Here is a 117,278-nt window from a genome sequence, read left to right on the forward strand (position 1 = left end):
AAACAAGACAACTCTCTTGATTTTTCTTAGTGGACTTTTGACTGTGCTGAAACTGTCACTCCGTGGACTAATAACTGTTTTGATGATTTTCATGATATGTATGGATTTATTTGTTTTTTAGCATAAATTGAAAAATGCTGAAAAGAGGAATAAAATAGAGATGATGACGATGATGATTTTCTTCTATTGGGTTTGGAGAAGAATTGCCAGCACCTTAACTTTCAGTTTCATCCTTGGTTCCTAACTGTGACACCTTTTTTTTTTTTTTTTTTTGTCAGCTCAGCATTTTGTATTTAATTTTCTTCTGTTGTTGTTGTAGCCTAATTTCATGTATTGTTTCTACGATGTTATTATCTTTGATTTGTTACCATTCCGTTAGTTATCGCTAAACTTATCAGTTCTTGTTTATTTTCAAATCGGTCAACTTTCACTCTGATGTTTTTGTGTTGGTACTTGACTCGTCTTCTGCTCCTCTGACTCCGAACCTTGAAATTAAAAAGAAAAATGTTGTTCCCAAACTTTTTCAATTGTGCCTGTGATAGTGTCATTGGAGTGGGGAGATGGAGGTGTGCTGATATCGTCTCCGCCAGCAACTATTCAACAAAACACATTTTCTCAACCACTTTCCAACACTTCAATGGATTCCTTTTAGACCAAACGGCACTTGCATTTCCATATAAATGAAATGTGTAACTGAGTAGTATCATTTACCTATAGATGATTATGTAAATGTATACACTGTTCATCCATGCAGAGAGAGGAAAAAGAGACCAGGCGAGAAAACATTTACTGGAGGGTCAACACCGGTAGCCGATGACTTTTCGTGTGCACATCACCAGCTTATGAGCTCCTGCTTTGCCTGCTGTCTTTTCACATGGTTCATATTATTTTGTCCAAATGCCATTTCATATCATTAACCTGCAATAAGCTCATTGTTGGATTATTGGCTCATTCATCCTGCCCCAGGCCATGACAACAAGAAGTGCAAGGAAACTTTCATTCATTTGTTCCACCTTTAAACTGTTACAAAAAACAAGTACCGTATTTTTCGGACGATAAGTCGCTCCAGAATATACGTCGCATTATCTATAAAATGTACAATAAAGTGGAAAAAAAAACATAAGTCGCATTTTGGGGGAAATTTATTCGACAAAATCCAACACCAAGAACAGACATGAACGAGCAACAACAGGCTAAACGACACGGTATGCTAACGTGACATAAACGCAAACGAAGAGCTGAGAACGGGCCTGACGTTACATTGACAGTTATCCAAATAACTATAACATAATTAACACCTTTATCAAAACATCTGTCACTCCAAATCATTGAATCCATCGATCGTCCTTTATGTCAACAATGCCTGTGTTACATTAGTGTTGGCTCGTGAGTGAACGATTTGTTCAAAAGAACAAATCCTTTCAGTGAACGAAATTTTATTATTATTTTATTTATTATTATTATTATTTTAATAAACATTTATGTTATAACTTGTCTGGTGTTTTATTACTTGTTTTTATATTCGCCAAACAAAACATAAAATCAGACATTTGATAAACTGCTTTATATGACAATATATACGTGTTTTACATTATATGAGTTGGTGCCACCAAAATTAACAAATGTCGGCATAACGTCTTTTTTTCAACCTTTTATTCAAACACAAACACATTCGATATAATAACACCGTCAACTACAAGCCAACAAATACAAAATTACAAACAGCCAATCAGAAAGTGGGGGTGAGTGCCGGTGTGGCACTTTTCACTTTCATTTAAGCTATGACCATGATTTTTCACTAATGAAGTGGCCTGTAATTAGGAACACCTGAAAATGGCGGTGTACCTAATAGAGTATCCAAGTGACGTCACGGATCAAACAACCAATCAGAAAGTGGGGGTGAGGGCGGGTGTGGCACTTTTCACTTTCATTTAAGCTTTGACCATGATTTTTCCCTAATGAAGTGGCCTGTAATTAGGAACACCTGAAAATGACGGTGTACCTAATAGAGTGTCCGAGTGACGTCACAGATCAAACAGCCAATCAGAAAGTGGGGGTGAGGGCGGGTGTGGCACTTTTCACTTTCATTTAAGCTTTGACCATGACTTTTCCCTAATGAAGTGGCCTGTTATCAGGAACACCTAAAAATGGCGGTGTACTTAATGGAGTGTCCGAGTGACGTCACAGATCAACCAGCCAATCAGAAAGTGGGGGTGAGGGCGGGTGTGGCACTTGACCATGATTTTTCCCTAATAAAGTGGCCTGTGATTAGGTACACCTGAAAATGGCGGTGTACCTAATGAAGTGTCCGAATGACGTCACAGATCAAACAGCCAATCAGAAAGTGGGGGTGAGGGCGGGTGTGGCACTTTTCACTTTCATTTAAGCTTTGACCATGATTTTTCCCTAATAAAGTGGCCTGTTATTAGGTACACCTGGAAATGGCGGTGTACCTTATAGAGTGTCCGAGTGACGTCACGGATCAAACAGCCAATCGGAAAGTGGGGGTGAGGGCGGGTGTGGCACTTGACCATGATTTTTCCCTAATAAAGTGGCCTGTTATTAGGTACACCTGAAAATGGCGGTGTACCTAATAGAGTGTCCGAGTGACGTCACGGATCAAACAGCCAATCAGAAAGTGGGGGTGAGGGCAGGTGTGACACTTTTTACTTTCATTTAAGCTTTGACCATAATTTTTGATTATTTGATTTATAGAAAAAAGAAAAAGAAAAAAAGGATCAGTTTAGGATGGGGGGGAGGCGAACTCAGATTGTTGAGATGAGAGTCTGGAGCACTAACCATTACACTATGTCACATTAGAGCAAACATGAAGCGAGAGGAGAACTTCCAAACTCCATGGCAAGCTTCAGTGTTGCATGTATAATAGTTATTGATCAAAAAAATCATTTAATCATTGGTAGTCCACAGGTAAACCTTTTTTATTAAAACAAAAAAAACATCTATCATGACTTTTTTAAATAATAGACAATGACCATTGTACAGTGAGGCTTTTTTAATAATAAAAGTAAGGATTTTTTTAATATTAAAAGAAAAGACCACTCTCTCACTTTCTCTCTCTCTCTCTCTCTCTCTCTCTCTCTCTCTCTCTCTCTCTCTCTCTCTCTCTCTATCTCTCTATCTCTCTATCTCTCTATCTATCTATCTAATCTTTATATAGCTCTATCTAATCTCTATATCTGTCTGTCTGGCTATAGGTATCTCGCTATTTTTATATTGCAGTTTGACATTTGTATAATAGGCTAATTGGAAGTGATCACTGGAGAATCACAAAGTGCACCCAGCTCAACAGGGACTTTCTAATATTCCCTTTGAAAGACATTAAACCACATTACTCAGTCCATTCGCTGTTAACGGTCTAGTTGCCATGGAGCTTCGTTGTCATACCATCATGTGGTGTGAGGGCCGTAAAGAGATCCGATGAAGCTCCCACTCACAGTGCCAAGAGGTCATCATGACTGCTTTTCAACATCAGTTATCAAGCATGGAAGTGACACTTCTCATCCGTGTCTGTTGCATATTCAATGAACAGCGAAGATGCCTACGTCATCTTATTTTACAACACATCATCGATAAAAATATTTGTACGGCAATTGTACTCAAATATATTATGTTTGTAAGCGGGGGGGGGAATGATGCTGAGATTCTGCACTTATTGAATGGCTTTGGCTGGATGCACTCGTAGCCTTCCGGGCTTAAAGAAAAAAAATCAGAGCATGGTTGCCTGATTGAATGGCTTGTAGCACAAGCCAAATAGGTTTGCTCTAATGGGAATATGCTTGGCGACGGCTGCAAAGGCTTACGCTTGCACCTCGGTGGAGGTAAGTAGCTGTGGACAACACTTTTTGTGATTGGCTACGGGTTGTGGATGTTCGAGGGGATTTGCATTTAATGGGTGTTTTACTGAGGAGATATTCAATGAGCCCTGACAATGTATTCATGAGACTGGCTTTATGGGAGTGTTTGCATAGTATGCACCCGATTTATTTTGAACCCTCTCGTGTCTTCACGGGGGCACAGTGGGTTTGAAAATGCTAAATGTAACAACCTGTTGTAATGGACATGGAGCATATGGAAGCAAAGCTGTGACTGGAATAATTATCCAAAGTTTAAGGGGCCGAGGATAAATCATTTTTTTAAATGGCTTTCAAAAATTTAGAACACTCCAAAAAAAAATGTCTGCCCGTGTTTCATGAAATAATTCAATTTTGTTAGTTTCTCTCCAATTTCAATTCAGTTTTCGAACTGAATAAGCCTTTTTTTATTTTTTGTTTTTTTTTGTTTTATTAATAAGCATTATTTCCTCTACGGTAAAGAGGATTGAAATTCTGCAAATTTTCATCCATCACCTGACGAGCTGAAATAAAGCTGGACTAATGACAGGGCAAAGCGTAGGTGGGAAAACGAGTGTGCTGGGACCAGCAGGATAAATATGTGTGTTTAAATGTGTTTTGCTAGCTAACACAGTGAAAATAAGCAGGCGCCTTACAGTATGAAAAAAAACACGTTAGGGAGCCAGTGCCGTCTCTGAGGGGGAAAATGAATGCTAAATCCACCAAATGTGATTTATTCAGAAAAGTGCAAATATCAACGTAAACGTAATCTGTTGGGAAATAGATTAGCCGCCCTCACAGGCTTTTATCAGATTGCAAAAAAAAAAGAATATTTTTGCGAGGTTGTTGGAGCTCAAGCTTCATTTTAAAGAAGGAAGTTGTCATTCGGCATACAATTGGCTCATAAAATAAGAACATTAAAATACAGATCAGGATCTAGAATGTACATTAAAATATCAAAACAGAACATCAAGATGAAGAAAAAAACTACGACAGTAAAATAAGGAACGTTATTTGTAACACTGTCAACATAAAGATTGTAAACTAAAAGTGCATGCGGCTCTAAAGAGATGATATTGTACAGAAAAATATTTACACAGCAGGCTCCACAAGAAGGTCCTTCTCTTTGTTTGATTTAGTCAATGAAAAAGTATGAATAAATATCTCTCGACGAGAGAAGCTGCAGTCTCTTGCCGCAAAGCAAATCCTTTGCAAAGAAAATTAAATGAATCGGTACCAGGGGTTCCTTGAAAAACAAACATGAGGCCCCATCAGGATTTCTTTCAAGAGCGTATACTTCACAGTTCATAAAAATTAAAAAAAAAAAAAGACTTCAGTGTTTCTTTTAAAAATATATGACACAAACAAAATACTCTCATGATGACACATTGTTTTAAAAAATGCAAAAGGCACTGGGGTGAGCTCTTCAGTCATGTTTGTTGTGTTACACCGTGGCAAGCTTTGAACACATTGTCTGATATACTCGATGTACTGGAATAAATAAATTAAATTCAACAATCCCTTTTTTTGTTACAGTCGTAAATGTGCACCTTTTGAGGCGTGGCGACATCAGTGGTTGTGTGTTTGAGGTAGTCAGGGGAGATTACTGCTGATACTTTTTAGTGGAGTTGAGTTGTTTTTTGTTGTGGTTGAGCACCAGTTTGGTGTTAGAAAAAATAAATAATAATAATCATTTGTAGTAGTAGAGCTGTCAAAGATCTGTGAGGAATTTGGCCATGTTGACTGCGGAGTCGTCCAAGTCGGAAGTGGTCAGGCGTTTGTGTGGAGCTGGGGGGGAAATAAAATTCAAATTATTTTACAACAGTGGGTCTTAGGTTAAACGGTCTTGAATGGTTAGGATGTTTTTGTTTTATTTTCCATTTGAATGAATTTAAAAAATGAAGGAAAAAAAAAAACATCAGGCATGTGTCAGAAACAATTTTACAGGAATTGTGGGGATACATGTATTTTTACTTTTTGTACACTTGTCGAAAAAGCAGCTGCTGAAACATTGAACGGCTTGAAAGCTTTAGAAAAGGTCAATCTCAGTTCACCTCTAAAGGTAAGAGGACATTTTATGTTCCTCCTGAAATTCAAGCAAAAAAATGTACACCTTTTGAGATTCGATAGCTATCTGTGTATTTTCTGGTATGCTGATGTATTTGATGGCTATTTTAAATCGAGCATTCAATGATAAATGTTCTCGGACAAATAACACGTAAAAGATTTGATATCAAATGACAAGTATACGATAATTCCTGAAAGTCCAGTAGACTTTTGAAAACAATACGTATTGATTTGATCTTTAGCCTTGGATATGCGAGCAACCGTGTGTCACATATGATCATTAAATAATAAACAAAAAAGAAAATTAAAAAAATGATAATTCTAAATAAAATTTATACAAAATAATACAATACAACAATACGTATTGATTTGATCTTTAGCCTTGGATATGCGAGCAACCACATGATCATTAAATAATAAACAAAAAAATTAAATAAAAAATAATTCTAGATAAAATATATATAAAATAATAACACAAAAACAATATTGTTATGCCTTTGATATGGGAGTGTAAAGTAATAAGAGTGATTTTTTTTTTTTCTCTTTCTTTGTTAATATCAAAAATACAAACTCACACAGTGTATCGGATCCCACAGAGCTGCTAAAAAATGCACTGGGGCTCTTAATGGAGGAAGCCAGAAAAGCCAGTTTCATACTTCTGGTAGTGGCGTCTAACTTCTCCTCCTGAAAGACAGGATGACCTCATAAGAAAAGGCTACACCACTAGCACTAGACTTTCTGCAATGCAAATTTTTTTTTACAAATCGTGTGTATCGTACCCTGCACTCATGGATTTTCCGTTTCGACTCATCAAGCTGGTGCTGCAGGTCCCAGACGATTTCTTTGTGTGTAGTGTAGCACTGCTCAACCACCTCTTTCTGCCGTTGTGATTCCTGATAGCACCAAATGGAAACCATATAACATCTGAATATTAACTTTTGTCTTTTACTAAATAAGCACAAACAAAAATCTAGCAGCCTTACCTCTAAGTCTTTGAAATTGTCTGTCAGATATTGCTTCTCTGGGATAAACTTTAAGTAGTCCATTGCTGCTCTTGAGTTCTAATGAATGGTAGAAAAACTAAAATAAAATCATGTAACAGTAGCGATGGGAAAAAGAAGCTTCAAATTTGTTTCATGAACCACTTGTATTTTATCACTCCTCTATATGGCACTTTGTTTAAAACTGCACTGAAAGCACACTGACTTGTCATTTCTTAAAACCCTTTTAAACCCCAGTCAAAAAATAAAACTGGTTCATGAAGCAAATTTAAATCTTCCCATCACTATGTAACAATAAACAACAGCCAAGTGACAATCAAAACCACAAAATAATGAGCTTCCCTCCCTTAATTGTTCCTCCTTAAATACTGTTTACAGACTTGCTCCAAATAAAAACAAATGATTCCATAGAGAAGGAAAGTGAAATGAGGCATCACTTCCAGTCCAATTCTCATCTGAAGCCACGATTACATGCGACGGCTGCAGGCCTGCATCACTTCTCTACGGATAATAACAGCTCTGGATCATGTGACAGCGTATTTGTATTTGCACAGATGATGGAAGAATCTGTCCAGTAACAATGGTGCACAGTTGCCACCATTATTGTTCCTTTCATGGCAAATGTGAATAGGACCTTTTTCCTATTTATTATCTCCTGACACCCACATTGGCTTTGGGTCACTGTTGAATCGATTATAATGATGCTGGCAGGATTCGAATTGGGCCTATTGAGTCTTTGGCAATCAGTTGTTGTAAATGGTCAAGAAAATAGTATGCTTGAGCGGAATTATGTTCCCCCCGTTAGCTAATCCAAAAACTTAAATGTGGATCTCTTGTCAGCTTGCTGTCATTGCATTTTTTAATGAAGAGACCTCTTAAATAGTAGCGTGTTCTATTTCTCTTGGCGTTGCGTCTTTTAATAGTCTTCTGATCCAAGTCAGATGGAGATGTTTGGCTAAAAAGATGCAGTTGTTACATTGCTAGACTCTTGGATGACACACTCGCATAGTGGGATGACACCCGGCCAGGCGGGGGAGAAAGTGGGTCGATGGATACTATTGTTGCAGAAATGATTTAACTTGATGGTAGTCCGCAGTCGCTGGCTAACTAACGAGAGACTGGATGGAGCAAGTGAAGCTGCATAACTCAAAGTGATAGACAGCTTTTCAAAAAAAATGTAATTGAAAAATACTGGAACCTTGAATTAATTCTCAGTTATTTCAGGGCTAAAATTTACAAAAGATTTAAATTTGAGGTATTCCTTTTTTTTTTTTTTCCACTTCCTGAATAGTATATTTACACTGGACGACAATGACATCATTTATGACCTCATTTCTAAACAAGAGCCATGATTGCCACAGAATTTTTTTAGAATTGATTATTCCATCAATTAATCCAATAATCATTTGGATTTGCGTTTAAAAAAAAAAAGAATATATATATATATATATATATATATATATATATACATACATACATACATACTCATATACATATACCTATAAATACATACATATATATAATTCCACCTAAACTTGTGATTTTAATTTCTAGCTTATCTGTATCCACCAATAGTGACACCTTACCATCTCAAGATCCAAAACACGATCCTGCAAAAGCAAAAGATAGCAGATGATCACAAAACTGCCATTGGCAAATTAGCATGAGGGGACAGAATACACAGCTTGTGCAGAGAAACATTTAAACCCGGTAATTTGCTCTAACACTAAAAGTGTGTGTGTGTGTGTGTGTGTGTGTGTGTGTGTGTGTGTGTGTGTGTGTGTGTGTGTGTGTGTGTGTGTGTGTGTGTGTGTGTGTGTGTGTGTGTGTGATGACAGAAGAGTACTCATAATGGGGAAACAAGGAAAATAAATGTTAGGGATTTGAAGATTTTGACAGACAAATGGCTTCTTATTTCAAACACACCGAAGCAAATTTTCCCGACTGCTCATCAAGGTCCTGACTTGATATGCCCCCGGTAACGATGCATGTAAGCGATGCTATGATTCTTAAATGCCCCTCGAACGCACACCTGCTTCTCCCCCATCTGTTTTGCATGCATTGTCAGTTTCTAACAAGGATTTCTTTAACTCTGAAACTTTCCCCCTACTTGTCTTTCTAATTTACTTTCCACAGCGCTCATCCTTCATAATTAATGGCTCGACTGGGTACGGGACAGCTGAATAATTGCGCACACGTTTTTGCCAGGTGTCGTCGAGTCGAAGCAGATGGATCTCGGGTATTTGACTCTTGGCAAGTGAGTGTCTAAGCCTGGTGGAGGTGCTGGGTTGGGGGGCAGTCCGACACCAGTAAAGGTGATGGCGGATGTTGTCGCACAGCGGGATGGAGACAAGACCACCGGTGGCCATTTCAACATTACTTTATGACAGCAATTGATCAATGCATGCTAACCTGTAGACTTCTCATTTCTTCATCCTTCTTGCGATTCCCCTCCAGCAATTCTAAGGGGAAAATTTGGATATGTGATTAAATTCTGGAATGCAGGATTTTTTTTTCTTCCGTTTTTCAGCTTGCAGATAATTATAGCTGCAAATTGTTTTCAGTTGCAATTACTGATTGTTTGTCTAATGACATTGTTGTTTGGTAACTGATTATATTTCACACTGCCACACAATATTTACACATTTTACTTTGCATGATAATGTGCTAAATTAACCTTGCAAGCTGTGTCAATTAACTCCCAGCAAGACAACATGAATCAAAATGCAAGAGGCAATGTTCAAACACATTTTCAATGGCTATTGTGAAATTGTTCCAGTGATTACTCTGCCACGTTGCTCAATATCAGTCGTAGGGTTGAGTAAATGTTCGCAGAATGGGAAATGCTTTGAAATTGAAACGCATCTTCACTGAGCCTTAAGTGCATCCTGATGTGAGAACTGCTCCCCTGACAAATCAACAGAAAAACACTTGATGTCTCCAGCTACTTTTCGCAAACCATTTGCGCTTGGAAATGCTCCATAAAAATTACTTGTTAAGCGTACAAAATCTTTATGTGCTCATCTGAAAGTCAAAAATCGGCCTGGGGATGACTGCACACCTCCATCTCTTCGACTACAGAAAACAAATACCATATTGACCCGAATATAAGACAACCCCCTCTTTTTCAAGACTCAAGTTTGAAAAAAAAACTTTGTCTAGACCCCTCCTTTTTTCAGTTTTATTTCAATGAAAAAAAAACGTCTTATATTCGGGTCAATACGGTGTACTTCAAATTCCCAAAATATTCATTCCGAGCTGAATTAATGGATCTTAATTTTTAGCTCTCACGTTGAGCATAACTTCTTTGCATCAGGACAAACAGCATTACATGCATTAGAAAACCAAAGATGAATAATAAATAAGTGCGGGAAAGTTCTGCTGACTGCTGCCATTAACATGCAGTTGCCTGAGGTGAGCAATTAAGTGGCTTTAATAAAAACATCGCTCACATTAGAATTTGATAGACGAGTCCACGACCATAATCTCGCAAAAGGTTATACGGGTTCAACTATAGCAATTGGAATGCCACCTTGTTGAGAAGATGTTAAGTCACTGTATACACGACAAACTACAGTAATTCCATTTCCTGTCTAAGAGATGGAAGTTTTTTTTTTTGTATAAATAGCTGATTGGTTCCAGCCATACTGATATTGTCTGCCCTGAACATCTATCGAAATGAGTTGACCTGCTGATGAAATGACTTGATGATCCAGACATCACATTACTGGATGAGAGGTGAGGGAAAAGTGGATGAAGAGATGAAGCGTGCGGTATGCTGAGGAGGAGCTTCTGCGAAATCAACTGATAAGATCGCAGGCGAAGGGGAACACAATCTGAGACGCTGACACTATTTAAAAGGATCACAGAAGCTATTAAAAAAGGGTCAAATTACTTGTGACATTTTTTTTTTATTACTGCTGCTAGATTAGATTAAGTATTTGTATATATCTGCTGATGTTTATCAAGAATGGATGAAATTCCTTAAGTTTGCACTTTGTTAATTCTGAATTTAATAAGGTCAAATTAAAATGTCACGATGCTATGTGGTCATATGCTAACATACAAAAATAGCAGAATGAATGCATTGATATTATTTTGTACCTTTTTTTTCAGCACTGATTGAGAGTAACAGCTTTTCTTGTTCGTCCAGCCGGCGCAAGAGAGCTTCTCGGTCTGTGGCCCGAGTCTGCGTGAGAGCCTTCAGCTCATCCCTGGTGTGCTTGTGTTGCATCCTGAGTCGCTCTCCTCTTGTGTCATGCTCCCGCACCTCCTCACGTAGCCAACGTATCTTGGACTGGTTCGTCAGAATAGGAAAAAATGCACACCGAATGGATTGGAGAGTGTTTTTTCTTCTATCAACAGGGCTCTATTAATCGTATTTTGTAGAAATAAATTTGACAGAGTAACACAATAATCATACCTTTGTCTCCGCTAGCCAAATGGAAGGGTCTTTTACTGGTCCAGTTTTCTTAGTTACCTGCTAAAACAAATGTAGCCAATTCTGAGCTTTCCATGCAACATAATAAAATCGTGCAATTCAAATGTAAATCCATTAAACTACATGTTTTGGTGTCATGTGATGGACGCATGGGCAGAAAGTAGCGTACTTGGAAGTTATCGTCATCATTCCTTGGCAGAACTTGAAGAGCGACATCGAGTTCATCACTGATGGAAGAAAGAATGGCCTCGTGTTCTATTTCCATCTGTGCTACTTTCTCTTCCAATCTGACAAGTTCTGATCCTGTCATATCTGACGTAACCTATAGAGAATATAAAAGTTGATCAGGATAACAAAAATGCCAAAACAGCGAAATGCAGTGGGAAAAACACAAACAACTTTAGGCATTAAAGTGTCATTTGCTTTCCTCCTACACAAACAGAACCTGGTTAACCGTTTTCTACTGGTCTGCTCTGTCAATAGTTTCAGGGTCTCTTCCAGGGCACAGTCAATCAATATGTCAGGAACACAGGAAGTAACTGAACAGTGTAGCCAAGGGGACTGTGGGTCATCATTCTGTCTCTTCATGAAAAACTACCCACGATACATGAATAACAAGTCTTTTTTTTTTCGTCAGCCGATTAAGAGTCAATACATGGATACCCTGAAGAGATCCTCCTACCTGTCAAGAGAGGAGAGTGAAGACTCCATCTGTTGTTGTAAAACATCTACGATTTAAAGTACTTGAAATAGTGCTGACAAAGCAACAAAAAAAAACTCAGCATGTTTTAATTGTGTGTAGTAAATAAATGGATCTGATCACCTTCTAATTTGTTTCTGTGATGCACGGGGTGTCAAAGTCAAGGCCCGGGGGCCTAGATACGGCCCGCCACATCATTTAAGGTGGTCCGCGGAGACAAATTGTGCATCGAATTCATGTCAATTCCAAAATTAAAAAAAAATTTCACTTTAAAAACAAAAATAGAGATATTGTTAGCAATTTTAATTACTAATAATTTTTTTTTTAAATAATTTTTATTTTTAAATATTTGATCCCAACATTTCATTTTGAAATATTTCCAAAAAATGTTATTAGTCTGTTTTGAAAACTAGTTATTCATCAGTGTGTTGTGCAGTCTATACTATAAATACAATATCACAATTTTTTAATTTTTTTTACCTCACGTCATTTAAATCGAGATTCCACTCACTTCATCCAGTTCCAGTTGAAGCAGCTGGTATTTTTTATAGAGGATTGCGTGTGCATCCTCTTTTGAGTTGAGCTGCACAGCCATCTTGTCACACTCATCCTTCATCCTGTCCAACTTGACGCGTAGCACCTCGCATAACTTCTTCTCTGACACTGCGCCTTCCTAATGGAGAGCAGGTGCGTTGACAATGGAGAAATGCATTATAAACTGCATCAAGTACTTATTAGAGTGTAATTAACATTGACTGAGAACTTGGAATGAACTGTGTGCCACTGAGGGAAAAATACAAGGGATAAAAAGATGCAAGGAAACAGAAGTAAAATGAAAAATTAAAGCTGGAGGGAGGCGACAAGGGAAGGGATTACGAGGAAAAAGGATAATACAGTGGAGGGGAAACCAAGAAAGGACAAGGACAAGGAAAAAGAGCTATTTTAAGCGTTTCTTATAATTCCTCAATGATGGCTGAGGCTGAACGGAAATATACGCTTCTGGCTCTGCTATTTGAATATTGGGTGGGCTTGAAGAGGACCCATGGGGCAGAACTTTCTAGAACACGTCCTTGTCCTCACTGATAATGCCAATGAGGACAGCTAATGTCCTACATTCATCCATATCAGTGAAGAACGTGCACCTTCATAATATCACTGCATAGCCTTAAATAGGGGTGAGGGGTTCATGCTTAAAAAAAAAAAATCTGATTCTAACCTGAACAGCATTTAGATGTGAATGGATTTCATCTCGCTGCTGACGACACAGTCGGAGCATGTCGTGCACTTCTTTGTTCTTCGTCTTGCCTTCTTCAATAGTAGCCTTCAGGTTGTCCAACTCTTTCTGATGAATCTCTCTCTCGAGCCGCAGCTGTTTCCTCAGCGTGTCCGGCTCTTCCTGAACCACGGCCAGTTTGGCCTGCAATTCAGTTGTGACCTTCTGAAGCTCCTTCTTGGAAGCTTCTGCCTCAGTCAAGCGGTGTGCTAGCTGAGCATGGGTTGAGGTCATTTGACTCAGAGTAACCTGGAGCTCCGCCTGCTTATTCTGATGTTTCTGACTGAGACATATTTGCGTGTCGGCTTGTTCTACAAGCCTCCGATTCTCTTCCTCGAGTCTTGCCAGGTTGTCCGACTGATGCCTAACTTCTCTCTGAAGAGCAGCAGAGGTCTCCTTCACCTATGATTACATTTTCAGTTAACAGAGTGTCAAAATGGCCACCTCCTGAGATGTACACAGTATTGAGGGATGTTCACCTCCCGGGTTTCCTGCTCCAGAGCCAGTTGGCGCTGGCAGCTCTCCGAGAGCGCCACATCCTTGCGGTGCAGCTCCTCTTCACACGAGGCCAAACGTTGTAGGCTTTCAGCCAGCTCTCTGCGGGCAGCTCCAACCTGCTGGCTCAGCGCCTTTAGCTGGGTGTGGGAACCCTCCCTTTCTTTGGCTACCTGGAGAGAAGAACAGAAAGAGTGACGGAAAGACGAGGGAAAAGGAAAAAAAAAAATCACAGGAGACGACAGGGAGGGGAAACGGAAAACAAAGAAGAGCTCTGCCAACATTTGACGATGGTAGGAGGAAGTGTCGGCAGTTCTTGTATTGACAGAAAACTGGTTCCACCTGGCAAGGAGGCAGATCGCTTCTAATACTCTGGGGCTTTGACTCGATATTTTAAAGGACTTTGCTGTCGCTAAGGAACTAATAATTCAATTGCGCTCTTTGTTATATATCCTTATTCAATAAAGGGGTGGAAATTAATTCATAATTCATTCACATCACAGCAAATATTCCAGGTGGGAGTCTCCTGCAGTTTTCACACTAACTAGTAAATTGGCTCATCATCTCAAGTGCATCTGGAGAGAACCGCAAAGTATCCCAGCATCTTCTTGAAGTTTTTTTTTTTTTTCCTCCCACAAATTGTGAACATTAGCAAGAAATTCAAATGCCCTTAACACTCTTTTGTTTGAGTTGACTAGCAATTTTAATCTAAAGCTACACTGTTTTTATCATCTATCATTGATGACAGTTTATTTTAATAGTTTATAAGGATTCCCCTTCTTGTGCTTATTTTACAAGGCATTTCTAACTGTGAAAAACCATCATGGAGAAATTGCACCAAATAAAAAAAGCATAAATAATTCAGCCACTGTAGTTTTATGCAAATCGGAGATTGCTGGTGTCAAACCACTAGGCTAGGTATGAGATGTTCTGCTTCTTTTCTCACCTCTTGGAAGTTTGTTCATGAATGCTAATGATACTAGTAATGGCAAAAACTTTTGAGATGTTCTCCATTTTTTAAATCTTATCTTTTTTTAACAGTGAACACGGGTTCCTCTTTGCTGTGTAATTGTATATCGACGTCTCAGTTGAAAATTAGGTTTCTCAAGTTACCACGTTAAGTCACTTGCCCTTAAACGTGATGACGCTATCAATTCAATGACACAATAAGAAGTCACTGTACTTGGGGAAGATTTAGTTCACTGTGTTTTTGGATACACACAGCTTCCTTTGAAGCAAGTATAGCAACTAGTGATGAGAAAATGAAGCTTCAAATTTGCTTCATGAACCAGTTGTATTTTTTGACTTCCTCTAGATGGCACTGTTGGTTTAAATGAAGGGGTTTATGAAATGGCAAGTCAGACTCCATTCAGTCCAATTCTGAACAGAATGCCATCCAGAGAAATGAAAAAAAAATACAACTGGTTCACGAGGCAAAACTGAAGCTTCATTTTAGCTAATTATTAGTGGCACTAAATCAAAGCATCGAAACAGAATGTTCACATACTGATTCACACTCTATGTTTCAATGCTATGTTTGACAGCAAAATAATGAACATGAATCACTCTAGCTTGGGGGAGAGCTACCTCAAATTTCACACCGAGTCACACACAGACTCAGAAAAACTAGTCAGTTAGTACTTTTAATGTCATTTAACAAATGCCTGCCCTGACTGACCTGTGCTGCTTTGTCAATGTGCATCTGAATGTGAACCCGGGCTTCCTCTAACTCCTTCTGGAGTCGATTGCACTTTGCCCTCCATTGACGCACGGCCTTTTGGGCCTTGGTCCTTAGTTCTTCTCTGCTCCTTGTGCTCTCCTGGAGTAACTCCTCTGTCTCAGTCCTCTCGGTCTGCTGTCGACTCTGAAAAGAAAGTTCAATTGTATATTTTGAAAAATATACTTTTATAATGCACTTTATGATGCTAATCAAAGAATCAATACTAATCAATCATTGTTTACAGCATGAGCTGATGAAAGTGAGAAACACCTGTAAATCCCTCAGTTGTTCAAGCATTCGCACTTGTTGTTGCTCCCGTCGTGCCAAGTCTGCAGACAAGCCCTAGTGTAAAAAAATAAAGGTCAGAGAAAGGTCAGAATGAACAACTTAAAATTGGAATACCCTTTAGACAAAATAAAAACACTGCAGAAAAAAATCTAAAATAAAATAAGACACACCTCTAATTGGATACTCAGCTGGATCCGCTCTCTCTCTTTGCGGTCCAATGCATTCTTGAGCTCCTCAACCTCACTATTGACTGATACTTTCCGCAGTTGAGCTCGTAGTTCCGCCAACTCTTTCTCCATGTCTGAATTGTCTACATATATTTAATATAGAAAAGACACACACACAGGAAAACATTGTGATCATAACAAAAGTAGTTGTCAATAGTACTGTTTATTTTATTTGATGTAACAAGAGGGTTCAATTTAATAAGTTCTGGTCTGTTTATAAACCAAAAAAGGGCAGCAGGTCCTGATCTACTGAAGCGTTCTAAAATCAGACCCATGTTGTTTTCTAAAGTTCTAATTTATTCTTGCAACGAATAAAAAAAAATGTTTTCCCACTGATTTAGTTTGGTTTTATTTAAGATGTCAACTGTTAAATAGTTCTTCATGCACCAAAGCTACCACAAATAAATGTTTTGTCAAATTACCTTTTTTTTTTTCTTTTGCCTTGGAGATTTTTTTCCACTCTCAACGAAATAAATTTAAAAAAAAACACCGCAGATTTTTGGTTGATTTCTCTGTGTACTTTGTTTTTTCCACCCCAGAAAATAATCGTAAAAGTCTAGTTTTACAACTAATGTTCCCACTTTGGTGTACTAAAAATGACATTTTCTCACTATTGCTCAAACTGTTCTCCATAATTTTTAACTTCCCTCGCAGGATGTATTAAGTACCTACCTACCTACCTTTTCTTTTTTTCATTATTCATTCATTAAAAAAAAACATTAATTAAATAGTTTAGCAATAAAATAAAAACAAACTGCCTAATCACACTCTTGACACCTTCATCATCACCGACATTGCGCACCTCGTAATCTTCCCTCCTCCCTGCCTGTCGAGTTGCCAGACTGACTAGACTGCAGCCAGACCTGCTGAAGCTCCATCTTCTCCATCCTGGTCCGCTGCAGCTCGCCTCTCATAGTCTCCACCTGTGAATCATCACCCGCACGTGGCGAAAACGTCGGAATATTAAACAACTGAGATTTCTTTCAGGGGAGTTTGCAGGGAAGACTCCAGGTTTCCTGTGTGCATTCACATTTACGCCCAGCATAGTTCATCCAGATAAAATAAATACAAACCTGTTGAACCAGCGACTCTCTGCTGTCCTCTGACTGAGTCAGTTGTCTTTGAACTCTCTCAAGCTCATACTCCATCTGAAAAGAGAGCATGGCGATGTTATTAGATGTCAGAAAATTGGAACACCTATAAATCTACAATATACTCAAATCTGTACTCACCTTGGATTTTTCCTTTTCTGCGTTCAGTAGTCTGGACGTCACGGCGTCCTCTCTCTCACTGAAACTGTGTCGCTCCAAAGTCTATAGAACACGACATCATCCAGACCCACAGGCATGATAGTGCATTTGTAGGGGGGGCTTCACATCCCCACTCAAACCCGAACATTATAAGGAGGCTATAGTGATGAATTGTCGGGTGCTAGCAATAACAGCTACCCAAGTGACTCATCATCTATTTGATTCACATCACAGCGGGCCCATCGGTGGGGAATAAATGTGCCCTGCGCTTCCCCTCATCTACTTAACTTTTGAGATAAAATAGATTAGTTCCTCTTCATCATTTTCTTATGCGTTTATTTACTTTGGGGGGGGTTTTCTAAGGGGGTGGATATTTTTATTTCCCTCACCCTTGGGTGTGTCATTCTCCCATTAGGACATTATGGTGGCGAGAGATATAAATTGAATTGGGAGCTGCTTTGTATTCAGAAATGTGAGCTCATCCCGAGGTAAGCAGTATTATGAAATAATATAGTAAAGCAACACAGTGCTCCCTTGTGGTCCAATGTAGAATTACAGTATGAAAAATGCAGACAACTTGGCTCATAGAAGTTGGTTGTCTTTTTTTTTTTTTTTTTTTAAGACAATATTTAGGATGTGCATACAACCTGATGTATGGGCATCGGAACTTTTTTTTTTTTTTACAATTAGCAGATACATGGAGGCAAGTCAAATAAGTGTACACAGAAACACAATCACTTACAGAGTCATGCCGCTGTATAGGGGCCACGTGATCAGAGAGGCCCTCGATCACAATCCTGGTGTCAACATCAGACCTGTCCAGAAAAGAAAAAGTGAAAATATTACACAACACACTCTAAAACAATTCTACAGCCTTTAAGTGGCAAAATATATTCTCAATTTGATCCAGTCAACAGCGTCAGGAGGGGAAGTGTGTTTAATAGGTTTGTCAAACCTTTTAATTATACTGAGAGACAAATTGCCTTCTTGACTTTTCAATGTGGCCTTCAACAGCTCTCCAGAACATCATTATCTTTTCCCTCTAGGTCACTTATCTCGTAAAATCTTAAAAATTGGTGACGATCCACATGCCACATACCCTTTTTTTCAAATATATTATATTCAATTATTAAGGCGTAATACTGTACAGCATGATAATTCAAGCCAATAATGTTTTTTATCTTGAGTAGCTAAATAACCAAGATCATTTTGTGATGTTTTAAAGCATGGCCCCTTGTTCCTGTGTTGATCAACTGATTTAAATATACTGAATGAAGTGAGTGGATTTTTTTTTTCTCAATATGTGGACATTGAGATAGTTCCCACTGACACCCAGAGGATTCATGACAGCAGTAAAGCTTGTCAACAGGATGAATAACGCAAGATTTTCTTGTGGGTTTAGATACACACTAGAGACACCTACTGGTCAGAAAGAAATAACTCGTGACAGTAAAAGTGTCTCTGTGTTGTGATTCTGACCAACATAAACACACCCAGTGAGGCGCTTTAAAGAATACTTACTGGACACGTACCATCATCACTTACCACGATAAAAATATTACCTATTTCTCCTGACGATTTCTCGTTCCAGGTCCACTGAGAGTCTCTGTTGGTCGCAGCGCAGATCCATCAAGGACTGTTGCAGTGTGTGGATCTGTAATGGTTGGTATTATAAGACACAAGCAATACAAAAGTGGGATCTCGTCTTTAAAACACAAACACAATATGCTGTCTTAATTACATTCCAATCAGATGCAACCTAAATAAATGGAAATCCCAAAATTGTGTAAAAAATCTGAGATTCTTACATCTTCTCCTGACAAGCTGCTATTCTTGAAGCGAACACATGCCGAGTGAGACCTCCTCCTGCTCCCTGGCGTTCCTGCGTAGTCTTTTCGTGGGGAAGTTGACTTGATATGTTTGCCATCTGTAATTCCACATTGTGGTCACATTGGAATTAATGAAAAAAAAAAAGAGTGAACAGACCGGTGGAAAACTCGGCCAAACACATTCAGCTTTATCACTCTGCATATTTAATCTCTTTTAGTTATATTATTAACCCAGACAAGATTTTGGAAGCTCGGGTTCCCTACCTGATCTAGGGCAACCGTCCAGGTCACTGGATTGTAAGCTGGAGGCGGAAGCACTGCTATGAACACCATTGGTTCTTAGCCTCTGTGCCTGCAACTGACTGATGGACTCCTCCAGGTTATCATGAAGCTAGACAACAGAAAAAAAAAAGATGGCTGAAGCAACAAACAAGCTGGTTTGAGACAGGACTTCAGTCTAATTTACCATTTGAGTACTCATTTAATTTCAGGAAGCAAAATATTAGATTTCAAGGGAAGGTTACAATTGAAAGTGTACTCAAATAAAATGAGGTGACCCTGACCTTGTGTATATTAAAAGCCATCTGTGTAATGTGTAATAGAATTTCATTACACTGGGAATGGATTGAACAGGTGTCTCACCAAAGCCATGGCCTCAGCCTGGTCGTCAGTATGCTCCCTGTACTGGCCCAGCATCTGGTCCACCTTGGTCAAGTTCCGATTAGTATCCTGCCAAAGAGACAGAACAAATCGTGTGACCGCTGAAAGTCAAGCATTCACACAGATGCTACCGTGGATCATAAAATGCATTCGTATTTAAGATATTGTGCAGTCAGTCATGAGTTGTGGTAATGAAAATATGCAGTGATATAAGATATATATTTTTTTACATATATCTTAATGGAACCATTATAGTTCTTTTCTTTATTTATTCACGTGGATGACAAACCAGACAATTAGTGTAGTTGAATTGCAAACATTTCATCTTCTATTTAAAATATAAAAGGAATGACTATTTGTACCTGCAAAGTGCTGCATAGTGTGCTGATTTTCTCTGACATCTCAGCTGTTCGGCCGTCACCTGCTCGTCCACTGGCTCGGCCTCTTTCCCGTGCAAATCTGCGGTGGGCTTCATGACCCTGCGATCTGTGTCTACGCAATTTGTCGCACGAATCTGATCCACTGGATGTGTCCATATTTTGGAATTATAGCTCGGCAACGAGCGATTACGCAATTTTTTAGATTAATAACCTGAGTAAAGAAAACTCCCAATGACAAAAGAATTGCATAGCACATTCGCGACAAAATTGGGAAGCTATTGCTTTGCTAAGAAAACCCTCTAATAAATAATTAGACTGATAAAATACATATATTTTCGATTGCCCATTCAACGCTCTCATTGCGTTGTTTGGGATGCTCCGCTTGATGATAGCAACAAGTGGCAAACACTAAAAGCTAGCAAGCTAACCTTTCCAAACACTCATGTAATTGTATAAAGAGTGCACAACCTTACATATGGCCAGCGGCAAAAGATAAAATATATTGCGCTAAGGTGTCCTCCACGTCACACGCATGATTTTTACTCAAAAGAAAAAAAAGGAAATTATGCATCCTCGTACTATGGCAACTTGAACTAGCCGCGTCTGCAGAAGAAAACAACGCACTCCGGTCGCAAGGAAAAAGCCCGTTGGGAATTGTAGTCCTTTTAGTATTGTGAACTCAGGGAAAGTGCTACTTGTGAACTACAATATCCAAAAGGAGGTTTTTGCGCCTGTAGTGCCGCGACCTAAAAAAAAATACAGTTTTAATAAGTTATAAGTTTTAATTAAAAAGTAATTTTCCCTCATTTATCATATCTGTTTTTTGAGAACAACAAAAACAACAAAAGAGCGGTTCAGAAAATAGATGGATCGATAATAATAATAATAATAATAATAATAATAATAATAATAATAAATAAATAAATAAATAAATAAATAATAGTAAACAAAGATCAGGTTTGCATTCCGCATTCACAAATTATTTAATAACAGCTGTCAGACCTACCTCAATGATATTTGTTTTCCGGTATTATATTGTAACCCACCAATTTTACGTAATCATCTCCTGCATTACACAACGCTTTGTCTTTTTCCAAAGTAGAAAGTAACATAACACCCAAAATAATGAGTGAGGGGTTGGGAGTTATTCTCCAATCTAACACAAGAGTGCCTCCTAAGTCCACCCTCAAGATGAAGACCACCTCCAAAAACTACTAAAGAGCTCCAGTTGCCCATCCTCCAGCATCCCTATACCTTCACAGCGTCACATAGAACCTCCTGGGACCCTGAAGAGAAAAGTGAGTGCTTTCTGCAAGGATTTGGGCAATGCTATCCTGCAAATATTTTTTCTAAGATCACCAAGAGGACAACAAAGACAAGAAGAATTGGAATATGCAATTGATAGTATGCATCCTGTTTATCATCCACATGAGCCCCGCGTCCAATGCTGACTCCTGTCCTGATGCCTGTAAGTGCTCAGAATGGAAGAGTCGAACCATCTCTTGTATTGGCATTGATATGATCCCCAATTTCCCAGCTAGCACAGAAACACTGTAAGTACATTTTCATCTGTAGCTACAAGTATATTTTTTGAAATGGATGTTGAATGCCTAAACTGTCTCCTCTGCCATGAATTTCCCAACACACTTTGCTGGGGAAATCATTATAATGCAATGGTTATTCGAATAAAAGTGCTCCCACATGGCACTCTGATTCTGTCAAGTAGTCACATTATCACTCTATTTGCAGTAATGGAATATGTATTCTCCATTCAATAGAAAGTGATTTTTTTTTTAAACTTTATTCAGGATTTAAATCCAATAGAAATAGACTACAATGGTAGCCACGACATATGACACGCAATGGATGAATGATATGCAACTGCAATGTAAATAAAAGACATAATGTGATGTACTGTACCAAATTAGGATTGGGGGTAAAAGAAAATACTAAATATTAGGAACAGATCCAGACCTGCAAAAGCTGCAAATTTGGCATACCTATTGTTTTGGTTTTCAGGAAATGGTGCACATAAGGGGGGGGGGGGGTTGTCCAACTTAGATTGACATATTTTCATTCTGAGTTAATTTGGCCGCTCCAGGAAAACTTAAGTGAATTATATTTTTTGTTAAATATTATTCTAAAGGAGAAATAATAAAACAATTGAATTTTTTTTTAAATTTTGCATTGTTGTCTCATAACAGTAGTTATAATATTGAAAATAAAAATAATGTTCATGGGAATTAATAGTCCCCAAATGACATAATCGACACAAAAGTCTCTTTTATACAAAGTTCTAACTTTGATGCCATGAATGTAGGAATAATTTGTGGTTACTTTAATCTATGTTTATTCAACCTTAGTTTCCCTGTATGCTTCAAGTTACCTATCAAAGGAAAAATACTGTGCAAATAAATGTAGTGAGAGGTAGAAAGTGTAATCACAGGTGTACACTTAGCTCGGGGGTTTTTGAAAGTAAAAAAGGTGAAGGGGAGTCAGAGAAGTGGAAAGGAACACAAAAGACACACTTCAAAAGCCTGCGGAGCGTAACGCTTGACTCATCTAAGGCCTCGTGTTCAAATACAACATTTACCATTGACAGCACATTTTGCAACTTCAGATAGCTGAGAATTATTTCAATGGGAGAAAAAAACTCAACAAAAAAAAAAAACCATCTATCATGACGGAAATTTCACTAAGGCAACAGTAAAAACAACAATCTACCTTAGTACAAGTTAACGTATCATTCAAATTATTTTGGAGTTGCTCATTTAGGGTAAAAGTAACTGCAAGTAACTGCACGGGCAGGAGGCCACGGGGCTGTTAAGACATTTTTAATGAACCTCAGTGGAACATGTGCAGGTTGATATACCACAGAGTCACTCGTTTCCAGTCAGCGCAGCACATTAAACATCAAAATGAGATGTAGTCCATGGTAAACACAACGATGATGTTTTCTCTAGATTTTGGTCCAAGAAGACTCATTGAGAGTGTAATTTTCTCCTGAAGTGTGTAAGATGGACGAATTGGTCTTCATCCTGCTTATTTGGGATTGTACCAAGTTTTGACGGGTGGGAAGAAAGATGTCAGGTGCCAAGGTCTGCTCTGTGTCGTAGTGTTTGTTTGAGTTTGTCGAAGCATTGTGCAATATGTGTTTGCTCAATGATCTCGCGATTCAGCCACATCATAAGTTTTTGAATAAGTATTTTCCGGACTATATGGCGCACCGGACTATAAGGCGCACCTTCAATGAATGGCCCATTTTAAAACTCTGTCCTTATATAAGGCGCACCGGACTATAAGGCGCACCATTGATGCATCATGTCAGATTTTTTATCCAAATCAAATCATTCTCCATTTTATCTTTTTTTATTTCAACTTTAGATGCAACAAATTACTTTATAATCACAAAATAATGATCCATAGTCTTTTTGATTCATGATTCATAGTCTTCAGCAGATTAATTTCATGACAAAATGCTTCGGGCTAGTTTAAATTTAGGAATTTGGGCCATATATAAAGCGCACCGGACTATAAGGCGCACTGTCGGCTTTTGAGAACATTTGGGGTTTTTAGGTGCGCCTTATAGTCCGGAAAATACGGTAGTCCATTGTTTCTTCTCGCCGGATACAAGCAATGATATCAGCGGAGTTTTTAGAGTTGACTGCTTTTGATTTCAAAGTAAATTTGAGATGAATAAACACAGTCAACGAAGACAGGTGTACAGAAGTCTGCAGAAAATCATGTGATTAAAAAAATGGCTCTGTCTTTTCAAGCAGATGGCTTTTTGAGACTCGTCTGTCATCTGTGCCATCAGATGCTTTTGCCAGCGTGGTTAACATCTCAAGGATGTGAGTAACAAGTTTGTTTTTTTGTGATTACATCTCGAAAACAAATAAACATGGGCTACTCTCCTCCACCTGTTCCCTTTTTTACTACTTCTCTTCTTTCCAGCTGTGTCACACTTAAGGGAATGACTTGTTCTCTCCTTAATATCATCACCAGACTGAACAGCTGGAAGTATGAATACATTTCTTGAATACCAATGGCACTCCTTTTGAATGCTGCTATTTTGTTCAAAATTAAAGAGGTACTCCCTGCAGAAGAGTCTGAGGAGTCAAATAAAAAGTTTTCTCTTATTCTATTATTCAAATCATGAAGTGCATTAGCTAACCGTGTTATCAGTATTAGCTTCTGACAACCGGCACGTTTTATTGTCCAATTAAAGAAATAGCCCTACTAGTTGTTTTTATAGAAAGGTGGCGACCAGGCCATATTGCATCTATTCGTGAGCATTGTCAATAGCCTCAAAATGTGTTTGAGCTATAATTTTTAATGTTTTAATATACAGATATTTTCTTTCAATTTTGCTGTGCTGGCTTTCGTAACTAAAAAGAAAGGGATGGACATATATCAACTAAAGAATAAAGACAATTTGAGTGAATATTTTATTCATGTTTCAAATCTCTATTATCATATACAGGCTGTTTAAATTGTATTTCTTTCTTTCTTTCTTTCTTTCTTTCTTTCTTTCTTTCTTTCTTTCTTTATTTCTTTCTTTCTTTCTTTCTTTCTTTCTTTCTTTATTTATTTATTTATTTATTTATTTATTTATTTATTTATTTATTGTCATCTGCAGGATACCAACCAACTACACTTATGCCCGCTGATAGGTCGACAAAGAATTTTTTTGAAGTGAATGTGTCGTAACATATTGATCAATTGCTTGGTTGGAAGTTTATTTACAGAGTACTGTACTTGTTTCCAATGACAAATTGAACCTGCATGAGTGTTGACCTGCTAGTGTATACATCCAGCAGATGGCTGCAAAATTACCACAGAATTTAGAGGCTTTGAGACAAGCAATCTAAATAAATCAGGAAATAGCTGCAGATTTGAAAAACTATTATAACTCAATCATGTTTATTTCTTTTAGATATATATCAGTGGATGTGACTCTGCGGAGACTAGAGAGAAACGCATTTCACAACCTGAGGCAAATCACCCACATGTGAGTATTTGAAACAAAGGGCACATTCTTTATTGATCCTAGTTGAGTAAACTGTTCTACTGTATTCGCTCCTTGGCGAGATAACTTTCAGTTATGGCCTTGAAAGTGCCTCAAAGTAAACTTTAGCTTTACTTCAATGTGCGTACAATCTGAAAGTACCGTATTTTCCGGACAATGAGGTGCACTGGACTATAAGGCACACTGTCGGCTTTTGAGAAAATGTTAGGTTTTTAGGTGCGCCTTATAGTCTAGAAAATACGGTACTAGATATTGGTAATAGTGTCCTAATGCTGATATTTGTTCTTGTAACTATAATTAACAGCAACACTTGTACGCAAAAATGAATTGAGCACTAAAAGTACTCCTCAATTGCCGCCGGAATTTATGTCGTGACTAACTGGTGGACTTATTCCGGATAACAAAAATACAGACAGAAGCAATCATTCTAACCAGCCGAGGTTGGTATCTGGTATCTTTCCGGGGGTGTTATTTTATACATCTAGGGCCTATTTGCCTCTGATTGGTGTGGTATAAGAGATAATAGCATTTCACTCAGGTTTCCTTCAGGGTCAGACACAAATGAATGCGCTGCTTCCTTTTGGCTGCCAACAGCAGCTCTAGATGGGAGGCTAACAAATGATTTGGGAGGTCTTGCCTAATTTGAAACCACATAGTTACATACACAGTTCTTACTGGGAATTAGGAGGACACTAAGGATGAAAGTAAGACAAATTCCTCAATACAGAGTCTTGTTACATACAGAAAGAGAAATTGGTCACGGCCATTAATACGAGGTGGTATTTGGTCTTTGGGAAAGACAGTTGTGTATTTTTACTTCAAGAAGCCTGTCAAGCAGAACAAAATGGCAACTGGATTTAAAATACAAAATGGAGACAGATTCTATACAGCTGCGTGGAAATGTTTGTCAAAATAGTCACTTTTTGTCCAAGTTTATGGATGTTTATTGTACTAAAAATAATAACGAAGGCAACTCATAAGGCAAGCACTGAAATCAATGATTTTTTTAATAATCATTGGGGAAAAAAATGAAAACCACTGGTTCATTACAGAGAAAATTTTCAATCAAAAGAATTTAACCAAATACTGGCAAAAGTTCTTAATTTATCAGCTCGTAAAACAGTCTGCCCGAATAGGATCAGGAAGTAAGTGAGTTAACCTGCCAGGCTGTTAGCCGTGAATATAGCCAAAACACATTTGGCCTTAGACATAACACAACTGTTCTGTCCAGCCAGGGTGAACCAAAATAAACATATTAATGAAACACTTCCCCCCCCCCCGTCTCATTCCTACTTCTGGTTTTGGCTGTCAGCATCAAATTTCCCTTCACTGACCTACACCTTGTTCAGATGTTCCAGCAGGTTTTAATGGCATGCTCAATTCAGTGTCGCTGTATTCCACTGATTCCATATATGGTTCGCTTTCACGTGGAAACCAAAAGTTTTCTTTTGATAAGATTGTAAATGTCAATACAATATTGTCTCTTTGTTCAATCAGAGAAATACGGAATGCAAAGAATTTAACCTACATTGACCCGGAAGCCTTTAAGAATCTTCCGAACTTGAAATACCTGTGAGTACTTGTCATCCCATTTTTTTTTTTTTTTTAAAACACAAGTCCTACATTATTAAATTGTTATTTATTGTTTTTTTTAGCATTTATTTCATAAGTCACATCTCTTGAAAAAATGTCATTGGCTCACTTTATAGCTATGAGGAACCATTAAAGAGTTGATCAAATGCTTAAAAAATGTGAGTCAGAATGTAATGTGCACAAGTAATGTACACATTACATTGATGTGTATCTTATTTTGAAAGGATGACTTAAATTCAATTGCTGATATTGGAGGATGTGTGGAATTTTATTTACTGTATCTCATCTAACAGTTTTTGTTTATCCATCAGGGGGATTTTCAATACAGGCCTTCACAGCTTTCCTGATTTGAGCAGCGTCCACTCAAATGAAAACAATTTCATTCTGTAAGTTATTTTTAAACACTGTAAAAAGTGCATTGGTTTGGTTTAACATAACAAAACTAATAATCAATAATTAAAAAAAAAAAACATAACCACAAAAGTACATTGCTAAGATTTATTTCTGCAATGTTTTGGAATTTTGAAGATGTTTCATACAAAGAACAATTTCAGGTTTTACTGGTTTTTTTTTTAATCCATTTTGAAGGCATGGCTCGGCTTATGCGGCTCACTTCTTTTCCATCTGACATATTCTCAATGTGACAAGACAATTTGGAACAGACTGGCAGACAAATTAGTGACTTCCTGCTTGGAGTGACTGCTTTGGTCCACTTCCAACCAAAATGCGGCCGTGGTCAGAGCTCTCAAATGGCATTAATTGAAGTATACCGAGCAAAACACTACACAAGCACTTATTATGTGGCCGTTTGCACTTGTTATGAGTAGATGTTCTCAAGATGTTGTGAGTCATCAAGCGTGTGGTTTTTCTGCCATTGAGTCATTCCTTCAATCAACTTCTCTACCCACTTTCATTTTCCAGCTATAATGTAAAAAAAAAAAAAAAGTGAGAAGGCATCAATCTTCCATTGCATCTCTGCCACTTTCCAGAGAAGAGTATACAATGTACTTAAAGCTTTCTTTGTTGGGCTTCTTCTCTCTTTGCAGGGAAATTGTAGATCATCCTCACATTACTGTCATTCCACCCAACTCCTTCCGTGGCATCACCAGTGATTTGCTGACAGTGTGAGCTTTTGTCATAAAACGTACACAAATGTACACTGTTCCGTACGTTTTAATGTAATTCGTCAATGTTGGTATGATACTGAAAAAATATATATCATTCTTTAATTAATTCTATCATTTGAATTCTGATGAGGGGATATTAGGAACTATGCTTTCAATTTAGCCCCGCCCACAAATGTTCATCCATTTACTGTATTTTGTTTATCAGGCTATTTCCATGTGCGTTTCCACGACTGGAAACTTGGTCGGCCATTGATCAAGTGTTCCAGGTTCTCCAGGATGCATGGAAACGTTCCCGTACATTCAGTCATAACATTTATTAAAAAAGGTGCAGCTGATTAGAAGATCATAAGCCACTACAGTAAAAAAAAAAAAGGCTTGCTCCATAAATAGTAGCAATGTAATTAAGTCCATATTAAAACTTTGAGCATATTGCCTTTTAATGAGAAACAAATACTAAGCCTCAAATAGTTTGAAGAACTGCAGACAGGTCAGAATGAGCTCATTCGAAGAACATGTTATGCGTATGAACGGTGTATTAGCACACAAACACACAACAGGCACTCATGGACATGTGGTCAAGGGGGATTGTAAATTTAATACATGGCGCTGGATTTCTAGGAAATGTAAACCACAAAATTGCACAGACAAGACGTCACTGTGAAATGTGTACATGGAGATGCCATGAGCGATTCAAAACAATGCAATGTTATGAGATAAATATATATTTTTTTAGGATGCTCTATGGGAATGGCTTCAGAGAAATCCAACATCATGCGTTCAACTGGACCAAGCTGGATCAAGTGTACGTCAAAACTTGTTGAATCAAACTGACGACAGTTAGAAAGGAAATGTTTAAACGATGGAAAATGAGACTCGTGTTCAACTTCTCACCTCCGGGCGACTAAGTACATTTCTTCCACTTTTTTTTTTTTTTTGACAACTTTGCTCAGCACTTTTAGACCTCACAACTCGTAGGATTAAACTATTGCTGACATGTGTCGTGTGTATTTTTCTGCTGCAAATGGATCCTCTCATATGCGCTCCAAAACGGGATTCAGCCAAGCTTTTGATTAACCCACTCAAGTTCTCATGGGAAAATATTGTGCCTCTATATTGAGGAGCAGGAAGTCTGAGTTGCTTTCTTACATTTACTCAGGGGACACTGGATTCTTTGTGACCATCTCCAAGCTCAACATTGCATTTTGTTTTCAATTTCTTTGCATTCTTCAGACATTTTACAAGAGCCTACATTGGTGAGCGACCAGAGTCGGAGCATGTGCAACGTTAGTTTTTTCGTGTTACATGATGCCAGTGTAGCTCGACCAAAACAAACACAGCTTTTTACACCATCCTGATTTGTAGAAAGATGTGTGGTAAGGGTACGGTGTGTTTAAGAAGTGCTTCGATGTGTCATTTGTCTAATTTTACAAGAAGCGGGATTATAATATTTCTCTACACTGTCACTCAAATGTGAACGATGATTTGACAATTTGTACGTTGTGTTTGCCTGTGCAGTGATCTTCACAGGAATAAGTATTTGACCAAACTGGACGAAAGAGCTTTTGACGGCGCCATCAGCGGGCCCATGCTTCTGTAAGACCCTCATACGACATATTTACTTCCAAAGTACCAGTACTAAGTACCAATAATCTGACCAAAATTGATGTGTTCCTTATCAATTTACAAGAATTCCAAAAATGTATTTTTCTGTCCCTCAGAGACATATCCCAGACGGGGGTCACCTCCTTGCCCACCAGCGGTATGGAGTCCCTCAGAGAGCTGAAGGCCCGCAATGTTTGGACCCTTAAGAAATTGCCACCTATCAAAACCTTCAAGCACCTCACCACGGCCAATCTTACCTACCCCAGCCACTGCTGCGGCTTCAAAAATCTCAAAAAGAAACGAGGGTGGGTTTTATCTGTGATTTGGATTATGATGAATTCAATGTATGGAAGAGAATCAGCGGACTTGGTTTTGTAAATCCCCTCGTGTTTTTCAGATTTAGGGAGTACATCCTCTGCAACTTGACGGCATTGCTCCAGAATGATGCTGACCAGCATCAGAAGCGTTCTGTGGCGCCGCTCCACTCGGTTTCCCTTCAAGGCGCGGTAGACATCCCAGAGGAACCAAACGACGACGGTCACCGAGATGGCTTTCACGGCAGTTTGCACTATCACGCTTACTTTGGTGGCCATCCGGATGAGGATGTAGGTTTTGGAGATATGCTCATGAACCCTCAGGAGGATCCAAGCGAGGATTTTGATAATCGTTACGATTACGTGGTGTTGTGCGATGAAGGGGAGGAGGTGATGTGTGCCCCAGTGCCTGATGAGTTCAACCCTTGTGAGGACATCATGGGTTTTGCTTTCCTACGGGTGTCAGTGTGGTTTGTGAGTCTGCTAGCAGTTCTGGGGAATGTGGTGGTGCTCCTGGTACTGCTCACCAGCCACTACAAGCTTTCCGTGTCACGTTTCCTCATGTGTCACCTGGCCTTCGCCGATCTCTGCATGGGGATTTACTTGCTGCTCATCGCCTCGGTGGACCTCCACACACGAGCGGAGTACTTCAACCACGCCATCGACTGGCAGACGGGCCCTGGTTGCGGTCTCGCTGGGTTCTTCACCGTGTTTGCTAGCGAGCTATCTGTCTACACGTTGACTGTGATAACCCTCGAGAGGTGGTACGCCATCACGTTTGCGATGCGGCTGGATCGCAAGTTACATCTTCACCACGCTGCTGCAGTTATGATGGGAGGTTGGATCTTCTGCTTCCTGCTGGCGCTACTCCCGCTCGTAGGAGTTAGCAGCTACCAGAAAGTCAGCATCTGTCTCCCGATGGACATCCAAACCACAGAGGCTCTGGTTTATGTCATATCTGTGCTCGTCCTCAACGTCATGGCTTTTCTTATTATCTGCGCTTGCTACGTCAAGATTTATTGCGCCGTTCACAATCCGCAATATCGCTCCGGATCCAAAGATACCAACATAGCCAAACGCATGGCGGTCCTTATCTTTACAGACTTTCTCTGCATGGCGCCGATTTCGTTCTACGCCATGTCGGCAGTGTTGGACCAGCCGCTCATCACCGTTTCCAACTCAAAGATATTGTTGGTGCTCTTCTACCCACTCAACTCATGTGCAAACCCGTTTCTATACGCCATCTTCACCAAAGCCTTTAGGGGGGATGTGTTCATTCTCCTCAGTAAAATCGGTCTGTGCCAACGTCAGGCTCAATTGTTCAGAGGTCAGACAGTTTCTTCCAAAGGTAGCAGTGGGACATCCCAAATCCGAAAAGACAAAGATAAGTTGCGAAACGGAAGAAGTCCAGGCCAGAAAAATGCAACTATTCTCCAGAAGAACTCCTCCTCGTGTTCATACCATCCGGTGGTCGGCCAGCAGGGAAACCTTGAAGACAACCAGAACCTGGAGACGTGAGCTAAACACCAGCCGGAGCTCTCAGAGGAAGAGACGTCGAGGCCTTGAAGCGTTTGCCGGCGGATCTGTTTGAATATTTAACAGGACGATCCGGCGGGCTTCCATTCCAACTTCAGCTGTTTTCACAATTTTAGCTTCGAGGATTTTACGGTTCCAGTTGGTGGAGAATATCAAGTGTCACTGAAGTATGACTTTGACCTCATCTCTTTGACTGTGAGACCTTGTTATTGAGGCATATTCAGCAGAAGGAGAATTCAAATGATCGGGACTCATTGCATTTTCCAACCATAATGTTGGCTCATGTAATTTCTGTCACAATTGCACTTTTAATGGTTTATTGTGTTAAATATTGATCACTGTATTAATGATTTTATGAAATTTTATACGCCTATTCTCATAGAATCTATTTTTTAAGATTGTTTCGTATTATTCTTCTGAAATAACTATTTGCTTCTTATGATATTACAAATTTAAATCTTTATTTGGTTTTATATCATTGTATTTTTGTTCAGATATGTATTGCAAATACTATATAGTATTTTCTGACATAGTAAAAAAAATTACATTCTTTAAATTTGTTCTCATGTTCATGAATTATTATTGATTATTTAATTCCATGGTAATACAACTTCCAGATTTAAGATACATAATATGCAGCACAGATACAGTTTATATCTGCTTGGTTAACAAATGCAATTGTTAATCCAGTCATCCATTTTTTATAAGGTTTATCCTGATTATTTGCTATTTTCTGGTCATTGCACAAGGGTAAAAAAAAAAAAAAAACATCAACATATTCTGTCAGTGCCTCTACTTTAGAATGTAATGGTTGTTTTTCCAGTATGGTTATATTTTTCCATCCTCTTATGGAAACAAGTAACCAAAACAAATCTAGTTCTACTGACTAGAGTCGCACGTACTGAGAGCACTCAAAGTTATTACTACAATGCCAGACGGGAGCAGTCTAACATCTGGTTATCATTTCATTTGCAAGGTGACATTTTTTCAGCTTTCCTGGAAAGGAGGAAGACCAATTCAGAAATTTATGGAATGTCAATGATTCACAAAAATATTTGACCACTGATTGTCATAGAATAAGCAAAAGATTTGCTGGTTTATGTAAAAATTCAGTTTTCTTTGGTTCATGCTGGAAATCAATTGCATGTTGCATGCAAACAAACCATACTCAAACATCTGCCTAATAATAACTGGATTTATTTTCACTTTGACTTCCTCTCGTCCGCCTCTCTGATTTTCCAAGTCTATCCGAGCCTTTCCTTCAAATGATTGGGTCAGAAACTGGACTATGTTGATCCCCCTGACACCAGATTACTTTCCTGCAGAGAAGTTGGAGTGCTTTCAAACCAATCAGTACTGGGAGATTTACTCTCGCCGTGATGGCTCCAAAAAGCGGTTGTGATTTTTGACTAACCATGCAGCTCTTGTTCCTTGGGAACATAAAATCCCTCTATTTATGACGTCATTCCCTCACACTACTCCACGGGCCAACAGGCATGGACAGCACTCTTGCAGGGTCAAGTTCTTGCCTCTTTAGAAAGTGGAGGAGCAAACCACAAAGTGGATATCAGTAAGGGCCTTTGGAAGGACGGAGGAGAAATAAAAACGTTTGGATTTTACATTTATTATTTTACCTGGCAGCTTCATAGTTTATATATGGAGTTCTGTACATCTGGTTCTTAAAGAGAGGCCCACCCAGACTGGCCAGGTGAGACCGTAGTAGGCCAGGTACCCATGAGGCCTCATTCTAAAACCAGCAATTCAGACTTAGCCACAAATAACATAAGGACCCACACTTCATCACAAGGACTCTCCAGACATTCTTCCTTCAGCAAACCTGAATAAAAAGCCTTTGTGATACCATATTTGATATAGCGGAGAAGTGACAGCCAACCTCAAGGGCTATTATATAAGCGAGGACCATAGTTCCTGATTCAGCTGTAATCCCAGACGGCACCACACCTTCAGGCAATGATTACCCACAAAGAAATACGTAAGGGATTTTATCAGGGGGTTTGGATTGGGAATTAGGAGGGAGGGGAGGCTCACATGGCATGCAGACAGACAAGCCTGCAGACGGTGGATTAGTTGGTAAGAAATGTGGATTTGATGGGAGGTTGGAGGCAATCTCGTCTATGGTAGGGGATGGAGTTTTAGTATTTTTAGTCCCGGAGTGACGAGAAATACCTATATGGATAATGGATACAATCCAATGTTACAAAATGTTTACACTGTTGTTTTTTTAATAATTATTGCTAAAATAGGCCAATTTTACTATGACAGGAAATATAATTTATAAATGACTATTTTTGATCCTGAGGATTTTAATGAAAGCATGCCACAGAAATGGAAGATTGAGAAGCATTAAAAATTGTGAATTTTTTTTTTAACATAGATTTGTTATCCTGCTGAATTCTCAATTCAGTTCAAAGTGTATTGAGAGGCTATTTAATATTATATTACAAAATACTGGCAAAAATATGGCCTATTAAATGCAATTGTATGCACACTCCAAAATAAGATTTTGGAAAGATTTCCTACACTCAAAATACATGTATTTGGTTCCAAAGGTAATTTATTATAAAATGTTTTATTGAACAATACATTTGAACAGCTATTAGAAGTCAAAACAGAGCAAAGGTGACATAACATTTTTGGGTAGTACAAGAAAAGCAGGAGTACAAATCAAAAAGGCACACTCAACACTCAAGTTACAGTATGTGGGAACAACCATGTATCTCCTCTAGGAGCCGTAATCCACACAGAGCTACTGAATAAAATCAATGACTTGATTTTTGTTGCGACAAACCTTTTTTTTTTTGGACTTGCTTAAATAGTGAAAGACATCAAGGTTGCTCACATGAACACAAAAATAAGAACATTGTCTTGCTTCCTTCTTAAGGTTGTATTCACAATATAAATTTGTGGAGCCCACTAAGAAGCCAATTAAGATCAAGCCCCCCCCACCCAAAAAACATTAATTTCGTAATTCCGCAAAAGGTCACTAAAAACATTTTACAAGAACGCATTCCCCCTCCTTCCAAATTTGAAATCCTCTCAATCAAAAACATGCTTGCTTAAAAGTCAAGACTAAAAACACAAAAGAGACATCATATTGATTGGGAACGTCGTCACGCAAACTTTGTTCAGCAAACAGGAAAAAAAAAAAAAAAAGGAACACTTGATTGTAAGAGCACAGTTTGGCGCGGATCAGAAAAAAAAAAAAAAAAAAAAAAGATTAACTTCTACTTTCAAGAATAAATAGAAAATAGCGTCACTGATGAAATAAAAAGGTGGCAACTGACTTTTGGGGGAGCTCAGTGATGCAATTGACAAACGCACATGTAGAGTGGATGAACTTGAACTGCTTTAAGCATACACACACGCTTATCAATAAACTGAAGGCTGCTCAATTTACAAAACAGGACAGATGCAATTACTTCAGCCATGGCTCTGTTTCTATTTTTGTGGAATGACGCTACTGAAAAAAAAGAAGGAAAAAAAAATCTGAAAAAAGGGGATGGAAGAAAAGATTTGGAATCATTGTTAGATTTAAAATAATGCCTTTATACAGCTATAAATTACTTGAAACTTAAAGTTATTTGAACTTCTTCGTTATAACCCTTCAATTTTAAAAAAAAATGTTTAAAACAATGACAGGTGAAGCACCTTTTTCCAAAAACCTGTGACAGAAATTCCAAGGACTAAAAAAAAAGTGAGGCCAAAAATTGATTCTGGCAGATGTAAAGGCAACAATCTTAAGTTTGGACTTCAGTGCAGACAAGCTGAAGCTGTCTATCAACTAGCAGTGCATCGACACACTTTCCATGTCAGCACACTTCTGACACGTGCATCTTGTGAAATGATGTGTGGGGAATTCACACTATGGGGGGGGGGATCGAAAAGGCTGAGAAACAAAAAGGAGGGCAAACGTTCCCTTTCGCTGTCGGTTTCTCATCCCGCTTGCCGAGTGCGACCAGTGACATCCGGTTTGTAGCAAAGAACCTTGCGGTCCTATGGTGGAGTTCTTAAAGACTCGATAAGCTTCCTGCAATCAAATCCAGTCACAGGTTATGGAAGGATATTGATATTGTCCATTAACTGGATAGGAGGAGTAACAGAGTTCCTGCTCCCGTTGCTCGGCTTTGTCTTCACCACTCGGCGTCCCCGATGGCTTTGGAGAAGACGCAGTCTCTCCCGTTCAGATTCATGATCCCGTCCTTCAGGTGAAATTTCCATTTGTTCTTACTTCTGTGAATCTGCGGAATAAGTCGAGAGCGGTTAATGAGTGTTGCGAGGGGGACGTCACGTGAAACGTGACCAGACGCGCTGCCGTGCTCCCGATCTTCCGACCGCATTTGCCAGTCGGTTTTTCAGTTTGTCATCTTTTATTTAAATTCTTTCCTATTTACTCTCCTTACTGTCCAAAAGCAAAAAACAATTTTTTTAATTAGAAAAAAATCAAATCTTTAAGGGACAGTGTGTAGAATGTTTTGTTTATGGCTTTTCAAAACACATCATTTCAATTATTAAAAAACATTCTATCTATCTATCTATCTATCTATCTATCTATCTATCTATCTATCTATCTATCTATCTATCTATCTATCTATCTATCTATCTATCTATCTATCTATCTATCTATCTATCTATCTATCTATCTATGATCGATGTTTACATCGACATACATTCATAAATATGATCGTAGGCGTAGTAAGCGCTAATTATATTACCCAATCACAAATTTGCTGGATCAATGACTATAACATGTGTAACAAACTCTATGCACTTTCCTTTGACATTTGAATCCTAGCAGTTGTGTGTGATGAAATTTTGCTTGCATATCTGCTGAAGAAACTGATGGGAGGCTTGTCAAGTGTGGTCAATGAGGCACGCGCTTCAAACTGAGATTGTTGCATTCGTTTAGATCACCGATCGTTGGCAAAAAAAAAAAAATCTAAAATTTAGGGTCCGAAAATTACGATGCTGTTAATGGAAAAATCCATCAAACATGAAAGGTCCAAATGAACAAAACAAACAATCTGTTACGCTATGTCAGTGGTCAATATTGAGTGGTGTGTTTGCAATTCCCACTATGAGTGCAATTCACTTCAAACAATACTCCACGCCAATTAACATTATAATATTTGACAGACTATTGTGGCCAGCAGTCCAAATTATTGTTTGATATTTATACACGTGTTGGCTACTGTAAGCCTCGATGATGACTTACCTTGTCATACTGGCACACAACTACATTCTCTGTGTCAAACAGCTCGTGGTCCTCCGCGTCGCTGACATCATCGTCGCTGTTCAGTGATTTCTAAAAAGGCAAAAAAAAAAAAAAAAAAAAAAAAAATCATGCGCAACCAGCAATGGACTGCCACGAGTGACTCAAAAGGTGACGGGTACTCCGCTCACCTCCTCCACTTGCCCATCTTCTCCCGCGTCCTTGTCTTTCTCCTCTTCAAGGTCATCATCATACTCCTCTTCATCATCCTCGTCTTCATCTGACGAAGTGTCTCCGGCACCGTCCACCTGTAGCATCATGGGAGGCTGAGGTTGCCCCGGGGCTGCCTGCTGAGGCTGGCTCTGCACCTGGGCCTGTGACACTGCTGCACCCTGGGCCTGCTGAACCTGTTGAATCTGTGCTGCTTGACCTGGTTGAGGCGCCATCGTGGTAGCCTGCGTCACCTAACGGGACGGGTAGACAACAAGGACAGCAGTTGAGCTGAGATCAAAGTATCCTAATGCCGATAAAGAAATCAGGAACCTGAATTACAAAGGGGAAAAAAAATATATACTTTCAGCATGCTGACCTGCGTGTTGCCTTGAACTTTATTTCCAGGAGCTAAGACAATCTGTGGCTGCTGGATGATGACTCCTGTTTGCTGAGGAATGCCTCCTTGTAGAGGAGCCAAGACCTGGGATATAGTGAATGCAACAAGTCAGGTCAATAAAATCAATAGAATGATTTGATGGCATACAGCGAGAACTAGCACAAGTAGCGAGTGCGAGTAATTTGACGTACCTGCTGTATGACTGGAGCCTGCACTGAGCCCGGTTGCATCTGCTGCTGCAGGAGGATGGGCTGCGGTGGCTGCTGGATGATATACTGAGCCCCGTTGGGTGCACGCAAAACTTGCACGAACTGACCTGAAGAACCAACGAGACATTTTGAGACAATCCATATTGATCAGTATGTTTCAAAACATGTGACCTGTGGCTCTTACCTGAACTGGTGATGAGCTGAGGGTACGGTGTGACCCCAGTTGGCAAAGCAAGGGCAGCTTGAGTAGCTGCCGCACTCTAAAAAAAAACACAGCGTGCATTTAAGAGTTTGATGCAATCACACGACCAACTATAGGATTTTCTTTTTTTTTTTTTTTAGAATTCAGAAAAACAAGTGACAAATGTGTTGCTCTTAATTGTGTGCCAAAACAAAAAGCCACAAATGAAACACTGCCTTGGTAAAATAATTCGCACAGAATATGGATGCAGTGTTTTGTGAAGAATCTCAAACAGCACCGCAGTAGGGCAATGTGTATGTTCACTACTTGCCATGCCCGTTGTTGTCATATGCTGCAGAATTTTGGAATCCGGTACAATGACTTGCTGCTGGGGAGCTGCAGAAGACAATTACGGTCAAAACAAATCATCGGATATTTCGACAAGACTACTTTAAAACGTTGAGAAGAAATACAAAGAACTTTCCACCGGAAGTTGTAATTCTATTGAACCAACCTTGCTGCTGCTGGGGAGGCAGGATGACTTGTTGGGCTTGTGTCTGCTGTGTCACCTGATGACCCTGTTGAACTTGATGCTGGGATGATTGTTGCTGCTGTTGCTGTTGCACGGCCTGCAGGGCTGCCTGTTCCTCGGTATGGAAACCCTCCACTGCCTTGGATTGCAACAGTTTGCTTTCCCATAGCTGAAATGTGTGAAACAAGAATTATTCAAAGAAATACACACATTTTGAGTTGCCAACGGCTCACGAAACTTTTGAATGCACTTTTTGGTTGTTATTGCAGCGTGTTGCAAAATACTGTTACCGTTTTTAGCTCCAGGAGAACTTGTTCATCCACGCCCTCATCCAGGAACAACTCTCGCACCTCATTGATCACATCCTCAATCACAGTCTTGTACAGTTTAGGCTATAAGGAAGCAAAAACAATAAAAATTACACACCGCGGCCATAGATACTCGATTATAGACATTAGAAGAGCTTTATTTGGAATTCTGGTTTTACAAAGACCACAACCTGAGCCCATGTGGTGTAATTTTCAGTCCACAAATGGCAACTTTTAAATTTAAAAATAATTATCTAATCATGGATGAATTAACTTTTAATGTTAAAAATTGCTACAGAACTATCCCTTTAAATTATTGCAGTAAATATATTCCATTCACGTTAGTTATAGTGTATTTTAGGTTCATTTTCTAATATCATCCCAAATCTTAAAAAAAAAAAAAAAAAATCGATAAAGGTGATTGCACATTGCATTAACTTTCCAAATATTCACTTTGTGTCGGGTTGCACCCACACCTCAATGAACTCAGTTAGCTGCAGTAACGGCGTTTTCGTAAACGTTCGTTTTAATATTTGGGCACCGCGCTGATAGCTAAAGCATACAAAATGGCCGCATTCCTTTGGTATAAACAGAACAGCGAATCTACGAAGGCTATAACACGGGCCGTCTCCTTCCCTCCTTGGCCCGGGCTGCTCCTCCACTATTTAAAGCAGTCTGGCGTTTATAAGCTTAGTCGGTGACGTAACATCGAGTAGCACCTTCCCATCCCGGCCAGTCTATATAGAGAGCCAATATGGCGGTATAAAACCAGCGGCAACGAGGGAGGAGGGACAGAAGAGGAGACGCAGAGGGGAAACGTGGAAGCCATTTTACGGAGCAGCTCGACAGCCTTGAAAATTTCACGTTGAAATGTATTGTCGTTCGATTATCGCTTAGTTGGTTATTTCGTACAAGGTATGGGAGATTTGTCGATGGGAGTAAGAATATCTACTTTTAAAAAATGGAGTGAAAGTGTTTTGGGGGCAGATTTTTAACATTCAAGTCGTGGAATGGTGGAAAACAATGATGGGACAGGGAACGTTGACGTCGCGACTTTCGCCTACTTTATTTCATCATAAAAGAATAAAATTTGGTTCGCGGTGTTAATGCAAGGTGCTTTGCGTACATTTAAGGTCTTAACTAAATCGTTACCTCGGCTCTTTGTCTCTGCTTACATGTGTTGAATATTACTCGACTACACTTAACGCCATAAACGAAGATTTTTTTTTCGCCCCAGTTAAAACGTTCAAGTGCATAAAAAGAATTTGCCAAACACGTCACAACTATTGAAATACTTGTCCAGTTTTGAGTCGCAACACAATTTCCAACCTACATTCACAATTAAAAATATTGGAAATAAGACTCTAATTCAATCGTCCAATTGATTGAAGCGAATTTAATTTCTTTTGGTGTGATGCTGGGATGTGTGTAAATCTTAAATTAATGTGATTCGATTAAAAAGTGTTCAACAGTTTACCCCCATTTCCCCCGTTGACAATCCTTGAGATTGATCCTTACCACTGGGTTCGAGTTAGCCGAGCTCGCCATTATACGCGCAGTCTAAAAACCACACGGAAATGGGCGAGAAATAAAGAGCCAAAAATGATCAAAAAAAAACCTGTTAAAACAACTGGGAACGGTATTCTAAAACAGCCGGCATCACTTTTGTAAATAAAACAGTTTGGGCGGTCTTATTTACAATCCCGGGCTGCGAATCCCCAGCCGTCCTCCGTCCCTCGTTGTTCTGCTTTATATACTGAGCGAAGGAGCTGCGAGTGCGCGAGACATAGGGCAGAGTCAAATCGCTAACATCGCGAGATCTTAAGCGGAAACGACACACGAGTTTATGGCCATCCTGGGAAATGTAGTTAATTTACGTTGTGAAACTAAATCGTAAATGGACTACACTTATACATAGCGCTTTCATTCACACGAAAGCGCTTTACAAGTTTTACTACTGCACGAAAGGCACCTTGAAATCGATCTTAGTCAGAAACAACTGACTTAAAGCACAAACATACATACAGGATACATATACACAATATATGCACGCATACATGTATTCACTCTGTACCTACGTTCAAAGTTATGTTGACAATGCAGACTCCGTCGTAAACCGAGATGTATTTTATGTAATGACACAAAACTACCACAAGAGATTGCTCACACTCCGTTTCACTTATTTCAAGCGTGTTCTTTATGAGCGCTTAAAACACACAATCCCCCAATCCAATCACTTTAGGATGCAACTATTTTCCCACACACTACCAGGGAGGTGTGAGCTTTGTCCTCTGCATTTAATCAAATATGCACTTGTCCTGATCACCGATGGGATCTCCCCCTTTAACAAGAAAGCTTTGCAATAGATGAGAACTGACAAGAATGCAGCTCTGTTTCCGTCTCCATGGAAACTTGCCTCATTGGTCATTGTGTGGTTATGGATGATATATACCAAAGACAGTCTGCTGCACTCTCACAATCTGATATATAAGTTGTTGAGATGACAAATTAGATCAAGTTATGCATATTTGGACTTATAAGTACTGTACTGACAAAATAAACTAGAGGTACTGTTTGGAAAACACGTGCACTTGATGTAGTTCGATATTAAACTAGAATGTATGTAACTTTACAGAAAACACATTTGAGTTGTCCACTTTCACATTTGAAAACACGTGTAATGATTCCCTTGCTGACACATTAGTCACTCCAAAACGAAAAGATGTTATCGGAATTTTATGTCTCGTCCTCAAAATGAGATGTGATTAAATAGAACGCTGTTTAATGCAAACCAATTGAGTCCCCCACTCTTAGTAACTGATGATGCCCTCTAAAGATCTCTTGAATGCCCCCCCCCCCCTCCATCTTTAGTTGCATAGCAACAGAGAAACTGCAAGCTCCAGTTGTGTTGATGGTGGAAGCGTGCCGCACGCGCAGAGGCACTGGATGGAGATTAAGCCCATTTCAGCTTCAATTATGAATGGACTTCCACTAGCCATATGGCTTTGAAATGGCACCTTCACTGCCCCTTTAGATTGATAAGGCCTTGACCAATGCCAGCCTTTTACTTTGTTGCCTAAAGGGAGAGCTAAGTTTGATCTTTAATCATAAGTATTGAACTAAGATGATTAGAGGACATAAATGAATAATTAACTGTCAGAGGAGGCACGGTTATGATAAGACCCTTGTTGATGGGAATATGTGAGGTTAATGGTTTGGGGTCAGCCTTGAATAGGGTATATATATATATATATATATTTTTTTTTTTTTTGTGTGACTTTCCTAAAAGAACAGTAGAACTAATCCTCTGCAACTTGGATTTTTTTTTATTATTGCAACCAACTGGAAGACAATACATCACATAAACAACGTTGCAGTTTCTCAGAAAATGGAAAACAAAATAAAACAACATTTATATATATATTTTTTGCCACGGTATTGGACAACGTTAATATTTACATGTAGTGATGAAACAGGTCTGGAACTCATTCTTTGGCAATATGATTGCACAATAAGGAAGAGGAAGAGGAAGAGGAAGGAGTTGAACATTTACTGGAAAAAAAAAAACAACGCACCTGGGTGTACTCTCTGTCACGTCTCGCCGATCGATAACCGTTTTGCATTTTTTGACATCACTAACCTATGGCTTTCCAATACTCAGCTTCGACAGTCAGCAAATACAATGGCAGTACTGTAGACTATTTTGCTCGGGAGAGCAGAACAAGAGAAAATAAATTGGCAACTTTTTTTTTTTTTTTAAGCTTTTGTTAGTTTGCTTGGCAGCTTTAAATGAAATACTTTTTAGGCAGTGAAGAATACCACTTGCTTGGTCAGGAATTCCTGAATGCAAATGAGCTAAACAGGGGAAATTACATATGTTTTAATGTTTTTTTTATGATTATTTAAAGCCACATATCTTGCCTCTTACCAAACCAACATGACATTTGGCAGTACGTGAGTGGGTTGTTTCTGTAAATACAGCAGAGGGCCTGACCTCACACAGATATCGCACAAGAGAGACGGGTGGCACTTAACAAGACACTTGACTGACTGCCTCCCTTGAGTCTTAGTTTTTTTGTCAGCATGGATACCATACAAAATGCAAAAAACAAAAAAAAAACAGCCAGTGATGCATGCTACAGTTGGCAAAAAGGATTTCACCAGTGTGGATGGGACATGCATACGTTCAGATACTTGGCTCACTGCTCCAGTGCGCGCTTGTACTGTAGCTTCCAAGCAAATAAAAGCCACGTTCGAAGCCAAAGCACAAACGCCGGCACAATATCAAAAATCGCTTCCGAATGAAAGAACGTCTGCTTCATGAATTCCCAATTAAGTCGTTCTTTCGTTCGAAGCTGGAAGAGATAAACTTAACGACCATGAAAGTGAGCGGAATTAGCTTACCTTTAGCAACTTATACAGTAGATTAAAAAAAAAAAAAAATCGAGCTGCTTAATATTGTTTGAACTTTTTGAATTTAAAACTGCAAATCAGTATTTCAATTAAGGATGGGCATAATAATTGATTTGCAGATTGTTTAAAACTCTTGTGGAATATATAAGTAAAACATTTTATTTCACATTTTAGTGCAGTGTTAATGTTGAAATTGTTAATGTTACAGCGGCTTACGACGCCTTAAAATAACTTTGGCCACATTTTAAATGAACACTTAGTACAAATTTGCTTCTGTATATATTTTTTTAATTATAGCGGACAGCTAACTATTGTTTTTGGACACACTGGGTGTATAAAGTTTGAGAACAAATGGTCAGTTCAGAACAATGTGAGAAATTTGCCCATCCCATCAACAATAATATTTTAAAAACAATTACTTATTATTCATTTGATTTTTTTTTTGTAAAATGCCCATCCCTAATTTTAACAAGCATGTATATTTAAACCTAAAAGTATTATTGTTTTTTTGTGTACAATGCCATTGAGTGCATTCCTTGTTCTCTTTAATACCTTTCTAAAAAAAAAAAAAACGAAAAAAAAAAAAAACCTTTGTATGTGGACATATGAGGTTCTTTTAGGACACTGACAACATGTCCATCTGTTTGGTACATTTACATAAAACAATGCTGATGGAAACTACACACACACACTCACACACACATCTGCACGCACACACGCTGGAGGGCAAATAAAAAAAAAAAATACTGTCATGTTATACAAATCAAATGTCTGTCAACACATGTCCGAGACATGACAACAGAAGTACTGAGGGCAGGCAGGCACAATGTTAAACAATGTGCGCACAAACACACGCACACTACAGATGTATTGTGGAATAACACAAGGGTTAACACTGATCACCTAAAGTCCTAAACCACTGCATGAGCCGAAGACGAGAAGCCAACTTTTAGGGGTGGCACCCTCGAGCGTTGAGTTGGAGAGTTACGTCCCCACGTTGCTCCCTGAAGGTGTGTCTTTGAAAGCCCGCTCAAGAATCCCAAAAGGATTCGAATAAACGCAGGAAAAGGGAGGAAAAAAAAGAAAAAAAAGAAAAACAAAATCCAATAAATTCACGGGGTATAAGAATTGGCGCAAAACTTTTTTTTTTTTCCTTTCCTCTAGGATCAAGGTTTATATGAAAATAAGTCATGCTTCATGCTAAATACATCATTTATCTTACATGTTCTTTGAATAAAAAAGATTTGCTTTTTATCTTATTTACAAGCACCCATGCAATATAACTGAGAAAGTCCTGCAGGTCAAATTGCTTCAATTAAGAAAAGAAAAAAATAAAATAAAATATTTTCTAACTTTTTACAGAGTCGCCTGCGTGGGACAAATTGCTTATATCTTTATGAGGGTAGAGTGAGGAGGAAATAGACACAAACATGACCCCTAACACAGTTCTTGGACATTGTCAAATGAATATGGTAGCCAAGGGAAGCTACAATGTCTTTTCCAGGTGTCTCAAGACAGGAAGTACTGGGTAAAGTTTCGGGGACGTTTACATGATGCAACAACAACAACAAAATGAAGGAGATATTGCCTCACACCCGGCACACTATCCATCTCTATGGTGAGAAACATGAGATTTTTTTTTTTTCAATATTTTAATATATCTATTCTTAAATACTATGAGTGCTCTTGAAATAAACCATGTTGCTTTTTTTTTTTATAAGTGGCATAAAATAATATCAAGAATGAGTATATAATCACGTTGGGTTTTACAATTATTTTGACATTTAAGGTCGTCCTCGTCAAGCTTAACTACCGTTGCCTTCGAGTGTTTTTTTTTTTTTTAAAGTCGTTTTTTTTTTTGTCAGCTGTCATATTGGCTACATGAAGCAACCTGGTCACTTCTCTTTGGCACAGACTCACATTTGTGCTCGTGGATGTAAGGAGAGTGATGCCAGTTAGGCCCCGCCCCCCCACCCCAACCCCGACTCCTTCCCCCTCGCCCGAGTTTCGTAGGCTTCTGCCGCCTTTGCTGGCATCACTGTAAGATTGCTACAGGTTACGCACGCAAACAAACAAATATGCAAAACAAACAGCCATCTCGTGTCCTTGTACTGATTCACTTTTGCCCTACTTGTCCGAATGAATGCTTTACTATGGCTTTCATCCCCTTTGGAAAAAAAAAAAAAAAAAATCAAACAACAACAAAAGACACATGAGAAGTACCCATTAGTGTTGCTGAACATGTAGGAAAACATAGATTTTTGATATTGCCACAAATAAGTAGGATTCACCTAATGCCCTGCAGATAGATAGAGGGAAATGAGACGTGTCCGTAGAGACTAAAACATGTCACCTGTTGATCTAGTTGTGTGTTGTACAGTGTGTATGTGTCGGCGTGCTAACGTGTTCACGTGATTATGTACTATGTGTCTTTTAGTTTCTCAGGGCTTCTTTCTGCTCCTTCTGGCCCTTAGCGGTGCGGTTTGTGATGTTGTTGAGGCAGGCTCGGACCCCGGCTAGGTGGAGCAGCGACCCCGCCGCCTCCTTCATCTCCTCGTCATCGCTCTCCGGCGGCTTTTCCACCGCGCGCCGCTTCTTCAGAGGCAGCGTGTCGCTAAAGCCCCTCGCTCGGTTTTTGGTCCACGTGAAGCTGCTTCCCGCCAGGGTCCCGGGTCCTGCCCCCAAGGTACGTCTCTGTCCACGCAGGGGTTGCTGGGAAAGGTAGGTCGCTGCGGCGGTCGTGACGTGGGAATCCAGCGGGATCTCCCGAGGCTCGGGTTTGATGTCGGATTGGATTTCCACGGCGATGATGTCGTCGTCGTTCGTCGGAGACGAAGGGGCCGAGGCCTGCGATGACCCCAGCCTGTTTGGGGATTTGGCGGTGCTGTAATTGTGGTCTTCCTGAAGTTCCTCGGCGCAAGGCGGAGGAGAGTAGCAGGACGGGCTGTCTTGGCCTCGTTTCAGATATTCTCCTATGGACGATCTGTGGAAGACAAGGTCGTAATGTTATCATTTGCCGATCGGATCTGCAAAATAAAACATTACAGCAAATAAAATCTCATTCACTCCTGAGATATTATATCCAACCATCTTTAATTTCCAAGGTTTTTATACATATAGAATCAGATTAAAATGATAAAAATCCAAAATCAAATTTCATGTAGCAGCATTACTTTGGCATCATTCTGTACCAAGCAACTATGTTAAAGTACGGTGAGGCGCTTCATGTAATTCTTTACTATTGGGCTCAGTCTATTTGCTGGAGAACACTTTGCATTTCCTCATTGGCTTTGCATTTATCCGGTGACCGTCAATCAAAAAGTCATGTGGGCTCTAATTATTATATTGCCTTGTTCACATCGCTGTCTCCTTACTCTTGGCAATGTAATTATTTTATGTATTACATCACAACTCTGTCAGTCTTAGTCTGTAAAGCATTGATGATAGCAAATCATACAGCAATATGGACATTTCCTCCCTCCAGAGTAAAAGAGTTTGAATATTTATATATTATACAACAAACATGCACTCTTTGAATGATGAAATATTTACGGAATACCTTTAGTGAATGTTTAATTCAGTATACAGTAAAGGCCATCTTTTGCTTTTATGATGTATATGTATGTCCAGGCATGCTCTGAATGTTTTTGGATTCACAAGGTTTAATAAAAGTGCATGCGGGACATTTATGTAATCGCTCGGGTAGAATGTTGCCAAGTGTTTCAACCATGAGTAAACTATTTGTGACTCATGTTGTGTTAGGAACTCTCCGTTCGGCAACCACAACATAAGGGGACTGTAAAAAAAAAGGATTGATGGATGGATTCATTTTTTTTTCCTCGACTCAAACTGTCTAAGGTAAACGAAAGCAAAGGTGTTTTTCGGAGCCGTATTGTCACCTGGTGGTGGTTTATTGGGTCTGCTGTAACTAATAATTGTCTGCCTGTTGGGACTCTGGAGGCAGTATAAGAACATATTATGAGTTTTGTGGCTGCCTCGTGGGTATATATATGAGGAACGAGTTCTGGTTATTACATGTTTCTTTTTTGCCAACCTTCTTGAGTTGGTATTACACATAAAAAAAGCACCCCCAAAAAGTCAAACACTCATGGAGATAATTTTGGTTGAACTCCATTTGACTTTGAATTTATCATGCAACTTTTTCCCTGGACATAAATGTGAGCCTGTCAAAATGGAACCGCATTATGTATAAGACCCTGACTAGCACGAAATATAAATGGCAGTCATAAAATTGACTTACCTTATGGCCGAGGTTCTGCTCCCTACTGGGCTTACAGGAACGGGTCTTATCACAGGGAAGAGCGCCTGGCTCCTTACACGGGCGCCATTTTGAATCACACCACGAGGAACTAGAAGACAATAGCAAACATACACACTTAGCCGAAAGAATCCTACGCTACTACATAATTCCAGATTAAATGAAGAAAATGAGAAGAAGAAGATCAATGAGACTCTGCCGACCATCTGAGGAGACCAACGGAGCTCTATTGATGAGCAAGGTAATGTTAAATTGAGCGGGAAAGCGTCATAAACGAGTTAAGGGCGTTGTGAATCATTCAATTACCAACGACTGCTTGGCTTCTGCTAAATCTAGCCTGTACCATGCGGACAAGTTTTTTCTAATTTAAGCTGAGCCAATTTTATTTTGAGTTACTTCATTCTGTATTTCATTGTAGTAAATAATGGAAAAAGTCAAATAAATGCAATAAATGGAATTTTTGTTTTGATGTGTAGAACAAAGAGAAGCTCGTGAGTGTGTTCCCACTTCAATAAAAACAATTCCACTCTGCAAACAGTAATTTAGCTAAGTAATGTTTAATCAAATAAAAGCCAAAGGCATATGATAAAGCCCACCTGGAATGTTTAATCTGATCAAAGAGTGGGGAAATAGATCACTTGTCAACAAACTATTATATTGGGACCATCATTGGGAGCCAAAGATAGAAAGTGGAAACTTCCTGCAAACGGGACAAACGTTGAGCTTGCAGCAGCCCGACACCCCCAACCACCGCACAGTCGGGATGATGGAATGGCTTTGGAACAAATCCCCCGTCTGTCCTCAAGTGACCCACAAAAGCTTGGACTCCCAAACCTTTTTGAAAATCTATGTTGAAAGCTCAAGATCCCGCTTTACTCACACTGCTGATCCAACGTGATGTGTTCTACGGCAGATTTATAGCTCTCACCCACTTAACATGGCATAGCAGTGAATAAAGGAAAGCACATGGCTGCAATGTGAACTCATGCTTTACCGTTTCAAGGTCACCACTTGAGGTAGTGTAAAACCAAGTGAGAGGAAAAATTCAACACAAAAAACAGGCAACTTGTATTTTGATGCACAGTGTGAATAAAAAACAATAAATAGGCGAGACACACACAAAGAGTTCACCCAAGACAATATTAAGGATAATTGGTAATAAAAATTGACAATTTAATTCAGAGGTTTTCAACTGGTTTTGTCCAAGGGACCACCATTATAACCAAGAAGGAACTTAGGGACCACTGAATATTGTTTTATTTTGCACCAAAGGAGGATATTGATTTGCATCTGTCTATTTTGGGAAACTCAGCTATGTCTGACATAATTTGGATGAGTAAATGATTCACAAAATTAGCTGGAAAATAAATCAAGTCCAAAAAATGAATCAATTTTATTACAATTATTTTCCAATTTTGCGGACCACCTGCAATATCGCCACGGACCACTAGAGGGCCGCGGCCCACCGGTTGACAATCAGTGATTTATTTGACGCTTTGTGTAGTGGTGACACGAGTGGCAAGCAGAAAATAAAAAAATGTGCTGACACAAGAATTGATTTTCAATACATAGTTACAATCCACTTGCATTGGGAGCAAGAGAGGGGATTGACCGGCCACATCCAGTAGATGGAGCTATACCAGCAGGGATGAAGTATTACAGTTATAATCAATGATAACAAATAAATTGCCCCAAAACGTTTCTAATTTAAAAAACAAACAGAGACAATGACTGAGAATGGATTTTTCACTTTCCTGAAACTACCGCTTATAAATCAATTATACCACAGTTGAGACAACACTACCAATTTTCTGCCCTGGCCAATTTTACAAACACATTGAGGACTTCAAGCATACATGGATTGTAAATCTAAATCTTCCTCACCTCAAAGCTGGTGGCTGGTTCACCACAACACTTTCCCCGACGCAGCTGTCATCTTCTCACTCAGTTCACATTTCAAAAACTACCTGCTGTTTGCGCTGTATGCTGCCCAAGCTTGCTGAAAGATGCTACAAACACTAAGCCCCCCCACATCAATACAGCTTTGTTACCTCCACCGAGGAGGTTACTGTGTGTTTTTGTGGGTTTATTTGTTGGTTGGTTGGTTGGTTGTGTGCAATTTCTAGTTTTTGATAGATTAACTGTTTTTTTTCCTTTAATGAGTTATTCCAGCAAAAGTAAAACAAAGTTTAATTATAATGACCTAACCCTAATGTCATTATATTTCATGAACAGTTAACAGCTTTTAAAAACACATTTTGCCGCTTGCAATCGAGTGATGACATCACATACTCCCCTCAGGTAGCAACCAATCACAGCACAGATTGCGAAGGTCACATGAGCAATGACTGGTTGTTACCTGGGCATGTGATGTCATTTTCAGTTGACAGCAAGTGGCAAAATGCATTTTAAAAGGGAATCGTTGTATTTGACAAACAATAAAGTTATTAAATCAATTATTGACAAAATATTACATTTTTTACCATTTAACACTTAGCAGTATGAAATCTCATTAAATCGTGTAATTTCTCCAAATTGTCTGGGACATACAGAATCTCTGTTATCCTCTAGTTTTTTTTCACAGAAATTTCATCCCAGCTTTTATAGATCAGTTCAGTTTTTGCACAGATTTTTTTCCTCCCTTTTTTTTTCAGTCTCATGATCAGTTTTATGGGGAGAAATTTCATTCAGTCCGGGAACCATAAGCTCATTAAAACACACTCAGTATCCCAAAGTGCCCCCTAACAAAATATCCCGGCGACATTTATTTGGATCCAAATCATCTTGCAAAGATGACAAATTCAGTATACGTTTGAGCTATGTCACTGTTAGCTGTTCACTTTCTTTGCCCGCAGTAATCTTATTGAGTCCAGTTAGCGTGGCTCTGCCCCTGATATCTGCCGCTGTGCTCTCCATAACCTTATAAGTAAGTCCCTGCACAGTCTCTTTTTTTAATCTTGATCACTCACTGCAATGCGTGTGTACGTGCTCAGTGCATTAGGTCTCCCCGGGTTGACACGAACCCCCCCCCCCCACGACTCCTCTCGCCTCCCAAAGCGCCCCACCTCCAACTCAAGCCAGGCTTTAGGTCACCATAGCAACGGCTCCCCTTCCACATGCCACAGTGTAGTAGATCATGCATCAGCAGAGAAAGTGACAGAAGAGATAGAGAACGTGAACGAGGAAAGGGGGGGAAAAAGGGGCTGGATAGGAAATACCAGGCTTTATTTGACCTGGACTCTCTGAGCTCAGTGGCACACTCCTGACCACTACTGTTTGTCCTTGACACACACACACACACACACTCAGCTCAAGTCCAAGTTGTATGGAAAAATTTCCGCGCATGTAATGCTATCTGCTGCTCTTTGCTTTCTCTTCATTCCTCATCATTGATCGGTCTTTCTATGTATAGTGATGACTCATATCTCCAACTGAGCGACTCTGCAGTAAATAAGTATGGGATGTATACTGAAGAGCAAACTATGAAGTAAGAGATCTAAACTGCCAATAGTCTGTTTTTGGAATCACAAGCAGTGTGGCAAGTATTTTTTTTTTTTTAGTGTGTACAGAAAATGTCTTCCTACATCAGGTCAACTCTTCAGGCTTTCCGACTGCATCGTCGCCAGTCTCCATGCCTGTTTTCCAGGGAAAGTGAAGCCCTGACATCCAACCCCCCCCCCCCCTTTTTTTTCGCTTTCATGTGCCGTATACACACGCAGACTCCTCCAGCCTCCTGTTAAATGAGTTCCACATGGCCCCGCAGGCAGCCGTCTCAACGCAGCCGGCAGAAGAGTGCAGCAGACAGGCAAAAGTACACACAAACGCGCGTACTGCACATGCTCGCCGTGTTCAGTCACACAGTCAAACAGGTTCAAAGGTCACTCCCTACAGACCTTGACAACGCAACTGTTTGAAAGTGGCCCCTCTTCCTCCCACCCCTGTCTCGCTGCTGGTGTGTATTTTAAGTGTGTGCAGCATGTGCAGGTCTGAAGGCAATGTTGTCTGACTAACCGACTGGGAAGCCAGTTGGATGAAAATGCTGGCTGTTAAACTGAACAGCTAACTGGCTTGTCTATTTGACAATCCAGCTGAGTGTCTAAGTGGTTAGGCTGACTGACGTGCTGTTACTCACTGAAGGGGCACGACAAAGCAAAAAGCGACACTCAATCACCGGAAGCCAAGTCTATTGAACACGCCCACATACAGGACTCATATTAAGCTGCAATGCTAATCAACAGAATTGCCTCATGTGGCTAAATAAATCTGCCGACTCAGCATGCCTTTATAGTTGGACAGGAGTAATTTCATTTGAAGATTAGAAAAATGCAATACGCATTCCAATAAAATGTGATTATTACCGTATTTTCCGGACTATAAGGCGCACCGGACTATAATGACACTTCAATCAATGGCCCATTTTAAAACTTTGTCCTTATATAAGGCGCATCGGACTATAAGGCGCACTATAAATGCATCATGTCAGATTTTTAATCCAAATCAAATCATTCTCCATTTTAGCTTTTTTATTTCAACTTCAGACGCAACAAATTACTTTATAATCACAAAATAATGATCCGTCGTCTTTTTGATTCATGATTCATAGTCCTCGGCGGGCCACTTATGATTGATTTCATGACACAATGCTTTGGGCCAGTTTAAATTGAGGAATTTGGTCCATATATAAGGCGCAGCGGACTATAAGGCGCACTGTCGGCTTTTGAGAACATTTTAGGTTTTCAGGTGCGCCTTATAGTTCGTAAAATACGGTAGTTAAAGTTATCTAGCATTGATATGACTAATGAGCATGTGACATTGAAGTCATAATAAATCACGTCACTGATGACAAGGTTAAATGGGCCTCGAGTTCCACCTTGTCACACGCGGCCTTCTTCGCAATCTCCCTCCATGAGTTCAGAGACATCCCCTCTCAGACTATGCGTCCAGAGGGAGTCCAGGTTTCCAAACACTCTCCAACCTTGGCTCCTTGACCATTACTACTCCATTATCAGCGGCGATGGAGGCCACGCCGCAGACGCCTAATGTATCCATTTCCCTCTCCATTTAGGACTCGGCAGCCCGGCGAGCTCCTGGAGTGCTCCCTGATTGGGATTGAATGTCCATTTAAACTGCCTAGCAGGCACCAGGGAAAGGAGAGGATGGGAGGGAAGCTCGGAAAAGGGGAATAATGGGAAATATAGGGAAAAGGGAAAATGTATGTTGCGTGTTGAATGTAAAAAAGGAGACAAGGGGATTGCACACCAATCTCGATAAGATTCTCTCTCCGTTCTTTCTCAAATGAGGTGTCTCTACTGGTTAGTTTTTTATTGATTTATATATTTATTTTAACTTTCAAACTCACCACTCTAAGAAAGAATTCCCTCACTGGCATAACTCAGCATTTGTTTGGCTTTTAAAAAAAAAGACGGCTTTGGAATTGAGATAATTCGGCACCTTCAGGTGGGAGTCGGGATGCGAAGGTAACAAAAAGACGAAAAAAATCGTACCTTGTAGGAGGACTCCGCCATTCTTTCTGAAGAGGGGACTCCCCGACCACAATGGAGGACTGCGTAAATAAGGAAGGGGAGGGGGTGGGGGAGTGGGTAGAGAACGAAAAGTGGTCAACCATTTGATCACGTCAACCAGCCCAACAGGTTTCATTGTGAAGCAAGATAGCAAGGCAGAAATTTGAACCCATAAGCCCGCGCTTTTGATTATAGTGATTAGATTCCCGGGTGTCCCACTGTTGCCATTATTCCCTGTGATTACCTCGGAGAATTACAGCCTCGCCGCCATAAGTCCATGGGAGTAATTTCTCATGACAACCCCCCACTGCTTGCCACGGGTCCGCACACATCCAACGAAAAAAAAAAAAAAAAAAAAAGTCATCAACGCATTCACAGTTAACACATGCTTATGTCACAAAGGCATGTTTGAGATAAATTTGCTTCCGGAGTGACACTTTAAAACACGCTCATCTAGCACACATACATCAACACACACACAAAGCCGGGATTCTCAGTTTAGGTGATCATTGCGCCACTAATGAGGGAAGTAATGACGGCATTCCTCACATAGATGGAGACATCTTCCCTAACACGCGTGAAGACAATACAACTGCCCCCTGTAGATGAATTCAAAGTCATTGGAGAAAAGATGGAGTGAAAAAAATAAAGGAGGAGAGAAATTGGAAAAAATGTCTTCTTCTCCATTCAGCACGTCTGATAACATAGCCCTCTCTCCAAAAAACAACAACAAACAAACACACACAGGCGGGCTAGACAAAGAACACCCGCAGACGTTGCAAAGTCAGAAAAAGCAGCCCACTCGTTTTCCACTCATCAGGAGAGTCTCCTTTGTAATGTGAGGCCTGTTTTATGTTGCGCTAAGCTGCTGAATGAGAGGATTTGGACGTCTGCACTTGTGATGTGGCTCTCACCTCGCCAGATGCAGGGGAAAGATGGACCGGAGGCTGGTGCAAACACACACACACGCACACACACACACACACACACTGCACAAAATGCAAAAGCTGCACATTTCAGCCCTGAGCCACCTGCTGTTGCCATGGAGAGTTGCCACATTGCGTTGCCACGGCGATAACATATTTTTCCTGCGCTAACAGCCTGTCTGTTTTCCCTACCACCCCGCCCCCCACCATTCTCACCCCCCCTTCTCTTTCTTTCTTCCCTTCTTTCTTTCTGTCTCTCTTCTTCCCCCTCTTTGCTGTCTCTCACTCGTTCAACAAATGGCCTTGCAGTGCGACAGCCACCTGCCTTACATGTGTTGCCATGGTGGCGTTCCCGTTGCCAAGGCGATGCGCTGTGCATTTAATACAGTGGGCGAGGGGCTAAACTTGTGGTAGACGCTCATTCCTCAACACCCCCCCCCCCCTTCCTCTATTTGTTTCCTCTGAGGGAAGGGAGGGAGAAAGAAAGGAAGGGAGATGGAAAGAGAGCAAGCTCCTCTACATCCCCCTTGAGACATCCATCCTCCGCTCCTCCTCCTCTTCCTCTCATCCAGATGCTGATGGGGTGTGAAGGAATGCACCACGGAGCTGACCTCCTACCCGGCATATTCCTTCTCTCCCTCCCTTTTGCAGGCACACAAACACACCCATTTAATCGAGAATACAAAAAAAAAATGGGGTGGACTTCAACTGCAAACACGAGCAGGTCGGGAAAAAGGCGGGCGAGCACCTTACGACCAAAAGCAAAGAGCCGGTTGGGGGTCGCCCGGTGCGGCGTGAATTATTACAACCCATGAAAAGCGGAGAGGTGTGTGAGCGACATTAAGAGTAGAGAACAAAGCGTCTTCATGCCCTCGTCTCAGTCAGACCCCCTTTTCTTCATCCGTCTCCTGCTCTGAGTTGTGTTGAACTGCTTGAGACAGTCCTTGACCTTAACACAATGGAGCCGCTGTGAAACCATTCACCATCATTACACTTCATAACATAATAGTCTTGAGAATGAGAGCTCTTGAGAGCGACATATTGTGTTGTATTGAGCCGACCTACTGAGCTCGATGTGTATAATAGAAACCTAGTAGAGAGTTCTGGATTTTATTCACTAAACAATAGGAAGGAAAATAACAAAGCCTCTCAAATAACCACAACTGATCTGATGATAATTGCATGAGAAATCCTTGAAAGCCTCACTTACGGTCTTTTGCTATCTAAGAATATGAATTAACTGCAGGTAGTTTAGTGTTTCATGCCACTAAGTGATGTGTTCTGATTGCTATGATTAATATTAATTGCCTTTTTCAGTGAACCCTGTTTTCTCCTTGAATTCACTTGGTGGCTATAATGATTAAACAGATGATATTCCCTTTGCGGTATTCATACCGAGTGAAAGTGACTAAAGGTATTAAAAGCCCAGGAAGCATTATAAAGAGTATCATGAAGCTGTGATAAAATTGTTTTATGGAGACTTTTTTTTTTTTTCTAAATTAAATGTCGAATGTGGGCTATTTAATGCTTAACATTGTCTAATGTCTCATGAACTCATTTTTGCTGTCTTTGGAATCTTTGACCGAATAACGAAAATTTGAGCAGAATGTTTGGACTTTTCACACTGCACTTAGCGGGGCGGAGCATGTCACTCCCCCCCCCCACTTAAATCTGTGCAGTCCATAATCAACCTGAACAGATTTTTTATGATGTTTATTTATTTAAAACCATCACTGAAAAATAAAAGCCGACAAGCTGTTTCAAATATTTTTTTTTTTGCTACACTGTTGAAGAATATTCTGGTAGGGAGTCAAAAAAGTGTTGCTTTTTTCCCCGAGCCAGAAAGACATAATGAGCAGCCATGGAAGTTAGCAAAAGGCTAATGTAAAGTGGGTCAGCGTTTGCATTAAAAGTTTTGTTTAGCTCTTTGGTGTTTGAAGCTGGTCCTTAAAATCAGTGTTTCATTCCGCTAGCAGTTATCATGATAAAAGAACAACAACTAAAATATCAATAGTGACAGATGTCAGGTTCCCGGAGGTCTATTTAATCCTCTCTTTCCTCTCTTGGCATTTGTTTTGAGAATAAATGAATGAAAACAAAATATGTATCAATTAACTTAATATCAAATAAATAAAAAAAGCTTTAAACTGAGTGATTTGCATAATGAGCAATTATTCATCAATTAAGTAAGCAATTTGTGTCATTTAACAGTGTAATGAAAATTCAAAGTCATCTGTAATGATGGCAGATCTAATAAAAAAAATTGTAGGAATTCAAAACTCAATAATTGAATGATGCTTGAACCCAATTAAGCAAAAGAGGCAAATGTGCTGTTGTAACTTCAACCAACACGATTCTCCACACTAATAAAGTCAAATTTAATTCAATTTCAAAATCACAAGATGACATTAATCTAGTGCAATATAATAAAACACTGGACCCTTTGAACTAAAAGTGAAAAGAAACATGTTTTTTGCTAATAAACACTGAAAGACAACAACAACAAAATAGAGATTATAAAATAGAGGCAGATATACATTGCATTGGAAAGATCAGTTGTATAACACAAGGCCCGGGGGCCAACTATGGCCCACCACATCATTTTATGTGGCCCGCAAAACCAAATTGGGAATGTGTCAATACTAAAATTACAAATTGTATTCACTTTGAAAAAAAATAGAAATTGCTAGCAATTTCTATTACTAATCATCTTTTTATTTATTATTTTTACTAGTTTTTACTATGATTTCAAAACTTGTTATTCACCAATTTGGTGTGTGGCCTGTACTGTATATCATATAAAGTGTTGACAGTCGTAATGTCCCTCCAAAGGAAACTATGACAATGATGCGGCCTGCGACACAAATGAGTTTGACACCCCTGCTCTAACCTCAAAATGAACTGTCCTCACTTCCCACTGTGGGTCACCATGTAAATGACTCCGCCCCCAACCCCCAACATCTCCCTTACTGCACCCCCATGTTCCCAATCTGCCCTCCAATTTGTTCCACTTCCCCATACCTCATTGTTCAAAATGACACTTTTACATTTTACGGTGAACCAATTATTCTGTTTTACACACTCCGCTAACTCGGCAAGCCAACCTGCCCGGATCAACTCGGCACCGGGGTGGCGGGGTGGCACCGCGGCGGGATTTTCTTCCAAAGGGGGTTGAGAAAGAGGGAAAGCGGACAAAAGGGAAAAAGACGACTAATCGTACCTCTCGATGACATATCCACAGAGATGCGAAAAAGAGCCAAGGACTGAGAAGTTGGAGTGGCTGAAAGGAGGAGCGGAGAGGTCGAGGAGGGAAAGCCAAAGTGCTTCAAATAAAACAGGTAGAAGTGAGACAGCACCCAAAAAGATGGAAATAAATGAAGACAAAGGAGAAATTAATTGAATGATAAAGTGGAGGGCGGATGTTGAGAGGAACCAAGAGAAAGAAATAATAAAAATAAAAGGACACCTTGTGTGTGTGTGTGTGTGTGTGTGTGTGTGTGTGTGTGTGTGTGTGTGTGTGTGTGTGTGTGTGTGTGTGTATATATATATATATATATATATATATAAATATATAATATATGCCTGGGGATAAGCGGAAGCATAAATTGGATATTAAAAGAAGCGAAGGAGTGTGTTAGGTTACTGGTGAAGAAGCAAAAGAGGAACGGACAGAGCAAGAGGATGAATTAAGAGATCAGGGAGAGAAAAAAAAAGTGTTCGAAAGCTCGCTGAAAGGAGAGGGAGGGAAACACGATTGAGGCCTAAAGGGAAGGAGATAGTGGCGAGGCGGTAAGAGGGGGGGGGGGGGGGGGGGGCGAGGGGGAGGTTGAATCCACGAATGTGGAAAAAAGGCAAGCGCTGCTTTTACCTGCGATGTGCCTGAGGATGCGGGAGATAGGAAGTGGGGTGGGAGTGTTGTTGCATGAAAACAGCGTGCAAACAGATTTAAGAAAAGATGGGGCGGGATTGCTATTCATCGCCCGAGGAAGCGCCAAATGAAGAAAGAAAGGATAGAGATGAAGAAAAGGGGACGCTAATATTTAAGATAAGCAATGTTGATCAATTGATTCGATTTAATAGCAAGCAATTTTTCATTATATCAATTAGAGTTGCTGATTGCCAAAACTCAAATGCAGTATGAGTGTTATACTTTTTTTTTTTTTTTTTCTTGGGCAAACGTCATAAACATAGTTAGCCTTTGCAAAATGTTGCATTATGCATGAGGTTATATCAGGAAAATACATGTGACAGATAAAGAAGAACCAATTCCATCTGCTATTTGTTCCTCCAGAAAGTACGTGAACCACAATGTACCATTTTGTGTACAAGTGAGAGTCGAAATATTCGAAACATTTTCAAACTTCGGCTATGTGTGTTGAAAAAAAGATTTCCCTAAAGCAACCTCTATCTTCCTTTCTGCAGAAACTCCAACTAAAGAATGAAAATAAAGACAATTGAGCAGAAAGTTCCTTTTCTGAATGGATGAAAGTAAGGTCAAAAGTACATTTTGGCAAAATAATTCAAATATTTTACTGATCACGTCAACTGAGCCCCCCTAGCCGAAAACATTGGTCAGCTGTTCTAAAGTTTTAAAACGTTGTAACCCTCAACACGGTTATACGATTCTATGGTTATCATCACATTTTTATAACTATATATTATATTAAAATAATAATAAAATTCAAAAATTCCATAAATATTCCATATTTTATATATTATAACTATACTATACTATACTATACTATACTATACTATACTATACTACACTACACTACACTACACTACATTACATTACATTACATTACATTACATTATATTATATTATATTATATTATATTATATTATATTATATTATATTATAAATCTAACTGCTGATTGAATTCTGAATCATTGTCGTGCATTTTCAAAAACATATCTCCGAGTTGCCTTTACCTGTGGTGAAATGTCTGAGACAGGGTAGGTGGGGAAGTTGAGGGGCTGGCCAGGCCTGTCGAGTAGGGATGGTAGGGTGTTTTCTTCAGTGCTTGGATCAGGTTGTGTCTATACTCTGGGTCTATTGACCATAGCGATCCTTTTCCTATGCTCTGAAAGAAAGAAGAAGGAATAAAGAGAGACATAAGTGATCAAACAGGCTCTTTCTCAGTCACTGCACAAATGTTCTTCAGCACAAACAAAATCTTCCAAAAAGAGCGAATGGTGTGAAAGTAACTCAAAATGTTGCTTTTTCTATTCCTTTCCCAATTCATTAATCCATATAAATTACATCAAGCACACCAACATTTTATACACTCAAAGGTGACCTCTCTCAATATTTTTCAGTCTGCATCTCCTTTTTGAAGCATTTTCTGATTAAAACATTGGGAAACTCTTGAACTTTTTTTTCCCCCCCCCCGCTTCAACGGCTGCAACAGTGCGTATTTTTAGATCAAAAGCGCCCTGCCTCTGTCCTAATGAATCTGTCGCTCTCAATCTGAGTGAAACCAGCCTATAGATTATAGAGCGGCGGGATCTCAAACAGGTCGCCATGAAAATACTTGGGCTGTCTCGAGTTCTCTCGGCTCCCACCTCGCTTTCATCTGCCTTGTCATCTGAACGTGGTGAAATCTCAGGTTTGTATACGGCAGAGACCGAGTACGAATAAATTTGAAATGAAATGCGTCTTGCCTTATGTTCAGCTCACTTTGTAGTGCTCTGTGATATGATATAGATACAGGCTTTGGGGTGGGGGAGATGTCAGAACGGCAGCCCACCCCCCCCTTTCCCCGAATACGTGAAGGAATCCATTAAGAGTAAAATATCAGACATGTTGAGCGCTGTTTAAAGAAAGTAATTGGGACAAATATTCCAAAAGTGTGTTGTAGTTTGAATGAAAGTGATTTTTTTCAACCCCCTCAAAAATAGATGGATGGATGATTAATATTGTTCTGATTGGCTGATGTTCAGGGTGTAAATATGCTGACATGAAAATAGAACTATTTATGGACATTCAAACTGAAGTTTAAAATATATATAGCAGAATTATCATAAGGTAAATGCAGAGAAAGAAAGACGCAAGAACATAGGCAGGGTCTGAGGTAATTACTATTACCACACAGTTTTCCCTTGAGGGAAAAAAAAAAGGAGGCATCTACTTGAAGGGAGGCACTTATTTGTATTAAGTGTATGGAGCTCCATGTGATTAATTAAGACACACAGCAATTAGAGTTGAGGATCTAATGTACATAAAAGTTTAATCACAGAATCAAATGCAACAAAAAAATTGCAGGCTAGTTTGTAAAATGAATAGTCATTTCTGGACTATAAGCTGCACTCGAATATAAGGCGCACCAGCTAAAATTGACGGGGAAATTTCATTTTGTTCATATACAAACCGCACTGGACTATAAGCCGCAGGTGTTTTAATGTTTAATTTCCATATATAAGAGAATATGCACAAATTATACAATATCATAAAAATCATAACAAATCTATAGATAAGCCGCACTGGACTATATATTTTTCCCGTTATATGAAAACAATGACACCACTGTTCATTTATTTATGATGCAGTTAGCTCAATTTGAACTTTTTTGGTGAAGCGACATCTGACCTTATTAGAATGCACATCGACTTGAGCATCTGAGTCGCTTTACTGAGAATCTCTGAATTATTAGTCTGCATGTCAGTGTGGTTGGTACACAGGCCATATGTGCCAAGCGTGTTTTGCCGAGTGTGTACGGCGAGCTCCCTGGAGAGTGTGATATTACCCAGCATGGTCTGCTCTTGGGAGTGCTTCTATTACTGCCAGCAACACCTCTCCTGGAGAGCATGATATTACACACACATACGCTCACTCCCAAAGAGGTGACCTCCCGCTGGGCCAAATTTCCCCGTGCACTTCCAGACCGTCAACCGTTTGTGTATATATAGAAATATGTGTGCGAGGGCCCGACTAGCTGCCCGTCTGGCGGCCCATTAAATCAATATTCACTACAGAAGCGCCGTCTGCCTCTGCCAAGCAGCCAACCAATCAAATGACTCGATCTCCAGACCGCCCTCGGTCGATAGGCCAATCAAAGGGCGCGACTCACAGAAAGGGTGTGACACCTAGGTTATTGCGGTCACCTTGGCAACAGGCATCATCTGGAGGCAAGAGAAGGTGAAATGGAATTTTTCGAAAATGAATTCATGAAGTTGAGAGAAAGGCATCATATTTCATAATCAATAATCCTGCGCTTGAGATGTGAGATGAGCTTTGGGGTTTTCTGTGATGTTCAAGTTTGATACACTGAGACAATGGGCAAAGGAGATTTTAAAAATAGGACCTGAACAAGGTTGGATATCAGAGAACAAGACCTCAGAAAGTGTCTTTGTTTTCTTTTTCAGTTTTTTTTTTCCAGAATTTCACCTCTTTGAAGACATCTTTTGGGAACATGTTAAGCCGTCTATTTGTTTTTTCATCTGTGTCATGGAAAAATCGCTTTGCTTCATAGTGTTTGCAGCACAAGAACACAGATTACACAACAAATAATCCGGGACTCAAAATATCCCCCACACTATCTGCAGAAGTACCAAACTGCGCTAGACTTTTGCTACACTCACCAAACCAACCACCCTATTAAAATAATTTCCTTCCACATATCCGTGGTAATAAAGTGGCAAGGCAAAGCAGAGATTTTTCAAATGTTTTAAGCAAACTTGTCCTGGTTAAAAAAAAAAAAAAAAAACATGCCAAAAGTTGCTTGGATGACTTCATTGTGTGCAGAAGGAAAAAAAAAAAAGACGAAGAAAGTGGATTCAAGGGCGGGTAGGGGGAGAGAGGTTGCCAACATCTGTTTCCTGTGTTATATAAACTCTTGGGGATGGTTTCCCTTGGAAATGGGAGTGATGAAAAAGTCATGCTGCCACTGACCTGGCCAGTCACATTTTACTAATGCGACTGCAACTATTTAATTATTTTTATTTCATATTTACAAATGATAAGTCATGATAAATGCACACACAATCATTTCAAATAATATAATTAATTATTTGTGACATTAAAAAAAAACAATTATGGATCTGAAAAATACATAAAAATCATAAATATATTTTTCAGTCTGGAAAAGTGTGAAATTCCAAAATGTATTAATATGAATCATTTTAGCGTAAAACTTTCCCCACACTATTAAGGTTCTTTCTTTATAGCAGACTGCAATCTTAGTAGATCACGCACAACACACGCAATAAAAAAAAAAAGTGAACATGCAATTTAACGCCAGCTATTTGATACCACAGTAAATCACCCTCCCAAGAGTGCAATCATTCTACAGAGTGCCAAAACTCACAAAAACGCCTGTACGCATTGCAAAGGTTCAGTCGTACAAAATCCAAAGGGTGTCTTAGCAAAGCAAAAACACTACACAGTAATAAAACAGCGACTTTTATATCAAATTATGTACGATGTGTCGCTATCTTGCCTGACATCTATAAAGACTCTGGCCTCTATAAAATCCCAACATCACCCATCCTTAAAACACCCTGCTGCAACCCATAATATTCCCGAGCTGCTTTCTCTGCTTGGCAGCCCTTCGTTTAGTAACGTTGTCCAGTACGTTTCCAAAAGACTTATTAATATTAAGTATTATGATCGCCTGTAATTCGTCAAACATCCTCAGTGTAAAAGCAAAAACCATGCTTGTTTTTTTTAAGCCTGATTAATGCAGGGATCTATCCTTACTTACTGTATACATCCTGTAGAGATAAACAGTGGATTATCCAATCCATATTACATACTTTTGATACTTTGCGTACTGGATACATGTCGAAATATCCATTAACATATTGAGCTAGCTTGATGGATTGCACACGTGCACTGTAAAACATAATCTGCAGGTGCTTTCAAGACAACAATAATGTAAAGCTTCTCAAGCAAAGGAAGTATAAGAATTCCTTTTTTGATGTTGGAGGGTGCGACCCGAAATGTCATTTTCCAGCATACCAAAAATGAAAATGACGTTTGTTTAGCCATTAACGTTGTAGCCATTATCAACATTTTCTATTGATCAATGCACAGGACATTTATATAAATAATTTGTAAAATACTCACATGGGAACTAACCCAAAAATAAATTTGTAAAAAATACATCAAATAAAAAGAACCACATTGGGAATAACCAATTTGTCCCCAAAAATAAAAATAATAATAATACTCACTAACAATTAGAATCAATTTGTGAAAAATAATCTAAAGTAAAAATAACCAAAGCAGTGATTTTAAATCAACCAGCAATTTCAATGAGTCATTTAGGGTTTAACCTTTCCCTGGCTTATTTCACTGACACCTTTTATACACATGAATGCCCTTAAGAGTGTTACATCTGTTAAAACATGCTTCCCGCAGCTATAGTGAGGGCTACGTTGACAAGAATGTTCTCACGCACACACACTCACATTTGAAACAAAAAAATATTTGACTGAAGAAGCATTACCAACGTTATTTTGTGCAACAAATTCCCGCATTTGCACACCCCAGAGACCCAATATTCTCTTTTTTTTTTAAGCAGTATATAACATTACCAATGGTCATGTCAGTGAATTTATATTTCTAAGGCACCGGGTGTTTCTCATCACACTATTTCTTGTAGCTGCTGGCTGGCAAGCAGCAAAAAAAAAAAAAATACGAAAAAACAATAGCTAAATCATGCAGATGAAACTCGCTCAATGCACTTCATGCTACAAATTGAAAACAACAAAAATGGTTGCTGTTACTCCACTGTGCGCCTGTCTCATAGAAAGTTATTAGTTGGTGTATCTAAAAACACTGCACTCTATTTACTCTAAACCTTAAGTGTTGCCTCGGGGTGTCTTCAGTTAGAAAACAGAATTTATTTCAGTTAGCAAGAGGAGCCCAAGGAGAGCATAACATGGATGATTTAGCCCACTATAACAAGCTAACACATTTATTACATCCACAAAGGAGCTTATGTTTTGGAATTTGGATGTTGTGTGCTCGGGAAAATTTCATTTTGTTGTCGATGTGTAGAAGTTGTACAGCTTTTACGGAAAGAATCGAAATAAATACAACACTGACACCTCAGTCGCTCTGTTCCAATTCTGATGCACTGATCCAGAAGTCTGAGGACAACGCTTGCCATTAGGGCATGTTATTGTGCAAAGACAGGAATCTTGTTTGTAAACAAAGCCATGGCAACCTTGGGACTCTCTTGTAGTTCTCACACAAGCTTGCCCTTCCACACACAAAGCTGACACGCAGTCACACACCAAAAACAGGCACGTGGAGCAGCAGGATTATTCTAAACGAGTCTCCATCTTGTCATCTGCCTGGATATGACCCAGAAATACAGTCACCGGAACAAATAGGCCACTGTCATATTAATCTCCACCTCTACAAATTGATGGAAATATGATTTGGTGTGTCCATGGTAAGCTATCTTCCTGCTGCTCTTAAAAACTTTTTTCCAAACTCAAATTCCATTATTTTTCCATTATTTTTCCTGTGCAAACAATAATATAATTAAAAATAATAAGATACAAAATAATGCAATAAATAAAACCAATATAAAAATATAACAATATAAATAATAATAATATAAATAATAGGAATAATATATATAAAAATATAATATATAATCATATTTAATATATAATAATAAAAGAAATATTTAAACCCCAGTCATCATTTTTTTAAAGAAAAGGCATAAAAATAGGCAATTGTAAAAGAAAAAGAAACAGAGAAAATAGCAGTGAGATTCTCCGTGCAAAGCTTTAAGTGGCAGAGTCAGACGGAAATTACAAAGATTCTGTAATTGCAGCTTCAAATAAAGCACAGTACTTGGCAGGTAGAGTAGCAGTCTGCAGAGATGTGCCCTCATTTCTACACAGACAGCGCTCAAGCACGTGCACGAGTCCTTTTATGCATGCATGCTTGCTCCTGAGTTTGCATTTTGCCTGCGCGCCTATTTATTTGTGTGTCTGACATGCTATATGTGTGTATGATTAAAAAAAAAAGTGTGTGTGCGGACGTGAGAGCGAATAGGTTTGAAGGGTTAATTAGTGTGCTGTCTTGAACATTGTGCAGTGACAGGACGACAAGGCAGGTTGTCCTTGCCAAAATCTCCTCTACACATGGCGCGCCACATGCATACTTTTACAACATCCGTGCACACACGTGAGCCTAAATAAGTGGACGTCCACTCAGCACCTCCGCATAATTTCACAAGCCAAATCGCTTCCCCCCCCCCCCGTTGCTACAGCAAAAGTATACTTTTGTGTCAACTGCAACCTTGTTACCATGGAGATATGTATACAAGAGAAACTCAGTTGCCCTTGTAGTCAAGGGCCCAGATGACAGCGTAGCGTGAGCGAGTGTGCACAAAGACACGCATGTGCGCACCAACGCCGTCTTCTTCATCCTTCATTCAATTTGCACTTTAACACACAAAATAGGACACCTGGTTCATTCAGTGGTCAAGGAAAAAAAAATGCCACTGTATTATGGAAACAGATAAACGTGTAAAACAAGCATTGATCATCACCGTTTGTCCCCAACACCCTGATGAAATGGTAAAGACGGTATTAATTCAGCGCTAATTGAGTAAGGGATTCATTCCCCGTTTAGTCTTTAATGGAGTAAAATCCAGATGGGAAAGCCTGTATAAAAGACTATATCGAGACTTAAATCAAAAGCGAAACGCTGTTCCCACTGGGGAAACGTTAAGAGTGAAAGAGAAGTAAGAAAGCGAGATAGAGATCATCAACTATTGATAAGGTCGGATCTGGTACAGCTGTAGACAAAATACAGAATATGTTGAAGTTCAAGTTGGATATCCCTGCAAACCATTGATAACTGTTTCTCTGTGATATAAATTGTGAATAATGGGACACATTGTATATTAAACATTGTATATTATTTCAATCAGTATTCTGAATATGGTTGTCAGACTACACGTGACAACCAGAGTTCATAAAAAATATATTTAATGCCAAAATACAAAGAATATTGAATTTCTAATCCAGTTATGGGCAATTTAAATGTTGGAGGGAGCAACAATTTTAATAATCCAGCATGATGACAGCAGACCTCAGTTAAGCAACCGTCGAAAGATTTAGAACAAACATAGACCGTATTGGCCCGAATATAATACGCTGTTTTTTTGCATTGAAATAAGACTGAAAAAGTGGGGGTCGTCTTATATTCGAGGTCTAGACATTATACCCATTCACAACGCTAGATGGCGCTAGATATCTTTAAAGCGAATGCTGAACTTAACTTCCCAGGCCAAAGCGATCCCGTCACAAAGAATAAAAATAAAACTAGCGGTAGCATGAAGATATTAAGATGTGATAAACAGTTTTTGCATGATTTGAATGAAGCAAAATACCATGCTTTTTCTCTCGAATAAATTGTTATAATCATTAGTTTCAGATGTACTGTAATTATTTCCTGTAGAAAAATAAAATTTGGTGTTCAAAAAGTATTTTTTCAAGGTTGAGTCTTGAAAAAAAGGGGGTCGTCTTATAATCAGGGTTGCCTTATATTCGGGCCAATACGGTATTCATTTCATTGAGCTAATTACCTGACTGCGGTCTTTATCCACCTTCTTGAAGCATTTGTTTAGTGACAGATTATGGCGCACTGAGTTCTTCCATCCTGTCGGGGCGCTTGCAAAGTAAGGAAAATGCTCAAGGATCCATCCGTAGATATCTTTTACCGGCAGGCGCTTGTTGGGCGCATCCTCGATAGCCATAAAGATCAAGCAGCTGAAGGAATACGGCGGTTTCCTATTGGCCCCCGCTGCCAAGTCGTACGCCGAGTGTGCATCGCCCAACAGGGGGTCGTCCGGGCACGGCGACGTGGAAGAAGGCGAGCGGGGGTGCTGACCGTCGGGGTCTAGCAACGGGGAAACGCTACGTAAGCCCGAGTGGCTGAAGCTGTTGAGGAGGTCGGTGCTCTCGTGGAGCCAGGAAAGACTGGTGAGCTCTTCGTCTTCAGCTTTGGAGAAGGACGCTGATAAGGACAAGGAGAGGTCCGCCGCCTCCGCTTCAGACGCTGCCGTCGCAGCGTCGCCTTGTCGGTACGGCGGGCTCATGCCCTGTGAAGCGCTGGCTCCACTACTGGGGCTCTGGGCCTTCTTACTGGGGGGCATGGTGGGTCCCATCCAGCCCAGGGCTCACTCCTGAAAAAAAAAAAAAAAAAACAAGAAGTTAATGATAAGAGAATTGAGAGAGAAGCCACAAAAACAGAAAAGGACAACTCAATAGAGGGAGCAAAAAAAAAAAAAATCTTGTGTTATTCATTTGTCTTTCTCATTTTCTTAAAGGCCAAAGGGTAGAGACAAACCGCAGTCTTTTGACCACATTTCTAATTAGAGTGTGAAAGACATGAGAAGAGAAGTGTACATCATTTTTTTTTTTTTCTCTGAGGCTTTTTATCCATTTCTCACTGGGATGGCAAATTTAGTGCTTCACTGGTTGGGGGGAAATCCGACATGTTCAACTGCCAGCCAATTACAAGCGTACCATGCAAGTATTGACATTACACAAGGCTGCTGTCACAATACAAGTATTCTGTTAAAGGGTCTCATAATTGCTGGATTACGCATTCCACCGTGCCAATTCTGTAATATTTCAAGAAGGAGATGTAGTTGGAGATCATTTAACGTGCTCTAACTAGACTCTTAATGACTTCATTTACAGTATATGCAAGCAGGCGGCAAATAAACTGCCTCAGGTTTGTATTTAAAAAAAAAAAAAAAAGTCAGATCATTCATCCATTTAAAATGGAAAAATATTTTCTTTACTACTCTGCACACTAAAGGTTCCACTATATTAGATCAGGTGATTATTAGTAACCATTGGAACTGTCCTTGCTGACTAATCAGAAATATTACAATTAGGACTGAATGCATTTCCATGCATAATAGCTAATGTGACCTCTGCATTTACCCCTCAAAAGTGCACACACAAACACCATTAGTGACACATTAAAGGAGTGGGCAACTTCCCAGTGCCTTGCTCAAGGGGCCACAACAAACGAGCACAATCTAAATTTAATGTACTCTACTCATTATTTGTTTTCACATTCAAGTGTGGGCACAATCTCAAATCCAGGCAGGCAAACGCTCAAAACAGGATCCTCGTAAAACCAGCGATGGATACAAATTCTGTATGTTGCGTGCAAATGCAGACATGCATGCATATGAAAGGCAACATATCAGAGAGCAGCATTATTAGGACACGGGGATTAAATCCAGATATGTTCTGGCCCGGCCCCTGTGTGGTGCGATCACTCTCTAATCCAAGGTGATCATCTGCCAATCTGTCCCTTCACTCTGCGTGATTGACGGGCAGCTGTCACCCATGGCAACCTACCGTGCCATGACAGCTCCGGCCGCTATGTCACCATGGCAACAAAAGAGAAACAACACGGTTGTCGTCTCTGTCTGCTCTTTCTCCCTCTTTCAATTTCCTACCCACGCTGATAACTCTTTCTTCGGTTGTAGTGGAAGGACTCCGCTAAATATAGATTTGTCACGTTATAGCGTATAGTCGTGCAACCCATAGTCGCTCCAGCTGGCTCTCCCCCGACAGCAGAGGGAAACGCCAAAAAGCCTTTGATCGCCCTTTTCCGCATACTTTCCGACAACGACAAGCTCATTCAACAAGCTGTACCTGTCTGAGGAGAAGCGTTGTTTCACCAATATTGACATTGAACGTAATGAATTCAAATTGCCCCTGTGACTATAAATGTGAAAGCTGAGCGTCAAAACGATGGGTAAGGTGGAAAAAGGGGATTTGACAAGCTTTTCAAGGTGCGAGTGTTTGCATGGGTGCCTTTGTTAGCGTCTTTATGTTTGACAAGCCTGTCACAGTGTGTCCGTGCTTTTCCCGGAGAAAGACGCAAGGGCATCTTCCTGACATTGATCCCGGTAACAAACAATCCACCGGAATGTAAAGATGAATCCGATGCTCTCCTTCTTTCCATCTCTTCTCTTCCTCCTCCTTGTTATGTTGCCATAGCGGCAAGGGGGCCATGAAACATTACGGCTGACAGTAAAGTCATCTCATTTTACTGTTGCTATGACAACAAACTCCTCACTGTTGGTTGGGGCCGGCGTGAGCTGCCGCCCAAGCCTCGTGCTTGAGCGTGTGTGTAGAAACGGATACACACGTACATATGTGTGTGTGCCATAGTGTCTCCCGTGGGTTCTAATAAAGCTTAACGCACTTGCTCAGCTCTAAACAAAACTTTCATGCAACTCCAACAGCAGCCCCCCCCCCCCCCCCCCCCCCCCAAGACCAACCGCTAAAGGACAAAGGCAGATATCGCTCAAGCTCAGACAAAATGATGCCCGCAGTGTGCGAATACTTGGTGCGTTTTAGTGTGTGCGTGAAATTATCCTCGCATTTGTATGACAGATGGGACTGTGCCATTCTCTCTGTTTTCTTCATTCTCCAGATCGCTTTTTTGTGTTTGCATGCCTTGTTTTGATTTGTTTGGCATGTCCACTCTTGGCATTGTGTGCCCCCCCCCCTCCCCCACATGAATTTGTGTGTGCGTACAAGACCCAAAGTACACTTTCTGATTATCTCTCTAAGTATCGCTCAATGTTAAATCCTATGCATAGCAATCTAGTATTGAAGGTATAATCTGTGAGGTCTGGCACCACCCCAGCTCTATTTGCACTTTCTAACCTGATAACACATACCTCTAAAGAGACAATTCAATTAGAATAAATGGCTTTTCCCAGTTTGATACACCATTGGAGAACAGTTGGTGTCTCCGATTATTCCTACGCTGCCATGAATACAGATTCCAAAAAGCAGATTATAGACATCACTGATGAAACTAGAATAGCACCCAGTCAGGAATCCCCCCCCCCCCCAATTACTCGCCCCAAGGCTTAAAAATGAGAAAGAGAAAAGAAGAATCTCTGTATTTATTTGTTTCTCCATCTTGTTTTTTCTCGTTAACGACTACTAATGTGAATCATTACAAATGGGTTGCAGATGTCATTTTGAATCGGGTATCATACATCAGCTTTAAAAAAAAAAAAAAAAGGTTTCGGTGATACGATACATTTCGATTTTCACGTATTTTCTTTTGGACAATTTGTTTTTATGCACTTATGATAACTGTGATCAAAACTCTTTTTCAACACAAAAGAGGTCAAAATTCTGGTTTCTGAAACATCTTGTTTACATGCCTGAACAAACATTCACACAATTTAATATCCCCAATTAAAACAGCGACCCTCACAGATGTCATACGGCAAACAAATGTCATTCCGAAAATTCCAAAATTCCTTTTCTGTTGCGTCTTTGAGCTCGGCCATAATTGTTTACATCTGCTTGTGTGACTTTTTCGCTCGACTTATATGCACATATATCCTGTCTACATACACACCCTGTGTTATTTTCACCATAGAGACAGAAAATAGTCAAAACCTCAGTGCAAGTACATCCTGTACCATAAAAACCCCAAATTCCTTGCGGATAGAGCTTACTCATAAAGGCCCTGTTACTTCTTTTTACAACATATGTTTGCATATGATCGGGATAGGTGGGCGGAGCAACGTGTTTGGCTGTAAAAGAGTGGGAGGTGTTTTTGTCACCAGGAATGTGGTTGATTTTCTTGTGCGTGGTAGCTTTCCGTTCCTGGTATTTAATGCTGTATGGGACACAGATTACAAAAATAACAAAACCCACGGGTCAATGGTATTTAATTTAATTTAATTTAATTAAATCTTAATTTATTTTATTTTTTAGATATATTATAATTAATAATAATCTATATTATTTGTCACCAGGAATGTGGTTGATTTTCTTGTGCGTGGTAGCTTTCCGTTCCTGGTATTTAATGCTGTATGGGACACAGATTACAAAAATAACAAAACCCACAGGTAAATGGTATTTAATTTAATTAAATCGTAATTTATTTTATTTTATTAGATATATGATAATTAATAATAATCTATATTATTCGATTATTAGTGATAATAGCTAAAACTGTGAATACACAATGTTATCCAAGCCCAATTCCAGACAACACTTTTGAATTTGGTTCTTGTTTGGTGTTGTCGGTTGTTTGGAAGCCGACGGGACCAAGAAACCCACTGGAGGGATTTCTGACTTTCGGTTTTGGCAATTAGGTCATATCTGCAGACCCCCCACCACTTTACCCTCATTATGTCTGCGACAAGTAGATGAACAGAAAGCACAAATCACTTTATGAATGATGTGTTTGGTGGTCTTTAATATTTTAGCAGGGATAAAAGGGACACGTGATAAGGAAAGCACTTTTCTTCATGGATGCTTCAACGGATGTCATGAAATAATTTTTTTGCAAATAAAACATTTGACAATACAAAGATGAGCAAACATCGGCATGATGGAACTACAGATATGTTAATCAGTAGCTTTTACACACCAAACATAAACCTAATAATTTTGACCTTAATGAACCCTGGTGACCTCTACTGACATCCTTAAGCCTTGTGAAAAAAAAAAAAAATTCTAATTCCCATTCTCTAATTGACAGTGTAATCATCTTACAATGCGTTCACGCTCTCGTCGATACGAGTCTAAATCACATGTCAAATTTACCTAATCCTCAGAAGATCTTCATTCCCTGTTGGCTGCCGCTTCTGAATTTTGAATGTTTTGCACGCCATAGCCAGAAGAAACATTTCAATAATATGCTTTATATCACAAGCTCAATTCTGTTCCCTACTGGCTGTTATATTCGCAGAACCGACTTCCAGTGGTTATCAAGTTGCCGCCCCCTCCCGCAAACCACATCAGTGGAGGAATATTAAAATAAAACCAATATAGTCTTATGACATGCCGTCAACGTTTCGGCTTTACTCTGGTCCCTTAGTGGACTGAAACGACTATTATAACTTTGTCAGTTTGATCCCCGCTTATGATATATGTTGCATGCCACATCCACACTTTCCTGTCAGTCTACACGACACAGTCAAATAAAGACTGTGCTAACATTCCCCCTTCCCCTGACCTCACGCTAAAATTATAATACTAGTATTCGAGTTAATACAAAAGACTGGTAGGAGTTATTACCTTGCAGAGAGGTTTGCTAAACCTTGTGGCACACTCTGGTCCCAGTGATAAAGCAAACAGTCAGATGTACCGAGGCAAAAACTAATCTGTACTTTTTGATGACAAAAGACGACCTTTATCACTCCTGCACATAGTCAGGTTAGCCGGGATGGGAGACGGAGACCGATGATAGGCAGAAAATGGGGAAAAAGAAAAATCAGAGTGTGGAGTATAATAATTTCTGCTACATATGTCAACAAGGAAGGAAACCTAGTTATGGTCTCCATTTTCAAACTCTGGACTATCACCCCACCATTGCATTTCCTGTTTCCACTGGGCTTTAAGCAAGCTGAGCAAGACCAATCACATCCTGTAAGGTCTGTTTATGTCTTCCTCCATGTCACCCATGGTGGTAAAGAATTATGGGATAGAGGTCAGGTGGTCAGGGGTGACCTGGGTGGATTGCTGCTGACCTTTTGATCCCAGTCAATGCTGTCTGGCAACCACCATAACCGGAAATATTCACACAAATAAAATGTGTATTTTAACCGAACGCTTGACTTTTTAAAAGTAGGCAGAAAAGACAGAAATATAACAAGTTTACCGGTTGTAAACAATCCAAGCAGAGAGTAAAACCAAAAATATCCGCAATATAAAAAGCCAGCAACAAACAAGCGTCATGTAGAGTGCAGACTGACTGTCTGCAACTATTTCGACTGCCATTCAAACTATATTTACAATTTTATCATTGCCAAGAGATCCCACAAGATCACAATTTTTCTTTTCTTCTCACATGTTTCTTTTTTTATTCTGCACAGACAGAGACATAGTAACGATGGCAGCTAAGGCAAATCCGCTTTTTCCTTGACAATTGGACGATGTTGTTTGTGGCTCAATAAAATAATATAGCTTCAAATCGTTGTTCGCCAGGGGGCTGCAATTTTTTTTTTTATTGTAGCGAGTTGGTAGGTGTGTGAGGGTCCTGCACTGAATTTGCTCGTGTTTCTCCATTTTTTTTTTTTCTATTTCAGCCTTGTTACTCAATCTGCAGCTGGCTTTAATCAAATGTCCGAAAGTAAAAAATTATAATGTTGACCTATTTAACTAGCACATACCTGATTTTCTGCAAATTGTTGCCAAATTGGTACTCTAAGAGTTATTCCAGGAACATTTTATTTTTTACTAATAAGCCTCATTATGTCGTTTCAGTTTCACAGTTGCTCACCAAAATTTGACCCTCTTGATTCTCAATTTAAGGCAACAAAGTAGGGCCTCCTGCAATTAAATGTTGACTATGAGGATATTTTTAAATCTCTCTGAATGTTTTTTTAACTCCTTTAGTAATGTTAGTATTGTTGTGAGCAGAACAATGCTGACCTCTGGATTTTTTAGATTGGTTGGAATTAGTTCAATCACAATTATTTCAAAATGAAGCCAATCATGCTCTACAGCTTTCCTACAAGCAAAAGAAATGCAGTAGAAAATTAATATTTATTTCCATAATGCCCAAATAAATAAGATACTATTATGGATGAGATATATTCACAGTAATGGTGTCCTAGAATGTAATCTCAAAATAAATAAAAATAATAATAATCTTAAAATATTTCAAATGGGCCACAAAAACACTTAAACTCAAAATGCTTCCTCTATAAAAAAAAAATCCACAACTTCCTTTGAGGCAAATATCTCCGACACGACATATGTGATGTACAATGGAACCAAATCAAATACGGCCGGTGAATAATTCAAGACGGCACACGCAGACATGCAGAGCCTCTGTGTTCCAAAGTAGGCTAACCAACAAAGCAAACAGACACTTGCGTCAGGCAAACAAAAGTAAGCTTGCTGTGATTCATCGGCATCCAGCAGTGGCAAAAGCCACGCTCGCCCTCGCCGCCTGAGGATGGAGACTAATCAGAGTCAGACGCATATAAACTATGCATTTTCAATGTGGACACTTGAAGGTGACATCTGTTGGGGTTATGTTTGTGTGTGAAGGACACAGCACTTGAGTCAAGTTGAAATAAAAACAAAAAAACAAGATGTTTGACAGTGGCAATTACAGCGCGTCTCTGTTGTAAACACTCACATGCTCACTCGGCCACTCACAGATTTACTTTGCTGTCCTGGTACCACTTCGAAAAAGTTATCATATCAGTAGCTGTTTATATGATATCAAGTTTTATGTTTTGGTTAGGGTTAGGTTACCCTAACCCCCTTTTTAGAATATTTCCTAAAAACAACTCAAAATACAAAGGGACAGGTTCTTATTTAATAGACTTATAGATAATTGCCTTATCAAATTGAGTTTGGTGTTATCAGCCAAAAATGACGCTCAGCTTTACTGTGGTTAATGAGCTGTCAACAACACAGCACACTTGTTTGCACAGCTTTACGCCCATGCTTATTTATCTACACGGAACATATGAATGCTCAAAAATGACACCACGCGCGTGTGAAAATGTGTGCTGGTGTCATCAGTGTTGAGCAGAGCTGTTTTAAGGCAGTCCTAGTTATGTTTCTTTCCCGTGGACACCTCTGTCTATTATAGTTTTCTGCAAAAGTGACGGCTGTGTAAGAAAAAAAAAAAAAAAAAACAATGGGGAAGCAAAATATTATTTATTTTAAAATACGCATTAGAATTAGACCCTTGGCTGATTCTGGTGCATCTACAGAAATGTTCATTTAGGTCATTTTTATGAATTAAGCAACAGTCCAAGTCTTAATAAAGAATACTGTATTTTTCAAACTATAAGGCACATAAAATCCAGTAATTTTCTCAAAACTCAACAGTTGAATAAAGTTTGACTCGTTTGCTGCACTGGTTTGTTTGCCTCAATGGAATTTCCCCGTATGGTACAAATAAATTATCTTAATGTGCAGTTATGTGCCTTATAATCACCAATCTTGGATAGAATTTTAATGTGGCAGCACGTTGTACTAGTGTTCGGCACTTCTGCCTCACAGTCAGCAGATCTAGGTTTGAATCTCCACTGGAACGTCTCTGCGTGGAATTTGTATGTTCTAAACTTAAATCCCGTGATATGGCAGCGGTAACCGTATGAGAAGTACTAGTCGAAGCAAGTAGCTCATAAAAAATAAGGTGTGCCAAAAAAAAAAGGCAAGTCAGGACTGCACTTAACCTGGCATGCCAGATGTTTGGTTTCAAAAGATTTTCTTTAGCCAATCTGAGAAGGAACCTACAAGAAGTATTTCGAGAAGGGTGAACAATTAACCCAGCAAAGTCAGATTGAGGTATTTGAAACGTGTTCTTTTGATTTGTCCATTTTTTTTTTGGATCGCCCACTCTCCTCTCATCTTGAAAAGATGGATTACATTTGTCTGTCTTCATGAATCCTCCCGCCTCGCAAGATTAGACTACAATGAATTGAAATTTGACGACATAATAAATCGAGATTCAGACCTCACAATGAAAACACACACCTTGCTATCAAACCCCTCCTTCTCGTGTTCAGCCCTTCCCTCACTCCCTCAAAGGCATTCTCTCTGCTCTGACAGTGAGCGGGGGTCCCTGTCGGCAGTCTGTGCTCTTTTACAATATTGAGGGAAAGGCGAACAAGATGGAGTGAGACACTGAGAAAGAGTGTTTCAAAACACGATTGGATATCAAAGCGCACAGTCACAGCCAAGAGAGCTTTGATAGCAGCCGAGGAAAGGGTTCAGGTCAAAAAAAGTGCCAGGAGAAAGGTTTGGTGGACTGTATCAAGAAAAGACCAGGGATCTATCAGGTACCGAGGATAGTGTTGAGATGAAATTCTGAAGAAGGATGTTTTTTTGTTTTTTGTTTTCTATGGGGATGTCGTGCTCCGAACCCAACAACAACCCAAAAAAGAAATCACTATTTTCAAATAAACAAGCAGGACTCTGTCTGTCTGTGACCCTCTTTTTTTTTTACCCCCCTCTGGCTTCTTGACTTATCTTTAACAAACAGCAGCACAGGCTCTCAGCCACTGGCCGACAGTTTGTCACAGACCACCCAAAAAAAAAAAAAAAAAAATGGCACAAAAACTGGAAGAGAACGTCCGGTGACACAAGCGTGCCCTCTATGGTTAAATTAGCATGTTTTGCAAATTCACAAAAAGTGGATATGGGAAATATGAAAGGTATTGAGACGATAAATCTGACATTCAAATGGTATATGGTGAATAAAATTTAAGATTTAATTTAATACAATATTTTTTTCCGATTGTAATATTTCTATTGTAAGGAAACGTGTGTTCCTTTAAAGTTTAAGATTTTATTTCAAAGCGCAGGTCACGGACAGCTGCTGCCATTTTAATCCTTATCCTTTATTAAGTTTATGTTTGGCATTTCCATGGCGCCACTTTTTATCCGAGTCACCGCATCACCGAACTGTAATACTGTCTGTAAGTTTGTATATGTGTCAGTATCACCTTCTTTGTGTCCAACATTAACACAAATGTTTTTCTTCTTACAACTCTAGAAAAAGGAAGATAGTAAATTACTGTTTACAGTCTCAGAATTTGTTTTTATTATCTCTGCTCGTAAGATAAGAGCCAAATTAGGCAAAAGTGCCTTTATGTGCTCGTCTCCCTCTTATGGCGCTTGCTGTAAAATTATTTAAAGCTGGAAAAACTCTCCCGCTAAGTTTACACGGTTAATGAAGGTGCTTGTGACAGACTCAATAAGGATTTGTCTTTTTTTTTTCTTTCTGTTTAGTTAAGATTTAAATAGGTTTGGCAATGAGCCTGCTGTTTTGAAACTTAAGCCTTGCTTAGTGGAGTGGTTAATAAGCAGTCTCTTGGCAATGTGACATTTATCTGGTTTTGATATTCTGTGTTTTTGTTGGATGCATTTGTGTTTGTCAAGTTTTCTTACCCTCCCTCAATCTTGACTTTTCCCTCTAAACCACTGCCCAGTGCAACAAAAAGTTTATTAATGATCAGCCATTTTATTATACTCGGGTTTGAAATAAGACAAATAATACAAGGTTCTTCTATCTTTAACCTTGATCTGGAATCTTCTAATCACAAAATACAGAGGAAGAGTGACGAAGAAAAATAGCATGGAACGACGAAAAAGAGGGTAAATAGGAAGTGGATGTAAACAAGAGACATTTTACTAGCATTAGCAACATTAGCAACATTTCAGCGTATGCTAGCTGACAAGTCCTGCTAACAGAATTAGTGCTGAGGGCCTGGCAATGGCCACCATTCTTTCATGCAAGGGCGCCATTACAGATTTTGGACTCCCATGAAGAAAGTTTCCATTTTGTCACTCCAGGATTAACACAAATACATCATTTGCTTTTATTTATACTCTTGCAAACATGAGCGTCACGGTCAGGAATAAATCAAGAAATTAGATGCGACTATGAGGTCGGCCATTGATGAGACAACACTCATACCACACTTTATCTTAAAATCCCAAATTACCAGGATTTAGATAACACACCTGGATAAATTGGCACTCTTTATACATCTTGAATCTTTTTGTAGATATTCCTCTCGAGTGTTCACTCCGGTGAACACAGAAGAACAACACATAATGCGGTTCATATTTTTAGTCTGTGATCTATCTTAAGCTTTTTCTACTACAATCCTTTAGCCATGGGTGATGTGTCAGAAAGTAAGGAAGCATCCTTTTTTTTTTTTAAAAGTGAAGCCTCTGTAATACAGTAACAGCATCATAAGTTTGAGCTAAAAGGAAAACTGCTCTTTTGGAACCCCCTACGGCCTTATCTGATATTTTTTTGCCCGACTCAGAAGCAAAGTCCGACATATCCATCTGCCCGGTGCCAAATGTACGCCACTGACAGTAGTGTTTGTTGGATAAACTGAGAAAGGTCCATCTGTTGGCACACACACTCCCACTCGAATGTTTACCCTAAATACAGACACAGTGGTAGAGTGCTTGTGTTGAGATCTCGGTGGGTGCCCCGGCTCGTTCCCAAAGACTGACAACAAACAACACTAATTTCTCTGTAGGTTTTTAACATGTGAGACTTTTACAATCCATTTGTCTGTTAATTAACATAATATGGCAATACTTAACTGATGTCAACACATTGATTACTGCAGGAATGTGTCAACATTTTTTTTTTTGCTGATCCAAATCAGGATAGTTCAGGCTTGGAAGGCTGCAATCTACTAAATGCCATTCTGGTTTATAGCATTGCAGAGGGTTATGCTAATGGGAGTTCTGTGAAGCTGCTCTCTCAATGACGAAGCTACATTTTTTTTTTTTTTTTTATTCGGTTTATTGCAATGCAATAGGAAAATTGTAATCCACACCATCCTGGAACTTTTCTGACACACCCCTGTAAAAGACATTGAATCCATACAGTCATGAACTTTGGTGTTTTGACAATATTTCCAGAATGGATATAATTGGAAAACACAAAATAAAAATTTCAGAATTGGTAGAAATTGACTAATGGCAATCAATATCACCGAATAAAAATGGCGTAGGGATAGGAGTCAGCAAACTAATGTTCACATTCACCGCAGAGCATTCTTGCGTGTAAATGCATTTAGGTCAACTGGATCTTCCAAATTTGTTTGCATTCCCAGACACATGTTCCCTTTCTGCTTTGCTCTTTGACTGTGGTTTCCTGTGCTCGCCGCCTGCCTCGTGCTACATTCAGAGCATAAACAATCAGACTCAGCAAGTCTCGACAGAGCTGCTAAATATTCACCTCTGTGCTCTCTCTCTCTCTCTTTTCTTCTCCTCGCACGCTTTGTCCCCCACCTTAAACTCTTTTCAATTCCCCTCTTTTCCCTTTTTTTTTTTCTTCCTAGCTCTCCACAGCTTCACCAATGCCTGCACTCTCTGAGCTCCACTTTCATTAAGGGGCTCTCCTCTGATAGCCCTTCATATACCACTTAATCATCATAACAGCAAGAGCACTCTCTCTGGGACGAATCACCTCGAGGGGCCGGTCCTAAAGACTCTTCGTTAACTGATGTCATTATCCACCCGATTCGTCATTGGTCTGAACGCCACGTGAGAGCCCGCCCCGGGTGTTTGACGAAGGGTTCAGCGGTAGCGCGAAGGTCGGAAAGGCCAAGGACATTCCTTTTATGAAAACGAGGATTGAAATTGTACAAATAGCTCACATGGTGTGTTGGTTTGCAGTCAAGGAAGAGATGAGTACGTTTTATTTCATGAATGGATCTTGAGAGAAAAAAACATCTCAGTGTTGTTGGTGCATTTTAAGAGTGGTTATTTTTTTTTTTTTACTGCTTCTGTGATTCTTGTGAACTTAACCTGCGCAAAACCCTTCAACAGTTTATAAAAAAAAGTAACTTGGTGTAAATCGGTGTGTAGTTTTCTAATTCAGATGGGTTTCTTACCGTGCTGCTGAACAGCTAAAATAATCAGGCCCTGTCCCAGTGGGAGGAAATTCATTATATTAAAGAGCAAGCAAGGAACTAATTCCAGAAAGCCATATAAGGAGGATGCATGTGGCCAACAGAATTAAAAAATGAACAGGAAGGAAATGGGGAAAAAAAAAATGACCAAGTGGTGTGGAAAGTGATGAATAATAAGAAATGATTTCGTTACAGTTAATTATCAGTTGGACAAATAGGCAGAAAGTGACACAAATTGGACTGACGTCTGTTTACATCGTGACGTCCGATATTTAAATGCGGGAGTGACTCTCTTCTTGAGCCATCGTAAACCCTATCTCCGAGAATGACCATTACACAAGCTTGCAATTATGCACACACGCACTTGGGTGCTTACATCATATGGGAAGGTATTTTTTCCCCCTAACATTGCCAGGGAACAGGCCCACGCATGGACACACAGACGCTGACTAAGGCTCAAAGACTCCTGGTGGTGGGGGTGCAGCATATGCGTATATAGCAAACGCACATCATTGGGTTTATCATTTGGACTTCATTTACTGCATTTCATAAAATGGAATCTGGAGTTCGGAACGTAATCCGTTTCTGGGATGTTCAGGTTCAGATTTAGAAGAAATTTGAAAGCGGGATTATGTCATCTATTTTAGTGTGAATAGTAATATTCATAGTACCATTATTAAATGTCATTTAAGCATGAAATACAATTAAAATTTCATTGTGTACGCTTTGATGACTGAGCCACCAGGAAAGAGAACTTGCATTATTGTTTTTGGCTATAAACAAGTGCAAATGAGAAGAGTGTGTGATTTGAGGTTAAAGCAAAAAAGTGGGACAAACAAGATGTTTGTTTTGTGAGTGTGTACGTGTGGGTAAACATCTTTTAAACTCGTCATCCACTTGACGGGTTATGTGCAGAGTTTGGATATGACCGCCCAAAGAAAGACACATTTCACAACTCCAACTGGAAAAGTTGTTTTGGTAGATTGCCATAAAAGGCTAACCAACATATCGCCTTCTCTATGACGCTGTGTGTTGTTTTGCTAAAATAAGAACCGGATGGTGTCATATGTGTGAAGTCAACACCACATCTTCTCCATCTCCCTCCGCATTGTTGGCTTTCACAGAATGAGAATCAACAAAAGGTCAAACGGTCACAGATTGAAGGGCAATCGGGGGGATGGAGTTACCAGCTGGGAGACAACAGGGGTATCAATTTCAAACAGTAGCCACTCGAAGGGGGGGGGGGGGGCTGAATTAGTCTGGAACCTGCACGTGTGAAACAAATCGACATCTTGCTAATAACTTTGGACTAAAAAAAGTCAAATTTAATGTCACTTTAATGGAGTCAGTGCAGAGGAGGAATAAACAGATTAAGCAAATCAGAAGGTTCCTGAGGTCATTTTTGTCCTTACACGTGATTATTCAAAGCAACACACAAACACCCTGTGTATGGCTGCCTCCATTTGTGACATCACTGTAGCTAGCCAGAAAGAATATGAGAGCGCCATACTGACGTCATCCCATTCACTCAATGTCAATTACGTAATCATTGGGTCCGACGCCTGCAGGACAGACACGCCATATGTGTGTGTGATTGCTTACAGAGCAAGAACACATAATTGCAATCTCATGTGTGAGAGAAGACATTAAAAAAAATAAAATAAAAATAAAGCATGCTGATGACATCATCAGCACAGAGGCTGACTGGCCTGAGCACGGTTGCTATGTCACAGTGCGGGAGCGTTTGGGGTTGAAGAGGAGGAGTTCACATACGACCCGGCACGAGGAGTTATGTAACACTTATCTAAAGTGTACAGACCAGATTTTTTTTTTCCTCAGTCATTTTTCTTTTGTGTTTACAGAAGGACTTTTGTAACTTTGCTTATACTTGAGGCAAAGAGTAAATTAAAACACAGGCACTCAAGCGTAATACTGAAATGCACACTCAATTTTTTTTCTCCCCCCACATGTATGTATGCACACAAACTCTCATCAACAGTGCTTCCTAAGGACAGGAAATCCTTCCGCCCACGTCCCAGCGTTGCTTGGCAACCGCAGCAGCGTCATTCTGTGCATGCCTCCGCCATGAAAAACAATGTGCGTAAACAACATTTCCTTGAACTCTGCAGCTCTTTTAGAGGCAAATAAAAAAAAAAAAAGTACGCCAAAGCTAAGGAAACTGATACCAAAAACCTCAATTTGTCTGTTATGGATTTTATACCAAACATGACATCAACTTCCTGTAAACATAAAACCCCCCCTATTTGTTTGTGAGCTCTATTTTTACACGAGCTCTTTTAATGCTAGTGTGTGTGTGTGTGTGTGTGTGTGTGTGTGTGTGGGTCTGTTTTGATGCATGTGTGTATTTGTGTTTTACGATGTGAGGTTGCGGCTGGCAGCACCTCAGGAAGTTGAAGTGAAGAGGTGATTTTTGGGCAGTGTGGCTCGTCACTGTCATATCTTATCGAAGACTATTAGAACCTGGCAGATACAAAGAGCCATTATGCTTTAAAACTAGCTCCATCACTTGGCTACACTGTTTTTCCATTCTTGTCTAAAACATCGATTTAACTCGAGGCTTATTTTGGGGGTTACGGTAAATATTTGTGTAAATTTCAGGCTATAGGTAGAAAACGTCCATCTATTTTAAAATCAGAGACTAGTATAAACTGTTTAAATATTTGAAAAAGATTCATTGTAAAAGTAATTGCTAGCAGTATGACTATTTTTTTAAAGATGAATACAATTTGTAATTTTAGTATTGACACATGAAGTCGATGCACAATTTGTCTTCGCGGGCCACATAAAATGACGAGGTGGCCCATATCTGGCCCCCAGGCCTTGAGTTTGACACCTATGGTTTAGGGCATTTATTTTGAAACCCTCTGGCAAAGGAAATACAATCAAATGCATCCCATAGTCGACATAAATTCTGCCTAGCCATGAAGATCACATTACAGAAGACAACAAGCCAGGTCTGAAAAACAAATTCTGGGCCATTCTGATAATATATGAGATGGTAAATTGAAAATTAGTGGACAATCTGTCTTAGAAGACACCCTTTTGTCTAAAACCAGCACTTCATTGTACTCCCGGGCTGAATGTGTATGAATAGACTTAAGCTGACCCATTCAGTTGTCATAGCAACCAAGGTCATAGTATAGACGCTGGGATTTACACTTGTGAAAATAAGAGGTGGAAATATGTAAGGTATAGATAGATTTAAATTTGGGTTAACAATACACTGTGATCGTTTCTATTGCTCTTTTCTGTTCTCTTCAAACATCTGAGTCTCAATAATTGCTTCTACTGATGCCAATTGGGAGTTATGAAAACTATCCCATCAAGAGCAAGGGACCTCACGAGATTTCCATCAAAACGCACAATGCAATTTTTTTTTTTTTTTTTCCTGATGGGTGTGAACCACGTCTTTAATTAGTTTTACTATATTTGGTATGCTTGGAGCCGTAAGGGAATCAAACCCTTGACAACAGCACAGGCTGAGTCCTGATCAAGAATTCTGAAGGAAAAGTGCCTCACACTCCTTTGGATGGATGAACCGTGTCTGGTTTTTTTTTTTTTTTGCTTTTACTGTAGAGCGCTATCGCAGCTGTCAGCATAGCAAATGCAGGCTTGACTTGTGAGTGACTCACTTGAGAATTTTCAAAACAAATTTCAAAAACACGGGGAGCCACAGACATAACAGTTTGAATATCTTTTGATATTGCATGGATCGCATGGATCAAACACACAACCACCCACTTAGTGTTTCTACTCAATATTTTCAGTGGTCACTCCAGGAAATCAAAATAATTCACTCAAACTCAAGGAAAAGAAAAAGATGGAGGCGGACTGTCCTTGCCATCTGCTCAAAATAGTTGATGGAAAAAAAAACAGTGGGAAATAGTGTCCAATTTATTATTATTGTTGTATTTTGTATACAGTAATCCCTCGTTTATCGCGGATAATTGGTTCCAAAAACCACCCGCGATAAGTGAAATCCGCAAAGTACGGTCACCAACAAGAAGTGCTGGGCAGGCTAACGAGTTAGCGGAAAGATGCTAATTCGGGATCATGCTAACGCGCAAAAATGGACTTCTAAAGGAATGTAAACGAACTTTTGGAGCAATACTACATTGTCCTAAAGGTTAGACACGTTTCCTCAATTTAGAAGTTGTATTTTGACTTTTAAATGTTTCTTTAATTTGGAAAAAAAATCTGCGATGTAGTGAACCCGCGATAAACGAAACGTGAAGTAGCGAGGGATCACTGTAATTATTTTCAGCTGAGAATACTAATCACATTTTTGTTCCAAGAAGAGCTAATAAATTTCTTTCGTACAAACATGTAAAATTCCTTCAAAACCATAAAATATTTAAGGTTATTCATTCATATTTATTTTCCCAAACCATCACGGTTCATAGATCACGGCGGACCAGACCACAGTGCAGTCCCAGTCACAAACGATACAATCAGAAACATCAAAACAGCCATTTTTGAGTATTTACTCTGAATAAATCATGCCCTGGCATCCAAGACACCATCTAACGCCTTTTATCCAAACACAGACGATTCAATTCATTCACACATGAATTATAGATCCATAATAGGCTGCTTTAGCTGTGTTAGGGGAATCCGACAAACAACACTTGTAGTGAGAGTGCTAACCCTCCGAGCCATCCATAGCAATTATCTGTGTCTAGGGTGGAGTCTGAATTCAATATTCAATTTACACAACTTAATCTCACATCGGAGATTCCAGCTGAGAAAGTGCTGCCGTCTGAAGAATCATAAAATTTTTTTAAAAAAAAGCTTTTCGGAGGAACTGAAAAAGAGGAGTCGGTGCTAAGTGAACGCCGCGCCACAGGGGTGTCCATTGAGAGACACCAAGAGGTGGAGGGGTTGAGAGCTCCATTGAGCGCAGCCATGGGGGGGGGGGGGGGGGGGGCAATATGTGAATGAACGCTTGCCACGGAGGTGAATTATGAATGAGCGGCACTCTGAGCACTCCTGGAGGGAGCACGTCAGGCCCTGTCTCCTTCGCTCCATCTCCGCTTTGTCGAGAAGGTGTGTGGGGGGGGTTACTCTTCTCATCTGCCTTATTCTTTGGTCATCTGATCGTTTTTCTTTCTGGGAAGCCCTTCTTTCTTTCCTTCATACCAGAAGGGAGATCCACGAAAACGACATAACAGTCATCGCCGACATACACACATGGAGACACAAAGGCACAGAAGCAAAAGATAATGCAAAAGCAAACAGTCCTGCACGTGCAGAGGCAGGGGGGCATGCATCAAGTGAAACGCTCTCAGGCGCGTGAACACACACACACACACACACACACACACACACACACACACACACACACACACACACACACACACACACACACACACACACACACTTTTCCCAGCTGTTCTCCTGGCGACGGAGCTGGAGAGAATGTGTGTATTCATTGGTGTGTGTGTGTGTGTGTGTGTGTGTGTGTGTGTGTGTGTGTGTGTGTGTGTGTGTGTGTGTGTGTGTGTGTGTGCAACGCAATGTGCTGCTGCTCAGCCTGTGCCACGCTTTGCTCCACTGTTGCTGTGCGTTTGATCGGATCTGCCTCCCTCAACCTGTTTGCTGTCTGACACACGCGCGCACGCTCACGCGCGCGCGCACACAAAAGGGATGCTTCCCTTTAACTTTTCAAGCCGCGTTCGCTGTCACTCAAGTTTCCCGGAGAAAAGAACATTCTTTCAAGGGTCGTTTAAACGACCAGGCAACCTAAAACACATGAATGAGTGAAGTGGTTAAATTTGCCCGACCTTCATTTAAGGACATTATTTATACCTGAGTCGTCGCATGCACAAAAAACTTCCTAGTAGGGAAAGTGTGTGTTTGTAGTTTGTTGTGGAAAGTATCCGCTCCTTTAGACCCCTTCACTCCAGTTTGCAGTGGTCAGCTCTCTTTACACTTTAGCCCCCTCTTTTTTTAGAGTGTATGGAAATGACAACCAAGAGACTATACATTGCACACACTTTGAGAGTGCCCCCCCACCCCCCCACCCCACACACACACACACACACACACACTCACACACCTTGACTGTTCCCTTTAAGTGCGGTCACAGCCTTGCAGCGCATGTCAACAGCGCACGGTCCAGTCACGCACCAAATAAAAGAGCCATAAAGTCACCTTAGGATCCTGCTGCGTTCCAGACGAGCCTGCTTTCACTCTCTTCCTATCCTCTGTCAGACTTTTTTCGCCGCCCTCCTTCCCTTCCGTGCTTCCTTCTCTCCTCCCGTATTTCCTCTCCGTCCTTGCAGGATTTTCTTCGTCCCCCCCCCCCCCGCTCTTCGCGTCAGAGCTCGGTCACTTCCCAGCGTTTTTCCCCGAATTGCTCCATGTCCGCCCCGTCTGTCGTTTCTACCGCCGAGTGAGAGCGTACGCACTTACACACACACACACACACACGCACACACACACATGCATACACACACGCATGCACACACGCGCGCAAAAGCCGCTGCGTTCCGATGCTCTCTCTCTTTCTCCCTCAGTCTCTCTCTCTCTCTCCCTTTCTCTCTCTCTCTCTCTCTCTCTCTCTCAGCCGAGCACAGTGAGTGTTTGTGCGCGCGTGTACGTGCACGCGCGGCTGTGTGCGTGTTGGTTTCTCTGCTGTGCCTTGCCCCGCCAGCAGCAGCAACGGACTTACAACCAAAGTCAACGCCGGGTCCTAACGCCAGTGAAGTTCACTGAAAGAATGCGATTGTTTTGGTCCAAGATCGTATATTTTGCGCCAGAAAGACTAAGATAATAACAATAATAATAATAATAATAATAATAATAATAATAATAATAATAAGAAGAAGAAGAAGAATAGCAATAATAATAAAATAATTAATAAATCAATAAACAAATTAATAAATAAATCAATAAATAAATGTATAAATCAATAAATTAATTAATAAATTAATGAATTAATAAATATTAGCATAAAGTAAAATTTAAAATTTGATTTTATTCCCATTTTTCCAAGTTTTGAAATTAGCATATTAAATAAATAAATTCATTTTTACTTCTGAGTGTATGTACACTTCAGAATACAAAATGGTCTTATTATTACTGAAATCAAGGAGTTGAATCAGTACTTCTACCTCTACTTTTTGAATTTAAAATGTAATTTGTGTTGAAAATTATCATAGTCAGGTAACAACTTACCCCTATAAATGAATTTTACTTCAATCCTGCTGCCTTCAACCATTTACCACCCAAAAAAAATGTAATTATTAAACCAACTTGTTTTGAATATTACCCGGTGGTTGCTATGGTAACAGAAGAACCTCGGGTAGGAAATCATATAAAAGTTTCAATAGAGGATACCATTACATTTCAGTTGTGTCTTGTATAACTGTCAACTCTGCTGTTCTCTGTGGAAATGACATGAATAAAAATTTTAACACAATGAATGTTGAGAATGGAATATTTACCCAAACTTAACATCTTTTTTATTTTTAGAAACAGGTAGTCTACACTCTAACTAAATCTCTCTTTCCTGTATTTTAAAGCTATTTAAATAGTCTTCTTGTGTAGTTTATTTAATATTTGATATTAGAGTGAGTCATCATCTCTATTGAGTCAATCTTTGGTGCAGTAACCTCTTCCTCATTTCTCCCACCCGCCCTTCTCCTCTCCCTCCCTTCTCCCACAGAGCGTCATCAAGTTGCCATAGTAACGGCCTGCCTATGGGAGCCAGAGAACAGATCATTATGAACCATGGGACCCAGAAATTGAAGGACATCTTTTTTTTTCCTTGAGAACGCAGGAAGTGGGAAAAGCTTGACCACTTTCTGTGTGTTAAACAGCCAGAGCAGCTCAAGTGAGGGGAAAGAGTCTTTGGAGAGGAAACAAGAGTCCTCGTGGTCCATTTAAGCCCTTGAAAAGTATATATTATGCATATCAACTATCCAAGCATGTTGCTAAAAATACACAGGATTTGATTATAAATACAGGATCTAAACAATTGCCTCGGGGAAACTGCTCACTCGAACTTCCTCATCACCGCTTGAGATTCACCTTCACTTAATATTAATGGGAGCTTGAGTGTTATTTGTGTGTTTGTAATGTCAGGTTAGCGGTTGTGGATAACACTCTCATTTTACTCTCAAAAACTAAAAAACCTTCTGATAGGGGTCAAATGGCATTGAGTCTCTATCAGCCAGGGCTGTATAGAGGGGGGGTCGGGGGGGGGGGGGGGGGGGGGTCAATGGAGAGGTGACCCCTGCTTTTCCTGATATAAATATATGAACACTAACTAGATTTTTTTTTTTTGTACCTTAAGTCTATAATAAAATTAGAAGCTGCTGATTTAATGCTTTAAAGACCTTAATGGTAAAGAAAAAAAAATATCAATTTAAAAGCAAAGATAATCAGGCAGCCCTTAAGGGGCATCCAGTTGGGATTGAGGTGGCATAAAATTGGGAATACCGCCCCAAAAAATATTTGAATGTGGAACACTGACTGTTCTAATGTCACTAGTAATTGTATATTTGTGCCTTATTGATCACAGAGAGGCTTAATCATGAATATATCCATTCAGAGACTAGGCACAAGATTCATAACAGTTGCTGCAGGCAAGGTCTAACAAATGAGAATCTGTTCTGTGTGCCAGTGGTACAGTATGTTATTTATCACTTTTTTTTTTTTTTTTTACTAGCTCGGGTTATATAAAAGTCTGTGCTCACAAATATTCTCAAGTTGAACCATGGTGGTGCTCAAAAGTCCCATTTCTGTCAAGCAGTAAACTTTGGGTTAGTTTTGTGTAATACAAAGTGGTTAACATTTACTTTGTCAAGTGATGGGATGTTTTTTAAGGACAGGGTTGAAATGTGTTGCTTTGATATATCGACTCTACTAGCTGCCACATAATCTTGCCAACTATAGATTCTGTCATTGAAACTCTATCCGGATCAGGATTTAGTGATCCGAAACTTCTCGAGGGGCTGAAATGTAGCCCTGAACATCTTGGAAATATTGCTAAAGGTAGTCACAGTATGTTTATTTTATTTACATGCACTAAAGAAAAATAAGCTTTACATTAAATAGTTGACTTTCACCTCGACCACTTTTAGCTGCAGTTTGTCCAAGCTTGAGTCAGTCAGACATTGGGCACATATACCAAAACTGTTTTTTTTTACACATTCATCCCATCGGAACCAAACCCACAATGCCTGCACAGAGGTCAGGCAAGTGAACCATTACGTTGGCTTTCTTAAATGGCCAGCCAAAATATTTTTCTAAACCTCTGAGCTGAAACCATCATGCTCATCAATGAAGAATAATGAGACCGTTTCCAAAGAAGTCAAGCGAGTGAAAACCGTGTCATTCATGCCGTTGAGTTTTACACATAAACTTTTTATGCTTGGGAGCATGACTAGAACAAAAACAAATTTCAGGAAAACAATTTATTTTGGAACATGTCAACAAAAATGACATTGTTTCAGTTATGCTAACTGCACTTTGTATGCTAACACAACCTTACAGTAGTCAGTCTGCAAGGATCAAGATTTAGAGATTAAGGCTAATGGTAACCGGTTGAAATGGACTAAAATGCTGAGTGTGTCACTCGCTTATGCACTTAATGTAAAACAACACAGAAAAAAAAAGCCGTACAGGTCACAAATAAGTTAGTGACCTGGGAGGAGAGTGCGCCTGCCATCGCCATCTGTCTACCCCGAATTTTCCAGTCTGTAATCACATTCTGCATGTGACAAGAACCAGGCAGGCGTATTGGACTGTCAATCAAACGAGCTCTTTATATGATCTTATTTGTGTGTTTTTATTCCTACCTTCAAGTCTTCCCGTTTGACAAGGAAAAGATTTTCACTCCAGGAAGGGGAAAAATTGTAAGCGTCTCATTTTTCTATACCTGGTGGTGATTTGTCCCTTTAACTTAAACGGAGTGTATTTCCAAAGCTTACTTACACTTTTTAAGTAGACATGCAAAGGTGGTTAACGTTTATCAGAAAAGAAGATTGTTTTCCAAATGCAGCTGAACACCACCATGGATCGATAGTAATCCTCAGCGGGAGCCGTTTCTTCTTGGAATGCTTATGTGACCTAGTGAGTGACATTTCCACTCACACATGCATGCGACGTTAAACATTTTACTGCAGCTGGAGTCGTTCGCACACGACAGCGAGTCATTCGCACGCACTGGTGCAGACCGAGTGACACGCAAACTTAAACAAACGGACAAGAACACACTTGAACAACACGCTCAGGGCCTGACAAGCAAAGTCTCCTGTTGGGCCGAGCTCCCTTCTCTCCTTCGTTGAGCACAACTCACAGGGCTCAGGGCTCGAATTGGGGCGGGGGGGGGTCTAGTGTGATTCAACTGTCCCCCTGCCAAGGTCTCTGTTTCTGGGGATGGAAGCTCTCAGCAGCTGTGTGATGACTCTAACAATAATTTCGGAAATCATCTTTTTTTTTTTTTTTTTTACCGCACCAACTTCCATTCTATTTGATGAAGAAGGAAGATAATAATAAAATCAAATTGTGAATAACTCAAGCAGCACATCACATTAATGGGGAAACCAAGTGTCCTCTACCTGCCATTGTCATCTTGAGCTAAAATGACCAAAGGGATGACTTGCTTGAAAAATTTAAGTCACAGAAAGACACCATATATGAAAAATTAACCAATATTTGTCTCTTGATGTCTAATCATCTTTATCAATATACTTATTAGCTAAGCTTGTCAGTTGTGTGGCCTTTATGATAAGCTATGAGACTACTCATACAATTCTGGAAGGGGGGGGGGGGGATAAAATGGTGCAGTATCGGCATATCCTGCATGTATAGACACATGGGATCTGACCACTTAACTATCTGGGCTCTTTTGCAGTCGTCAGCAATTCACATAAGCAATGCACCTCAGCAATACCCTCTTATCCTTGACGATGGAGTCAGCGGTGTCATATAGCAGAATCATCTTTTAACAACCTCCATTTGTTCTATCTGCTTCCTGAAATAAGCTCATAAGTGTTTACAAACTGTGATAGAAAGTGGCAGTTATTTAATGCCCAAGAAGTTTGGAATTGCTCCGATAGCATCCAGATGAGCGCCGAATTGTGGCAAAAGATGCGTGCGGTTGGGATAAACTGTTGTAAATCATACAAGCAATCGGATTAAGTCTTTGGAATGAAAGGTCAGTGGGGGGAAAAAAAAAGAAAAGACTTCCACTTCACTGTCGTGCATCCTCGTTTAGTTTCATCTATCGCACTGCGCTGTCTTCCTCCTTTCTCGTTGTCCCCGGGTGGGATGAGTCATCCGACGGAAGAACAGAAAGGAAAGGAGTCGTGCATGTGTGTGTGTGTGTGTGTGTGTGTGTTAGTTGTATACATGTGTGTTTGTGCGCATATGTTGTGTCATTCCTCCTGAGGTGCTGTGCCCTTCACACTCAGCATCTTAGTCAAACGGCAAAACAAACTAATACGCTCCAAAGGTATGCAGATGTTGCGCCAAAAGAATCACACACATCTGGAACTCACAGATCTCTTTGGAGCTACAAAAATATTCAAATGAAAAAAACATTGCCACACCAACAATTTTGGAACAGTTTTTGGCAGAACCTCGAAACCATTTGAATATCTTGATCGACATTTCTCTTTTTTTTAGTCTAATACATCACTTTTAAATGTAATTGTCTGTTAAAAATCCAACAATTTGACTCTGAATTTTGTTGTCCCTTAAAATGATAATTGGGAAATTTTTACAATTTGGTGAAACACTATAAATTGAAAAAATGTTTTTTCAAATATACATCTTAAGGGATAATGCATGTCAATACAACTCGGAAAGTCATCTATAATTTTCTTGACTACATAAATAAAAATTCTCTTTTTCACCAAAAACTAGCATGGCGGTTTAATAATTGGCTTTCATATGCAGTGACAGGTGTGTGGCTAATCTAGACTCTTTAGCGCCACTCATCATTCCTAAATAATAAAACAAAACCTTTTTAGACGTCACATCACACGTAGACATAAATTCATAGAGTGCACGTTTAATCACAAATTGATGTCAGTTGCCCTTGGCGCAACACAGAGACATGAATAAAATGTATTCAAACGTGTACACAAGCACACGTCACACAACTAACCAGTAGTATTCCTGAGTGCATTACTGTCAATTCCATAAATACCCTTAAAAGGTGCAGCCAAAACCCATAGCAGGGTACGATTGCCTCTCGGCTAAGAGATGCACCAAAAAAAAAAAAAAAAAAGCTTTTCTTCCAAGAGACCGTAGGAGCGGATGACCCACTTAATCGAACAATTTGGAGCGCCGGTATATGTGTGTGCGTGTGCATAAAGGCCTCGCAGTGCCTGGAGACAGACAATAAACAAAAACAACAAGCTTATAGTATTGCAGAGATGTTTCATGATGGCCGTCTTGGAAGTTTTATGTGTGTCTTCCACTTAATGAGTCTTTTTTTTTTAAAATATCTCCATCAACTTGATATTTTGGCTATTCTTTTGTTTGGTTTTATAGTGTTTGTGTTTCAGCTGGAATGAAAACATTTCGTAAATGCCAAAGTGGTTTCGGGTTTGATAAGTGCTCCTACTGCAATCAATGGAAATGCAAACTAGAAATTGACTGTTTATTTTTTTTAATTTATTTAATTTAGAATATGCCTCGTAAAAGATGCGTTGTAATTTTTATACCAGGTTTTATTTTTTTGGGGAAAAAAAAAAGCTTCATTCCTCATAAACATACACCTTTAAAACACTGGGTGAAAAACAACCCAAATTGGGTTAAAAATATGAGCAACCCAGGACATTGGGTCAATCTGACCCAATGTTGGGTTATCCCAAAACATATTGGGTCAAATTGACCCAACCAGGGTTATTAAAAATGTATTGGGTCAAATTGACCCAATTTTGGGTTTTTAAAAAAAATAATTTGGTTGGGTCAAATTAATTAACTTCCTGGGTCGGTCCAATTTTTAACCCAGCCGTTTTAACCGTGTTTCAGATCATCATATTGTTTATATCCTTCTAACAGCTGCAGAAAGTAACCATCAATTTCATTCGAAAGTAATGAAAAGTTGAAAATTCTTTCTCCTTCAGTTTTATTTTCTTTCTCTCTATACCATCACTGGCACTCTCCCTCTCTCCCCGCTGCCATTGAGAGCTACTTTCATCTTCCTTTATAAAGCCATGAAACATCAAGCGGTGTCATAAATCCCGCAATGGATTGCTGTAATGACCATGAGTTGAGTGACGAATGGACGGCAACGGGAGCTGGACAAATGTGGGCACTCACACAACAAATGCAGGGTCAAGGCTGCCGCTGTGTTTGGTATGCAGTGCCACAAAGCTGCGTGAAAATACAGTCGTAGTGAAATTGAGCTCATCTCACCTGAACAAGCTGACATTCATAGTGTGCAAGGTATATTTCAGATGGTACACAAACCAAAGACAGGATTGAAACCAGCACTAATGGGGTTCAATTTTCTAAGTCCTGCAAAGCTCTGATAAGTCATACAGCTAGACATAAATATCACTTGCGCAGCAACACACCACAAAAAAAGGAAGTATGGAGGATAAAATATCATAGCAGTACAGACTCTTATGGTTGGTTTTCACTCACGGGGGAGGACATTGAGGGGTTTTTTCGGGAGGGTAGAGCTGTGTGTCGCAAAAAAAAAAAATCTTTATTTTAGAAAAAGGGATTCCCATTCCAAGCCTATTATTGTATCGAAGCAAAATTTTTGACAATCTACATTCCAGTTTTTATTTTGGAGAATATATTTTTTTTATGCACATATAAAAGATCCTAAAACCCAATAAAGTGTTTTAGGCAACAAAAATAACCATCTTTTGTATTCTCCCCGAGCAAATGGCTCACTTGCAAAAAAAATTACCATTCAAGGACGGCACAAAACTGCTGAACGAAGAAAATAAAGTTAAGTGCAAGAACTCGTTTTATAATTTTTTTTCCATGAAAATCAATTCATTCAAAATTTTTATATTATTTATTATTTTATATTTTTGTTTTATGTTATCATGTTTATCCAGAATTTTTTTCCAAAGATAATAATTCACCTGGGACATACTGGGACCAGAATTTGGCCCAGGAATATTTATCAATGGGGGATGATGAGAGGGTGTTTCATTGGAGGCTTTTTGTAATCTGTTTCGGGTATTGTTGTCTTGTTAAAGGGCATAACTGTACTAAAGCTCGCCTAAATGTCATACTTTAGACCCCCTATAAAGATAAGTTCAAGCATGACACAGCAGAAAAAAAATGGTGTTCAATATATCAAATAAATGATTAAAAAAAATGCATCCCGCTCGCTGCTTGACGAGTGCAACTTTGTGATTAGTGAATGTCGATTTTAACGTTTTAATAAATAAATAGTTTGTAATTGGCATTTTAGAGATTCTGTTTTTGTTTTGAATTTGGTTGTCATCTGGCACAGTTCTGTTTTTTTCTAATGACCTTCATATTTTAGCAGAGACAAAAATCTCTTTGCCAGAGAGCCTTCATAATAGCAATTTATAAATCAAGTGCAGACAGTATTACTGTTATAGGCCTCTAAAAAACTCATCTGCGCATAAAATATTCCAATTACGCTGCTTTTTTAAAAATCTTTGCAACTATTTTTATGAGTTTACCAACTCTAATGAAAATGACCATGAAAAGTGACACTTCCAGCTTCTTGTTGTAAATCACAATGCGGAAATTGTTGACTGTATGTAGTTAAGCTCAGAAAAAGAAAAAAAAAGCTTTAAAAATGCTTTTGGGTCATCAAGTGTGTCACAGTTGAAAAAAAAAGGCAAGACCCTATCGACGGTGCCCCCGGGGGGGGCTGTACATCGCCGTGACCTTTCTGAGCACCACTGCAGTTCCACGCCTTTGTTCAGCTAACGGGCTCTACACAAAGACACTTTTGACCAAGAACACGAGAAGAAGGACAGAAGATGCAGAGATAGTGGCAAAAGTGGTGGGGAATGAATGGATTATGGACTGGCGGTCCGCTCTAATGGCCCCTGTGTGTTTTGTAATTAGGAGCAGTGTCAAGAGATGCGGGGATCATGGGAAGGGGGGTTGGTCAGACAGCTGAGAACGAGGCCATGAGAGAAAGGAAGTGAGAGTGAGGACAGATATCCAGACAGATGGAATGAAGCCAAGAGGAGGGAGGGGCGGGGGGGTACAGAAAAAGAATAGATTATGGGCAGATTAAGAAGCGACTACAAGGGTTGACTTCTAAAGGAATTCAAACTAACCCAGCAATGCTGCACATATTGTACAAGCTCTGTAATTGGAAGTTTCCTGCCAAAGCAGACTTGTGGAGATCATCTGCCCTGTGGTCTTTTTTTTTTTTTTTTTTTCCTATCACTTTGTTTGCATGGTTTGCCCGAAATGCTTTTTTTTTTTTGTAATCTCGACAGATCCACGGGACACCGGGGAAAGGAGACGGCAATGTCACAGACGTGGCAAATGGGAATCATTCGCCGTCAAGCGACGTTGCCTGATTGCTTTGCGCACATTTTCGACGCTGATGGCAGATGTTACTAAGCGAGGTGTGCCAACCTAAATAACACTTCAACTGTGAGTCTGTGGCACATCACTTTGTGAAGAAAAAAAAAAAAAAAACACGTGGACTTTTATTTCTAAATCCAATAATAAGCCGACAATGCTTCCAGTTACCATGGCAATTTTGCAATATTTCCAATACAACAAATTATCCATATTCTATCCTTACAACAGACTTTAACAATATATACTTTCTATGTGGGTTAACATTAGCATGTACATACATGTGTGGATACACACGCAAGAAGGGATGGGACATGACCAGGGCAAGTGAGGCAGATCAGTCAGAGACTTTAAGCTCGTCTTCCCAACGGAGGCAGCGGTCAGGCTTTGATGTTGATGTGAACAAATAGAAGGGAGCCAAAATGAGTAGAATGGGATGATTATCTGCCATGGAGAGGCCCTCTCATGCATTTGTGCTTGCTTGTCTGTTTTGCTTCCAATTGGGGAGGGTGACGAGGGATTGAGGAAGATGGGATCTTCACCAAAAAACTTGGGGTGAAAGAGAGGAGAAGTTCTGATTATTTATATCTCGTGTGCTCCATTTATATACGACCAAGAGATATTTTTTGGTTTAAAAAAATATATTCCTTGTGTACTTCTTAATTAAATCTTTCAACGGAGTGGAGGAGACTAAACGTCCAATAATAAAAAATAAAAAAATCCAGGGGCCAGGTTCTTTTTCTCTCGATAGTACCGTGAGCGTTGGGAGTGCTAGCTGCTAAAAGTTGTAATTAGTTTGCAATGCCACATCTGCTGAAGGGCAGTCATCATTAATGAACATCAGCAGCCCTAATGGAGCATAAAATGACACTTGAAATTACAAGATGTCGTGACCAACAAGGGATGGGCACATCAGTCAGTTGTAACTTCTTCTCAAGTTTGGAAAAACAATGTTCTTTGATCATGTACGACGTATTTTCCGAGTTGAAATATCCAAGTTGTCGACTAGGAAAGTGAATAGCTGTGATCAACGAAGTCTAGTTACTGTTTACTTTCTTCCCTTTCTTGGTCCTTTTTTTGCCTTTATTTCAACCACTTTGAATACTTTTCCCAGGTTTCTGTTGTTGACTCACTATGTGGAATACTGAAGCTGGTCCAAAGCTTTGATTTATTCATACGGTTCAATGAGGAAGGCCTTTGATGTCCATGAATAATTTAAAAGTAACAGTTTTTGAATAATTCGTCTCTTTGCAAAAAATTTCCCTCCGCGGCCTTACCGGATATGTATCAACGTTGAAGGCGAGTGATGAAGACGATGATGATAACGATGATGATGACGATGAGAAGACACATTGGTAGAAGTCACAATGGCATGAGAAAGCTGTAAAGAGTGAGCAGTAGTCAGATATTAGCCATGAATATCATTAAACTGCAAATAAATGAATAAATAAATAAATAAACAAATAAACAAATAAACAAATAAACAAATAAATAAATAAATAAATAAATAAATAAATAAAAATCTGTTCATTGATTAATAAATATAATTGTAGATGAAGTGATTATTTTGTCAGATATTAGCCACGAATATCATTAAACTGTAAATCAATGAATAAATAAATAAATAAATAAATAAATAAATATCTGTTCATTGATTAATAAATATAATTGTAGATGAAGTGATTATTTTTCATCCAGTTTGTTTAAAAAAAAATCCCATCCAATGTCAGATAGATTGAACCCTATCTGAGATTTGTTCTTATTAGTTGTGATTTAAGGGTCATCTCTTTCTTAACAGTCGTCTCTATAAATATTCATTTATAATTCATCAATAAAATGTCATTATTATGATATCTTTGTATTTATTTTTGATGAATGGCAATTAGCAGCCCCTTACTGGCACGAGCCATTCCGCCCATTTGCTCTCTTGTACTTATGTTCTGATATTAGCATCATCTCTGCAGCGTGTAAAGTACGCAGGCAGCATTTAGTGTCCTTCTTTGCTGTGTCTCGTATTTCATTGGGATACAAGTGCAACGAGCCCACATGCACCGATTCCCTCTTTCCGTCTTGTCTTTGATATCATACAAGAGCATCGCATAATGTGACACGAGGGCAGCGGGCAGAGCGGTGACAAGACTGCTCTCTTGGCCACGCTCTGCTGTTTTACCCCATGCGGCGGCACCCGACGCATGCAGGAGTGATATAATTAGAATGGAAATTACAGAAAGTTACAGGCGAGCTAAATCTCCCCCCCCCTCCTCTCTTCCCTCCTCTCCCCGACTCGCCTAGCCACAGTCCCCCCACCCACCCCGTGTATCGCGTGGCTAAAAATGTCCCGGGCAACGCCAGTGGATGTATCACCATAGCAACAGCCTTCTTCTGCACTCTATTTTCAGACTGAAAAGGGAGAACCATCCAGAGAGAGCACGAGAGAGAGTGTGAGCAAGAGCAGGAAAGAGGGGAGGGAGGCAGAGAAATGCAAACATTGCCATTTCTGTAGAAATTGATACATTATTCAAGTAAAGGAAAACATCTCAGTGGGAGACCAAGCAGACAGGAGGGTGGGTTTTGTAGCGGGCGCCTTGCTTGTCAGGGCTAAACCGAACTGTCTTGAGGGCATTCCGTGTGACGGTCGTACAAGGACAATGGGGTGCTGTGGGGCTGACTTCCACATTTCAGCAGAGGTCAATGTTGAGAACGTTCACCGGCCGCCAGAGATGTTAACATCAATGCATTAAATGTGATGACTCTTCCAAGCCATCACAGCGCCGGCTTCTATTTTAATCAATCACACATGGAATGGTTTGACGATGAAGCGCCTTGAAAAGTGAGTCATCTTATGGAGGAAAGAAAGTAATTTAGACGTCAGGAGGGGAGGGGGGGCTTCAATGAATCTGGATTGTGTCAAGGGCAAAGTGGGCTACCGTGAGTCAAATTATGAGTCAAACCTTGCTTGTTTTAAATGTCTCAAAAATGCATTTGCAGGAGGAACCTTAGGAACAAATCTGCAGAAAAGCTCCACTTGGGAGTCTGGTGGATTCTAATTCAGTGCGCTTTCTTGGCTTGACAGATGAGAATAAAATGCCAAGTATGAAGACAAAAGCTCCACATGTCCCTTTTTTTGGGCCACACACACACTTTCTCACACACGCGTCCATTTCGTAATGTTCCTTTCAGCCCGCCTGCCACCCCCCCCCTCCTTCCCCGAGGGTCTGATTGAGCCGACTGGGAGGCATGGATCTTTCTTTATTGATCTGCCTCCTGAATCACTTATCCTTTTTCCGATGGACCTTCATCACCACGTTGAGGTTTTAGCACTCACAGCATGCACTTATTTGCCGACTTGTGCCGCCAAAAAGGCTAAAGTTCGAAAATGCAAATGATTCAAGTCGAATAATTTGACAGCAGAGAACTTAAGTGTAACACTTCAATTTTGTCAGACAGGAAATGACAGAGATCAGAGGAGGAAAAAGGTGATGATCTGGATGAACCCAATTTCCTTGTGCAATTAATACAATTACTAGCAATCAATAGGATTCCAAAAGGAAATTAGGTTCATTGGTGTATGTAGTAAAAACAAGTAAAGGAAAGATCTGGCCTAATGGACACTAGAAAAGATAGATAGATAGATAGATAGATAGATAGATAGATAGATAGATAGATAGATAGATAGATAGATAGATAGATAGATAGATAGATAGATAGATAGATAGATAGATAGATAGATAGATAGATAGATAGATAGATAGATAGATAGATAGATAGATAGATAGATAGATAGATAGATAGATAGATAGATAGATGGATGGATGGATGGATGGATGGATGGATGGATGGATGGATGGATGGATGGATGGATGGATGGATGGATGGATGGATGGATGGATGGATGGATGGATGGATGGATGGATGGATGGATGGATAGATAGATAGATAGATAGATAGATAGATAGATAGATAGATAGATAGATAGATAGATAGATAGATAGATAGATAGATAGATAGATAGATAGATAGATAGATAGATAGATAGATAGATAGATAGATAGATAGATAGATAGATAGATAGATAGATAGATAGATAGATAGATAGATAGATAGATAGATAGATAGATAGATAGATAGATAGATAGATAGATAGATAGATAGATAGATAGATAGATAGATAGATAGATAGATAGATAGATAGATAGATAGATAGATAGATAGATAGATAGATAGATAGATAGATAGATAGATAGATAGATAGATAGATAGATAGATAGATAGATAGATAGATAGATAGATAGATAGATAGATAGATAGATAGATAGATAGATAGATAGATAGATAGATAGATAGATAGATAGATAGATAGATAGATAGATAGATAGATAGATAGATAGATAGATAGATAGATAGATAGATAGATAGATAGATAGATAGATAGATAGATAGATAGATATAGTAAATTAGGTTTTCATTTAGCTGGAATGTTTGGCGACACTCGCTTCCAAGAATGGATTCAAAAGATCAATTGGAAATAATGTAAGATTACATAGAGCTCTGAAAAATTCCAAACTGCCTAATATTTTTTAATCATGGGATTAAATAGCAAGCCACGAAGTTTAGACAATAAATGTTTTGGCATTCATACTTATGAAACCAAAATCCTGCCAACTGGGCTGTGATATAAGCAGACAGTTTACGTCGTTAACGAAGATCGGCTGGTTGTCACAGTGTCATGTACAAACCTGCTATTATCATCAGCATCATTATCATCCATCCAGTCGTCTTGTATGTTTCTCCTCCGCTGAACCCCCCCGTCTGAGGAAAATAAAAGAATAGATTCACCTAATTGTTTTATAATGACACTGGGCTACTTTGCTAAACACATAAAAGAACCGTCCGAGTCTTATTTGTGAGCTAAAGTTAACATATAAATGCCGGTTGACATCATTGAAAACAAACTCGTGTGGTTTGGGGGGGAAAATGTGATTGTTGGATTACAGTTAACCAGCTGGCAAGTCCTACATTATTTTTATTTTCTTGCTCATCTGGAATTGTGCACCAAAACATGTTCCTACCCTGGAAAAGAAACGGGATGAGAGACAGATGTCATAACGCCTTTTTTTGCAAAGTCATGGAGATGCCTGTGGGCTGATACAGATGTTTTTATTCTCTAAGTGTGACTCAATAAGCCTGCCAACCTATGTCCGGGGCCGAAAACATGTCCCAGCGTGCAGCCACACAATGGCTGTCTGACTAGCTCCGTCTCCGACTCTCTCTAGATCGCTTTATCCTACAGCTTCTCACGCTTTTTGTCCCTCCCGTTTTAACTCTCACTGTCTTTTCCATGTCCTTTAATCTCATCATTCTTTCTGACACTTGGCTGTCTAGTTATTAACATTCTCACAAAGAACAAAAAGACACTTGGAAAGGAGTTGAAAGTCAGCTAAAAGTCAGTCGGACTCAGAGTGAAAAGAGAGTATTGTAATTATTTGACAATATTAGAAGGAAATTTCCTAGATTTTACATTAAAGGGTTCCAATTTACCTATGGTGAATAAATAGTCCATGCCGTTTTTCAAAATGAAGAAAGCTGAGGACGATCTTGTGGACACACCAAGCATGGTCTTCTTAAGAACGTACGCAAAAAATTTCTTCTGAAGAACATGACTATCAACAACAATATCAGGAATTCAATGCATTCTTGGTTTATTTGTAAGTTTGACTGGGACAATAATTGGACCACTGGTCCAGAAAATCCAGGTCCAGATTGTAGAAATGCAGTTTGGTTTTAGTCACAGGTGCTTCCAACCAACCAACAGGTTAAAATCCCAAGGCCACACCTATCTTGTTCAGATGTTCCTCGTTGTTTCATCAGTTTGCTTGTATTTATTTCTGGTTTCGTCCTGTTGGAGCTAATTGTCATGCTTCCTTCTATGATGATTTTGTTCTTTGCGTTGATGTGATATTTTGACTTTTTGGAAGGAACTCTTTGTACCTGTGCCTGACTTGTATTTTTGTTTTGGAAAATATAATTTCTAAGACACCTTGCTTCCCTACACTCAAGTCTTCCAGCTTTTGTCTACACTCTCCCACAAAAACCATCAGTTCATGACAAGATGTTTATTTTAAAAACAATCCAACAGAATTCTTATTAAGAAAAATACAAATTCTATTTCATTCTCAATTGATTTATTCGATTCATAATTTTGTGCTGGTTTTGAGGTTGAAAAGTCTAACATTGGCCTGTGTGGAGTTAATGTGTTCTACTTGGGCTTGGATGGGATTACAAGCTTCTTCCCACATTCCAAAAATATTTAGTGGAAGACTTTATTGTCCATAAGTGTGAATACAAATGACTGTTAATAGTGTATTAAGTAACTTCTTGTCCATAATCAGTCATGAGGATTAACAATATAGAAAATTGATGGATGATTATTATACACCTGCAATATGGATGCAAATATAGAAGCATTGTCAAATGTAAAACATATTATATCAAGTTTAGCACGGTTACACGTGACAAACAAACTGCATACTTATCTTTGCATGTATGAATCGGCCTGGTGGCACAGCTGTCAGTCAATTACAGATGTAGGTCAAATGGGCAGATGGTTGAGCTGTTTAGTCAAGTCAGCGGACTGCTCTGCTATCTCGAGTTTCTAACACGGTCAATATAAAGAGATTTACTGAGGCAAAGTGATATGAAAGATATGGATGAGAGAAATAAAATAAAAAAGTTGAAAGAACCAGATCTCAGGCAGATAGATTTATTCTGATGGTTGGAGCAGAAAGATTATAGTCTTGCTGTTACTGAGCTTGAATTTGACTCAGAAAAGCTATATCAAAATAATTGAATTCTTACTAGGGATGGATGGCATCCAACATCCATTCATCCATTCATCCATTTCTCTACAGCTTTTCCTGAAGTGAGCTCACGGCAAACGTCGAAACACAAACTATATACTGAACTGGTTACCATTCAGTCAAAGTGCACATATAGAGATACAGACATCCACTGAGTGGGAAATGATTTCACCAAGTCAGGCGAAATGTACCATTCAACCATCAGCGATCATAAAACATCAAATATTCATGTGCAAATAACATACAACAATGGCTGTGGGATGACAGACTGACTTTCTTGATGCTGAATATATTTGTGTTTGTGTTTTTATGCAAATCTGAGATGTGTTTACCTTTTTTTTCTTTCATTTTATACCATACATAATATTTTAGTATTCATGAATAGTAGATTTTCCCAAGAGATTTTAATTGTATATATTCTAGATCAGGGGTGTCAAACTCATTTTTTTCGCGGACCGCATTGTAGTCATAGCTTCTTTTGGAGGCTCATTATGACTATCAACCCAAATAAATGTATGAGCACCTCATGTTATATACAGTAAAAGCTACAAAACAAACTGACAATTAACTCGTTTTCAAATCAGACGAGTAAAATCTGGTCAAATATTTTAAAAAAAGATATAATTAAAAGTGAAGACAATTTGCAATTCTCGTAATGACACACGAATTTAATGCACAATTTGTCTTCGCGGGCCACATAAAATGTTGTGGCGGTCCATATCTGGCCCCTGGGCCTTGAGTTTGACACCAGTGTTCTAGATGATTTTCAGTTGCTGTATTGTGATGCTATTGTCAGGGGGACGTTTTAGAGTTTTACTGGAGTATGGTAATCTTACTTGTTTTTGGTCAGTCTTAATCTTGATTTTTTGACAATATACTGAACAGTCAACATCAAGTCACAGTCAGCAGTGGAAGCACAATCCACATTAAGGTTAACCATGACAAAGATTGGTCAGCTGAGTTGAATTGCATGGTTTGGCAAAATCTTAGCCTCTGACCTCCCTTTTCGAGGATGTTTAAGTATATGTTTCATGTCGCGGAAGGGACTTTTTTTAAACTTTCATAGCGGGTTCCCAGAACTGGACTGAAACCAACACTGTGAAGAGAAAATAAGGGGAACAAGCAAACTTGTTTTTGCCAAATCACCAATGGCAGCAAACCAACTTTTTCTTTTACTACAGGACACTATTGTCAAACAATTGCTAGCATGTTAGTTGTCGTCATATATCCCTTCTTGTTTATTATTTGGAAAAAAATGTGGTTCATTGTTTTCATGTCACTTCTTTATTATGTGGGAAAAAATAGTTGCCATGAATTGGATCTAAAATGTTTGTCTATCGCAAAATCCTATCCCAGAGACAAAACATGTATAAAAACAATTCTTCTCCAAAACACCTGTTGACTCATCATCAGTTTGCCATTAATATACACGCATGGCGCTAATGTGTAACTTTATGATTAGCAGGAGCAGAGTGAAAACATTGGCTCCAACTAAAGAGGGCGGATATTGCGGAGGCAGTAGACAGAAAAGACAAAATGAACAAGTCGTCACTTGGAGTGACTCCATATTGACAGTAGAGGTCATGTTGACAAATTGAACACACCTGCAGCTGCGAGAGTTCAACAATGAGGGCGAGACCAAAAGATTGGTTGACAGACACGACACGTCCTTCTGTTATATCTGCGCTTCTTAATTAAATTTGACATTATAAACAAACAACAGACTAGAACAGAATTTCGATCATATGCTTCACAATAAGAAGCAGTTTACATTTGTAAATATTCTTGCTTGTCTGTTACTATACATAGAAAGGTGAACATTATTTGTAGTACCGTATTTTTTCGGACTATAAGGCGCACCAGACTATAAGGTGCACCTTCAATGAATGGGCCATTTTAAAACTTTGTCCTTATATAAGACGCACCGGACTATAAGGCGCACCATTAATGCATCATGTCAGATTTTTAATCCAAATCAAATCATTCTCCATTTTATCTTTTTTATTTCAACTTCAGACGCAACAAATTACTTTATAATCACAAAATAATAATCCATAGTCTTATTGATTCATGATTCATAGTCTTCAGTGGGCCACTTATGATTGATTTCATGACACAATGCTTCGGGCCAGTTTAAATTGAGGAATTTGGTCAATATATAAGGCGCACCGGACTATAAGGCGCACTATCGGCTTTTGAGAACATTTTTGGTTTTTTGGTGCGCCTTATAGTCCGGAAAATGCGGTACTCACTTTTGATGAAATTAAGTGTACAAAGTGTTTAATACATTTGTGGATTATTTGACGTGCCACATCTCTCATGGCGAAATAATATACGACTTCACACAAGCGGAATCATTTGTTCTTGTATGCAAATGAGTTGAAATTTTTACCACTCATGTGCATATCGTATAGATACCCCCTTGCCGACGTGCTGCTATTCATTACCACTTGTGAAGAAGACCAAACACGCCCACAGTAGCAGACATGCACACACAATTTGCCTGCAGCAGAAGATTTGTGATATGGAAATGTAGCTCCATCCAAGCCTGAGGTAATAGGGACAACAAAGGCATGATAAAGGTGCCATTTTAGTCCATTTAGCTGCAGGATATGATTAGTAACAACCCACAGCAGGTGAGACGTTCACTGCTCGGCTACACCGGTGATGGGAATGGATGTGGAGAGCGCTAAAGGCGCAAGAGCGGGACGAAAGACGTTGAACAAGTGGGAAATTAGAGCACAATAACAAAAGGCAAAGGATGATTAAGATGCAATCACACATAGCTTGAATATTAAATCATTCAACAAACCGAAAGAGGCTCTCTATACTAAGTAGATGACGAAAAAAGGACCGAGAAGAAGCAAGGAATGCAGGTGAAGAAAGGAGATAGCTCTCTGCCAGGCACAGCAGGTTAATTTGCTCTTGTAAGAACGAGGGGCTTTCCTTCTACATGTCCTTATCTTTTGTTGTCCGCCAGGATGTCGCTGTCAACTTGCCGGTTGTAACCCAGGACTGACTTTGTGAAGTAATCTTCTAATTATGTCAATTAAAGGGTTGGGGAAAAGAGGAGGGTGCAAATATATTTTGTATGGGGGGGGGGGGGTGCAGGTACAAAGATTTACGTGACCCTTATTCGGACAATTGGTGCACAAAATGGATACCACGGCGGTTCTATTTTTATGTGTTTAGCGTAAAAGTTGACAACCAAGAAGAATACAGCCTAAATAACGAAGAGAAAGGCATCACTGCAAATTGAGGATGAGTGTCAGGGAGGGAGATTTAGGAAGACTTAAAGTGCTGTACATTACCTCAAATAGGATTTGTAGTAGCAATAACTGTGGGAGATTACACAATAATATAGTACACAGTCACGTTGTAATCACGTATTTGTTAAAAGCCTGCAGAGGAATGACATTTGATTCTTGTTATTTGAGGCTTACCACAACCACGGAATTCTTATTCAATCTTTAACTTTAATACAAATCGAATCTGTGTATATTTAGTTCAGCCGTCGTTGGATTAAGCAACATTTTGTTTTTTGGGGCCATTTTTAAGATACCTGTAAAATCCAGACTGAACAAAGATGTGAAATGCGAGGGCAGATTTCTGGAAAGCAATGTGTGAAGTGACTCAGAAGACAAAGCACATTTATTTATATGAGAGTCGCTTTGTTAGATTCGGATGAACTCTTCAGCAAATAAAGAACAGAAGTGATGAAACGGTTCTCACACTTCATAGGTCATGCAAAAGTTGGGAGGAGTGCAAGGAACTAACCAACTGCTCTGTATTACTTAGAAAGTAAATTATTCAAATGATTTGTGACAGTATACGAGCATAAACATATCAGTGATGCAAAGTCATTTATATTTCCCCCAGACCGGTCAGCGGACTCCTCACCTCACTGATTCTGATCCATGTTAGCTATCAGCAACAATCCCCCCAGGACGCGTGCCGTCGTTGATGACATCGTCTCTCAGCGAGGCCACTTGATTGATCCCTTGCCAGTTTGGTGCTCGCCGTTTTGATGAAGTGGTATGCAGGTAACGAGGGGAGGATGACTGCCAAAAACACCCGTAGTGCTTTGTCAATGTCAGGAGGACACGCTCAGGGTCCCCGTGCTGTGCAGACAGAGATTAAGAGCAGGAAAGATTGTGGAATTGTGTGATTTTTGTGTGCGTTTGCATTTGTGTGTATGTATGTGTGTGTGTGTGTGCACACAACTATGCATCATCAGCTCTATTGGGTTATCTTGTAACACTATCATCTATTATATAGTGAAATATCTCCACATGACTAACTACTCAGGGGACACACAAACTTTTACACACACACACGCACGCAAGGAGACATACAGTAACCTTTCCCCTAAGATAAAGGGTCAAGAGGGAAGTCAAATGAAGTGGCATGAAGAAGGAGGATGGATGTGTGTTGCACAAAGTATGAATGTGTAAAGATAATTTTTTTCAAATGGTGGCCAGCAGGGGGCCTCGTAGCCGGGAAGCAACGTGTGACTACATTAATGTACGTATACGAGTTGTATTTCCGTCAAGGGCGAAGCAAAGCTGTCAGAAAGCATCACGCCGTGCTGCCGTGGCAACGACATTAGCACCCGGCGAAGGTCACGAGATGCCCCTCCTGCTGCGCGGCTGTCATGAATGACACACGGCTAAAAGCCACAGCAACACACACAAATTCAATCCGCCCCCTGAGTAGTGTTGATTACCAAGTTTTTTTTTTATGGTTGCTGGGAAGCAGGCAGGATTTTGCGTTGCCACGGGAGACGGCTGATGCTGCCGGCTCAGACAGAGTTGATTTCATTTGGCATTATATTTAGGGAATAAGAAAAGCTGACTGGCGGGGAGTTGGAAGCGGTGAGAGATGTATCGCGCCAAAAATGTTCATTTTTTATTGAGTCCAGGGATTTTAAAAACACGCGTTTGTGTACTTACTCACAGCCAGATGTGCGCGTACGTTCTTCTCAGCAGGTTCACAGGCTCATTAGATTTTTCCCATCTGTCTGGAGAGGATCTGTGGGATGTCGCCATCACTTTATACAAAGATCTACACACACACACACAAACATTAAGATCAATGCAACTATTTGTGTCGATAAAATCACAAATGGTTGGGTGTCTTCCCATTTTGTTCATAAAATGTTCGAGCCAAAGTGGCAACCTCTGGTTCGGAGATTTGACTTTTCCGTTCATACCAAGATTGGATTTTAAAGCAGGTTTTAGTGACAGTGCCCTTCTAGTTGATGCGGTATCTGCGCTTGATCCCTGAGAGTGTCGCTTTATGGGCCAGGTGTTTAAGCATCAAGGTAACAGAATCCTCATTGAGGTGAAGGGAAGGAGGATAAGTACCCATCCTTCACTTCACTCCTCCTTGATCTGTCAATTGACTCTCACCGATTTTTCTTCTATAGCCCACATTTGGCCTTGTCTCCAAAAGGTGGAACAATATTGGAATTGTAGACCCTTATCGTGGTCCACTGTCATAACCTCCATTAGAGCGAAACACTTGTAACTTGTTCGTTCAATTATTAAAGAAGACGTTGACACGAGGAACATTAATTAGGAGGCTGGACAAGGAATGAACAACATTTTTTTTTTTTCGGGGACGGGCTTGTCATCATGATGTCAAAATTAATCCTCACTATAAACCAAGTAGTTTGTAAATCTGCAAAGTGCTGGTTCACTTACGTGAGACACGGCATGATGTCGCAATAAAGCGCTATATTGAAATGACAGCTGTTGTGAAAGTGCTGGATCAATATAGATATATGTATTTATTACATAATATGTATGAGTATGGCAAATATAAAATCCGTTTGCTGTAACTAAATTTTTCTTTATTAATAATGTAGACCTACATAGTAGTCAACATGTTTAAAAATCCAATATCTAAATCCAATTGGAAGGAAATGGAACCACCAAAGTAGGAGCTACGAGGTCACCATGGCAACGAGAGTGAGACGATTCTCCCCATTAGAAGCCAATGTGCCATCAAAATGATCTAGAGGATGTTATTTTGGGTTTAGTTACAGAAAATTGCTCGGCTAATAGCATCGGTAAAAACTTTACCAATAGGATTGTTTACATTGTCAGATTCGGTTCGTGACAAGGGTAAAAAGAAATATTTGTCTTCACTATTCATTTGCAACGTGAGCAACAAGTGTTATTACAAAATAAAAAAGTCAGGACAGGCTCTACAATTTAACAGATGCCCATTTATCGATCTTACACCATTTCTATTAAAGCAAGCTATATTTCCCCAAAACATTTATCAACACACGCGGGAAGTCACTTTTGACAGTCAATTATATGCTAGCGGAAATAGAATCGTATGACAAAGGCAAATAGAATGTGTCAACAATTGTATTCCGAGACTTTCTATTAGTGCGCCTCTACCAAGTGTTGTCAGTATGCAGCATCGACTCAGCAATGGAATAGTCAGTTATGATCTTTTATCAGCGTGGGTGCCAAGTTGTGTGTGTATATGTGTGTGACACACTTTCATCGGGTGTCAGTTAAGTGTATTCCCCCTGCATGAAGCAAACAAACTTGCTCAGCCTCAGGGGTTTATAATGTCATAAACACAAAAAACACAAGCTCCCTCTGATCGGAACTAGATTTCCCACAGTGCCACTTTGCTTTTTTTGTAAATAGAATTTGATTTAATTAAAAAGGTATTCTATGTAATATTCAGCCAAGTAGGAATTCAATTCAATATGATGTGTGAATATAGGCCATGCTGGGTGAGCACACCCAGTGTGATATTCACAATTCAACTATTCCTATCTAATATGTTGTTTAAGTTCAGCTGCAGGCGGCATGATGTGGTTGATCACATCATGAAAAAATGTTTACATCTACAGGTCCAATAGTCATTATGTTAAATGACCTGTCAAGTATTATGGTAATGAATCAAATATGCAATTTTTGAAGAGCGGTGGCAGCAAAGTGAGAAATTAACTTAAGAGAAATTTTTTAATGAGAAGAAAAATCTACTTAGGGTGAAAATGTTTTGTTTTAGGAAATTTGGGTCTTATAGCAGACTGACAATGCTGACGAAAAGTTATCATTCTTTTATATTATGAAAATCGTTTTCATATATATATTTCTATGTATTAATTTAAATTAATTTAATTCATTCATTCATTTAATTTAAATATTTATTTATTTGTTTGTTTGTTTGTTTGTTTGTTTGTTTGTTTGTTTGTTTGTTTTTAATTTACTATTTTAAATGTATTTATTTTAAATTTATACTTATACTTATTGTTAGCCTATCAGTGGTTGAAGCTCCATTGATTGTTTTTATTTGAAAATTCTGCATACCGTCACTTTAGGAGCCTTGAGCCAGCGTTATTAAATCACACCTAGAGAGTTGGATTTATTGCATCATTTTCCTCATATCATTAATCTCAAAGGGACTGACATACTCTCATCCAACAAATTTGCACGCTGTAAACAGTCGTGTCTCCCCCCCCCGCCCCCTCATGGACCTCCTCCTCTTATTTATGCCATATCAGTAGAGGAGCCTGGGCTTTAGGCCGTGGCAGCTGCTGCCACTCCAGTGATGTCAATGTAAATTTGACACTGCTCTGAAGTGATCGCTAGGCCAAACATGACAACACGCCACAGAGGTGATCATTTAGCACCAACACGTTGCCAAAATAAAAAAAGAAAATCACATCACACTCACACTTGAGACCCTGTTTGGCCAAAGTATGTGACACTTGCAGCCAGCTGTTGGCTAAGATCCCCTGGATCAAAGTCTCACAACACCCTTAGCATGACAGTGAACCAAAGGAGATTCAATACATTTGTTTTTTTTGTTTTTTGTTTTTTAGGATCAAAACAAATACAAATAGACACAACAAAAGCAAAGACACACACAAGAGCTCCCAGATCAGGCGGGCCTCCTAGTAAACAAAGTTTGCATCATGCACTGTTTGTAACCTCACTGCTGCCAGCATCTCTGTTTTATTTACACTTGATTTAAACAGATGACACAAACAACAATGGAAGTAGCTGAAAAAGCTTTTTCGGCATGAAGATGTTTGACACACACACACACAAATGTTCAAGAGCAGCAAAAATCTTTACTTCAGGAACAAATGTAATTATAAGGTTAGGAATACTTGATTCTGTCCAAGCTGCTGAGGAATGTAAAATCGAGTCATTTTTGATGAGATGTTATTTGATTGGCCATTTAATTGGTCTGTGAAAGCGATTGCTCCGAGGCACAAGGCTGTCACCGCGTCAAGACGTATGATGACATGTCCATGCATTATCAATGACCTTCTTGAAAATGATGGCCTGCTCTTCAAAATGATGTCATGGGGATACGGACATTAAATGACTCTACCACTTATCGTAATTTATCTTCCATATGAAATGTGCTCTTATTCCAAAAAGTGTATCGTGATAATTTTGAGTTTACACTGAATTAATTTGCTGTGCAACAAAAATAATATTTGATAGATTATTTTGTACCGTTTTGGTCACTGAACATTTTAAAAACAAGGCAAAGAAGGAGCCAAACATCTTAATGTAAGAAGCAGTGTTTTTTTTTTTTTTTAAATATATATATTTTCAACAACCGCATCGATTGTTGTTGAGTCCGAATCTAATCCCATTCAACATAAATGTCAATTTCAGTCACAGGTGAAATGTCAGCATTGCGGCTACATTGTCGGAGAGCCTCGACAGATGCGTCAAGCTTACCCGCCAAATTTATTGATTTTTTTTTCCAGACCAATTACCGCCATGTCAGAAATCTCACTCACAAGTTGCGCGCAGCGGAGGGATTCTCTGACTTTAATCACATATCAATGCTCAACCCTTGGAGCAATCTCTACTGTTTATCCCTGGCTCCAACACTTTGCCCACTGTGTATTGATTGCTACACAGCTTTAGCACTGTTCTGCGATCTGTCGCAATCTCTGTCCAGTCGCCAGGAAGGAAAGAAAAAAAAAAAAAAAAGTCAGCTCGGTCATAGGAAATGGAAAATGGTGAGCGGGAGTGATGATTTCCTTATGAAACTGCTATTGATTTTGTGACATGCTGATGCAATCTCTTTCTCTATCAGGAGCCAGTGAGCAAATTATCAGATTTTGAGAGAGTCATATTGCTATAGAAATGAGAATGATTCAAGTGAGCAAAGGCCTTGTGTTAAATATCATTTGACTTAAATTTGGTCATTAACCTTTTCTACTTTGTGCAATTTTTTTATACAAATATTAGCTCATTTGTCAAATATACAAATATACAGTATACCACCTGCGCCACAAGTTTGACCTGCTTTTAGGTGCTCTAAAAATGTGTTCGCTTTTTTTTTTGTCACCAAATAGTGAGATGCGCTGTGGGGCACGTCAGCCGGAACTCCCAGCATAGATTTCCAAATCACAAATACTTTTGACTACACTGCCAAGTCTGCCTTCCAAAATAGTGCCCAGGGAGTTCAAATCATCATCGCAATTGACAGCAGCAAATCTCACCTTCCAGTGCGCTAAAGGTTTAGTAAAACCGAAAATAGGTCATAATAATAATCTGCTATCATTTGCGATCCTCGTGGTATTTCAGTGAAAGTATGTCACGGACACAAAACATGAAAACTGTTTTAAATTGTGAAAAAAAAAATGCATATCTTCTTTAAAAATAAGAAAAGCACATTTCTACTCTATAGCATCCCACTCAGCAGCTACATTTCCTCATAACATAAAAGCAACCATATGCATCCCCCGCCACACCAAGAGGATTTTAAAAAGCTAAATCCACTTAACTAACTTTTGAATTCCGCTTACTCAAAACTGCATCAACATAAATTAACACGTAATTAGGTCAGCTCTCTGCATTAACTTAGGTTATATTTTAAAAACAAGCTTGATTTTACCCAAATGGTAGAATGTATTATAAATAATTTGTTCATCATAGGGTCCTTTCAGGACATAATCACATTGGCTGCTATTACCTGCATGTTTGTATGCTGCTGTGCATCCCTGGATTATAGGCTCTTCACATCTTTAAAAAAAAAAAAAAAAAAGCAGAAGAAATACTGCACCATTGACATTAGCGAGAGCAGCAGACATCTTATGCTCAGCAGTTAAAGGTGTGATTTGTACCTCAGAGAGCAAGCTAACCCAGATCCTGCTGAAACTACTAATTTGTACCTCGAGAAATAAAAAGTCACTGTAGCATGAAGGAGCAGCACAGCTTTGACTGTGGGAGCCTTTTGCCCTATTGAAGAATCCTTCTGGGAGGAATGAATTTGTGCTTATTGTCCTTGTGATTCAAAGATGTTATTAAGACAGATTTTTGATCGCCTTGGTGGATCTCATTTTGCTGAGTGTGATATTTGACGGGTTCAAATGGGCAGTATTTTCATTCATTCATTCATTCATTCATTTTCTGAGCCGCTTAGTCCCCACGAGGGTCGCGGGCGTGCTGGAGCCTATCCCAGCCGTCATCGGGCAGTAGGCGGGGGACACCCTGAACTGGTTGCCAACCAATCGCAGGGCACACAGAGACGAACAACCATCTGCACTCGCTCTCACACCTAGGGACAATTTGGAGTGCTCAATTGGCCTATCAAGCATGTTTTTGGGATGTGGGTGGAAACCGGAGTGCCCGGAGAAAACCCACGCGGACACGGGGAGAACATGCAAACTCCACACAGGGAGGGCCGGAGGTGGAATCGAACCCGCACCCTCCTAACTGTGAGGCGGACGTGCTACCCACTTCACCACCGAGCTGCCCCAGTATTTTAATTTTGGTGGGAAATATAAATATAAAAGCCAAGCTTATTATTATCATTATTATTATTAATATTATTATTATTATTATTATTATTATCATTCTTATTATTATTGTTGGTGTTGTTATTATTATTATTATTTAGAAGTAGTAGTAGTAGTAGTAGTAGTAATAGGAGTAGTATTATCTACACATTATTTAACAAGCGTTTTGCATTACACAAGAGGTTTTTGAAAGTTAGGTATTTTTGGCAAAGAAATTAAAGAACGCTTATATTGTGAGCATTAGTTTACTTGTTTTGCACACACACATAATACACACACACAGTGTTATTATCACCCACATGCACCTCCATGGTGCTGAGCAGATGGGAGAACAGGAGACAAGGTTCCGACGTTAACTCCTCCACCTGATCCAAACTCGATCCATCTCAGACCAGCCCACGTCGACCTTGCCAGAACCAGTGAATCATCCAAATTAAACACACACACATACTGTATATACACACACTCATGCCTGTGAGCCACAGATGGCAGAGAGAAGGGGGTGTGGCTTCCTGAGGTCAGGTGCTTGAGCATCCTGCAGCAACATCTCCTCAGCCAAATTTTATTGTCCTCCCTCCTGACATGACACCAATTCATCACTCAAAAGCAATAGCTCTTCGTTTCAGACATTAAAATGCAGATGGTGTATTAGTCTCACTTTGGATGAAGGTTTGCCTCCTGGATGGAGGTTGCAATTTTTTTTCACAGTAACCTCAATTCTCCTTTACCTGTTATTTTGTGTGTGGGTGTTTATCAACATGATAATACAGTTGAAGCTTTAAAGGTCAAACAGAATCAATGGTTGGCTTGGCTTCCAATATTTGGGAGGTGGGGAGGTCGTCTATACTGTCCAGTGCCCAAGACAAACAAATTTCTTCCATGATCGCACCTCCCCTGAGTATCTCCAAACAGGTGATATCCTTTGTCAGGAATAATCGCATGTAACAGATGGGTCATTTTTCTCAAGCTTGCCAGGAAGACCAGCATCGCTCTGCGGGTGTTTCGTGGCAGAGGAAACACAACACAGGCCAAAATGTTGGTCCAATTCTCACGGCTTTGGACGCCAATTCCGTGCACACGTTGACTCATGAGTACGGCCATCTTTACCAGCACCGGGGCGATACCTTTTGGTTGCCGATTATCAAGAACACAACCTACTGGACAGAACACCGATTGATATTCTCAAAATGAAGTCAGGTGTTGGTGACTTTTGAGGGTCTCAACCCAGTTACAAACCACTAAAGTAATTAAAAAAAAGCCACACTTTATGGCTATAGATTGAAATGATTAACATCCAGTATATTGATCAAATAATTTAATTAAGTTTCTCACCAGATTATTGGTTTTCTCTAGAAAATAATGTACATTGTGTGTGAGAATGAGTGAAAGCAAAATTTAAATTTAATATAATTTATTTTAAATTTAAAACCTAATTTAAAATATATATAATAAAATATCATAAATATATCTAAAATATATCTAAAATATAATAAATATATATTTATAAAAAAAAAAAAAAAAAAAATATATATATATATATATATATATATATATATATATATATATATATATATATATATATATATATATATATATATATATATATATATATATACAAGCACACACACATATTTTTATACACACACACACACACACACACACACACACACACACGTATACACATACAGACACACGCACACACAAACATCAGTGATTCCTACCCCTGCTCAGTGGACAGAAAACGCCAATCAAAATCCAATCACACATCTAGTTTGTGTCCTACACAATAGTGACACAATGGAGTGCTGCATGTTTTGAAGCCCAGTCGAGCATGACACTGAAGAGCAGTAGCCTTGTTAAGAGCTCAAGCAACTCTATGCCTCCTGCTAATGGATGGGTAAATTTAGAAATAGATTTAAAAAGAGAAGAGCCAGGGAAGAAAGTCTTTCAGCCCGCTGAGTCTTTTCTTACAGCAAAGGATTGTAAAGAGCTTTTCCTTGGTACGCTAGATGGGGTTTTAAAAAAGAACAACCCGCTCAAAGTGGTTTAATCACGAACAAAAAGAATAGACTTTTCTCCACCGCTACTATCTCATGTGTTGTCATAGGAACAATACCTGCTCCGGGTTTTTAAAATCTAACAACAAAGTAGAGTGGAAATATGATCAGATGAAAATGACCGACGATGAAAAGGACCTTTGGGGAATGACATCACTGTAATGATCTTCATCCTAATGCACCATCTGGTGTAATGGCGTTCGGCTGGGGCCGTGACCAAGTCCCTGGCTATAATGATTTATTCACTTATTGACAGTGACTCCCATTTATGGATTTATGACAAAATAAAAGTTTATTGTTACACCATTCCGAGGTAATTATTTCATGCATGCTAGTTAGCTGCCCGCACTTCATTTTAACTGGAAACAAAACGTGCTATTCTGATCCAAGACAATCACAATCCTGGATGGTCACCACTTTAAAATTTTACTCTCAGGCATAAAGAATTTCTTATTGGGAGGCCTAGATTCAAAAAAATCCCGGTCCAACTAAATGGCCTTTTAAAGTAATTCAATAATGACTCAAATTATATTGCTTGTGCAAAATCTTACTAAAGTCATAAGCAATGGGTGAGAAGATTGAAGTTATTGGTGGAACTGGATGCTGAGTCATTTGAGACAATTTCATGCCTTTTTGTTGCTGCACAGAGTTGTCCATTTTCAATCTCTATAAAAAAAAAAAGTTAAGCTAAATAGCTAGCGGCTACTTACAAAACCTGTTTAACGCACTGTCAGTCATCACCACTGTCTCCTCACAAAACTTAACGACTCCATTGCTTTAAAAATCTCCTAGAAGATTTTTTTTTTCTACATTTCTAACTTTGGGGGAGCCAGCTTTTGGAGATAAAGTTGATCGTTTGTCCAGTTTGGAAAATGTTTTCTTTCCAGCTCTCCAACATTTTTGAACATCTGCCTCATACTGCAGGAGGCTTTTTTTGCAGCTCCCAGGTGAGTTTTGTTCCGCATTTGAATGAGGACAAGTGAGACATTGGTGTGGAACAGCAGGGGTGTTTTGTTAACCAGACTGGTCCAAATTTGGTACCTAGGAATATTTTCCTACCACAATAAAAACAATCCCACCCCCTGGTGAGCCTCATCCAAATGGCATAAAATGTTACAAGTGTGGTTTAAAAACTAAAAATTAAACAAGGCATGATTCAATTGAATCCCAGTGAAGTGTTCCAGCATTATTGTTCAGGTTTCAGCGACAGCTTCATGTCTGCCATGAGACACTCACACACAAAGGGAGCCACAACCATGCAAACACGATTTTTACACCCCGAGACAAAATGAGATTATTTTTCTTTTTTATGTCGCTTTGCCATTGAGAAGATTCCAGGAAGGCGTTCATGTTGTGTCTCAGCTCTGCTAAAGCTCATATCACACTTTGGTGTATCCATGAAAAAAAAAAAAAAAAAAAAAACGAAAAATAATGTGATTATATTCCGAGAAGGCAAATTGCTTGGTGTCACCTGAAGGCAACGCACAAGCTTGGTTTGTGGCCTGGCCTCATATAATTGACTCTCACTTCTTTTTGTCATGCCTTTCTGTGTGAAATGAATCATTTGCTACGCTGTAAAAATAAACAAACTTTCAGGCCATTTCGAAATAGGAGATGGCAAGCTTTTTCGTGGTGGCCGTCCAGGGGAGATGATGGAGAATGAGCAGCTGCAGACATTCCATAATGAACTCATTCACTTAATGGAACCTCATGTGAATATACAATAAAACCTCAAACATCTTTTTAGTGGTGACTCATGGACCGTATCAATCTCTATTAATTTGAAGTTGTCAGAGTTACTCTTTACTGACTCCTGATCAAAAGCCGAACATGTCACGGCTTTGCTTGAGTGTGGTGCACCCACTGTAGTAGTTAATTTCCCATACTACTCCTGTGAGGCTTCAAATTGCAGCAATTGGATTTTAATCTGTGTACCACTGATTAGTCATTTGGCTCCCCAGCCACAGTGTAATTTGTTCCACAACAGAGAGCGAAATAGTCACGTGTGCAAAACACACACACACAAGCACAGCATGCACACAATTTACAGACACACAAATACAAACATGCACACACACTGGTGAGCATGCATGTTGAGAAAAAAAAATGGCAACATTCATCAGTATTTCAGCACCATCGTATGGAAGCAAAAGGCACTTCACACACATTTCACGTGTCAAGTGATTGTATGCCGTGACTAAGAGGATGGTCAAGGTCATTCAGTCTTCTTTGGAATGCAATAAAAGGGGGGGTTCCTTCAGCCATGGGTCAAGAGTCGAGCAAGGAGAAGTTTAAATAGGGGTGCCAAAAGTCACTTCATCTGACAAGTAAAAGGTTAGAGTATTCTGTATGCTGAGTGTGTGTTGGGTTGAGTTTTTGAGTGCAGCTCATGATGCAGCTCAAGAAAGGAACATGCGGATATATTTTATATTATATTTATATCAAAAAGAAAACTTTGGAGAGTAACATGCAATGCAAAAGCTACCCAGTTGACTAATATATATATATTAATTTGTGCTGCACATTTTTCAAATAAAACCTTGACTGTGACTTGTTAGCTCTGTACGATACCAAGCTCTAATTAAAACAATTGTTGTTATTTTCTGTGTGAACAGATAAATTGCAACAACAACAAAACAAAAACAAACCAAAAAAAGTGGAATGCTAAATTTCAATTTCAACTTAAATTTAGAATGTAATGTAAATTAAAGACCACTAGATGGCCACAAAAACCTACGTGGAGGATGCGGTTCAGTCACGGTTGTCGTAGTAACGCTTCCTCAATTTGAATGCATTTAAATTACCAATATACAGATTAAAAGAAGCTTGTTATTTTTACTATTATTAATGGCCAAACGCCAAGCAGGCAGGTACTTTAATTATTGTGTTGGCACAGTAATAGTTGTTGACCAGTATAATTTATACTGTCAGTCTATAAAATGATTACAGTTTACAAATTTTAATTTGCAGTACTCAATATATTCTGGAAAGCAAAGTGCAATAAAATCATAATAATAATTCTAATGTTTTGTACTCATGCCCTGT

General features: G+C 39.4%; 5 protein-coding genes across 8 annotated transcripts in view; 2 read left to right on the forward strand and 3 right to left on the reverse strand.

The window, feature by feature from the left end:
• Positions 1–537, forward strand: part of nrxn3b (neurexin 3b) — a 135,960-nt gene extending 135,423 nt beyond the window's left edge. For all 3 annotated transcript variants that reach the window (XM_085938242.1, XM_085938244.1, XM_085938243.1), the window contains one exon: positions 1–537. This exon is cut by the window's left edge. The gene's annotated coding sequence lies outside the window, so the exon portion shown is untranslated.
• A 4,007-nt stretch (positions 538–4,544) lies between these two features.
• On the reverse strand, positions 4,545–20,807 carry cep128 (centrosomal protein 128). Of its 2 annotated transcripts, none has more exons than XM_085938188.1 (24): positions 20,165–20,807; positions 19,785–19,871; positions 19,407–19,533; positions 19,122–19,240; positions 18,876–18,967; positions 18,056–18,128; positions 17,296–17,376; positions 17,137–17,211; positions 16,866–16,986; positions 16,007–16,146; positions 15,819–15,890; positions 15,507–15,692; positions 13,813–14,001; positions 13,277–13,735; positions 12,572–12,733; positions 11,530–11,682; positions 11,343–11,399; positions 11,024–11,216; positions 9,332–9,381; positions 8,506–8,529; positions 6,902–6,979; positions 6,698–6,811; positions 6,494–6,602; positions 4,545–5,639 (listed from the first exon to the last, which is right to left on the reverse strand). In XM_085938188.1, exons 1-24 carry the CDS (start codon positions 20,336–20,338, stop codon positions 5,563–5,565), a joined length of 3,012 nt encoding a protein of 1,003 aa, XP_085794314.1. In that variant the 5' UTR covers positions 20,339–20,807; the 3' UTR covers positions 4,545–5,562. The 2 variants fall into 2 exon arrangements, with proteins under 2 accessions (XP_085794314.1, XP_085794313.1); XM_085938187.1 differs by having other exon boundaries at positions 11,343–11,402.
• A 767-nt stretch (positions 20,808–21,574) lies between these two features.
• Positions 21,575–31,743, forward strand: tshr (thyroid stimulating hormone receptor). Its single transcript, XM_085937005.1, has 10 exons — positions 21,575–21,735; positions 23,962–24,033; positions 25,119–25,193; positions 26,709–26,783; positions 27,116–27,190; positions 27,851–27,928; positions 28,665–28,733; positions 29,447–29,524; positions 29,650–29,838; positions 29,931–31,743. Exons 1-10 carry the CDS (start codon positions 21,575–21,577, stop codon positions 31,363–31,365), a joined length of 2,307 nt encoding a protein of 768 aa, XP_085793131.1. The 3' UTR covers positions 31,366–31,743.
• Positions 31,744–33,954: 2,211 nt separating this feature from the next.
• gtf2a1 (general transcription factor IIA, 1) lies at positions 33,955–40,188 on the reverse strand. Its single transcript, XM_085938094.1, has 11 exons — positions 40,153–40,188; positions 39,972–40,013; positions 38,436–38,537; positions 38,128–38,314; positions 37,945–38,009; positions 37,617–37,692; positions 37,415–37,539; positions 37,203–37,307; positions 36,805–37,077; positions 36,617–36,706; positions 33,955–35,642 (listed from the first exon to the last, which is right to left on the reverse strand). Exons 2-11 carry the CDS (start codon positions 39,999–40,001, stop codon positions 35,535–35,537), a joined length of 1,161 nt encoding a protein of 386 aa, XP_085794220.1. The 5' UTR covers positions 40,002–40,013; positions 40,153–40,188; the 3' UTR covers positions 33,955–35,534.
• A 3,175-nt stretch (positions 40,189–43,363) lies between these two features.
• On the reverse strand, positions 43,364–85,674 carry LOC147042609 (forkhead box protein N3-like). Its single transcript, XM_085938086.1, has 6 exons — positions 85,165–85,674; positions 66,151–66,750; positions 58,526–58,677; positions 52,650–52,708; positions 47,128–47,236; positions 43,364–45,849 (listed from the first exon to the last, which is right to left on the reverse strand). Exons 2-6 carry the CDS (start codon positions 66,730–66,732, stop codon positions 45,300–45,302), a joined length of 1,452 nt encoding a protein of 483 aa, XP_085794212.1. The 5' UTR covers positions 66,733–66,750; positions 85,165–85,674; the 3' UTR covers positions 43,364–45,299.
• Between the last annotated feature and the right edge of the window lie 31,604 nt (positions 85,675–117,278).

The sequence above is a fragment of the Syngnathus leptorhynchus genome, chromosome 18 (genome assembly GCF_054491065.1).
Source record: "Syngnathus leptorhynchus isolate UIUO chromosome 18, UIUO_Slep, whole genome shotgun sequence".
NCBI classification, from domain to species: domain Eukaryota; kingdom Metazoa; phylum Chordata; class Actinopteri; order Syngnathiformes; family Syngnathidae; genus Syngnathus; species Syngnathus leptorhynchus.

Excerpts from the sequence above, each read along its gene's own strand:
- cep128 (XM_085938187.1), bottom strand. The coding sequence starts at position 20,338 with ATGGACACATCCAGTGGATCAGATTCGTGCGACAAATTGCGTAGACAC. Across the intron at positions 16,987-17,136 it reads GAGAGTCGCTGGTTCAACAG|GTGGAGACTATGAGAGGCGA; the intron begins GTTTGTATTTAT and ends GATGATTCACAG. Across the intron at positions 14,002-15,506 it reads ACATTGACAAAGCAGCACAG|GTAGCCAAAGAAAGGGAGGG; the intron begins GTCAGTCAGGGC and ends TCTTCTCTCCAG.
- gtf2a1 (XM_085938094.1), bottom strand. The coding sequence starts at position 40,001 with ATGGCGAGCTCGGCTAACTCGAACCCAGTG. Across the intron at positions 38,538-39,971 it reads CGGCTAACTCGAACCCAGTG|CCTAAACTGTACAAGACTGT; the intron begins GTAAGGATCAAT and ends GCTTCCTTATAG. Across the intron at positions 36,707-36,804 it reads AAGATGGGCAAGTGGAGGAG|AAATCACTGAACAGCGACGA; the intron begins GTGAGCGGAGTA and ends TTGCCTTTTTAG.
- tshr (XM_085937005.1), top strand. The coding sequence starts at position 21,575 with ATGCAATTGATAGTATGCATCCTGTTTATCATCCACATGAGCCCCGCG. Across the intron at positions 25,194-26,708 it reads CTGAGGCAAATCACCCACAT|AGAAATACGGAATGCAAAGA; the intron begins GTGAGTATTTGA and ends TTGTTCAATCAG. Across the intron at positions 27,191-27,850 it reads AATGAAAACAATTTCATTCT|GGAAATTGTAGATCATCCTC; the intron begins GTAAGTTATTTT and ends CTCTCTTTGCAG.
- LOC147042609 (XM_085938086.1), bottom strand. The coding sequence starts at position 66,732 with ATGGGACCCACCATGCCCCCCAGTAAGAAGGCCCAGAGCCCCAGTAGT. Across the intron at positions 58,678-66,150 it reads TGGATAAAGACCGCAGTCAG|AGCATAGGAAAAGGATCGCT; the intron begins GTAATTAGCTCA and ends TCTTTCTTTCAG. Across the intron at positions 52,709-58,525 it reads TCTCAGACATTTCACCACAG|TCCTCCATTGTGGTCGGGGA; the intron begins GTAAAGGCAACT and ends TTATTTACGCAG.